The 144,179-nt window shown below is 41.4% G+C and overlaps 3 protein-coding genes across 3 annotated transcripts; all 3 read right to left on the minus strand.

The window, feature by feature from the left end:
• Window positions 1-26,668: 26,668 nt before the first annotated feature.
• On the minus strand, window positions 26,669-27,915 carry LOC306977242 (uncharacterized protein; the record flags this gene model as incomplete). Its single annotated transcript, XM_079575450.1, has 5 exons — window positions 26,669-26,844; window positions 26,913-27,061; window positions 27,126-27,297; window positions 27,435-27,683; window positions 27,756-27,915. The coding sequence occupies 5 exons, from the start codon at window positions 27,913-27,915 to the stop codon at window positions 26,669-26,671; spliced, it is 906 nt and encodes a 301-aa protein (XP_079431576.1).
• Window positions 27,916-49,363: 21,448 nt separating this feature from the next.
• lmo4b (LIM domain only 4b) lies at window positions 49,364-112,802 on the minus strand. The gene is made up of 6 exons (XM_079575025.1): window positions 112,798-112,802; window positions 67,105-67,149; window positions 64,084-64,324; window positions 56,200-56,296; window positions 54,441-54,596; window positions 49,364-50,197 (listed from the first exon to the last, which is right to left on the minus strand). The coding sequence occupies exons 3-6, from the start codon at window positions 64,317-64,319 to the stop codon at window positions 50,189-50,191; spliced, it is 498 nt and encodes a 165-aa protein (XP_079431151.1). The 5' UTR covers window positions 64,320-64,324; window positions 67,105-67,149; window positions 112,798-112,802; the 3' UTR covers window positions 49,364-50,188.
• A 15,919-nt stretch (window positions 112,803-128,721) lies between these two features.
• On the minus strand, window positions 128,722-140,165 carry hs2st1b (heparan sulfate 2-O-sulfotransferase 1b). Its single transcript, XM_079575022.1, has 7 exons — window positions 140,008-140,165; window positions 137,742-137,980; window positions 134,184-134,269; window positions 133,695-133,833; window positions 133,486-133,583; window positions 131,559-131,716; window positions 128,722-129,503 (listed from the first exon to the last, which is right to left on the minus strand). Exons 1-7 carry the CDS (start codon window positions 140,132-140,134, stop codon window positions 129,277-129,279), a joined length of 1,074 nt encoding a protein of 357 aa, XP_079431148.1. The 5' UTR covers window positions 140,135-140,165; the 3' UTR covers window positions 128,722-129,276.
• Window positions 140,166-144,179: the final 4,014 nt, after the last annotated feature.

Consider the following 144,179-nt stretch of genomic DNA (forward strand, 5'->3'; position numbering starts at 1 on the left):
CGCCTGCCACGCCTGTCCCTGCGCCGCCTGACCCTGTTCCATTGGTGTCGCTCCCGTATCCGTAGCTTCCTCTTCCTGCCTCACAAACTCATTAACCCACTCTTCATCAAACTCTATGTCTAAATAATGCTGGTTGTTTGCTTTGAGAAATGCTATCGCGCTCTTTATCCGACCCGTGTCGACGTATTGATATTCATAATGGCCTTTGTAAGTAAGTTTCCGCTTTAACTTCACAGGTAATAACCATCCGTCCATGCTACGACGCGGTAACAGCTTAGTGGTGTCAATAATATTGGACGGCACACATGTGGCCGGACCATGAGTCCCCCCTTGACCCCCCTTTGGCAGAGCGTACATCTGCATAAACACTATATTGAGCGCCACTAAATGCTGTTCGACTGTGTTCAAACACGCGAGTTCAGGAGGAATATCATCTAATTGTAAATTGTTTATTGAGCATTCAGCCGGCATTTGACCCTTTTTAAGTTTGGAGTTACAAGTGTAGCAGATCCACAAACTCCCTCTACAATCAGACAGCGGACACGGTGACGGACAACTCTTACTGCACGTATGTAAATAGGCATCTGAGATACAGGCCTCAGCAACAGCAGCACATTTAGGATCAGCCATAAAATCATCCTTTCTACAAGGTAAGACCTGGTTGATAAATAATAATTTAAAGCACACGCAACAAATGTGTTCAGGACCGTGTTCAACTTCCCGCCAAAAGCGTTCCTTAACCAAATCAAAATTATCGGCCAATTGTTGCTTAATTTGCCTTTTACGATTTCTGTAAGCAACACGAGTTTGAGCTTTGTATTGCTCATCTTTGTGGTATTTCACTTTACTATAGGTTTTTACTTTCTGCCTATGTTTGGGACTATCTTTGTACTTCTGTTTACTGGCGGCCCTGACATCGTGTTTGTGCTTTAAGTTATCTTCATACTTTTTAATGCTAGCTGCCTTTTTCTTTTGTCTATACTCTGTATTGGCACAATATTTATGTTTATTTGCTGCCTTGATTGCCACTTTCTTTTTCTCTCTATAATCTACATTGTCGCTATATTTAAGATTGACTGCAGCCTTCTTTTCCTCTTTATAAAATACATTCTCTCTATATTTAAGATTGACTGCAGCACTACTTTCAGACTTTTTTTGTTCTCTATAATCTACATTGTTTCTATATTTAAGATTGACTGCAGCCTTCTTTGCCTGTCTATAATCTAAATTTTCTCTATATTTAAGTTGGTCTGCAGCCTTCTTTCCCTCTCTAAAATCTACATCTTCTCTATATTTAACTTTGTCTGCAGCCTTCTTTCCCTGTCTATAATCTACATCTTCTCTATATTTAACTTTGTCTGCAGCCTTCTTTCCCTGTCTGTAATCTACATCATCTCTATATTTAAGGTTGACTGCAGCTCTATTTGCAGCCTTCTTTCCCTGTCTATAATCTACATCTTCTCTATATTTAACTTTGTCTGCAGCCTTCTTTCCCTGTCTGTAATCTACATCATCTCTATATTTAAGGTTGACTGCAGCTCTATTTGCAGTCTTCTTTCCCTCTCTATAATCTACATTTTCCCTATATCTACTTCTCAATGTTTCACGCAGTCTATCTTTAATTGTGGCATATTTGCTTTTTAAATGTCTATGCTTTTTGTTTTGAATGTACTTGGATAATTTACTGTGTTGTACATTCGTTTCAGTGTTTGGACTAACCACTGATTGGGCATCTACCTGTCTAGACCTAGTGTTGTAACCCATAAGAATAGAACTAGTAATTTGGCAGCTTCCGTAACAACTATGGGTCACAGGGTTTTTAACGCAAGTTACATTTTCATAATGAATATTGTTAATATTTTCGAGGTAGATGCCGCTGGTTGACAAAGGCCTGGTAGTACAACCATATTTAAGCCAACGTCCACTCAAAAACGTATATATATCTACACATAAAAGATCTGCTGTTGCTTGGATCTCTATCTCAGTGGCCCACGTGTTAACTCTATGCATATTACTATCGTTAATATACTGGGCCACAGAAGAGCAGCCATCGCGCAAAATACTATTGTATTTTGATGCATTACTTTTAAGATGTTTAACGACCGCAAGTCTAAGTTTCCTATGATGTTTCTGCGTGCCACTAACAGCCTGCGAGATCGAGCGAAAGAAACAGTTACCGTCGGCAACGATTTTATCATTTGTACAAGGCACATCTAACTTTAACGATCTCAAAGGATCTGTTGTTTCTGGTTCTGCTACAGCGAGTCTCTCATAGTCAATGTTAAGGTTCTGACACAGTGCCCTACAAACATTCTCCTGAAGAGGAATAAAATCAAGAGCATCATCTGTGGCACCGGTACAAACAACATCCCAATCAACATCACATTCACGATCAAGCTTTGTCTTTTTAGGTGTGTGTGTGTGTTTGGGAACAGACGACTTTGCTTTAACTGACCGTTTATGCTTTGGTTTTTGGTCAGAAGTGTCAAGCTTCGGAGGGGAAATGACCTCAGACGCTTCACACTTCAAACCAACCACCACGACAACAACACCCGTGATCTCAAACAACTTATACTCAAGTCCATAACACTCAGCTAACGCGCAAAAATGAGCATACACTTCATCCAGGCTGCTAAAGTAAACAACAACACTTTTACCATCAGGGTCAACCATCCCAGTCGCACTACGACTGTGTGAGTCCACCACCGCGTATCTACCGCTGTCTTTAATGACTGCACAAGTGTTGCCACACATCGTCAGTAGACATGCATCATAGTGTGCCAACATCTCTTCTAAACCACCATCTAAGGTGACCCAAGAACCAGAAACAATAAACTCATGCTCCACTACATTTGCAGCCCCAGCGACCGGCCGACTGAACTCAAACTCAAACGGTTGACCATCAACAACTGACTCTTTGGGCAAGTCAGACGCTACTAAGTTATCATTCCCATTAGTCAGGTCGTTACCCCTAAGCTCTGTGTAAATAGCATCACCAATCTCTAAAGTCCTGTCTAAATCCTTTTGCTCCCATGTAAACACACTGGACACAGTGTGCCTAGCTAATGCCACCAGAGCTATGGCTGCACACTGCACCCCTCCATACGGGAACCTGCTATCAGCCTGATGAAAACTGCCCCTAACACAACTCGGAATATCAACGGGAACACTATCCTCCATAACTATATCAGCACACGCTACAACAGGACTATCAACTGGAACACTATCCTCCATAACTATATCAGCACACACAACATCCAAATCGTCACATTCACGTTCACGTTTCACCCTCTTACTTGTGAGTGTGCGTTTGGGAACAGACGACTTAGCTTTAACTGACCTTTTACGCTTTGGCCTTTGGTCAGAAGTGTCAGGCGTCTGAGGCAAAATGACCTCTGACGCTTCACACTTCAAACCAACAACCACAACAACAACGCCTGTAATCTCAAACAACTTATATTCAACTTCATAACAGTCAGCTAACGCGCAAAAATGAGCATATAAATCATCCAGGCTGCTAAAGTAAAGTACAACGCTTTTACCATCAGGGTCAACCATCCCAGTCGCACTACGACTGTGTGAGTCCACCACCGCGTACCTACCACTGTCTTTAATGACTGCACAAGTGTTGCCACACATCGTCAGTAGACATGCATCATAGTGTGCCAACATCTCCCCTAAACCACCATCTAAGGTCACACAGGTACCGGACACAATAAGCTCACTCTCTAGTACATTTGCAGCCCCAGCGACCGGCTGACTGAACTCAAACTCAAACGGTTGACCATCAATAACTGACTCTTTGGGCAAGTCAGAAGCTAGTAAGAGCTCGTGCCCATGAGTCAGGTCGTTATCCCTAAGCTCTGTGTAAACAGCATCACCAATCACTAAAGTCCTGTCTAAATCCTTTTGCTGCCATGTAAACACACTGGACACAGTGTGCCTAGCTAATGCCACCAGAGCTATGGCTGCACACTGAGCCCCTCCATACGGGAACCTGTCATCAGCCTGATGAAAACTACCCCTAACGCAACTCGGAATACCAACAGGAACGCTATCCTCCATAACTATATCAGCACAAGCTACAGGACTATCAACCTCCATCTCTACATCGCTACTACCAAACGTAATAAGGCTTTCACTATCACTAACATCTATGTCAGACTGTGCACAACAAATGCAAGACTTATCTGGGTCCCTGGCGTCAGAAGCGCTCTCCCCGTGGACAGCTGGTGGAATGCTGCGGCGTGGAGACGGCTGACTGGCTGAAAGGGGGCTGGTCCTCTTCATCTACAAGTCACAAAGAAAACACATAACCATTAGACATCTCTCAAAGTAAAGCGGATCTCACTCTGTTCAGTGTAGCTGCTTTTGAAAATGATGCATAAAAATCATCATCTCACCTGGTCCACGAAGACCACTGGGGCGTCGGGGGAACTGGTGAGTGATGCTCCTGGAATCACCCCCACATCCACGAACTGCAGCTGCAAAAAGAATAACGTGTTAGATACTACTTCATGACAGATCATAGAATGTCAATTAATAAAAAGTACACACACCTCCTCCTCCAGGAAGCCGTCCAGGATGACCACGCTGGTAGGTGACGTTCCTGGTGTCACCTCCACGACAGCTGCCGCCACCTAGAGGACAACATTTGTTAATAATCAAAGAAGTTACAATGTATAAACTTATTCAGCCACTTTAAACGACACTGACCTGGTCCTCCTCCATAGTAGACACAGAGCTGGCAGATGAGCCGGGTCTCACCGCCACAACCTCTTGTGCTGCCCGCGCCTACAATAAACAAAATAACAAATATGCATTAATTTCTTTAGAATGTATAAAGAGCACAGCCTTAAAAACACCTACCTGCCGCGTGGGCCGGCGTCTCTTTGGGGCGGCACGCTTGCGACGCCTCGTCCGAGACGTCTGCAAAAAAAAAAAGACGTGTTATTTCACCAGCTCAGAAATCATGATTAAACAACAACATTTCACACAAGATCTGATACTTACCTTCTTTCCCGAAGGAAAGGAGCCGATGCCCTGGCCACAGCCGCCGTGAGATGGAGAGAACCGCTCCATCTCCACCAGCATGGCAGGGCTGAAGAGGCAAGGCGACAAGGGAAAGGAGAACACGGTCTCCACCTCAAAACAAAGGAAACAGACAGTTTAGTTACAGCACTCACAATCTAACCATAGCTTTATAGAGTAGAACACTAACCTCCTGCGCCTGCAGCAGTCCCTTGGGGCTCACGGGGGAGACCCCAGACTGAGTGACAGAGATAAACACAAAGCAGTCAGTAAAATGCAACTTCAGTTAACAATGCTTTAACAAAACAGGAACAGTTTCTCACCTTGCTGCCCCGTCGAACCTCTGTCCACTCAGGAGGGGGTGGAGGTGGCACGGGCAGCGGCTCGGGCACCTCCACTCTTGGGGAAACCCTCCTGGTGACCGGGCGGGGCGGGGGAGGAGACACCGGCGCAACAGCGGCAGCGTCATCCAGCTCCAGCTGCATGTAGCACGCCTGCCACAGCAGCTGGACGAGGATGGGCATGCCAAAGTCGTCGCTCAGGTGAGTCTGAAACACATCATTCACCCACGTTAAATAAAACATTAAAATGGTCAACTTTAAAGAGAGAGACTGTACTTACACCATCCCTGGCCCACAGATGCCCTTTGCTCCGGGGAAACTTGTGTGCTACACGGAAGTAGCGGATCCCTAAAACAGATGTTAGCAACAAAAAGAACATGTTAAAGTATGCGCCACTCTAAGGAAAATAGTGATGACAGTTGCATTTTTTATACATACCCATGCCAACAGCGATGCGGTGGTACGCCTGCCGAAGGAGGGTCTGAATCTCCACCCCAGCGCTAAGCCGAGGTGGAAAATCCACGACACACACCTACGAACACAAAATTACAATTTAGACATATTAAATACAATAATGAAGTACTTTCAGACCTCATAGAAGTGAAGTACACACCTTGGGCCAGCGTCCACAGACGTAGGCCAGGAGCTGGCCGAACTCCCTCGCAGCCTGGTCCAACGTCCGGCACGTCGTCAGTCCGTTGCAGGGTGCCATCAGAACGACAAGCGCTGGCTCTGACAACAAGAGAAGGGTCAGAGGTCAAACGTGCTGAACTATATGAGACATTTCAAAAATGTAAAAAAAAAAAAAAAAAAATTTTTTTTTTTTTTTTTTTTTTTTAAAAGGCTAAAATGTTGCTAGTACAACTGTACCCACCTCGGGGCAGGGTGGTCCCAGCCAGCTCCCTGTGGATGTGCGAGGGTCCACCACCAGGCGTCGCGCTGAAGCCGAAGGAATAGTGCCCCTCCTGCATCGGCACGTGCTGGTCCACGATGGCTCGCAGATGGGAGTTCCCGACAAGCAGAATGAACTAAGACCAAAAAAGAAACAATCTGTATTTAGTGATTGTCAGCACATCAAAAGTCACACATTTATTTCCTTCTCAAACACGTGAACTTGCCTTCTTGTCGGGAGACTCCTGCGGGAGCACCAGCCGGTGCTGCTTCCCGGACACTCCAGTGGGCCAAACCTGGGGACGGTGTCGGTAGCCGGGTCCACGGGCTTCAAAGACAAGAGAAATCATTGTAATATCAAACAGAATTAAAAAGGAGGTGGAAGTATTCTGAAATCCACTTACGTTCCTCGACGGGGGGCCAAAGAGGAGAGGGATCGAGCTCCTCCTCAGGAACAGCCGACTGCCCCGGGAGCAGCTCGACGGGAACAGCGGACTGCCCCGCGAGCTCCTCCTCGTGAACAGCCGACTGCCCCGGGAGCAGCTCGACGGGACCAGACGACTCCCCCAGGAGCAGCTCGACGGGAACAGGGGACTGCCCCGCGAGCTCCTCCTCGGGAAGAGCGGACTGCCCCGCAAGCAGCTCGTCAGGTACAGCGCACTGCCCCGGGAGCAGCTCGACGGGAACAGAAGACTGCCCCGCGAGCTCCTCCTCAGGAACAACGCACTGCCCCGCGAGCTGCTTCTCCCTCCTCCTCTTGGCCGCAAGGGATCGCCTGGACCCCTTGCCGCGCGGCATCTGAAATACAAAAGTGGAATGAGTAAACAACACAATGGTCAAACAATCAAACCGAAGTAGCCATGTCTTAAACTAAAGTCAGACGCATAGAGAAACAACACTTCATATCATCCTAGCCTCAGTCTTGTGATGGTGCTGTAGAAGGTACTGACCTCATTCTGGCATCAATGGACTGAGGCAGAGACGACCACAGCATGGACTGGTATGACTCAGTCCACACTGTCAACAGCTAAAGATTTAATTCAGGTTTAATGTGAAACAACTTCTGTCCTCAGTGTCCTCACAGACAGGACCAGACATGGACCAAGCCAGAACCAGCAAAACCAAAACCACATGATCCTAGATGTATCTAGTTTAACACCAAATATAGCCTAAAGTGAGATTTAGTCAACCTGCCAGACACAGACAATACATTTCCAAATCTGACAACAGAAAACGCTCCACTTCCCAAATTTTCACCAAAGAGTAACAAAAGAAAGACCTTATCCCAAGCAGTACTAAGCCACTATCTCGGTTGTACCAAGAAGACAGTCATTTACGGCCCGTTTCATCAAAACATTCCACATAACATAAGCAACTAAAAACTATTAACTCAAAACAGTCAAATGATCTAAACTGTAGAATTCATCTGAACTGTAGAATTCATCATTAGTGGGACCCATCAGGTATAAGGCAATAAACAAAAAAGACGTACACAAGACACAGAGCCACACCAAGTCTGCACCAACAGTGTTATCATCACTACATTAAAACATGACGCTGCTCCACAACAAGAAAGAACCAACAGGTCTAATATATTGCCTTTAAACTGACAATTTTGGATGCTACAAATATGTTCCGAAAGTTAGGAATGAGTTTGGCCCACAAACAACATTTTAATTTAGTGATTTCCTTTTCAAAGTCACATAGGGCCTTTAAACACAGGGCAGCTCCTCCTCCTACCACAGACATGTCACAAATACAAACCCTGCATCAGATCTGAAACAGTACCACTCTGAGGCTGAACCCTAAGCCAGACCAGAACACTACAGTAAAGTTCACATGAATCAAGAAAACAGCCGCTGTCAAACACAAGGTCAAATACCCACAAATATCAACTATTTTCTCCACATAAAAGTTGCATAATGCAGCTTTAAGTGAGACACAAGGACATTAACAAACAGAACGAGAAACAAACCTTAAACTGAAACATCCGCACCAAGCTTGGACCAGAATGCAAACTCTATACAAAACATGTAGACAGTTCCACCAGGAACAGAACTCATTTAGATTAAATCTTAGAGGAATCTATCAAGTTAAAATTAGCTTAAAATGAAAACAAATAAATCAAATCAACAAGACACAGAACCAAACCAAGTCTGCACCAAAACAAACATGAATACGCGACACAATGAAACTGTTCCACAACATGAAAGATGAGAAATCATGAACCAAAACATCTGAGACAAAATGGCCGCTCTCTATCACACAGATGTGCTGTCACAACAATAAACACTACATCAGGTCTGAATGAGCACCATACTGAGGCTGAACCTTCAGCCATGCCAACACTCTTGTTCTTAACACACGCTCTCACAGCATCTATCCAAACATCACACAATAAAACAGAATGACCTGCAATACACACAATGACCACCCAGAGCACGGCACTTCAGAGAATATGTACTCCTGTTCATCACAAGCAATCTCACAACAGAGAACCAGAAAAAAGCAAACAAATAGATGCCAACTGTATCAAAACTGGACATTTTCACACAACACTACAGGCTACACCAACAAGACTTGTTCCCCACAAACAGTTAAGCTACTAGAACAAAATAGTTTTAAATGATGATTTATTTGTGAAGTGTCACAGTCGAGCCAACAAGTCTAATGCAAACACATTAGCAGTATCATATCTGACACAAAATGGCGGCTGTCCTTAAACACACAGAACATCGTCCCTCCTCTCACAAGTACAAACCCTACATCAGGTCTGAACCAGTACCAGAACACTACAGTAATGTTGACATGAATCAATATAACATTACATTTATAGGTAACACTTTATTTTACACTACCACTGATACATTGTACCTGCCACATTTAGTACAGTGTAATCTGCTCTGTAACCATGTGTTCTATGTAACCATGTGTTATTACACACCCATTTATATTCACATCATACAATAAAACCGCCTGAGCAACTGTACTGCAAGACACAAAATGGCTGCCTATTACAGTTTTGTTCTTTTAGCAAGACAGACGGTTTAGCTGATCTGCTTCACTAGTTTTGATCGCTTCCTGTGATCTTCCTCATCTTCCTCCTTCCAGAGGAAGATCACAGGAAGTGATCAAAACTAGTGAAGCAGGTAATCTAAACCTTCTGTCTTACTAAAATAACAAAACTGTAATAGACTTAACCTAACAAGACAGTATGAACCTTTTACAAAGACAAAATGGCCACCCACAGCACTGCACTTCAGGGTCAAGGTCAAATACCCACAAATATCAACTATTTTCTCCACATAAAAGTTGCATAATGCAGCTTTAAGTGAGACACAAGGACATTAACAAACAGAACGAGAAACAAACCTTAAACTGAAACATCCGCACCAAGCTTGGACCAGAATGCAAACTATACAAAAAATGTAAACAGTCCCACCAGGAACAGAAATCATTAAGATTAAATCTTAGAGGAATCTATCAAGTTAAAATTAGCTTAAAATGAAAACAAATAAATCAAATCAACAAGACACAGAACAAAACCAAGTCTGCACCAAAAACAAACATGAATACACGACACAATGAAACTGTTCCACAACATGAAAGATGAGAAATCATGAACCAAAACATCTGAGACAAAATGGCCGCTCTCTATCACACAGATGTGCTGTCACAACGATAAACACTACATCAGGTCTGCACGAGCACCATACTGAGGCTGAACCTTCAGCCATGCCAACACTCCTGTTCTTAACACACGCTCTCACAGCATCTATCCAAACATCACACAATAAAACAGAATGACCTGCAATACACAAAATGGCCACCCAGAGCACTGCACTTCAGAGAATATGTACTCCTGTTCATCACAAGCAATCTCACAACAGAGAACCAGAAAAAGCAAACAAATAGGTGCTAACTGTTCAAAACTGGACATTTCATCCAATGCGAAGAGGCAAAACCAAGCACAAAGACTTCTTCACAACAGTTTTAAATGATGATTTACTTGTGAGGTGTCAGAGTAAAAACAGATCAAATGTGTGTATTTGACCTTGTAGTGACCCAGCGGTTGTATATGAGTGGTCAACATGGCACCTTTACTTTCCCTCACAGTGGTCTTTAAAACACTCCTAAAAGTTACACAATGAAGCTTTAAGTAAGACACAAGGACATTAACAGAACGAGAAACTAGCCTGAAATGTACAGACCATCACTTTAAAGCCACACAGTGGGAACATTCCAGATTATATGAGCAACTGAAAACTATTGCCAATTTCAAACATTCACAAACAGATCAGATAAGCAATTGCAAAAAGCGGACTAATCAGAAATACACGACGCAACTTAAAACACAAAACACCAACTCAATCTTAACCTAGAACATCAGAACTAAAGCAGAAATCTTCATAGAGAACATGTGCAATAAATCTGAATGTTCCACATCATGAAAGATGACAAGTCATGAACCAACAGGTCGACAGCATTGGCTGCAATAACAAACAGAGGAGCAGCATCCTCCCCCTCACAGCAGGTCTGAACCATAACCTTAGTCAGAACATTACACAATTACATTACATTACCTTCACATCACACAATAAAACAGCCTCATAACACACGCTCTCTCAGCAGAGAAACACAAAAAAAAACACATCACCACAGAGGATCTAACTGTTAATAACTGGACCATTTCACCTAATGCAAACAAGAAATAAGAGTGTTCCTCACTAACAAAACAATTCAACTTCAATAAGATAGTGATTTGAAAAGGATAGAAAAGCCAACTTAATCTCCATAAAATCAGTTTTTAAAAAAACATGCTATTTTGTTTAAGAAACATTAGGTGTTAAGTGACACTATAAAACTGTTCCAAAACATATTTACAACATGACGAATGAAAAAAGATGAACCAGCAGGTCTAATGCAAACACAGTCCCAGAATCAAAATGGCGGCTCTCCATCACACAGACACCCCTCACGAGGAGGAACATTAGGTCTGAACCAGTACCACACTGAGACTGGACCATGAGCCAGGTCAGAACACGACAGTAAAGATCACATGAATCAAGAAAACAGAGCCACTGTCAAATACAAGGTCAAATACCCACAAATATCAACTCTTTTCTCCACATAAAAGTTGCATAACGCAGCTTGTAAGACACAAGGACATTAACAAACAGAATGAGAAACAAACCTTAAACTGAAACATCTGCACCAAGCTTGGACCAGAATGCAAACTCTATACAAAACATGTAGACAGTTCCACCAGGAACAGAACTCATTTAGATTAAATCTTAGAGGAATCTATCAAGTTAAAATTAGCTTAAAATGAAAACAATTAATCAAATCAACAAGACACAGAACCAAACCAAGTCTGCACCAAAACAAACATGAATACGCGACACAATGAAACTGTTCCACAACATGAAAGATGAGAAATCATGAACCAAAACATCTGAGACAAAATGGCCGCTCTCTATCACACAGATGTGCTGTCACAACGATAAACACTACATCAGGTCTGAACGAGCACCATACTGAGGCTGAACCTTCAGTCATGCCAACACTCCTGTTCTTAACACACGCTCTCACAGCATCTATCCAAACATCACACAATAAAACAGAATGACCTGCAATACACACAATGACCACCCAGAGCACGGCACTTCAGAGAATATGTACTCCTGTTCATCACAAGCAATCTCACAACAGAGAACCAGAAAAAAGCAAACAAATAGGTGCCAACTGTTCAAAACTGGACATTTCATCCAATGCGAAGAGGCAAAACCAAGCACAAAGACTTCTTCACAACAGTTTTAAATGATGATTTACTTGTGAGGTGTCAGAGTAAAAACAGATCAAATGTGTGTATTTGACCTTGTAGTGACCCAGCGGCTGTATATGAGTGGTCAACATGGCACCTTTACTTTCCACCACAGTGGTCTTTAAAACACTCCTGGATCAATTGTTAAGTAGGTTCCCTCCTGACCGCCAGAGGCGGTGCTGTAAGCACTGACAGAGAAGCTCTGGCGGTCATCCGGGATTCATAGAACCGTAGTTACATACGTAACTTTCGTTTTCTGATGAGGCTCAGTCAGCAGTGAAAACCTTTTAAAACAATTGATCCTGGAGCATCCTAGAGACCACTGTGATGGAAAGTAAAGGCACCATGCTGACCACTCATACACCCACTGGGTTACTACAAGGTCAAATACCCACAAATATAAACTATTTTTCCACATAAAAGTTACATAATGCAGCTTTAAGACACAAGGACATTAACAAACCTTACACTGAAACAACATCCGCACTAAGCTTGGACCAGAACTCAACAAACTACAAACAAACCATGTAAACAGAGTCCTCCCAAGAACAGAACTCATTTAGATTAAATCTAAAATATGAACAATGCACTTTTAAGTAAGACACAAGGACATTAACAAACAGAAAGAGAACCAAACATTACATCCTCTTACATGACACGCTCTCACAAGTACCAGAACACTACAGGAAAGTTCACATGAATCAATATAACAGAACCACTGTCCTGTGAGTCACAACATGGCCACAGCATCACAGAAACAACAAGAGTAAACATAATGCCTTTTTAAAATACAAAGCCTTTGAACTACTCCTGTTCATCACACACAATCTCACACAGAGAACCAGAGCAAAATACTATACTGAGGCTAACTGTGTCTAAAAGTGGTCATAGACAGATTATAATTAAATGCAGATAAGGTAAACAGGCAAAGATGGACAGACCATCACTTTAAAGCCACACAGTGGAAACATTTCAGATTATACAAGCAACTAAAAACTATTGTCACTTTAAAACATACACAAACAGATCAACTTAAAGGTCCTATATCATGCAAAATTGACTTTTTGGAGCTTTTAGCCATGTTGTTATGCTATTTCCTTATCAAAAACACCCCAGAGTGGTCTGTGGCTTCATTCACGCAGCTCTCAGTAATCCTCCTGAATCCTGCTCTCTGAGCAGCTGCTCCTCCCTCTCCTGGTGAACGACTGAGTGTTCAGTTGTGTCGTAACAGCGACAGCAAAGATGGACAGACCATCACTTTAAAGCCACACAGTGGAAACATTCCAGATTATATGAGCAACTAAAACCTATTGTTACTTTAAAACATACACAAACAGATCAACTTAACTGTTGCACAAAACTGTACAGTAAAAACGTGACACTACAGGACTAAACAAGAACCAGAACTCTGCATGGCCTACACAAACAATAAGACCCACCAGGGTCAGACTTCATTGTAAATAGAAGACCTGCCATATTAAAATGATCCACAAAACACAGAACTAAACCAAGTCTTCAACAGGACTGTCATCATCACTGCATGAACATTCACATGACTTGATAAAACTGTCCACAACATTAAAGATGTTTAAATCATGAACTGAAACGTCTAATGCAAACACAGCTCAGCACAGACGTGTTCTTCAAACAAGGACAAACACGTGTGAAACATAACCCTAGTCAGAACATTACATTTATATCATCACACACGCTCTCATAGCATTTATCCTCACGTCACACAATAAAACAGGCTGAGCAAATGACCTGCAATACACACAATGACCACCCAGAGCACTGCGCTTCAGAGAATATGTACTCCTGTTCATCACATGCAATCTCACAACCGAGAACCAGAAAAAAAGCAAACAAATAGATGCCAACTGTGTCAAAACTGGATCAATAATCAAGGGTAATGTAAAATAAAGTGTTACCCATGTATATTCACATTGCAATAAAACCGCCTGAGCAACTGTCCTGCAGACACAAAATGGCTGCCTATTACAGTTTTGTTCCTTTAGTAACACAGAAGGTTTAGTTTACCTCCTTCACTTGTTTCGATCGCTTCCTGTGATCTTCTTCATCTCCCTCCTTCCAGAGGAAGATCACAGGAAGTGATTGAAACTAGTGAAGCAGGTAAACTAAACCTTCTGTATTACTAAAAGAACAAAACTGGAATAGACTTAACCTAACAAGACAGTATGAACCTTTTACGAAGACGAAATGGCTGCCCACAGCACTGCACTTCAGATATTATAATATAAACACCTGTACATCACACACGCTACCACAGCAGAGAGTCAGCAAAAAACACCACCACACAGAGGCTAACTGTGCTCCAAATTTCACCCAATGCAAACAGGCAAAACCAAGAACAAAGACTTCTTCACAACAGTTTTAAATGATGATTTACTTGTGAGGTGTCAGAGTAAAAACAGATCAAATGTGTGTATTTGACCTTGTAGTGACCCAGCGGTTGTATATGAGTGGTCAACATGGCACCTTTACTTTCCATCACAGTGGTCTTTAAAACACTCCTAAAAGTTACACAATGAAGCTTTAAGTAAGACACAAGGACATTAACAGAACGAGAAACTAGCCTGAAATGTACAGACCATCACTTTAAAGCCACACAGTGGGAACATTCCACATTATATGAGCAACTGAAAACTATTGCCAATTTCAAACATTCACAAACAGATCAGATAAGCAATTGCAAAAAGCGGACTAATCAGAAATACACGATGCAACTTAAAACACAAAACACCAACTCAATCTTAACCTAGAACATCAGAACTAAAGCAGAAATCTTCATAGAGAACATGTGCAATAAATCTGAATGTTCCACATCATGAAAGATGACAAGTCATGAACCAACAGGTCGACAGCATTGGCTGCAATAACAAACAGAGGAGCAGCATCCTCCCCCTCACAGCAGGTCTGAACCATAACCTTAGTCAGAACATTACACAATTACATTACATTACCTTCACATCACACAATAAAACAGCCTCATCACACACGCTCTCACAGCAGAGAAACACAAAAAAACACATCACCACAGAGGATCTAACTGTTAATAACTGGACCATTTCACCTAATGCAAACAAGAAATAAGAGTGTTCCTCACTAACAAAACAACTTCAATAAGATAGTGATTTGAAAAGGATAGAAAAGCCAACTTAATCTCCATAAAATCAGTTTTTAAAAAAACATGCTATTTTGTTTAAGAAACATTAGGTGTTAAGTGACACTATAAAACTGTTCCAAAACATATTTACAACATGACGAATAAAAAAGATGAACCAGCAGGTCTAATGCAAACACAGTCCCAGAATCAAAATGGCGGCTCTCCATCACACAGACACCCCTCACGAGGAGGAACATTAGGTCTGAACCAGTACCACACTGAGACTGGACCATGAGCCAGGGTCAGACTTTATTGTGAATAGAAGACCTGCCATATTAAAATGATCCCCAAAACACAGAACTAAACCAAGTCTTCAACAAGACTGTCATCATCACTGCATGAATAGTCACATGACTTGGTAAAACAGCAGCTGCACAACATTTAAGATGTTTAAATCATGAACTAAAACATCTAATGCAAACACAGCTCAGCACAGACGTGTTCAAACATGAACACGTGTGAAACCTAACCTTAGTCAGAACATTACATTTATATCATCACACACGCTGTCACAGCATTTATCCTCACTTCACACAATAAAACAGAATGACCTGCAATACACACAATGACCACCCAGAGCACTGCGCTTCAGAGAATATGTACTCCTGTTCATCACATGCAATCTCACAACAGAGAACCAGAAAAAAGCAAACAAATAGATGCCAACTGTGTCAAAACTGGACATTTTCACACAACACTACAGGCTACACCAACAAAGACTTGTTCCCCACAAACAGTTAAGCTACTAGAACAAAATAGTTTTAAATGATGCTTTATTTGTGAAGTGTCACAGTCGAGCCAACAAGTCTAATGCAAACACATTAGCAGTATCATATCTGACAGAAAATGGCGGCTGTCCTTAAACACACAGAACATCTTCCCTCCTCTCACAAGTACAAACCCTACATCAGGTCTGAACCAGTACCAGAACACTACAGTAATGTTGACATGAATCACTATAACAGTACATTTATAGGTAACACTTTATTTTACACTACCACTGATACATTGTACCTGCCACATTTAGTACAGTGTAATCTGCTCTGTAACCATGTGTTATGGTTACATAGAACATTACATTGTACTAAATGTGGCAGGTACAAAGTAATCAAGGGTAATGTAAAATAAAGTGTTACCCATGTATATTCACATTGCAATAAAACCGCCTGAGCAACTGTCCTGCAGACACAAAATGGCTGCCTATTACAGTTTTGTTCCTTTAGTAACACAGAAGGTTTAGTTTACCTCCTTCACTAGTTTCGATCGCTTCCTGTGATCTTCCTCATCTTCCTCCTTCCAGAGGAAGATCACAGGAAGTGATTGAAACTAGTGAAGCAGGTAAACTAAACCTTCTGTATTACTAAAAGAACAAAACTGGAATAGACTTAACCTAACAAGACAGTATGAACCTTTTACAAAGACGAAATGGCTGCCCACAGCACTGCACTTCAGATATTATAATATAAACACCTGTACATCACACACGCTACCACAGCAGAGAGTCAGCAAAAAACACCACCACACAGAGGCTAACTGTGCTCCAAATTTCACCCAATGCAAACAGGCAAAACCAAGAACAAAGACTTCTTCACAACAGTTTTAAATGATGATTTACTTGTGAGGTGTCACAGTAAAAACAGATCAAATGTGTGTATTTGACCTTGTAGTGACCCAGCGGTTGTATATGAGTGGTCAACATGGCACCTTTACTTTCCATCACAGTGGTCTTTAAAACACTCCTAAAAGTTACACAATGAAGCTTTAAGTAAGACACAAGGACATTAACAGAACGAGAAACTAGCCTGAAATGTACAGACCATCACTTTAAAGCCACACAGTGGGAACATTCCAGATTATATGAGCAACTGAAAACTATTGCCAATTTCAAACATTCACAAACAGATCAGATAAGCAATTGCAAAAAGCGGACTAATCAGAAATACACGATGCAACTTAAAACACAAAACACCAACTCAATCTTAACCTAGAACATCAGAACTAAAGCAGAAATCTTCATAGAGAACATGTGCAATAAATCTGAATGTTCCACATCATGAAAGACGACAAGTCATGAACCAACAGGTCGACAGCATTGGCTGCAATAACAAACAGAGGAGCAGCATCCTCCCCCTCACAGCAGGTCTGAACCATAACCTTAGTCAGAACATTACACAATTACATTACATTACCTTCACATCACACAATAAAACAGCCTCATCACACACGCTCTCACAGCAGAGAAACACAAAAAAAACTCATCACCACAGAGGATCTAACTGTTAATAACTGGACCATTTCACCTAATGCAAACAAGAAATAAGAGTGTTCCTCACTAACAAAACAACTTCAATAAGATAGTGATTTGAAAAGGATAGAAAAGCCAACTTAATCTCCATAAAATCAGTTTTAAAAAAAACATGCTATTTTGTTTAAGAAACATTAGGTGTTAAGTGACACTATAAAACTGTTCCAAAACATATTTACAACATGACGAATAAAAAAAGATGAACCAGCAGGTCTAATGCAAACACAGTCCCAGAATCAAAATGGCGGCTCTCCATCACACAGACACCTCTCACGAGGAGGAACATTAGGTCTGAACCAGTACCACACTGAGACTGGACCATGAGCCAGGGTCAGACTTTATTGTGAATAGAAGACCTGCCATATTAAAATGATCCCCAAAACACAGAACTAAACCAAGTCTTCAACAAGACTGTCATCATCACTGCATGAACATTCACATGACTTGATAAAACTGTCCACAACATTAAAGATGTTTAAATCATGAACTGAAACGTCTAATGCAAACACAGCTCAGCACAGACGTGTTCTTCAAACAAGGACAAACACGTGTGAAACATAACCTTAGTCAGAACATTACATTTATATCATCACACACGCTCTCATAGCATTTATCCTCACTTCACACAATAAAACAGAATGACCTGCAATACACACAATGACCACCCAGAGCACGGCACTTCAGAGAATATGTACTCCTGTTCATCACATGCAATCTCACAACAGAGAACCAGAAAAATGCAAACAAATAGATGCCAACTGTGTCAAAACTGGACATTTTCACACAACACTACAGGCTACACCAACAAAGACTTGTTCCCCACAAACAGTTAAGCTACTAGAACAAAATAGTTTTAAATGATGCTTTATTTGTGAAGTGTCACAGTCGAGCCAACAAGTCTAATGCAAACACATTAGCAGTATCATATCTGACACAAAATGGCGGCTGTCCTTAAACACACAGAACATCGTCCCTCCTCTCACAAGTACAAACCCTACATCAGGTCTGAACCAGTACCAGAACACTACAGTAATGTTGACATGAATCACTATAACAGTACATTTATAGGTAACACTTTATTTTACACTACCACTGATACATTGTACCTGCCACATTTAGTACAGTGTAATCTGCTCTGTAACCATGTGTTATGGTTACATAGAACATTACATTGTACTAAATGTGGCAGGTAAAAAGTAATCAAGGGTAATGTAAAATAAAGTGTTACCCATGTATATTCACATCGCAATAAAACCGCCTGAGCAACTGTCCTACAAGACACAAAATGGCTGCCTATTACAGTTTTGTTCCTTTAGTAACACAGAAGGTTTAGTTTACCTCCTTCACTAGTTTCGATCGCTTCCTGTGATCTTCCTCATCTTCCTCCTTCCAGAGGAAGATCACAGGAAGTGATTGAAACTAGTGAAGCAGGTAAACTAAACCTTCTGTATTACTAAAGGAACAAAACTGTAATAGACTTAACCTAACAAGACAGTACGAACCTTTTACAAAGACGAAATGGCTGCCCACAGCACTGCACTTCAGATATTATAATATATACACAATTGTTTTGGAGGTTTTCTGGTGAGAGGCTCAGTCAGCAGTGAAAACCTTCCAAACAATTGATCCTGGAGCGTCCTAGAGACCACTGTGATGGAAAGTAAAGGCACCATGCTGACCACTCATACACCCACTGGGTTACAAGGTCAAATACCCACAAATATAAACTATTTTTCCACATGAAAGTTACATAATGCAGCTTTAAGACACAAGGACATTAACAAACCTTACACTGAAACAACATCCGCACTAAGCATGGACCAGAACTATACTGAGGCTAACTGTCTAAAAGTGGTCATAGACAGATTTTAATTAAATGCAGATAAGGTAAACAGGCAAAGATGGACAGACCATCACTTTAAAGCCACACAGTGGGAACATTTCAGATTATATGAGCAACTAAAAACTATTGTCACTGTAAAACATACACAAACAGATCAACTTAACTGTTGCACAAAACTGTACAGTAAAAACGTGACACTACAGGACTAAACAAGAACCAGAACTCTGCAAGGCCTACACAAACAATAAGACCCACCAGGGTCAGACTTCATTGTGAATAGAAGACCTGCCATATTAAAATGATCCACAAAACACAGAACTAAACCAAGTCTTCAACAAGCCTCATCATCACTGCATGAACATTCACATGACTTGGTAAAACAGCAGCTGCACAACATTTAAGATGTTTAAATCATGAACTAAAACATCTAATGCAAACACAGCTCAGCACAGACGTGTTCAAACAAGGACAAATGACCTGCAATGCACACAATGAACACCCAGAGCACTGCGCTTCAGAGAATATGTACTCCTGTTCATCACATGCAATCTCACAAGAGAGAACCAGGTTACTACCAAGTCAAATACCCACAAAAATAAACTTTTTTTTCCACATGAGAGTTACATAATGCAGCTTTAACTAAGACACAAGGACATTAACAAACAGAACGAGAAACAAGCCTTACGCTGCTTTACCAAAGCACTGCACTTCAGAGAGTTCATCACATGCAATCTCACAACAGAGAACCAGAAAAAAGCAAACAAATAGGTGCCAACTGTGTCAAAACTGGACATTTTCACACTACAGGCTACACCAACAAAGACTTGTTCCCCACAAACAGTTAAGCTACTAGAACAAAATAGTTTTAAATGATGATTTATTTGTGAAGTGTCACAGTCGAGCCAACAAGTCTAATGCAAACACATTAGCAGTATCATATCTGACACAAAATGGCGGCTGTCCTTAAACACACAGAACATCGTCCCTCCTCTCACAAGTACAAACCCTACATCAGGTCTGAACCAGTACCAGAACACTACAGTAATGTTGACATGAATCAATACATTACATTTATAGGTAACACTTTATTTCACACTACCACTGATACATTGTACCTGCCACATTTAGTACAGTGTAATCTGCTCTGTAACCATGTGTTATGGTTACATAGAACATTACATTGTACTAAATGTGGCAGGTACAAAGTAATCAAGGGTAATGTAAAATAAAGTGTTACCCATGTATATTCACATTGCAATAAAACCGCCTGAGCAACTGTCCTGCAGACACAAAATGGCTGCCTATTACAGTTTTGTTCCTTTAGTAACACAGAAGGTTTAGTTTACCTCCTTCACTAGTTTCGATCGCTTCCTGTGATCTTCCTCATCTTCCTCCTTCCAGAGGAAGATCACAGGAAGTGATTGAAACTAGTGAAGCAGGTAAACTAAACCTTCTGTATTACTAAAAGAACAAAACTGGAATAGACTTAACCTAACAAGACAGTATGAACCTTTTACAAAGACGAAATGGCTGCCCACAGCACTGCACTTCAGATATTATAATATAAACACCTGTACATCACACACGCTACCACAGCAGAGAGTCAGCAAAAAACACCACCACACAGAGGCTAACTGTGCTCCAAATTTCACCCAATGCAAACAGGCAAAACCAAGAACAAAGACTTCTTCACAACAGTTTTAAATGATGATTTACTTGTGAGGTGTCACAGTAAAAACAGATCAAATGTGTGTATTTGACCTTGTAGTGACCCAGCGGTTGTATATGAGTGGTCAACATGGCACCTTTACTTTCCATCACAGTGGTCTTTAAAACACTCCTAAAAGTTACACAATGAAGCTTTAAGTAAGACACAAGGACATTAACAGAACGAGAAACTAGCCTGAAATGTACAGACCATCACTTTAAAGCCACACAGTGGGAACATTCCAGATTATATGAGCAACTGAAAACTATTGCCAATTTCAAACATTCACAAACAGATCAGATAAGCAATTGCAAAAAGCGGACTAATCAGAAATACACGATGCAACTTAAAACACAAAACACCAACTCAATCTTAACCTAGAACATCAGAACTAAAGCAGAAATCTTCATAGAGAACATGTGCAATAAATCTGAATGTTCCACATCATGAAAGACGACAAGTCATGAACCAACAGGTCGACAGCATTGGCTGCAATAACAAACAGAGGAGCAGCATCCTCCCCCTCACAGCAGGTCTGAACCATAACCTTAGTCAGAACATTACACAATTACATTACATTACCTTCACATCACACAATAAAACAGCCTCATCACACACGCTCTCACAGCAGAGAAACACAAAAAAAACTCATCACCACAGAGGATCTAACTGTTAATAACTGGACCATTTCACCTAATGCAAACAAGAAATAAGAGTGTTCCTCACTAACAAAACAACTTCAATAAGATAGTGATTTGAAAAGGATAGAAAAGCCAACTTAATCTCCATAAAATCAGTTTTAAAAAAAACATGCTATTTTGTTTAAGAAACATTAGGTGTTAAGTGACACTATAAAACTGTTCCAAAACATATTTACAACATGACGAATAAAAAAAGATGAACCAGCAGGTCTAATGCAAACACAGTCCCAGAATCAAAATGGCGGCTCTCCATCACACAGACACCTCTCACGAGGAGGAACATTAGGTCTGAACCAGTACCACACTGAGACTGGACCATGAGCCAGGGTCAGACTTTATTGTGAATAGAAGACCTGCCATATTAAAATGATCCCCAAAACACAGAACTAAACCAAGTCTTCAACAAGACTGTCATCATCACTGCATGAACATTCACATGACTTGATAAAACTGTCCACAACATTAAAGATGTTTAAATCATGAACTGAAACGTCTAATGCAAACACAGCTCAGCACAGACGTGTTCTTCAAACAAGGACAAACACGTGTGAAACATAACCTTAGTCAGAACATTACATTTATATCATCACACACGCTCTCATAGCATTTATCCTCACTTCACACAATAAAACAGAATGACCTGCAATACACACAATGACCACCCAGAGCACGGCACTTCAGAGAATATGTACTCCTGTTCATCACATGCAATCTCACAACAGAGAACCAGAAAAATGCAAACAAATAGATGCCAACTGTGTCAAAACTGGACATTTTCACACAACACTACAGGCTACACCAACAAAGACTTGTTCCCCACAAACAGTTAAGCTACTAGAACAAAATAGTTTTAAATGATGCTTTATTTGTGAAGTGTCACAGTCGAGCCAACAAGTCTAATGCAAACACATTAGCAGTATCATATCTGACACAAAATGGCGGCTGTCCTTAAACACACAGAACATCGTCCCTCCTCTCACAAGTACAAACCCTACATCAGGTCTGAACCAGTACCAGAACACTACAGTAATGTTGACATGAATCACTATAACAGTACATTTATAGGTAACACTTTATTTTACACTACCACTGATACATTGTACCTGCCACATTTAGTACAGTGTAATCTGCTCTGTAACCATGTGTTATGGTTACATAGAACATTACATTGTACTAAATGTGGCAGGTAAAAAGTAATCAAGGGTAATGTAAAATAAAGTGTTACCCATGTATATTCACATCGCAATAAAACCGCCTGAGCAACTGTCCTACAAGACACAAAATGGCTGCCTATTACAGTTTTGTTCCTTTAGTAACACAGAAGGTTTAGTTTACCTCCTTCACTAGTTTCGATCGCTTCCTGTGATCTTCCTCATCTTCCTCCTTCCAGAGGAAGATCACAGGAAGTGATTGAAACTAGTGAAGCAGGTAAACTAAACCTTCTGTATTACTAAAGGAACAAAACTGTAATAGACTTAACCTAACAAGACAGTACGAACCTTTTACAAAGACGAAATGGCTGCCCACAGCACTGCACTTCAGATATTATAATATATACACAATTGTTTTGGAGGTTTTCTGGTGAGAGGCTCAGTCAGCAGTGAAAACCTTCCAAACAATTGATCCTGGAGCGTCCTAGAGACCACTGTGATGGAAAGTAAAGGCACCATGCTGACCACTCATACACCCACTGGGTTACAAGGTCAAATACCCACAAATATAAACTATTTTTCCACATGAAAGTTACATAATGCAGCTTTAAAGGGTATCTAACCCCCCCTTCCAGAGGCTCAGCCTGAGAGTGTCAGATTTGAAAATCTCAACAGAAAAGGGGCGTTGCCTGGAGGACTAAGGGGCACGCGGGAGGGGTGAGGGGTGGGAGGGGTTTCGGGGTCTGATTGACAGGCCTGAGTCATTTGACTAACGATGCACTCGCAACGCTCCTCGTAAACAAAGTTCGAGCACAGCGAGCTAACTTATTTAGCAACATGGTGAGACAGCTCTACAGCTCTCTTTACACAGGACAGGCATCGTGGCAGACAGCGGCCTTGTACCCGAGACTGCTCTGAGGCGCGGGGTTATTTTATTAGTGATTCCGCTGTCATTTACAAAGCTAACGGCTTAGCATTGAGCTAGATCGATGTTAGCATCGCAGCTAAGGGACCAAACGTAACTGTCCTGGCTGCTTTCAGAATCTACCGATCTATTTTAGATGTAGACTTTTCACTGTGGTCTACATAAGCATTGCAGATGTATCTCAGTGTCACAAGCAGAGAATGTGTGAGGTATAGAGACTTGATTATATGTATTACAAAGCTTTATTTTATTTCTCTCACAGCAAAGTGCACAAAACATGTCACATAAAAAAAAAAATATTGTGCAAGAACACTGTCCTAAAAATAGTTTTCGGTTGGTCATTGAAGATAAAGCAGATAAATCATCCATGTTTATCTAAAGGCTTAACTAAGGGTCTGTAACATTAGGCTCTTGGGTCCACAGAGTCATTTCTATTATTACTACATTTAGTGAATTACAGGTTTAACCAATGTTACACACGCACTGAACTACCACTAAATGATGAGTAAAGGCTATAATAAAGTCTTTACATGTATGCTTATTTAGTTGAAATAGTGAAAATGATAGATCTTATTTTTTTGGTAAGTTTTCTTACTTAATTTTGTACTTCCTGGCTTTTACAACATTGCAATTACCCAATGCAATTTTTCTTTTGTTAACCTTACAACGACAATATCAATCAATCAATAATGACAGTTTATATTTCATTTGAGGATCAAGCTGCATGTGGTACTCTATTCACTTAGTCTACCTAGATGTGTGCAATAAACAAATTGAACAAATACAATTTAAATTAATACTTGCCATACAATATCGAACTTGACTGTTTAATACTTAATTTATGGAATCAGAACTAGAACACACTGAACTGAATTTTTAAATGTGGCTCGATCATCCATCAAACTTTGATACGCCTTTTAGATTGATATAATTACAGTTTTGAGGGGGAAAGGCATTAAAAACATAGCAGTAAAGCTGAATTCTTGCATCCACAGTTGAGCTACAGGATGGCTTAAATTAACCAAGTAGCAGTAGCTCATGTACAGTATGCTGCATGCATGCATACATGCAGGTCTTCTCAATGCACGGGAGACAAAGTTGATTCTTATGGCTATACAGTTGTTGGGTTGCAGGTTAGTGTTCTAAAGGCCTATAATGTTATATAGAGGTACAATTATTTCATTTTTGAGGAAATGTTTGGTCTTGTATAAGAAAGATAATGGACCCAGTGACTGAAATTAGTGATCATTTTTGTAATTCATACATTTATTTTTTTGGCTGCAACTTGTGAAAGTGTAATGCAGTTAATATGAAAAACTGGCTCCTGCCTCCCCACTGGGGAGTGTGACATCACATTATAGAACCTGCAATCCAGCAATACCAACTAAAATAATTACACATGCACCATTAAGTTTTCAGCTTCTAGAGACAAAGTGGTGCTGGTTCTACCTCACCAAACCATCCTGTGAAATATCTGACAGAAACAGCTAAAGGCTTCATTTTGTTCTTGGATTGCTGATCAGTGTCTACAATTAAATCTTGCATGGAACATTGATTTCATCTACTATGTTGTCCAGTGGCATGTCAGCTTATAGAATTCTTCATATTGCAATGTTTACTCCCATCGTTCTATATGTGGTTGGCGACTGTCCTTGTCCAATGTGCCTCCATTTCCAGAAACATTCTTTCTTTGCCCGATAGAGAGGTCGTCTGAAAATGTGAATTGAAATGTTATAAAAAAAAAAACACACACTAAGACATGAATTACTTTAAAAGGGAAGTCTGTCATCAATATACTCATCAAATGCATCACCGTGTGATCCGATACATACAGTGGACATGAAGAATGGTTTGCATGCATTTTCTCCACCTCTTTCTCCACCTCTGACTCTGCATGGACAAGAAAAGTCTGTTACAACTCAGCATACATTTTTGCGTGCAAGATGTGTTAGCATCATTCTAATTTACATTTAAAATATAGTCCTCAATAAGGCAAAAAACTGTTTTCAATGAGAAGAAATATAAACCACTTGGGGAAATAGTAATATAAACAAAATGATAGGTGTCAACAAATGCATTTATTGGTCAACACTAAAAACGATTCTCCCACTTACTGGTGTAAAATACAATACTCCTATGCTACATTTGTTAGAATTTTAATGCGAGTTGAGCAATATTGTGATGTGCTCACCTACAGGTACTTATGACAGTTCAAATGAGTGGCCAGTCCTGTCTTGCACACACCTCAAGCTGGAAAATCCAGAAAACCACTCATACACGGGCTTTTTTCATCCACTGGACTTTGGTTCATGGTTAGCCACTTCTCTCAGGCAACACAGTCTGCATTCTGAAAAGATTGTGTTCCATACTGCCAGGCCAGTCTGAAAATATAATAATGCATATTCCACAGTCAATCCATAATCATCTGAGAATTCTAATGGTAACTGGTGCATTATTTCCCTGTAATCGCACAGTTCGTCTGAAAATCATCTTCTATATCACTCCACTGCAGCAATTTCCACAGTAATGATTAAAAATTAAGCTACTATTGTTGTGGAAGTCGCTTTAGATAAATCATCTGAAAAAACTGACTCTGCGTTGTGCAGTAAACCTGTGTAATACACAGCTTCTTGTTGTTTAATCCTTACTTATTCTACATTTGCTAAACTAGCACTATAGCCTAGCATTATAAACTAGCTATGTAATCTACGTATTATATTTGCCACACAAAATAATCAAGCCAAAACTTAACATGCTCACCTTATGTCCTCTTGAAAAATCTGGACCTGTGCCTGCTCACAGCCTCCTGCTTGTCTGGCCTCTCATACTGGGCACAGAGTGGTTCAGGCACAGGTACTTTGTCTGTGTGCTCCTGGTATGGGAGAGGATCCTCAACCACACTTTCAAACAGCAGGGCCATTAGTTGGTCAATGTAGACTGTAAACAAAGCACAAAACATTTGTCTTTGTAAAAGCATTGGTTGTGTTGTTTTTAATGTGACATACCTGAGGTAGCTCTGGTCTTCAAGGCTCGCACGGTGTAGTCGCCACGTTTGTACTTTGGGTACACTATCGCATACCGCAGTACACCTTCAAGTGTTGTAGCATGTGACCTTGTAGCATTTTCATTGTAGTGCAGGGCAGCAATTTGCAACCTACAACATTTTTAGGTACAGATTCACACAACATTTTTTTTTTTTAAATGTATGTATGTATTACCTTGCTAACATTCCTCTGAAGGAGAAGCCTGCACTTTTGGGGGAGAACCTAATTATCAGGCTGTGGAAGGCCTCAAGGGTTGACGTGTGGTACACCGGGCTGATTTTCTCCACATCCTTCACAAAGCGTGGAGCCAACACAATGTCACTGAGCCTCTCACATGCTGCTGTGCCTACAGAGTAAATTACCATGACATAATTGTAAAGCAGTTTTTGTTTCGAATGACAATGCCAACCTTACATTTTTGAAATGTACATAAAATACAATGAGTAAAGGGCCAGTATTACTGATAACAAATGCAAAACTTACTTGGTTTGAGCCACACTCTTGACCCTTCCCCAACCAGAGGCCCGTGTAGGCACCGAGGGAACAGGGCATTGTCGTGCGTGTGCACATTCTGCATGTGGTTGGCCACAGACGTCCACTTAGCGACAGCCTCTTGTCCCGAGGAGGAAGTCGAAGCTGCCCAATAGAGGTGATTTACCACGCTTTTTCTCCACTGGCCAGCGTCCTGGGTGCTCTTTCTCTTTGCGAGCTCATCAATTTTTTTCCCAATTCCTAGAGTTTAAAATACATATTTACTAAATGCAGAATAACCATAATATTACACAGCATTCCCCAAATGCATACCCTTTCCCATGTGCCATGGGTCAAAGTAGTGCCTGATTTCCTTCTTTTCCTCCCTTAAAAACTTCTGAACGCCGGTGTGTCGGTCCGTCACAATGGCCTCCACATTGACACCCCTCTCTTCCAGCATGGTCAGACTACGCACAAAGCCCTCCTTCTCCATGCGCACGCTGTTTCCAACCTCATTGCTCTAATAAGACAAAAAAATAAATTAGGTGCTGAAATGCACAGAGTGATCCCAAATTACATATTGAAACATTCCTTGAATTCCATTACCTGGACTAGCTGGATGTCAATGACTTTGTTATTACTGAGATTCATCATCGTGTAACTGCCATATTTGGCCGAATGTCCTACACGAATGCAAGTTGTACGTTAGCTGACTTTTACTTCTGATAAATGTTAATGAAATGTATTTACCAGGTGAATCTGCCCGCATGTCCCCACCCAGTGACACAGAGCCGCTTTCAAGAGCCTCCCTGATGAGGTCCTCCTGCTCCAGCTTCCACTGCCAGTTGACCGTAGGGATGAGGAGCTTTGCCTGATGCCTGTAGAAGCACTGCTCTGACAGTCCCTGAATATTGAAGGCCCTCAAGAACTATAAAAGGAAAAAATAGGTTATCAACTGATAATAGATGGAAACAAAATCCAAACAAAATAATTTGTGCTGTACCTTTGAAATCTGGCTAAAGGATGAGCCGGTGAACAGCACAGCAGCACACAGCTGTAGGTTTCCAGCTGGGATGTTGTTCACCATGGGCTGACTGGACCACTGATTGGAGAACTCACAGCGAGGACACTGTTGAGTGACCCGAAGCAGTGTGCCGATTGTGATGGTGTCCACAGCACAACGACCAGTGCAGACAGGACAGCGCCTGAACAGCTCCAGCAGTTGGTCCTCGTGAACAATATATTTTTTGTCCTTGTGTGGAGGGACTTCAGTGGGAATGCTATATAAAATAAAGGATATTTCATCCCTCAAAAAACCAGGACGCTGTATATATTTTTTCTATTAAAAAGCTAGATTTCCTTTTTACCTTGAACAGTTCACAGTGCTGGCACTGTCATCGATGTGGAAGCTGGGGTCAGACGCTGACACCTCACACCTTCTCCTTTTTAAAGGTGTAGAGGCTGCTCTGGGACTGTCAGGAAGAGGGATTTCCATCAGGTCCTCAGTACCACAACCGACGCTTGTGTAAGCGGTCCGGGCTTGAGTAGCTGTACAAAACACAAACAAAATAAACAAACATGTTAAAAATGGCCGTAATTATCATTTACACAAAACAGAGTGTTTTTAGAAATAAAATGACTGTATAAACAATAAAAAGAGATTTCACCTTTGCTTCGCCTGCTCGGCTTCACATTGGCCTGGACACTTGCATGCCTTACAATGACTGGATCAGTCTGGCAGCCAAATTCTCTGGTCACTGGCTGAAAACGTAAAAATACATATTATTTTTAAAATGTACACTACAGAAGAAGGGTAATGTGTTACATTTCCTTAGTGCATTTAATTGTTGTCTAATGCAGATTAGTGAACGTAAGCCAACATATGGATCCCAGCACCTGAGCACCCAATAACCATACGGTCCACCTGGAGTGGTCAGCCCTCTCGCCCCTCACTGACCACGATCACATATCACACGAGCGCGCGCGGAGCCACGGGCACCTGCCCGGTCAGTTTAGCCACACATTAAATGATAGCTATCCGTTAGCTTTATAGGTTAGCTTGTAGATGCACTCACGTTTTGCGCAGCTGCTGTCAAATATGAAAGCTACTGTCATCGCGAAAATGTAGACTAGTTTGGTGCTCAGTCTCAAGCACAATTACGCGCGGTCTCAGCGTAACTTTGTTGTGCAGACTGATGCATTAGCCACTCCCGCTAGCTACAAAAGGCTATAAAAGTTCACATGTCATAATATACAGCGGTGTAACTGTCAGCTCACCGTCTCATGCGGTTCATTGCTCTCTGTTTGAGCGGGGTTAGAGAGTTGCCAGGCAGCTGATGGATGCAGACTGCTGTTTCTCTGCCCAAGTCAAGTGAACGAGTGCGGGGCGCACCGCTTGGAGCACACGCAGCCACAAGCCTCACCCAGTGCATAGTTTATTTACACGCCAGATCCCGCATTGTTTGAGACACTACTACAATCTATTTCAACGTGCACTATCGAAATTCTACTTACATGACATTAGTAGCAGTTTTAGGTTGTTATTCTCACTCACCTCAGATTGGCGCCTGAAATCGTCCTGCTGGCGGGGCAGCAGTGTCGGTGGGCTCAGTCGTGGAAGAGCAAGGGTGGGGACTGCCTCATTCTTCAAACGAAGAACCTTACTGTAGCCCAGCTCAAACTCCAAGGAGTTGGCGAAGGAATCGCAAGCAAAATGTTGGTTGCAAACTCCAGCACGAGGCGGGAGTTCGCAGTTTTCCCCCAGGCCAATTGCGCGCAGCCACTGGCGCCTAATTTCTAAGTCCTGAGGAAAGTAATGTAAACCTACAGAACTATGACAACCTACAACACTACACTTTCTCCCCATCCTAACAAACAAGACTACAACACTACACCTAATATTACACAATACAGAACACTAAATACAGCTAACCTAGCTAATTCTTATGCTAAATGCTACTAATCTCTCACTAAGACTAAACTACAACTAAATCTAATAACTATCTAAACTACGACAAGCTAATAAATCTAACTAAAAGCTATGCTAATAAATCTAACTAAAAGCTATGCTAATAAATCTAACTAAAAGCTATGTAATAAATCTAACTAAAAGCTACGCTAATAAATCGCAAACCTGAAAATCGATATAAAGACACTCGCTATTCCAAACTCCAACTCGCTGCGGGGGCGTGTGCGGAGTGGGCTGCTTTTATACTCCACAGAAGAGAGGCCGCTGACGTCGGCGCCCTCCTGCTGACGTAAGCGCCCCGCTCAGAGCTAATCACGAAGGTGACTAACAGTAAAGCATGTAATGCACTCGATAAGGTGCAGATGGCGCCACACAGACGGTTTTGGACACAAAGACAGGATTTCAACAAATATGCACTAAATAATTAAAATAGTGACAGATACATGTAGACAACACTATAAGATACCCATTTATACAACTTAGCTAGAAAAAAAAGTTGATTTTGGGGTTAGTTGTTCTTTAAGACACAAGGACATTAACAAACCTTACACTGAAACAACATCCGCACTAAGCATGGACCAGAACTATACTGAGGCTAACTGTCTAAAAGTGGTCATAGACAGATTTTAATTAAATGCAGATAAGGTAAACAGGCAAAGATGGACAGACCATCACTTTAAAGCCACACAGTGGGAACATTTCAGATTATATGAGCAACTAAAAACTATTGTCACTGTAAAACATACACAAACAGATCAACTTAACTGTTGCACAAAACTGTACAGTAAAAACGTGACACTACAGGACTAAACAAGAACCAGAACTCTGCAAGGCCTACACAAACAATAAGACCCACCAGGGTCAGACTTCATTGTGAATAGAAGACCTGCCATATTAAAATGATCCACAAAACACAGAACTAAACCAAGTCTTCAACAAGCCTCATCATCACTGCATGAACATTCACATGACTTGGTAAAACAGCAGCTGCACAACATTTAAGATGTTTAAATCATGAACTAAAACATCTAATGCAAACACAGCTCAGCACAGACGTGTTCAAACAAGGACAAATGACCTGCAATGCACACAATGAACACCCAGAGCACTGCGCTTCAGAGAATATGTACTCCTGTTCATCACATGCAATCTCACAAGAGAGAACCAGGTTACTACCAAGTCAAATACCCACAAAAATAAACTTTTTTTTCCACATGAGAGTTACATAATGCAGCTTTAACTAAGACACAAGGACATTAACAAACAGAACGAGAAACAAGCCTTACGCTGCTTTACCAAAGCACTGCACTTCAGAGAGTTCATCACATGCAATCTCACAACAGAGAACCAGAAAAAAGCAAACAAATAGGTGCCAACTGTGTCAAAACTGGACATTTTCACACTACAGGCTACACCAACAAAGACTTGTTCCCCACAAACAGTTAAGCTACTAGAACAAAATAGTTTTAAATGATGATTTATTTGTGAAGTGTCACAGTCGAGCCAACAAGTCTAATGCAAACACATTAGCAGTATCATATCTGACACAAAATGGCGGCTGTCCTTAAACACACAGAACATCGTCCCTCCTCTCACAAGTACAAACCCTACATCAGGTCTGAACCAGTACCAGAACACTACAGTAATGTTGACATGAATCAATACATTACATTTATAGGTAACACTTTATTTCACACTACCACTGATACATTGTACCTGCCACATTTAGTACAGTGTAATCTGCTCTGTAACCATGTGTTATGGTTACATAGAACATTACATTGTACTAAATGTGGCAGGTAGAAAGTAATCAAGGGTAATGTAAAATAAAGTGTTACCCATGTATATTCACATACAATAAAACCGCCTGAGCAACTGTCCTACAAGACACAAAATGGCTGCCTATTACAGTTTTGTTCCTTTAGTAACACAGAAGGTTTAGTTTACCTCCTTCACTAGTTTCGATCGCTTCCTGTGATCTTCTTCATCTCCCTCCTTCCAGAGGAAGATCACAGGAAGTGATTGAAACTAGTGAAGCAGGTAAACTAAACCTTCTGTATTACTAAAATAACAAAACTGTAATAGACTTAACCTAACAAGACAGTATGAACCTTTTACAAAGACGAAATGGCTGCCCACAGCACTGCACTTCAGATATTATAATATAAACACCTGTACATCACACACGCTACCACAGCAGAGAGTCAGCAAAAAACACCACCACACAGAGGCTAACTGTGCTCCAAATTTCACCCAATGCAAACAGGCAAAACCAAGAACAAAGACTTCTTCACAACAGTTTTAAATGATAATTTACTTGTGAGGTGTCAGAGTAAAAACAGATCAAATGTGTGTATTTGACCTTGTAGTGACCCAGCGGCTGTATATGAGTGGTCAACATGGCACCTTTACTTTCCATCACAGTGGTCTTTAAAACACTCCTAAAAGTTACACAATGAAGCTTTAAGTAAAACACAAGGACATTAACAGAACGAGAAACTAGCCTGAAATGTACAGACCATCACTTTAAAGCCACACAGTGGGAACATTCCAGATTATATGAGCAACTGAAAACTATTGTTAATTTCAAACATTCACAAACAGATCAGATAAGCAATTGCAAAAAGTGGACTAATCAGAAATACACGATGCAACTTAAAACACAAAACACCAACTCAATCTTAACCTAGAACATCAGAACTAAAGCAGAAATCTTCATAGAGAACATGTGCAATAAATCTGAATGTTCCACATCATGAAAGACGACAAGTCATGAACCAACAGGTCGACAGCATTGGCTGCAATAACAAACAGAGGAGCAGCATCCTCCCCCTCACAGCAGGTCTGAACCATAACCTTAGTCAGAACATTACACAATTACATTACATTACCTTCACATCACACAATAAAACAGCCTCATCACACACGCTCTCACAGCAGAGAAACACAAAAAAACACATCACCACAGAGGATCTAACTGTTAATAACTGGACCATTTCACCTAATGCAAACAAGAAATAAGAGTGTTCCTCACTAACAAAACAATTCAACTTCAATAAGATAGTGATTTGAAAAGGATAGAAAAGCCAACTTAATCTCCATAAAATCAGTTTTTAAAAAAACATGCTATTTTGTTTAAGAAACATTAGGTGTTAAGTGACACTATAAAACTGTTCCAAAACATATTTACAACATGACGAATGAAAAAAGATGAACCAGCAGGTCTAATGCAAACACAGTCCCAGAATCAAAATGGCGGCTCTCCATCACACAGACACCTCTCACGAGGAGGAACATTAGGTCTGAACCAGTACCACACTGAGACTGGACCATGAGCCAGGTCAGAACACGACAGTAAAGTTAACATGGATCAATAAAACAGAGCCCTGTTACACATATGAGACACAAAATGGCCGCCCGTGTCCTATTATGCAGATAATAGCACATGGAAGAGACGTAATGGCCGCCGGAGCATGAGACGCAACTTCAAAGGCACAGTGACATAGAAAAAAAGCCTACTAGCCGTATTAGCATATGAAGAAAACAGAGGCCTCCATCCACAACTAAACCTACAACAGCGTGATAGCACATTTAGCATCTTTATGCCATTATTTTAGCTCTATTATGTGATCACTGAACATGTGGCACAGGGCACAGGGACAGAAAAAAAGCCTGCTAGCTGCATTAGCATATGAAGAAAACACGAGGCCTCCATCCACAACTAAACGAAAATCAAACTAAAGCCAACATTAATGAACTCCGTCAACCTACAACAGCGTGATAGACATTTAGCCAACAATAAGCATCCAGCAGAAGTAAATTAAATCACACAAAAGCCAGCCTTAATGCACAAGGTCTTCAAACACCACCTGCTAGCAACATTAGCATCTGAGAACAATAGGCTAACAAACTAAACTAAACTTAATCACAAAAAAGCTAGCACTTTACCCCACATTTGAAATAAACAGCAATTAAGAGAGTAAAACATTGTTTTTTCTTACCTTCTCCTGGGAAAGTGGCTCTTTGCTGAAAGTCAAAGACGATCAGACGGTCCTTTCTCCAGCCGAAGAAGATGTCCTCAATCAAAAAAAAAGTCCACACAAAAGACGATAAAACTCACAAAAGACTACAAAAGACTAACAACCAAAAAACAGTAATCCAATGATCCGATGATCGCAAAGGCAAGCCAAGGTTTGAGAAGACAAAGCTGGTTCACTCACAAGTGACTTCACCCGAAGTCTGGCACGTTCTGTCCTCTCCCCCTTCTATTTATAGACTCCAGTGAGTCACAGATAGCGCAGTCTCTCCACCAATCAGAGCGGAGGGAGCGGAGGGTGGGGCTCGTGGGGGAGGGGAGGGGCGCTGTTACTGGGCAGAAAATACACAGGGATGGGAGGGGCTGAGGAGACGTGCTCTGAGCAGAAACAGACACAGAAACAGCCTCCGTTTGGACATGATTAGTTTAGTGAGTTTCAGGACTACAAATATAAACCAGGACAGGAGAGATTATTTGTTTCTGAGATACTTATATCTGCACAAGAGCTGTGTGATCAGGGGAGAGTTATTTTATCACAATTCTTAGTAGATTTCTGTTTCTCTTTGGCTCAATGGTTAATCACTCAGACTGGAGTTTGAGAGATGTAGTTTCTAAACTGGGAGTTCTTTGTACTTTATATACAGATATTATACAGATATACTTTTACTCCTGTGATGACGTGATTTCCAATAATTAAATAAGACATGTATTATACTGATGGAAAATATTTGCTCTTAAAGAAAGGACAGAAAGTGGCCAGAGAATTGCATATTTGCATTTGCAACAATAGCATGACATTTATTGAACATGTAAGTCGTTTTTATTGGGTTTACTCAAATAAATCAACACAGAAGCTAAATCTGTGGAATAGTGGTTCATTGATGACTGGTGGAGATGCATAATGAGATCCTACATGTGTTTGCCTGATCGCTCACATGATTTAATCACACTTAATGTAAGTAAAGTCAGAAATGCCAGGCACGTTGGCGCCTTCTGTATGTGTAGTCACAAAGTTTTACTCAATGTTAAAATGATTTTTATTTTTTTTAAACATGTGTTCCATTTGTGGGAAATAAAAAAGGCGCGACAGCGCCACCTACAAAAGTGAAAATACTCCCATGAAAAAAAGATAAACAGTATGTTGACCCTTCACCCCTGGACACAACAAATGTAAACCAATGACAGTGGGCGCGATAGCGCCCCCTCTAGTTTGAGAAGAAAAAATGCATTGGTAGTCAAACAATTAGTTTGTAGGAAATGTATGTAATTTGGCAGAATAATAGTTGATGGCATCCTGATAAAATAAGCTAACAGGAACCACACGGTGTTTTGTACGGTGTTGCCATGGAGACGACTGAGGCCCACCATGTTTTTCTGACGGGACAGACACATAGATCTCACATTATACAACATTACAGCGCGTTAGCGCCCCCTGTCAGGAGCTTGTGGCCAGTGGTCATTGAAGTACGGCCGTACAACGCTGCTTGTGAAACAAAAAAGATTTGGGGCGCGCTAGCGCCCACTACAGGTTGGAGCCATTATTCGCATGGACAGGCTAAATATTTAGTTTTGACAAAGATTAATGGCACATCAGGGAAATAAAATGTAGTTGGCGCGTTAGCGCCCTCGGTAGGGTTACAGAGGCGCGGCAATGGAGATGCAACAATCGAGGCACAGACGGTGGTCAGTGAAATAGAACCCGATGCTGCTTGTGAAATTAAATAGATTATGGGCGCGCTAGCGCCCTCTGCATGTTGGAGACATTATTCACATGGAGGCAAAAAATGCCGTTTTCATGTTTACTGACAAAGATTAATGGCACTCAAGGGCAATAAAATATAGTGGGCGCGCCAGCGCCCTCTTCAGGTGGGTGCCATTATTCACAAGGACAGGCTAAAATGCAACTTTTCGTCTGTGTTTACTGACGGATTAATGGTACATCAGGGCAATAAAATGTAGTGGTGTTACAGAGGCGCTAAAGGAGGCACGGCCCGCGAGGGCCGTTCGATGCCGCTTGCGGCTTTAATTTTTCTTTCTTTCTTTCTTTCTTTCCGCCTCTTAAAACTGGATTTTCACCCCCTGAACGTGCGCGAAAACTCAATTAAAAATCACCGAAAAATCCGGTCTGGTGAAAAATTTACGAAAAAGTGAGTGTCCAATGTGGGACGTGCAAAAAGGCACAACAGCGCCACCTGCAAATTTGAAAAAAATAATTTAGTGACGGAGAGCCTCCACCAACTTGGACACACACTCGCGCCTTTGGGCACAGACATTGTCCAGGTCGTGACCAGCAAAAAACATTATTATGACCCCGCCCCCTGACAAACAGGAAGTCCCCTATATTGAGTGGAAAAATGAGGAAAAGTCAAATTGCCTCCACGCTGATGTCGCATTTGAACGAACTCCTCCGTGGGCGTTTGTCCGAATGAGCTTCTGATCGCTTCTAACTCATCTACACATGTTGGGGATCAAAAGTTATCCAAAGAATTTTGCTACGTTTTGCGGTCTTCGTCCAGTGGAGCCCCAAAGTTGACCTTTATTTTGGCGATTTCTGAGACCTCAATAATGGCCCCCGTTCGCACAAACTAGCTCAGATTATTACCAAAACTCATACACATGTTGCCCTTTCACCCCCGCATACATGACATGAGGTTTGGTGGCAGTGGACCCAACAGCGCCCCCTATAAAATGCATGTTAATGTCATCACTCGTTCACTGGGTACGTACCAGAGAGTCATGACCCTGACAGTTGCATGCGCCTTGGTCAGAGCTTTCCGAAAATGTATAATATATGGTATTTCGAGCAACGGGAACCCTTGTTAGGCCCGAGCGCCATACATGGCGATAGGGACTATTGCTTCTGCAACGCAGGGGGGCACCAGGGTGCGCTTCGATGGCGTACGGAGTGCACAACGGACACGACAGGGACCACAGCGACCTCCGACCACGACAGACGCATAGGACTCGGCCAGAGCTTTCCGAAAATGTCTAATGTGTAAAAACAGCTACAATGGAAAAACGCCTATATTGTTTTTGCTTTTGCAGAAAAGCCTTCCCGGGGGCTTCAGCGGCCAACCGCGCGCTCCACGTACACGCCAGAAAAAAATGACCCACAACTTTTTTGTGCGCCTTAGCCAGAGCTTTCCAACGGTGTACAGCATGTGGTGGTAACGGCAACGGCTTAGGTTTTTTGGGCAAAAAACGATTATTTTTCTTTCTTTCTTTCTTTCTTTCCGCCTCTTAAAACTGGATTTTCACCCCCTGAACGTGCGCGAAAACTCAATTAAAAATCACCGAAAAATCCGGTCTGGTGAAAAATTTACGAAAAAGTGAGTGTCCAATGTGGGACGTGCAAAAAGGCACAACAGCGCCACCTGCAAATTTGAAAAAAATAATTTAGTGACGGAGAGCCTCCACCAACTTGGACACACACTCGCGCCTTTGGGCACAGACATTGTCCAGGTCGTGACCAGCAAAAAACATTATTATGACCCCGCCCCCTGACAAACAGGAAGTCCCCTATATTGAGTGGAAAAATGAGGAAAAGTCAAATTGCCTCCACGCTGATGTCGCATTTGAACGAACTCCTCCGTGGGCGTTTGTCCGAATGAGCTTCTGATCGCTTCTAACTCATCTACACATGTTGGGGATCAAAAGTTATCCAAAGAATTTTGCTACGTTTTGCGGTCTTCGTCCAGTGGAGCCCCAAAGTTGACCTTTATTTTGGCGATTTCTGAGACCTCAATAATGGCCCCCGTTCGCACAAACTAGCTCAGATTATTACCAAAACTCATACACATGTTGCCCTTTCACCCCCGCATACATGACATGAGGTTTGGTGGCAGTGGACCCAACAGCGCCCCCTATAAAATGCATGTTAATGTCATCACTCGTTCACTGGGTACGTACCAGAGAGTCATGACCCTGACAGTTGCATGCGCCTTGGTCAGAGCTTTCCGAAAATGTATAATATATGGTATTTCGAGCAACGGGAACCCTTGTTAGGCCCGAGCGCCATACATGGCGATAGGGACTATTGCTTCTGCAACGCAGGGGGGCACCAGGGTGCGCTTCGATGGCGTACGGAGTGCACAACGGACACGACAGGGACCACAGCGACCTCCGACCACGACAGACGCATAGGACTCGGCCAGAGCTTTCCGAAAATGTCTAATGTGTAAAAACAGCTACAATGGAAAAACGCCTATATTGTTTTTGCTTTTGCAGAAAAGCCTTCCCGGGGGCTTCAGCGGCCAACCGCGCGCTCCACGTACACGCCAGAAAAAAATGACCCACAACTTTTTTGTGCGCCTTAGCCAGAGCTTTCCAACGGTGTACAGCATGTGGTGGTAACGGCAACGGCTTAGGTTTTTTGGGCAAAAAACGATTATTTTTCTTTCTTTCTTTCTTTCTTTCCGCCTCTTAAAACTGGATTTTCACCCCCTGAACGTGCGCGAAAACTCAATTAAAAATCACCGAAAAATCCGGTCTGGTGAAAAATTTACGAAAAAGTGAGTGTCCAATGTGGGACGTGCAAAAAGGCACAACAGCGCCACCTGCAAATTTGAAAAAAATAATTTAGTGACGGAGAGCCTCCACCAACTTGGACACACACTCGCGCCTTTGGGCCTTAAGTGGGTTTTAAGTGGTTCTAAGTGGTCCCACCCATCCTCCGTGGAAATGGCCAGAGGTCTTAGCCAGGCAGCATGGTGGCCTCTCTAAGAGTTTTCTCTGAAATTCGTCATTTTTCCAAATTTCCTTCTTTCTTCACAACGGCTACAGTTTTAGACTCGTACATGTTTATACTACCCCTCTGTCACAGAAAGATGCTTCAATTTTGATGTTTTTCACTCCAAAATCAACTTTTTCTAAAGTTTATAGTGACAGGAAGTTTAGTTTACCCGTTTCCTGTCCGTTCCTCTGTGTGTTCCCCGTACTATTTCGCTCTCAACGAAATATTCTTTATATGGAGGGTGCTGCTGGGCTGATGCACCCTCTCATCAAATCTTTGGGCGGTCAGAGGAATTTACCCTCATTAAAAAGAATGAAATATATTCATGCTTAAGCTGTAATTTCCATTTTCTGCAAATACACAAGTGCAGTCTTTCATAACATTAATGTTAAATTGGCTGCAGTATTCACTAAGCTTGTGAAGCTCCATTGGTAGAGTGCCGGGTTCCTATACGTTAGGTTGTTGGATCGATCCCAGCCATCACCTTTTTTTTTTTTTTTTTTGGACTCGGTCATTTCTGGTCCCACCCTCATGAAAAATGGGGAAATGATCCCTCTCCTCCAGTGGGGTGCTGTCACCTAATTTTGGCCTGAGAATTGAGAGAGCCCTCACCCTCATCAGGCCCATGTTTGTATGGACTTATATCTCAGTAGTAGCAAGGTTGTCTTCAGTGAATGAGCTTGTCCTAACACAGCCTTCACACTTTTCTTATGCTTTCTCATTTCACATGGACCACTGTACACATTGTCTCAGCCTAAGACCATGAGTGCGTGTGTTTCATAAGATATTTTTTTGTTCTACTAAAGCATTGTCTGTGCCTGTATAGTGTCATGGGCAGAGCATTGGGTTTATAACCAAGAGGCCCCTGGATCAATTCTGACCTTCATAAGTTTTTTCTTTTTTTTCTTTCTTTCTTTCTTTCTTTTTTTTGGCTCTTTCTGGGAAGAACATGATTTACCGCCTTTGGTCCCACCCTCATGAAAAATGGGGAAATGTTCCCTCTCCTCCAGTGGGGTGCTGTCCCCTAATTTCGGCCCAGAAATTTAGAGAAGCCTTGCCCTCATCAGGCCCATGTTTGTATGGACTTATATCTCAGTGGTAAAAGGTCGTCTTAGGTGAAGGAGGTAGCTAGTCCTAACATTTCTAATGCACGGGGAGTTTCATAAGACATTGCTTTGTTCAGCTAAAATATTAACTGTGCCTGTATAGTGTCATAGGTAGAGCACTGGGTTCATAACCATGAGGCTGCTGGCTCGATTCTGACCTTTACTATTTTTATCTTTTTTTTTTTTTTCTCGGCACCTACTGGAAATTACATAATTCAGCACCTATGGTCCCACCCTCATGAAAAAAGTGGGAACAACGCTTACAGAATTTGCATAACTAAAGACATGGCAGGATAGTAGGGAAACTATTGAGGCAACACCAGGGACACTGTCAAAACAATCTAGAAAATGGAGGGGGAAAATTGACCAAAAATTACCTCTCCTCAGGTGCTGGGACCTAATTTTGGAGCGTTATTGTAGAGAATACTTGCCAACATCAGTATGCAGTTATAGCTCAGTGATAGTGTGCTGGTCTCTGGTATAGGAGGTTGCAAGTTCAAACACTGCCATGACAATTTTCCAATTCTGTTTTTTCACATGATTCACATATTTTTGAGCCTGATAAAAGTACACAATGAGAACCAAGTAATGTGACACAATTGTGTATTCCCTTCCCCCTCTTCACTCGTGCAGCCCATTGCAGAGAGGTGTTCCATTTAAACACCCCTCTGGTTTGTTCCACATTACAGTACAACGTGTCTTCCTACAACAAGTATGAAAAGTTTGCAACGTCTTTTTCTGATTCTCCTGTTTCCGTTTGTTGTCTTTGATAGACTTACATTACTTATAGGCTTGTGTTACAAGCTTCATATCTGGAACAGCAGCCCAGGCTGAGGACAGGGGGCCTTCAGCGAACGTGGGCATTCGCAAGGGGGAGGTCGCCAGGGGCAAGAGCGATCAGACGGGCTCACAAGGAGCATAGCAATCGGGGGGCTCGCATTGGGCGACAGCGAGCAGGGGCGGTTGCAAGGGGGGGAATGCCAGGGGCGAGGGCCACACGACGCCGCTTGCGGCTTTAATTATTATTATTACAGGGATTAATAAAGTATACTTTAATATTAACCTTAACCCATCACCGCAGCAGCACGTTCCTGCTTCAGCCAATCGTCGCCCAGGATTCCCCTCTCAAGCCCCCTCGTACACTGCCTCGGTCGTGTCCCATCTGTGCTGCGACCCTCCTCCGCCCCTCTCCCGCCTGGCCTCTCCTCTACTCTGCTCATCGTCCGTCGACCGCCTTGATCTCATCTACCACCACCAGTCTCTGGACTCGGGGAGATTTGCTTTTCAGTCATTCATTACCCTGTGTGTATATCGTACCGTTTATCCACTGTCTTCCACCACCGGGGTCTGAGCACCAAACATGATTCATGTCCAATAAAACCTTTCGAAAGCTATTTTGTTTCTATGTGTCTTTTTAGGTTGAAGTAGCCTGGCCTTAGCCTTCCGTAAACTCCGGTCAATTATCATTTCCCTGTACAAAATGAGTATGAGGGTATGGTATGGACCAGGTTAAGGTTGAAATAACATTATTTGTGAAGAGGATGGACTTTTTTTTGCTTGATTTTTTCTCTCCGTTGGTGCGGATAGAATTCCTAATGTACAGTATATTTTAGGGTCACTGTGCCCCTCCGATGATGCCTCTCTCACAGACAGAGCAGGCCTTGGATTTGAGGTTTTGTCATTCAAAATTGTGTTTTTTTTTAAAGAATAAAAAAGCTAAATATAGTCTGTTTCACATGGACAGCTTTTGTCACCCGCGGAAAAGCTTAGAAAATGAGATTCTGAAATTGCTGTGGAACTTTCCTGGTTAAATAAAGGAAAAACTTTACACTTCGCTATTCGTCATTTGCCATTAATCTTGCTGTCCTAGTTTCGACTTCAGGTTTGGTGTCAATCTCGCGCGGTGTTCCAAAAAGACACAAATCACGAAATCAGCTTTAATGCCGTACACCACTTTTCCCCCCGCAACCTTCCTAATGAAACAATGCACCGGTTAATAACCAGGAACACCACCCTGTTTACTGCGGCTAATCACGGCAGCATCATTATATTTCAGTCGCGAGAATAATCAGAAGAAAAAAACTGGCATTGACGAGCTTGCATCCCATTCCCAAGTTTGTGTTGAACGTAATAAATGGTTTATGAGCTCGGAGGAACAAAGGAACAGGCAAACCCCCACAGACCTAATCAATGTAATTAGAGATGTTGGAACACGGCGATGAGAGGCTTGATGTTAGCAGGTTCTGGCAAATTCAGATCAGCCGCAGCCAAGAAACAGTGCACCGTGTAGGCTAACGAAGCAACAATTAGTGTATCCAGAAAGCTTTGTTCGAGATAAGCAAGTCTGAGGCATGAAATAAAAATGAACAATGTTGTGTTCGAGCTTTGAGGAGTGAAGAAAAGTTTTACATATCTGACGAGATCTTTTTTTTTTTCTTTTTTTTTTCTATTTCTCTGACAAAGTAGTCGCTCTTATGTTGGAGCTGTGTGTACAGTTTCCATGTAGCACAAAGAGGAGTTTCATTTTAAACTTCAATCCGTTTTTTTAATAGATGTATAGTTTTTGGCAGGGGGCTGGAAACTTATTTCAATTGAAGAGCGGGCTTTTACCAGAAGTCATTTGGATCGGTCCTTTTCGCAGTCGGAGAATTAGCCGTTTTCAGGCAGCCAGTCTAGGGCTGCAAGGTTTAGCGGTATCAAAACACAATCGAGATTTTGACTACTGTAATAATCTAACCATTTTATTTTTCTTCTGTCTCTGGCTTTGAGTGATAGACAAATCTGAAATGTCCAGCCGTTGTGAGCTGAGGTTCAGCACAGCAACAAAAGGTCTGAGTTTCCTTAAAGCAGATTCTAAAGTGTTTACATTGACGCTATGTGATTCCATCTCTGACTTATTGTCGCCACGTTGCTGTCCCCTAGAGATACTCTAGGTGGAAGCTGAACTCCTCCAGAAGAGTGCCCTGTCCACATAGAACCAAATATTTTTGAAAGTAGATTATATAGGATTGTTCTAATGTGAAAAAATATATGTAATTTGACCGTCTAAAGGTGACATGACTTCCTTCACTCATCATTTTAGCTGTTTAGGCATTTAAAGCAGTACTAAGTAACTCATGCCCCTAGAGGCCATAAGCGCCCCTGCAGGTGTCGTAGCATGTTACGGTTTTTTACTCATTAATTGTCCGTGAGAGTAAATACTTCGCTGACAGAAAAAGACAAAGGGACAGAGGGATATTGTACATCCAATTACACAATGGAGATCTTTTTTTTTACTCAAACTTGGCTGTAAATACTGTTACTGGTGCTAGCCGGCAGTTAGCTTTGCCCGTTAGCCTGTTAGCTTTTTCTTCGTGATTCTATTAGTGTGTAATGGTGGCTCCTACCCGGTGGCAGGGAAGTTGCAATTGTGTTTTTCTGGCCAGAGACACCAGGGGGAGATGAAAGACCCCCCAATCATCCCATTAACACCTGTATTACCTCCAGAGGGACTATGAAGAGGACTTATTAAGGTAAACAAGTTACTTAGTACTGCTTTAAATGTATAAAATATAAAAAAGCAAATCGAATCGCAAATGCAATATTTGTCAGGTAAATAACAGTTAGGTTTTTCATCAAAATTGTGCAGCCCTACAGTAGAAGCCACTGATTTCCAAAGTTCAGCTCATACACTGCCTGGACCAGCTCGTTGTCCACAATGGTAGATACGTGTCTTCACTTTTGCCACATTCGGCCATTTCAGGAAAGAAAGTAAACATTTTATGGATGATACATACAGTATGAAGCAAAGCAATAACTTCTGTCGTTTTGACAAGTTAGAAAAGTCATTTGTGGCAACATTCTAATTTAATTCTTCTCTAAATGTTGAAGACAATTAGCAAAGGTGATGTGCGTAAAACACTAAAATCCATTGGATTAATTGATTTTAGCCAACGACAGATGGCATGATGTGACATTTTCCCTCTGTGCTGCCGCTGCTATTTTGACATTAGCAATTAGCCAGCCTTGAGTACTTTAGCTTCCGCGGCGGAGAATGGCACCCCCCTCGTTGCCAAGATGATGCCAGCAGGAGGTTTGTCTGTGGACTAAAATAGACCCGAGTTTGGTTGGTTCTGGAAAATGCCTTGTTGGTATTTTCACTTTTTAACGACTTGTAATTTAAATGTTCAACACGGTGCAAATTACTTTTATGTTAGGGATGCACAAGAAACAAAAGGAACATACACACTGCTTTGACACATCCTGCAATAGTGAGTGCACAGTGCAAAAAGCCCATGTTCTTCTCATTTCTTCTCACAGAAATCCTGAAACCAAAACAGTGTCAGGAAGAGTTTCTTTTTCTTTAAGTGAAATCTTCTGATCTTCACATATATCACAACAACTCAAGGGTTAAAAATGTACTGGTGGTGCATATGTGGACCTTTGTTTGCAGGGTGTGTCATGGAAAATACTTATTTAGTTTTTACAGACTCACCAATCAGACAAAGACAATCAAAGCTTTGGCTGCGGAATCACAAACTAATTGCACATAAGTACAAGGTGACTAATCATAAGTAATCCAGTGTCTTGTCTGAGCCGACTCCCCGGTGAGATCGAGGAAGGAGCGTGGAAGGAGCGGTGATTTCCCCAAGGCGGACATGCCATTCAAGAGCACTGCATTGTTGTGTGTGAGATCCATTAGCCCAGACTATACGGCTTGAAACATCAAAGTAACTTCTGATGTACAGATCATGGTACAAAAAAAAAAAGAAAGTTGAACATCGTCTAATCTGACAGGCCGAGCCATTGTGCAAATGTCTTCGATTCATATTTCAGATTAGGTCCATTGGACAGAACATGACCAGTTAGGGTTAAGCTTAAGGTTAGCAATTATGCAATTCCAAATCTCAAAGCGTATTGAATGGAGAGCTTGTGTAAGTGAAACACAACTTACGTCACACTTGATGTTCCTAACCCTAATCATAACCCTAACGCTAATTCTACTTTTTTTGCGAATTCAATCATTTTGTATTTTTGACCCTCCATTTATCAAATAAATAGATGGCTCTGGTATGGGGTGACAATGGCTCAGATGGTAAAGTAGGTCGTCCAATAACAGAGAGGTCTAGTGGTTCGAATCCCAATAAAAGAGTGTTATTGTGTCCCTGGGCAAGACACTCCCACCAGGGGCGGACCTAGAAAAAAAAGGGTCAGGGATCATTTCTGGGGTGGCAACACATTTTACAATGGTGAATGTTATAGTATGTTTTGCTTGATCGCCAGGCCATTTATTCTGTTTAGATCACATGTTTCAGGGTCAAGGCCTTGATTATTTAATGTGGTCCTTTTGACGAGCATGAATTCCTGAGCGTGTCAAAAAAAGGAAGTCTCTAGCTCATTCCTGTGCGGAGTTATGGATCTTTAAAGAAATAACCAGTTGGCTCACTCCAGCCACTAGGGGGCAGCTTAAATTTAAAAAAGGAAATAATTCCACACGTGTCCAGCAGAGGACACTGACATAAAAAAGAGATCAGGATATAAACAGCATATTATAGCCACGTGGTAAATGGTCAGTCTGCCCCAGGACAGCTGTGGCCACAATGGTAACTTACTGCCATCGAATGTGGAGTGAATGAATAATGACTTTATGGAGCACTTTGAGAAACATGTGACACAGGCCGATGAAGCACAATAAGTGGAAGCCGTTATTTATGAGGCCACAGTCCTGTACAATACATGCGGCTCGCGACCCGCCGTGGGGGCTGAATTTCGGCCCTCGACCCAAACGACCTCGACGCCCCTGGTTTAGATGCAAGCTGAGCCGCCCAAAATTCGGGAACAGTAGCATTGTCCATAATATAAGTAGGGGATTTCTAACTCAGGTGAAATGTAAACCTTAAACAAAGCAAAAAACAAAATCCTCATCTTGGGAGCCACAGGATTTGGCACTTTGCCCCTTATTTAGCTATAAAGTTATTCTTTGTCCTGTCAAAAAAAAAAGTATTAACTGAGAGTGCGCCTCTGTGAGCACCCAAATAGCTTCTAGAGCAGATGTGAGACATGACATTGGTTACACAGACCAAAAAAACTATTAAAGAGGGGGTATTATGCTTTTTTCAATCACATAGCACCAGTCTATGTCACACTACAATGATGACCAAACCTTCTGTTGGTCTGTCAATGCAGTAAATTAAAATAACTGCCTCGTAAAAAATCGCTCTCTCAAAATGGCTGTAGTGAATGTCTGTCTCTTTAAGAACCTCTGACCCTTTCCGACACGCCCCCTCCACACGCTGTCTGTGGCATCAGTGGGGAGGGGGTTCTGCTGAGGAGCAGTGGTTGGTTACTTGGCTGGTGACGAAAGCTCGGAGGCGTCTCCAGGAGGTGGGGGCATTCATAGGAGGACTCAGGCAAACCTATCCCTAAAATGGCCGCCATCAGAGTTTTTACAGATTACTCAAAAATACGTGGCAACACTTCAGGCATGTTTTTAATGAGGAAATGACATAATAACATGATGTAAAGCTTGAAATAGTCGATTTTGCATAATACCCCCCCTTTAAGTGAATCAGGCTTTGAAAGAATGCATTTATAAAGTGCTAGGTTGATGACTATACTAGAATTGAGATATTTCCAGACAATGACAAAACCTGGCTGACATCAATGGGGTGGCAGCTGGGGTGGCAAGACCTTTACTAGGGGTGGCAGCTGCCCTCGAGATCCTCCCCTGACTCCCACCGCCGCCTGGGTGAATGTACTGCGTGAGTGGTTGGTGGTGGTCGGAGGAGCTGCCAAAACCATGAGAGATCTTGTAAAGACAGCACATTATTACCAACAAAAGTCAATTTGAGTCATGTCTGGCCCTTACAAAACTGGTCTTCTCACTGAAACACTGTGCAACTTCTCCAGGTCTCCAGTGCACAGTGAAAGCAGTTGAGAAGTTCATCATCCACCAGCAGGCTGTCAGGAAGCTGAACTCTCTCCATTCCCTGCCCTCCCTCCTTCTGCTTCCACACATTCTGTCAAAACAGGCAGTCAGACTCTGAAAATAGGTTCCATCTATAGCTCCATAAATGTTCACTTATAAACCCCTACTCTCACAAAAGAATGCCCCTGTTATTAAATGATCATAATATTAAACCTCATCCGTGCGGACATTGCTGGACCAGAAATGTCCGCGAGTACGTGAGCTGCAGTTTGTAAACAGCTTATAGGAACCAAGAGGATTTCATAATGGCAAAAACCTTGACTAAATATCGCACGGAATACTGTAGTCATCACATGGATTACCGATGCAGAAATCACTCCCGAAATCAACTTAAAGGATAATTCATTTGCAAAATCTCATCCTCAATGGCTCCTTTGGACTGAAAATGATTTAATAAGCAGGTAAAGTGAATGCTATTTGCCATTTCCCATCTAAAAAGGCCTTATATCATAGAGGGTAAGCTAAATGAGGTTTTTGCAGTCATCCAGGCATTAGCGCCCGGCTGCATATTCGGCGATATTTACATAGAAATTCTCCCAAATTCCTGTTCTAAGTGGTCCGTGGAGTCTCCAGCCAAAGCTCCAATCTAAATGTCCCGTGAAAAAGCACCATTATCCCCTCATCATGTTTTATTTTTGGGGCTAAATCGGGCCACATATTGTTTTTGCATTTGCAGAAAAAGCATATTTATCATTGATCTGCTTTGGATTAACTTGGAAATAAATGTGGCTGTGCTCTTATCTCCCGCGCCGCCGCGTTTCGTCAGTGTTTCTGACTTGTTGGAATTATGAACATTTCCTCCCAGGTTTCATGAGGACACGGACAAAAGTAATGTTTTCGAAGGTGAAGTTTTTTTTTTTTTCTTGTCATAATGTTACATGGTATAAACTGATAAGCTGATCTAAAAGCATGTTGAAGTGTTAAAGAGGCTGGTTGGTCCCCTCATGGAACCGCCACCTTAACGTGGTGGAGGGGTTTGAGCATCCAAATGATCCTGGGGGCTCCCCTGGTAGGGTCTCCCTATGGCAAACTGGTCCTATAGGTGACGGGTGGATGGATGGATGGATGGATGGATGGATGGATGGATGGAGGGAGGCTGGTGGGTTTATCCTAAAGAAGATTCTCACCTTTTTGCTTCATTTGGAGAGGAATGTGCAGTATTTCATTAAGTGTGACCTTTACCAAAACTGGAAATAGTGCTGCTGCCAATATCAAATTTCCAACATTTAAACGATTTCCTCTTATTACTCTATGAGTGTTTTCAGAAGCATAATACGTACAATTATCAGAGCTTTTCTTGAAATGCAGCTGGTGAGAATTGAGGCTTATTTCTGACACTTTTGTTCCACTTTTGATGGCAGAAATGCCTCTGGACACAGCACTTCAGTAAAATCAATGCATTTTAAAACTCAAACTAAGCGCTGAGTCTGTTTACCGCTTTTCTCCTCCATTCCCGGTGATTTTGCATGAAGGTCTTTTGCTGTACAGCGCCATTGTTTGAGAGGCCCCGACGCCGCAGATAAGCGCATCAGCCATTACCGGGTCCCTCCTTCAGACCTATTAGGTCTTGCAAGGACTTCAAACACCAATTTGTTCTGCAAATAGCCCATTCAATTTGTGGCTGCCAGAGAGAGACACCTCTCTCCCTCTCTGCAGTAATTGAATCTTCAAAGGGACATTTTCCTCTATTTCTGTCAGGTATTAGAGTGATGAATAGCAAACGGTCATTTGAACAGAGAGAGTGGCTGCATGTTTATCCATTTCCAGTTAGACGCTCATCATGTGCCTTGATGATTGCCGGGCTGCACGCAGAATGGCATTTTTAATAGAGTTTTCCCATTCTAAAGCAGACAAGTCTCGCTCCCCTATCAGGATTGTGCATGAAAGATAAATTCTTCTCAGAGTGGCAAATGGGATCTCGTAGTAATTATGCCATTCAGACATAATGGTGCCTGTGAAAACACTCCTCTGCTAAAAACAAGGCAGTCAGACATCGTGACAGCAGCACCGCCAAGTGTCTCCGCACCCGTAATTAGAAAATCTGTAAACTCCACTCGAGCAAATTGCAACTTGGAGTAAAATTCTCAAGCCCCACAATGAAGATAAGGAGTCTGTAAATTGTCCATATTTTTTTTTATTAATTAAATACACCATAGGAGCAAATGTCTCGGAAAAATATCACAAATAAATTTCTCTCTCATTCAGCATTTATAGGTTGGTGATGAGCTCTCTACATCGGTGACTATGGGCGTCTTCGTTGCGTTTTCACTGGTTTTTCGGGGTTCGGGAGGTTCAGGAGGAGAACTGGAGCCTGGACAACGACATTTACATGCATACTGTACATACATGGTAACTTTTACAAATACACCAAAGTCTCATGATTTGATTTTGCACAAAAAGCCACAGATTTTAAAACCCATCTTTTTTTTCTTTTCTTTTTTTTTAAATATATACCACCAAATAAAAGAAAAAAACATTCCCCTTTCGACAACGTTCTAAAATAGAGAAACACCGTGTTGTGTTCGGGGGGCGGCGCGAGGAAATAGAAAAAGGAAAAAAAAAAATTGACAAGGTCCCGCTTTGAGTGTCTTTAAACAAACGTAGCAGAGTTGAAAAGTCTGCATTTTGTCCATTTTTCTCCCCCACGTCTTCAGGTTTTCTCTTTGCGAAAAACAAAAGAGTCTATTTCGTTTGATTCTTCTTCTTATTCCACGCTCACATAGAGTCCTGATCCAGGTGCTTTAAGTGCAAGTATCCAGTAGCCGTATGGGGTTTGGGGGGAGGATTGCTGAGCGGCGGGTTAGAGGAGGAGGAGGTCAGGGTGGGGGGGGTTACTGGAGGATGGTTGGAGGATTCCTTCGGGGCGAAAAGGGCCTGGGATCCGCTCTGTCTCGGGTGACAATGAGTAAGGGCTAAAATGAAGGCACACGTCCTGCTTCTGCTCAGTCACCGCCGGCCTAACACACCTGCCAAGACAAGACGGGGCAACAAGGGGTTAACAAAAGAGTTACAAGAGCCATGGAAATCAAATTAAAAAATGAATGATGAATCGCAAAGGGTTCATTTAATTAGATCACTGCTTTTTATGTAATAGGTTGGGATTCAGAAGTGGGTCGCAGTAGAACTATTTTCAATCCTTTGCCAATAATGGCTGCTGAAGAATTATTTTTGAACGTTTTGGATTGTTAAAAGGCGGGTCCTAAAGTTGAGAACCATCCTTTCCGTCCTCCACTGTCATGATCTGCTATCATTCTTGCATTTGTCAAGCAGTTGATTGTTAATCTAAAACACAAACTGAAGAGAATCCTGATGCAAAATCGTAAACCACAATGTTGTTACTAGTCCCCCCCCCAAAAAAAAATCTCAGTTTAATACGTTTCCAAACTCGTGCAGCCATAATGAACAATCTGGCAACCTGTCATTCACGAAACACCGTTGAGCTGACACGTCAACTTTCACCAGCTCCACCGAGGCCCGCGTTCATTTATTGATCAGCCAGCCTTTGAAAACCATCTGGTGTCCCATTTACCCTGCATTAGGCCTGGGACGCTCCGAGATCCTGACGTTACGATAACCTTGAGTGTGGCACAGATACACCTGCTCTGTTTCTTTTTAAATTGCTATTTTAATGGTCGCAAATAGTCAAAGCTGCAATTATTTAGGAAGCATAATGTGCACTGAAAAAGCAAAAACATCTGTCTCTACTGGAATTTTGAAGATGATTCTTGTCTAAGTTTAGTTTCAGTCTTATCTCAAGCGGCAATGCTTCTCAACTTGATTCATGTGTTTTAGGAACTTTGTTTCATCCATGGACTGTATAGTAAAAGCAGCGATTTGTGAATAAAATGATGATGCATGCTGTCACACTTTATTTCAATGCAAACTCAGTAGAACAGGCTGATGATGCTGTGACGCCTGAAAAATTATCATGTGGGAATGGATTTGTGAGAGCAAGAAACAAGTTGGTGCTGCAGTTAAGAGTTTAAATTCCACTTTCAAACAGGTTAAAATAGAGCACAGTAGTGCCCTATAGTAGTGCCCTATAGTAGTGCCCTATAGTAGTACCCTATAGTAGTACCCTATAGTAGTACCCTATAGTAGTGCCCTATAGTAGTGCCCTACAGTAGTGCCCTATAGTAGTGCCCTATAGTAGTACCCTATAGTAGTACCCTATAGTAGAACCCTATAGTAGTGCCCTACAGAGGCTTCTAATTTGCCTTTAGGTTCAAGAAGTTCCCTATTCCAACTGAAGCTTGTGCCACAACTGATTCGGATTACACCTTGAGAATATGAACAAATAAAATAAATACGTCTGGTCATACAGGATGTACTTCTTTGTTCTTTACAACCAAGCTAACCAACATCAAAAAAGCACTTGAGAGATGATTTGTTGAACTTGAAGCACAAAAATAACTGGACAATTCTTTAGAATATAAAAATGACAGGAATTGCCCAATGGCTTTTGTCTGTACATTTCTAAAGCACTTTAACCTTGGTGCACTGAAAGCCACAATTTGCCATTATTTTATGTAATAATGACACTTTGGGCATTATATTGCCTGCCTATATGTGTTTCAGGAAGTTATGTCACAGTGTGACTTCACTTTGTGCCTTTTTTCTTGGGAACAGAACGTCTCGAACCTTCAAACCCTTCAGTATATCATCCTGCGCCATCGCTGAGGCATCAACCGCAGGCTTCACTGGGGCCTTGTTTAATTTATTGATCAGCCAGGCTTTGAAACCCATCTGGTGTCCCATTTACTTTGCATTAACTTAAAAGTGCATCCATGAAGCGATCCTCTTTGGTATAATTATAACGGCACTCGAACATAACCGCAGGAGGCTCTGGGTCCTGTGAAACTGAAAAACGCCGCGGAGTAAAGACAATTATCTGTCTGAGTTCAACTTTTCATCTTTCCTGTTTTTCTTTTGCCCTTTTTACACGATTCTGAGGAGTGATTTACTTTCTCCCTTCATCCTTCAAATCACTAGGAGGGCTGCAGTCTATTAGTAATTGCAAACTCCTACTTGGGGGCTAATTAAAGTGACTGACGCTGGGAGGGTCTCACTCCCCTGGGTCAGAGCAGCTCTGTAGGAGAGAGGTAATTTGTCTGCTCTGAACAAAGAGATTAGGAAGAAGCGGTGAAGAAAGCTTAATAAATGAGCATCAAATGTCCCAGGCTCTGAATGCACACGGCTCCAATTATGTCAGAGCAGAATCGCACATAATCAAAACTACGGCGGGTCGGGAGATAACCCTTTTCCGTACGAGTGGAGACTGCTTAATTCACCCGGCCTCGTCCCTGCGCAAACCCGCCCTGTGTTCTATATTCAATTTATGTTGTGCAGCTGAGGATACATGAGCGATATTGATTTTGAAGCGCTCTCCACAAGCTGCTCGGCTGCTGAAGTCAGAGGCCGTCCAAATTGTTTTGGTGAAAATGTTTGTGCTAACGTGCTTTAGCAGCAGGATCACTCCGCTTTCTTTCACTTCACAAAAGCATCCTGAGACAGTCCCGCTGCGGCTCGCCTCTGTTTATTTAATAATTCTCTCTCTGCTATAATTAAAGCACCAGGGCCAATATTCAGATTGCATTTTAGCATCAATAATTCAGAGCTTTTCACTACAATTGATGTTAGGGCATAAATAAAGAATGAAGCCTCATATTTACTACTGCGGCTGCGGTGCAAGAGACACACGGGGAGGAGTTAAACAGGCATTTAAAATTAGGCTAGATAATGCTTTCAATTTGGTCGTGAGAGCACTACGAGCTGATTTGTAAAAGTGACAAGCCCCTAAAAGGCCGGTGACGTGGAGAGTGTTGAAGCGGGTTAATGGAGTCTTACTTCTGCTCACAAACCACTCAAGGTGAAACGCATGCTCCCAGCCTCCCGTATCTTCGCCCGCTCCCAACCGCCCGTATCTGAGCAGCCGAGTATCAATAAAGCTCCTTGTTGTTTGGAGCAAAAATGATTACATCTCCAGCCGCACAATGGAGCTATCCTGAAGAATGAAGTTATCCGCCGTATATGATTAGGCCTTCTGTTTCGCTCTCACAGGAGGCTCCAGATCAAATCAGAGGGAAGCCATGATGACAGGGCTGTGATGGAGCAGCAGACGCCTGGGGCCGCGGATCTGTACTTCTGACCTGCGTAATAACTTACACAGGTGATGCCAGCCGTGTGGAAAGAGCCGTCAAACGCGCTTTTCGAAGGCTCTGTTCACGGCCAACAGGTCATTTGTCAGTGCAGTGTGGAGTTTAACTTTGAATATACGGGACTGTGAGGCGATTACAGTAACAAATATATACATAAGCAGCTCCAAATTAAAATGTAGTTGGTTTAAAAATAACAAGTTGGTTTGGACAAGTTTTGCAAGTGAAACAAGAACAATCCTCTGACTGTCAAAATGTAGCAGCGGCTCTTTAAATCAGGACCAGAAAATGAAATATTGATCTGTGGAGGTTAATAGGTCCCTCTGCAAACGCCGCAAACGTAAAGTGGCAGTATCAGTGGGTCACAGGTGATGTATGGAAATCATCGCTTTGAATGTAGTTGAAATGGAAAACCTAAAGACGGAATATGCTCATCAATTGGAGTGTTTGGTTTTGGAAGAATGAGAGCGTGTTTGTGCGAGTGAGGGATAACAGATGGAAATGAACCCATTGGCCAATTAAATAACCTTACTACGGCTGAAATAAACTCGATTACACCGACAAACCCACTCAGGCTCCATTCTCGTAACTTTACATCTTCGTGTGAACTTGATTTTTTTTCTCCAAATGTGAATCTATTATTGTCGTGAATGTGAGGACAGCTGTAGAAAAATTCATTTTCACGTGTTTTGTGCTCAGACTTTTTCACAGCGCATGTCCTCCAACAAGAATGATGGAAAAATCTATTGCCCGTCCAAAAAAAAAAATACAATTCATCTCGACTCTGAAAGATTTAATATCTGCCTCGTGCCTCGTGGTTATCGGCTACGTCAATACGGCAATACAAATGCGGCCGAAAGGTTCATGAAAATTACAGATGTTTGTTCTTTTTATGGTTGAAAACTAATTATCAACACCTTCCCTGATGGTTTTAAATGCTCTCTCCCTGTTGGTCTTTCTACATCTCAATCTCTCTCTATTGCCATTATTCTCTTCTTGTTTCTTTCTGCAAGGCCTCCATATATTTCAGCATAGTGTGGAGGGCGGGCGTTACCTTTTGGTCTGACAGCAGTGGGTTGGTCTGCAGTGAACTCAAGTGTCCGTTGATGAGGGCTGTGGGCCGGTCGTGTTCGCAGAAGAGGCTGCCGTTGATGTAGTGGAAGCGGTCTCCGGGGACCAGGCGATTCCGGCAGGTGGAACATGTGAAACACTGAACAGAGACCGGACAACACGGGGTTACCAACTGAGTATTGGGAAGCAAACGAGTATCTGTACTACTTTAAACAGGCGTTTTATGGTATTTGCCGATCATTTCAAAAAGATCTTGAGTTTTCCTTTCGTGACACAGTGCAAATCCCCTCCCTAAGACACTACACCTGCTCCGCCATCAAAACAAACCTCTGCTGCCTCTCTGGATGTAGCGACTGTTGGACATCTGCTCAGTAGGTTTGTTGTATTGTACTTTAAACTTGTTCGATCGGGGTGTCCAACCGGGGTCACAAAACAAAAAATCCGAAGCTGCCACTTACTACTTATGCAATTTAGCAATATTTAGTCATCTGGACTTTCATTATTGATTTGCTTTCCCAGCCCTGCCTTTATCCACAGGTTTCAAATCTAAAATCTGGATGGTTGTGATCGCAGTGAAGCATTAAAAGCAGAGCTGTTCTACCTTTTGAATGGTCAAAAGTCCTAAAAAAAGGCTTCCATCACTGAAAATCGTCTGAAACCCATGAATATATAGGTTCATGTGACCAGTTCACACCTCCTGGGACGCCCCGCGGTTATGTACATATTACATCATACATGTGTCTATGGAGAGTCACATGAATGTTTGATAAGAAGCAGAAACCAGGCGTCACCACAATGTAGCGACGCTGTGTTTGCTCTTAAACCGTTTTGAATGTCAATGATGCGATTTGCAAATATTGAACGATAAAACCGCCGGTAAGTTAAGAGAAATATTGTGGGTAACAAGGTCAATAGAAATGTGATCAGAGGACAATGCGAGTGTAGTCACCATACACACATTCAAACTAGATTTTCAAATGAAGGATTTTGATACCACAGTGCAAAATGTTTGAGAACGTTTAACAACATTTTTGTTAGATCTGAGGTTTAGGTCGGGGGTTCGGATTTGGCGGGACTGCATTCCTGTTGTACTTTGCGATGCAAGAAAACACATCGGTGAAAAAAAAATAGATCCAATGATGGTCTATGAATGAAAAGACAGGAAAGCAATTTGTCGATAATGATAAAACCATGTTAATCCATTTTTATAATCTATTTTTTCGATAGTGACGACTAATCGTTGCTGCTCTGAATGCTGCGACTAAAGATCAAGACTATTCTCATGAAAGGTCGGATTTAGAAGAGACTGTAACGTATCAATACCTTTACATCTAGACTAGATACTCGTTTCGATTAATATCTGAACATCGATGGTTTCGACGACCCACACTCAAACAGAAGTAATTTAACATGCAATACAGAACGAGGGAAAGGGATAACAATGTAGTTTTGCTCCACTTTTAGGCCCAACTTTTATTTGTAAGAGTGTTATAGCGTTCACCCAAAATGCAGTATCCAGTAAATATCCTGGGGCCAGTTCTGAAGCTCACTGTAGCCATCGTAGTGTAAACGAAAGGTCAATACGCCAGAGAACTATTCAGATCTGACATGTTGTTTGCCATGTACACAGCCTAAGGTGCTCACTTGAAGTTGTCCGACTTTAGCATTTTCAAGTACCAGACAAGTTTCTCGTAGCTAAAAACAAAATACAAAAAATGAAATGAAGACTGTGTTGTGTTTACCTTGAGATGGTACACATTGCCTTGTGCTCTCATCACCAGTTCGCTGGCGGGAATGGATTGACCGCACGCGCTGCAAGCTCCGCTGTTGCCAAATAATCTGGGAAAAAAACAAGAAAAGAGAGACTTATGTTATGAGAGATATGAACTGGACATTGGTGCAGACACATTTGGCTGCTGTGTCACTTTGCTCGTGCGCTAAGTTCTCCGTTTTCACCCTCTAACTTTAGATAAATACAATCCAACAACTGGGAGCAATAGAAAGCCATCACAATACACACAGAAAAATGCCTCTACTCCGCCGCCGCCGCCTCGCTCCGGCGCTGCATATTACTTTTGGTGCCCATTTTTTGCAACCTAATAATAACCTGGAACATAAGCAATCAGGCCCTAAGAGGATTTGATTGTACATCCAGGCGGAGACGTAGTGCTTTTGCCATTAGGACTCCTGTGAACGCTCTGTCAGTGCCGTGTTTCCATTAGAAAGCCGCAGCTACTCGGCTTGATATATAATGTGCATGGGTTAACCTTTTCAATCATGGTGTCAACACTTTAGATTTGCTTCTGCTCATCTCTTTCGTCCCTAACCTTCTCTCTCTCTCTCACCCTCTCTCTCTCTCTGCCTCTTGATAATGAAATGCTTGCTCCAGCTTCCCTTCTATCTTCCTTCTGAGTCCACAATTTAGATTACTTCATCTCGGTGAGCAGCAAACTGAATGAAATTTCGATTTGAGCAGAAAGTAATTTACTGGGATCTGGACCCATTTGTCATCATATCTCACCGGGTGTTTGCTCTATCACTGCACTTTTCCTAAGCAATCAAATAAGACCACGGCATCTGACATGCTCGGCACGGCGAGGGAGGGGGGGGGGGGGGGGGGGGGCCCGTGGGCTGGAGACAGGGATGGGGGGAGTGGTTAACCGACTGAATCACACGGAGTAGTCGGGGAAGGAATTAACAGGCTGCACAAATGTAAAACAAGGCGTGTGATATGAGTATGTTGTTTTTTAAAAATCTTGGCTAGTATTCGACCTTTGGGTTGTCGACAAAAACACATACACAGAGGCTCACTTCAATTTACTGTCAACACAATGGCCTTTGGTTCCTATAAGGTTGTCTGAGAAAATATGTTATTGTGTGGTGGTTTGTGCCAGTCCAAACTGAATGGGGACAGCTGTGGGTTACCAAGGTCTCAAACTACAAATCTTGTTGATACATTATGTGCACATACAGGGACAAGCGAAGATGTTCTCCATCCACCCAATGCCAGCACACAGATGGTAAACTCTTCCTTTGTCATTTAAGTAGTGGTTGTTACTTCAAAATAAGATAAGATAAGATAATCCTTTATTGATCTCACAATGGAGAAATTCACTAGTTACATTCGGCACTTAATACGATCCAAAACAGTTAAATAGTAGGAAAAAAAACAATGAGTAAAAGCAAAATCTAATAGCTAGGGAAACAAAGACAAAGACTAACACAAATGAGATTATGAAATATCCACAACCTACAATCTATCTGAATTAAAATAGCAGCTCAGTAAGCCCACATGTGAAACTATTTGACAACTCTTTTGTTTGTGCATTGCAGGTTTTGCTGATCATTTAAGTGGGAGTGATAGTGGCAATAAAAGGATTCTTAAAATTTTTACTGCCGGCAAATTAATATTTCAAGCATTCGAGCCATAACCCAAGCAGTTAGATATATTGACAAACAAACAACAAGCCAGACCTCTTTGCAAAGCGACTGAAATGGCTTTCAATAAGACAGCCAAGGCAGAAGCAAATTTTGTCTTGGCATCATTTAGGAAGGCTCCATCAAAACTCAATTTCAGAAACTAATTAACTGGAGACTGTCGTCACAACACTGCCAATTCTGAGCCTTCTCCGGGACACAGGACTGAAAAGGCATATACCAGGGCCTTGCTTTCAAACATTTGTGTTACGGATAACATCTCTGCAAATGTGTTCTCAGAATTAGAAGGGAGTAGTTAAAGTGAAAGCATGCCATTCAGGCTCACTTGCGTAATATATAGTAGCAGCAATACTTGATTATGTTGGAGAGCAACTTTTATAGTTCTGATCCATAATCTATGCTGGTATCTAAATCATGTGTTTATGGTAAATGTAAATGAAAAAAAACTACAATCAAATCGCTCTTCTGGCATGACGAGAGAAATCTGGCCCACAATGATGCTGTCTGTGCTGGTTCAAGTCCCATCCACATCCCTAACACAACTGCCCTAAGAAAATGTGCAGTAAACATGTAAAGCAGAAATGTAATGAAAGTACAACATAGTTTACGACTTGACTTGATCATTTTTACGGCCAGTGCCTTGATGCTTCTGGTCTACAATATCACTAAGTAAACACGATTTAATGATTTTCCAGAAATGAATATGTGTCTTCTATGCTATTGACAGTTCTTGGACTAGAGGTGCGCCCATGGCTCACTGACAATGATCCACACTCCCCATTTTTGGGTCCCACCCCCACCAACTGGGGGACACACATCACAACTAGACATCACAACTGACAACAATGCTAAAGCTAAAAATGTATGTATTTTTCTTTCATTCTTAAGATATATTGATGCTTCCAGTCCCCGAACAACATGTCAGTTCTTTATCAAATATTCTCCAAGTATTGCTTCATTCAGTTGTGGAAATTGAGAAGAAACTGTGGGATATAGTTTCAATTTCCAGCATTAGCCATTCTTTCTGCAGCACCTTTAAATCTCCTAAATTGCTTCTGAAAGGTGCAGAAACAAAGGCTGGAGGACATTTTCCGCACGGTCTTTGTATTTCGCCACAGTGTGGAACTCATACCAGGTTAATTATTTTACCACGGGAAAGGCTCTTGATAGTATTTGATTTAAGGAGCCCGAGCCTTTAGGTGCTCAATTAAGTTGCTATATCGGTTTGAACCTGGGCTCTAATGGCCTCTTCTGCCAGTGAACTAGAGCGGCGGGGTGAAGCCGACACCCTGGGTCAGTATAATTAAGGCCAAGGGACTCTTTAATTGCAATGACACATCTGGTTTCTCCCCAAAAATCAGTAGTTCTTTGAAAACGCTGGAGACGGCTTTATCTTGATTTATGTCTACGCCTCCCCATCGGATTTGACTTTAAAATGCTAGTGGGCTTGAATTAAAGAACAAACAAAAAATACACTCACATTAGGAGCTGTCTGTTGTCCGTAGGCGATGACTATTGAATTTCATTTCGCCGCTGACTGGCAGGTGAAATATAGCATGGGCTGTCTGGTAAATGCAGACCTCATTCAGCGCGGCCTTTGAGTAGGGTAAAATTACCCCACAACAATGATTTCTGCAACACAGTCCATTAAAAATGCCTCTCTACATCAGCAGCCAAAGCACCTTAAAAGCACTAGGCCATATTGATACTGAAGCGGGGCTTTGCATAATGGCAAGAGCTGCATTAGAGGAGAGTAGCGGCGGGGAGGGGGCAGATTGCGAGGATGAGAGGGCGGGTGCGTGCGGCTGGAGTTAGTTTGTGTACGTGCATGTGTTTTTAAGGGGGAGGGGTGCGCTGGGTGTCGGACGACGGTGGGGGGGATCAGCCAAATTACACTTGGTTAATTCAGAGTAACAGATCTGGCCCCAAGTGAATTGAAGGCCTTGAATTAATTCTGTTATGACAAATCAAGATAAACGTTTCCCCTAAATTGCGTGCGGTTTAATTAATTTCGGAGATCCCGCTTTTTGCCTCTGCCTAATAGTTCACATTCTCTTATGCTGTCATAGTGCTTGAGTGGGCAGACTTCAAAGTGATATTAAATAACCAAGTATTAGATTTACCTCACACGTCCTATTGGAAAAGTGCCATTTAATTACCTAGGCTTATTCAATTAAGGGGACAGCGTTCTCCCCGAATCCGGCAGCACAAGTAAATTAATTCTCTCTCGACGAGCAGCCCGCAGAAATAATAGCACCTCCAGCTTAAAACAACATGATCCCGACTGCAAACCCAAACTCTGGCACCATGTTTGACATTAAAGGTCACGCCAAACACACACTCTGCCACAAACTAATATTCTTTTATTTGGGTTCATTAAGCCTGGTTTATAGGTGTTATATTTCAAAAAAGCACATTAGTTTTAATTTACTATTTGCCAGCCCCAAAGGGAAAAAGTTCATCTTGTAGAAGTCTTCTCCACCCTCGCCATGTTCGTATCACAATAATGACAAGTAAGTAGTAAACAAAAATCGAATATTATACAGTGCTTTCAAAGGTTTAATAATTGGACAACAAGAGCAATGTAATGAATATTTTTGCATTGTCGAATACATTTTGGCGAATAACTTTAATCAACTAGTATTCATATGTTAGCACAAACTGCAACTATATAGTCTAGTCTAGTCCCCAAGCAGAAAACTCCCCATTTGGACTCTTTACAGTTAAAAACAATATTTGTGTGGTGAGATAAAACTGCATAGCATTAAAGCGGCATCATTTTAGATGAATGGTTTGTGACTGGTCAGTAAGATTAAGCCCGATGATGGACGACTTATGAAAAGGGTTCCACGCCCACTTCACTTAAAAGTGAATATGTCTGGTTGGCCGCCAGTGATACAGTCTGCATTTGTGCCATGTGCTGCTTAAAAATGCACTTTGGGGGGGGGGGGGGGTTGGTTCTGAAGCAATACAAAACTACTGAATTGAAGAGGAATAAAATGTAATGTGCTTCATATAGGAATGTTCACAAGCCTTTTTTATCATAGTTTAATGTGTGACCTCAAAAAAAGCCAATCTTGCTACTTAAATAAGCCATTTCAGAATCTGAATAAACCAATTGTAAGATTTTTACAAGAACAGTTTGAAGAAAGGTGTTCCTCAAGGCTGCGTCTTTGGACTCTTTTCATTTCCCGCTTCCCTTTATGTAAATGCAAAAGGATTTAACTAAAGAATAAAATGTGAGTATAATGGGTGACCTTTAAAAGCTTAGCAGCAGCATGCGAGGCTGGCCCAGTGATGGCCTCAGATGTTTATGCTGTGTGAAATATCCCTGTTTGATTGATGGGTGATGGCTATCATCCCAGGCCAGGCGTACTACACCCCATTATAGCAGTGATATGATGCATTTCTACTTGGCCGTCCTGATCAATCAGATGAGCGTTTTCATTATACGCTCCACGCTGGAAAATATATGTCATTCGAGCTGTTTAGCAATCCATTTTCAAAGGCGCTCTGTCCCTTTAAGACAAGGAGGGGGGAGAAACAGCGGAAAATGGCCTTCACAATAATCCCTCTTCTCTATCTGTCTCTCTTGCTCTCTCTCAAAAGCCAATTTGGTTAATTAAATGTTTTGTTTGCAGTGTGGCTCTCATTCATTTCGGACACGTCATTGGGAGCGGATACAAGCCAGGGACCAGATCTCATTAGATAAAACCCATCAGGACTAAAGGAAATGGAGGGGGACTATAATTAAAGCATTTAATTGTGTGGACTCGCTGTCAGATGTTTTTTTTCCCTCCCTGCTCTTATCTTTATCTCCACTGAGATCTCGTTGCTCCATAATGTGCGTTTTAGCTCTTCCACCGAAGCATGCTCTTATTACAAGTGGAAAGGTGTATCCACGCTTTACCCCCTTTTCCAATTTTAATTACGTTATAGTTCCATTATGAATGAAGTACCCCATTGACTTTCTCATCCTTTTTATGAGATGGGTGTGTGTATGTGTGCGCAGAGACACGCTTCAGATTTTTAAATTATCAGCGCAGATTTAATGGCAGTGTGGCGTGACTGTGTTGACTGCAAACTTGATTCTCTTTTAGATTACAGTTGATCAGACCATGCATGTACTTGCTTTCAAGAACTAAGCTCGACTTATACAATTATATGAGAATAGTAGGTACAGAAAATTTAAGGGGAAATACTTCTGTTGTTGACGCACTATGGTGGAGAATGAAAACTTGTCGGATTGAAAGATAGTAAAGAAGTTATATTTACCTTTAACACAAACTTAATGATTGGATTTTCATTGTGATATTAGAAAATGACCCCGCTGTCAAAACATTGGGTCTCATATAGTTGTCACCCTTTCTACATATGTTGACAAGTGAGAGCTCGATCCTGTTGATAAGACTTTGTGTTTGGCCTTACAAAATTGTGTTCTATGTGTTGAACTAATTATCAAAGTGAATAAGGACTTACCAGAGTGTTAGAAGTTTGAGTGAGCGGGCACCACATCGCCCGGCTCTACATTACCCCAGTGAGTGTGTCATCAGTGAGTGTGGTTGGGTGTCTGTCTGGCACACCTACTACAATATTTAAAAAGGCTCTCGCGCTAATTAACTTCTCCTTTCCATGAGAATAGAAGTCCAAAGAGGTGATGAATCCTAAAAGAAAACTCCGGAGCCCAAAGCGGAGTTGGTGAAATGTCTCACAAGGCAAACACACACCAGACTCATTTTCTGTCTTTACGTTTGGAGAACGAAGAGCAAATAGGCGTGACCGAGCTCTCACTTTGTGCTGTCACCACCCAGCTATCTTTGATCCACTTAAGCTGACATCAACAAGAAACATATGCAGGGCTGGGCAGTTTATCAAAAGTTAATCAGAACTGTTGAAAATAGCAGATGTTACCTTCCTTCAAACAATTACTATGATTTATCAGACTTTGGCGCATGTGTTAAACGTTACTGTGTTTCCTTGCTGTATTAAAAAGTTATGTTTAGGTTTAGAAAGTTGTGCAGTTTTAAGCAGTTTGACAACAAAGCTGAGAAAAACGTTCAACATTTACTTCTCTTATTTTGTTACCTAAGTTTCTTGATATTGTTTCCAAATAATAAGTTGGAAAATGTATAGGTACGAGCAGAATAAATAGCCATCATTGGTTAGAAAGACGTAACTTACAACATAAAGAAATGAATAAAGATGGAGAAAAAACAAACAAAAAATATAATAATTAAATGAACAAAGATAAGTGGAGTGGATTATTGCTGATTTACATTTGTATTGACTTACCTTTTGAACCAATAACCAGAGATGGGTAGAAATCAGTTACATTCTCAAAACTTTACTTGAAACTTGTTGGAAGAAAATATACTTTAATACTATTACATATAACTACTGTTAACTCTGTGAGTAAATGCGACAAAAGCTTTGTTGTTGAACATTGTTTGGCACAGATTTCTTGCAGCCTTTTAAATTAATTTGTGTGATGTAAAAAGTATGATCAGGATTTCTACAGTGTGTTATGTTTTGTCAGTTGGAATATTGGTCACAAAAAATAGTCATTTCTGGTCAAAGAGTTACTCAGTACTTAAGCAGACAAATACTTTTCTACTCTCACTAGAGTAATTATTTGAATAAGAACTTTTACTTACACGTGTGTAAAATTATTTTGTAGCACGCTCACACTTGTAGAGCTGGGACGATACACTTTTGTCGCGATCCACGATACTGAGGGCCCGATATGATACGTATTGCAATCCAATGCAAGGAGTATTAAAATTATACTTTTAAATTATAACAAACTGCAATATTGTGCCCCGAATGAATGAATTTAGAAAGTACAAGTTGAATATCCAAAACGTATACATACATGTATTTTAAATCAGTCTGATATGGACTAAAAACATTTTGAAAAGCTCAAATGGCATAAGCATTTTACGTAAAAGTCTGGCTCTTTTGAAAACCAATCAACATTTAAGAAAACTATCATTAAGTGAAAAATATTTGTATATATTTTCTCTATAATTGAGGATCAATAGTTTCTGATACATGCACGCATCACAACAAAAACGATACTTTGTCCCAGCCCTACACACTTGTGTTTTCACATTTTGGCTACTCTACCCTTTGTAAACTGCAGTCAACTCCATCAAAAGTAAACCTAAAGCTGTCAGACTAGTTCTCACCTGATGTAGTCATTTCGACACAAGATCATGCCGCTCTTTGTGTAACAGGACGTGCCGATCTCCCCCAGCTGGGCCTGGCAGCAGGAGCACTTGAGGCAGCGGCTGTGCCAGTAGCTGTCCATGGTGTAGAGAAGGAAGCGGTCAGCGATTTTGCCCCCACAGCCTGCACAACGCTTCCAGGACAGAGACCCTGTGCCCACTGGTGGCGGCTGGCTGTTGCCCCCTGGATTCACCATGGTCCCTGTAAGGTGCACACAGAGAGGAAGGCTAAGTCAGAGTTTCCCAAGACATACTTGAGCGCATGTATTAATAAAGCTGACAAATATGTTCAGAGTGTTTTGCAAAATAGGATGTTACAGTATTGACGTACATGATTTCAAAGTAAAACGTGTGATAATATTAGTGTTGACTAGACAGAAAAGCATGATTCAATATCATCTTACTGTATGCCAATAATATAACATTATGTGATTTGTACATACTGCTTCTAGTTTGAAGACAGAAAAATATGTTTGCCCTTAAAAACAGATCTGATTATACAGCCTTACAATAAAAAGAAATATTTACAAAGTGTGTTTGCTCAGTTGACACCACTTCGGTCAGGACATTTCTTTATTTCTAATGCTCAACTGTTATTGTTATGCGCCACTAGGCACAAGCACATAGTCTGATTGCTGTCTTGTTGTTAATATTACTTGCAGCAGCTGTACCGCTTCCAGACAAAACAGGTCTTTCCTCGGGACAATAGTGGATAATTGATTTGAGTTTGCTAACCCCATAATTGTCAAGAGATTATAACTCACACCTGAAATGAGTCAAAGGTGTCCTCGCTGTCACGCTACAAAAAAAAATACTGTGCGGATGATTAGGAAAATTATAACTGATAATGCGGTAATAACTTTGTAACTGATATGATTTGCAACCTTGTGCGTATTTTCAAACTAAGATAGGAGTTTCACAAAGATTAGATTAACAGTATGCAAGATCTTTGTCCAAAATGCCAGCTTTTCTGTCCCGAACTGAATTGTTTATGGTCGTAACAGAAACTTTATGGAGTGTATAGGCATGAATATGTTCGTATTTGCTATTTTTGTTGTCATTACTTATCACTGAACACAAGTCTGGCGTTTTGTACGGGGTGTTTTAGCTCCTGTGTTGACTTCCCAGCCCGAACACTCGCATCAAGGACAGCCCAGTAATCTCAATTATCACATTTGTGCTTAGCTTCTTTCTCAGCCTCTCATCGCACTGACTGGCTCCCGTTTTTTGAACAGCTGCAGACTGCAAATTGCACTGAAGCACAATAGCTGATCTCATTATGGGGGAGACTGTTCGGAGTGCTGTTCCGCTACAACAGAGCTACGAGTCATTTAGCGAACTAATCTGCGCCCTTGATCTCCGTCTCATCTCCGTGCCGTTGCTTCGTTGGACCTCTCGTGATGAATGTGCGCTAACTGATTACACCCAGCCAGAGCCAAAGGAACAATTATGCAGCTTTTCTTTTTGTGCTCAGCTGTCCAAGGAATTTCTCAAACGCAAAGTGCAATAGTTCACCGCGGTTGTCTTCTATCCTCTCTTTCAATTGCTCGAAGGGGGGGGGGTATTGTGGTTGCTGCAAAACACAACAACGGCATTAAAAGACAAATGACACTTCATGCTTAGGGCTTTAAGAGCTGTATGAGGAAAAAAAGTGCGGTATTTGGAAACGGTCTTGAATAATGCAATCTAACATTATTGTGATATCTCTCCGAATTATAGTTTAACACGGACCAAAACAAGACTAAAACTGAACTTTTGCGAATTCTTAAGTTACCGAGCGTGATCATTTTAGACCAAGTTGTCGAACAAATCGGTAAATCCCTGTCGCACGGAGGACCTCTGTGTTCCTGCGATACATTGCGGCTTCTTCCGAGATGCATATCGGCCACATTTATTTTCGCGATACCGATAATTCGGCGATATACCGCGCGAGCCCTACTTCACCGCTACGTTTCACAGGGGGGCTCGACGCGTTGTGTTTTTTTTTTTTTTGACCCCAGCGATAAATATGATCCGTCTCGAGAGTCAAAGCCAGTTCTCATCAGCATTTAGCCCACGTAAGATAATAGGGGCAAAGCTCTGACACGCCACGGCGCTCCCGTAATGACGCTAAGTGTTTTTAATCTATCGTGCGGTGTGTGCAGGCATTTGTTTCGCCCGCGAAATTAATGTCTTTTCACGATGTAATCCCTTCCAATTTGGCCGGCCGCAGACAACACATGCCCGGGATAACGCTAAATCTTTGTTGAAAGGCAGGTAGGGCTAATTAGAGCTGGGTTACACACACACACACACACACGAGCACGTACACTGACGCACACACGAACGAGAGAAGAAGGGGGGGGGGGGGTTAGCTTCCACGCAGAAATACTGTCAGTTTAAGCCCATTAGCGATGGCTCTTAGCGACAAACCGCAGCCTCTATACCGTTTTAGCGATTAAATCTAAAAGAAGGGACGGGGAAGGCGAGTCCAAAAGCAGGGCTGTAAGTGACTCCGTTTGATAAACAAGACGAGCCATAGTCAAGTTTCATGCAGGAGAGGAGTTGTTTTTACCGCGAGGAGATGATAGGGATGGGGACAGGCGAGGGGAGGGGGGGGAAGGAGCGAAGGGAGAGGGGGAGAGAGAGAGAGAGAGAGAGCGGGGGGTGGCTTTTAAGTTAAATGGGCAAGTAATTACATGGGCAGGCAATTTAGGACTCATTGAAATAGAAGCTGGATGGGGGGGGGGGGGGGAACGTATCCGGGATGTGCTAAAAGCTTTCTATATCAAAGCTGGGTATGCAAATGGATTTTTATTTGTGAAGAAATTGCTAAAGTAGGCTGTAAACATTAGCGGGTAATTAACTGATAGGGGATGAAGAGGGATTAGCAACATCGACTGCTGGCATTCTTCTGCGACTAGCTAATCATGGGACAAAAAAAAAAATGCTCCAAAAAAAAAAAAAAAAAAAAAAAAACACAACCAAAAACTTCACACTCACCTTGTTTTTCGGGGTTGAAAGTAGCGAGCGGTTGTCTTGTCGACGGTGCGAGAGCGTAACAGACGAGGCTAAAAACAGTCCCGAAAAGTGGTTGCTCGTGCTCAAAAATGTCCAGAAACTAGCGCTAACCGCAGCGGTCCGTCCGTTGTCGTGCCCGCCCGTTAAGAGCAAACCTCAGCCCGGACTAAAGAGCTCCACGACGTTCCGCTAGCCAAATGGAGTTATCAGATAGTATTTCCACTAGATGCTTCTTCTTCTTGCCTCTCCACTCTTCGCTTTTCGTTCGTTTTAAAGTCCATAGCAGTCAGATAACACTTCTCGTACGCGTGCCGTAGTGTCCGTAACAAAAGGGGGGGGGGAAAACTGCGGAAGGATAATGACAAGTTGAAGCGGTAATTGGATGTCCTGTGCTCGGCTGCGTTCGTCTCTCCGTCTCGCTGCCTGCCTGGTCTCTCTCGCTGGGTCCCGCTATAGCTGCACCTCCAACATGTGTCGCTGACAGGAAAGAAACCTCCTGTAAATAGCTTTTTTATATGCGTGACGACGTCGAAAGCGGCGGCCAATCACAGGCCGCTCCGTTGGAGGGGAATAACAAATCCAGCCAATCACCGAGGAGCGTAATTGACTCGGACATATACAGGGACGGAGAAGGCAATGAACTAGACGTGAGAGATGTGAATGATTATAAACATAAAATGACGCCAACTTAAAGCCATCCAAAGACTTTTCTTTTATATAAAGGCCTATATGTATCTTGTTACATACTTATTACACATGTTCGCGCCAGCCATTTGGAATACAGGGCAAACAAAGTCCTGCTAAAGCGTCAAAAAGTGTGCACCATAATGATTTTTAGGCTAGATACTTTATATCCTCAATAGCATCTGGATTTATACAGTGAATTTATCGCCCATTTCAAAACATAGCTCTCCCTAGAGGTTAGGCTATCAGGAGAGAAATGCTGAACTATTGTAATTAAGCTCTCGGAACAACCCGTTTCGAATACAGACACATATACAGGCTATGAAGTGTCATGTAATATTTTCAAGTGTAGCCTTACCAATAGGGTCAGAAGACGCACGAGTCTAAGTTCAATGCCTCCATGTACAACTGCATGTTATAGGAGACCAATGTATTTTAATTGGCTGTGTGAAGAAGACAGTGCTATTTAAAAATGCAAGCTGCACGGCAACAGTGCCTAACACGCACCTCACGTCTGAGTTTAATTAGTTGACATTCAATAAGCACTTAGTTTACCGAGGGTGACTGCAACCTCTGGGAAATATCAAGGCCTAATAGCTGCGTAGTGGCGCCATCGTCTGTCATTGAAAAAAATCGCAGCACGGATGGCCTTCTGTCGTTTACAACCCCATTACGCTTCAGGTCATTGGTTTCAACACCTATTCTGCCAGACCTTGATTTGGCTCACATCCTCTAATTCATTTAGTCTCACCGATTTTCACACGCGAAACGACGGTGAGACGAGATAAATGGAGAGGCCGTGGGGATAAATGTATAAGACAATGAAATGTTGCATGTTTGATTACAAATTGAGTAGGTTGATGCTCTTAGAATATACAATTTCTGCTGTAGATCTGTGAAGTAAGACCCCAAAGACTGCAATTATTTATCAAACCAACAAAATTATCGGGATGTTGCGTGTAAAACCTGCATGTTCCGAAATGGATGTCATTTTCTTATAGTTTTGCCATCCTCGGTCAAATGTTAAGATGTTTGCTGATTATTGAAGAAGCTATTTGTCATACCTCTGCAGCTTTTTTTCAGGCTATGAAGATCATAATAGGCCTTGGGGGGGGCATTGTCTCAACACTGGTCAAATGTTCACTGTGAACCGAAAATTAAGTGGGGAAAAAAGAAAGATAGAAACTAAGAAATTGCAAATCTAATATTCTTTATTTCCCTTTTTTTGCATTATTTTGATATGTTACTAATTAGTTCCATTCATTAAAGCAAGACGGCATCAAAGAAAACTCACAAAATGAAAGAGTATACCAAAAAATTAATCACATCAAAGATAACAAAAGATAAGCATAAGTAATTAGAGCAAAATCAACAAACATGGCTTCAAAGAGAATAAGTAATGTATATGTGAGGTCTTAATCAAACCAGGAGTGTTTCTGAATCTCCTTCGGTCCGTCACAATGTCGTACTGATGGACGAATGCTGATCATTGGTTTTTGGATTTGACTTGAAGCAGAGGTTGAGCAGCCTGATCCACCACTCTCCTTGTCTGACCGTGACACTTCGCCCACATCGCGTGCTCGACTACAACACTGTGGTTGTAGGAGGTGAAAACCACTGTGGGCCTGGATTGTGGTGACCCATGATAATGGCTTACACTCATATTGCGCTTTACACACTTGAGCTATGATAAGATCCTATTATCACATCTGCCCGGGGCTAGACTGACACAAGTGCGGCTGCCAATGTGTGGCATCGACCACTAGCATGCAAGGTGGGTGGTGTGTCTTGCCCAAGGACACAACAACAGTATGCTGCAGTTGAAGGATACAAATCAGAGACCTACAGCTATTGACAAACGTTCTAACCAACTGTTGTGGGAAAAAAACAACTATAGCACACTGTCTTAAAGTCTTTTTAAATCAGTTCTTCTGAAATAAAGGCTTTATTCACCTTATTCCGGAGGCTTGTGTGGGCGCTGCCATGAATTGTGCCCGCCCCTTTTCTCCTATCTGTTAACATGGACTGGAGAAGTCCACATAAAATCAGTTACTACACGAAAACAAAGCCGTTTTTCGGCCGCGCTGAGAAACAGTGCAGTGTTGACATTGGCCATTTTACACAAATCAATCGACTAAACATCAGATTTGAACAGGGAATATTTTCCCTCGTTCTCCGTTTAAATGAACGGGCTTCGCGCTCGACCGGAAGTGTCTGTACAACGGAAGTGCTGAGACAAAGCAAAAAGTGGCAAAAGTGGGCGGGTGGAATAAGGTGAATAGACAAAGAAAGAATTTTGGTGCGGGAAGAGTGTCTTGGTTTTGCTTTATTTCTTCAACATGATTGTACTGTTGGTATCGAGACAGCTTTTATACTGTACTATCTATATACTGTACTTTCGACACAGTACAATAAATATACTCTCATAACTATTTCTCAGTATTTGTGCGTTTTCTGTCATGGCTCTTGAAAACAATAGCTGATTTAGAAGCTCACATCAACAATAACGTCATGCTTCATTAGTGTCCGTAACTGGATTAGCTCAAACAGCTATTAACTACATGTCATACACGTCAATCAGAAGTGCCAAATCATTTACTTTGGTGAAGTGAGAGCTGGAAATGGAACTAAAGCTCAACACCAAAATTAGTACAAATACGGCTGCCAATCATTCGGCATTTTTGCAACATCGCTTTGAACCAACAAGTTACAATTGGTGAAAAGTTGCTGAAAGTTATTTAGGATTCACCAGGCTGAGCGGTTTTCCATGACAAAACAGCGTGATTATGAGGCGCCCCAGGCTTCATTAGAAAGACATCAGATGTATAAAGATAATCTTTTTCTTGACGTTAATTGTTTAATTATTCTTGCAGCTCCGAGGAGATTGAGCGGCGTCAAGCTGATTTCCCTTTTGGCAAACACAGCAGCGCCCCCTTGGTCTCAGCCACTTTCTTTTGACACTCTCATCAAGCGCCTCACTCGCTAGAACAAAACCCTCACGAAGATGGGGAAGAATGTCTTTTCCACCAAGGAATGATTAATTGATATAAATGATTAAAACAGAGGGAAATTATGAAATGAGTTTGAAAAGAGGCCTCACAGGAGCGGCTTTGTTTGTTACTGGTCGTTTTTAATGAGGTTTTCATTACTGGGCAAGAGGAATTATTCTGCATATTCTGCTTTTAGGGGAAAATAATTGTGGATATTGAAGAGCATGCAGGACTGTGGAGGTATGGAGGTCCCATGTGTTTGGCTATATGCACAATTGGTATTTGTAAAAGGATCTTAATTTGTTCTTTCCAAACATTGGCTACATGCCACAAGTCTGAATATAAGTTTTGGTCAAACAGAAAACAGAAAGTTTCGCTGGAAATTACTGCTGAAAGTCATTCATTTTCTGCTTTCAATAGTAACCAACAAAGTTTTGTATTTGTAGAATTCATAACAATTACCAGTCTATGAACCTATAAATATAGCACAATCATACACTGCCTGACCAACATGAAGTGGCCACCTGGATTTAACTAACTATTGTGATCTGGGGTTGCTGCAGTTGGTCTGGGTTCAGCAATACTACTGTATACAAAGAATGATATCAGCCGACTACCTGAAAGACCAGGTTATTCCATTAATGGATTTCTTCTTCCTTAGTGGCACGGGTATATTCCAAGATGACAACGCCATGATTCCTCAGGTTCACATTGTGAAAGAGTGTTTTTAGGGAGCATGAGACATAATTCTCACACATGGATCGGCCGCCACAGAGTCCAGATCTTAACCCCAGTGAGAATCTTTGGGATTTGCTGGAGAAGGCTTTGCTCAGTGGTCACATTCTCCCATCATCAATTCCGGATGTTGGTGGAAAATGAATGCAACATTGGATCTTTTGACATCACAGAGGCTTGTTTTTTGTTTGTTGCTATTTGTCGTTATACATGAACTGTACAACGAAATTTGTCCTCCGCATTTAACCCATCTGTCTATGCCACTGGACGACCCATAGGGGGCAGTGGGCAGGGATGTGGAGCCAGGCTGGTGGTCAGAAACACCTGGCTGAAGGATTCACCTATTGCAAATGTTTTTTAGTGGTAGGGGAAACCGGAGTAGTGGGAATTGAACCCAGGACCTTCTAGCTGTGAAGCACGAGCGCTAACCACTACGCTACCATGCCTTATTGAAACTATGCCACAGCCAATAGAGCGTGTCACCTTTATAATGATCATATTCCAATAGGTTTTATTCTAAGATTACTACACAATTGAACACAATTTCACTTGTGGATCCATTAAGTCTAAATCTAACTCTTTCTTGATTTACTCTTGTATTATTTGTCATTCAGCGGTTCACTTTTTTACCACTTCAGCAGGTTCTGTCGCAACCATAAGCCAACAGGGCTAGATATGCTCAGCCTGGCGTCAGACAAATTACCTTTCCATTCCCAGACAGGTTTAACCACTGATGTAGTGTCATACGGATATCATCACGAGGCAGTACTCTCCAGATACTCAAACCACTGAAAACCTGAAATAGCCCAGTATTTCTGCCCAGCCCTCGCCCCCCCCTGCCGTTCTGTGGCCATACATTGAGCAGGATGAGCGGCCCATAGACCCTCAAACTAATCATCTCCATTCTCCTCGCAGATCTCAGAGTCCTGTGGCACTTCCCCAGCAGCTGTTCCATGAAGAGGAGCAGATGAAATTAGGGCCTCACAACAGTCTGGAGGTGTTTAAACAGGCACAGAGCGTCACGTGTGTCTCAGTGCTGCTGCTCCCCACAGGGCCATCTCCGCTGCCTGAAAAGGAGACTGTGGGCTCATAATGAATCCGCTCGTCCGGTGGGAAAAAGCCACTCACTCTCAGCCAGTCTATTAATGTGCCTTTGTGTTACATAGAGGCAGTCAGAGCCACAATTATGCACATTCACAAACAATCTGATGGCAATAACATCATCCGCTTAGAGAATTCCAGCATTTTCCACTTTGGCTTTTCGGCTATTTAAAGTTGTGTTATTAAGCTCAAAAAGTTTCTTCACTAGAACTGGATGCATGAAGCAATTTTGAAGTTGTGGACCAGCAACTTCTTTCTTTTCAAAATTTGAAGAAATACACTATTCTTTATAACAAATTGTTTCGATTGTCGGGTTTTAGAATGGTCCAACAAAACATTTAGAAGCAAACATTATCATCGCTCACACTTCTAAATAAACAGGTCAGTGCTTGGTATTTTGATTCTTCAAAAGCCTGTTCCGTAGACTTTACGTGACTCGACTTGTCCTCTTTCATCTGTTTCTTCATACGTGTGTAAACTACGGCTGTTTTGTTACAGACAGATGTGTTTCATCCGCCTGTCAATCAGATTCACTGGAACTTGGCCTGGCACAAGGATTCGATCAATCAATTAAACTTAATTTACGAAGCAATTTTCAAACAGAATTGTAAAACAAATGGTCTCAAATGATAAATGGTCTCTTATATAGCGCTTTTCTACCTCCATTAGGCCCAAAGCGCTTTACAGCAAGGAACCAGTCGGGTGACAATGGCGCATTTGGTAGATTGGGTCATCTCATGATGATCAGAAGGTTGGGGTTCGAAACCCAGTTCCTGCGGATGCACATTGTCGTTGTATCCTTGGGCAAGATTCTTCACCCACCTTTCCTCCAGTCTGTGAACATTGATGAATGAAAGACACACTCTTTCATTCATCAATGTTCACAGACTGGGTGACTGGTTTCTTCCCTGTAAAGCGCTTTGGGCCTGATGAAAGTAGACGCTGAGACCATTTACCAACCACCCATTCACTCTCTCATTTATACACCAACGCACGCAGACACTGGAGGCAAGGAGGGTGAAGTATCTTACCCAAGGACACAACGACAGTGGGCGCCTTCAGGAGCTGAGATTCCCTCTCTACCAACTGCGCCACCGTTGGCCCAAACCTAAAACTAAGTGCTTTACAGAATAAAATCAATTCCTGCCCAGTGTGTCCACCCAATAACAGTGTGCAAGTGCTTGTGAATGAAACCAACTGAGCAATGACCTTTATGAAGTTTTCTGGACTCTCAAAGTTAAAGTCAAAGGGGCTAAATGCAAGTTGGACATTTTATATTCACTACTGCCACCTCAGGTCATACATGTAACTGCACCTTCTATATTAATCTTGTGCATGACCTTTTTGAGTGACACATTAGGACATTGCTGGAACATGTAAGGGGAGAAAAAAACATAATTCTAATAATTCTAACTTTTAAACTCTGCATAGTCCCTTTAAGGTTTGGGTTTAAGGTTAAAGTTAAAGAGTTAGGATCAAAGGTTCAGTGTCAGAGCCGTCAGTGGAGGCAACAAACATTTCTGTATACACACGAAGGAAACACAAGTACTTTCCAACATTTGTCTGAACATTGAGATACTGTATGGTACCCGATTTTTATAGATGGTCGAAGATACTGACACATTCAGAGCAATACATATATGTTCAGACAAGAAATTTGACAAATGTCCTCTGAATAACTGAGTGACCCCTGGCATTTGGAGGTGCCTATGTTCCCAGTACTGACCCTGTTGTCGATACTCTCCCCATCCCTCACCCCCAATGGCCCACCTTTTGTTGTGCCAAGTGTTTAAGAGCAACACACATTGGTGGAATTGGTACTAAAGGTATAACTGGAATGATTTGGGACCAACATCATTGCAGAACAGAATAGCCGTGCTCATCTGCTCATGTGCACTTCGGATTGTTTACCACAATCATTCAGGAGTGGCCTTGAACACAACAAATCCCACAACGGTCTCATCCTGTGTCTTTAACAGAGACGTATATTCACTTAGTCAAACTGAGGAGGGAGCAGAGCCCAGAGATTATCAGCGGTAGATACACAAACCAGGTCCTGTGCGACCATCGGAGGAAAGATCTCCAAATGAAATCTAATAAACGACCGAAGGTACCCAACTAACAGATCCTAAAATGCTTGATGAAATTACTGTGCGGCTACAAGCATTCAAGTTGTCAGTTCAGTCTTTATCACTACAGCAAGAAGCATACAGGGGATTCCAAATTAGAAAATCAATAGTAAACGGCCTGTAGTCAAGGTTCTCTTCAGGCACATTTTGGCTAAAGTATTGGCTCATATTATACTGCGACAACCTTATTATGTTTCCAAAGAGGCCACATCTAATTTGTAGCCATTTGAAAATTGAAAACTGTATAATTTTATGCTCAAAATGTTTTCCGTTGATTTCAGACAGTCCTTGACCCATGAGGGAAGTGTGTGTTCAAAATGCGAATGTCATCCTTTTGTAACATCTCCTAACATATTTACATTATGTACAATTACCCATACTGCCACCTTACCGTGGTGGAGGGGTTTGAGCACCCGAATAATCCTGGAGCTCTGTTGTCGTGCCCCTGGTAGGGTCTCCCAGGGCAAACAGGTCCTATAGGTGACGGGTCAGACAAAGAGTGGCTCAGAAGCCCCATATGAGGATGTGGATGGATGGATGGATGAATGGATGGATGGATGGATGGATGGATGGATGGATGGATGGATGGACAATTACCCATTTCCAATTCCACAAAATCTAAAGGACTGACAAGAAACCAAACAAAGAGCTGAACTAAAAAGAACTAAAGAATAAAGTCTAGACCTATAAAGGACCAAACTTTAAAAAGCAGACGAGAAAAACGACTGAAGTTTGGACACATACAGTATATCGTGTTAAAGGCATGAAGGCATCAGTCTATGCAAAAGTAATACACAATCACTGAAAATGAGGAAACAGAAACACCTTTAGGACAGATTAAGGACAATTGCAGGAAAATGGAAAAGATTGTCAGAGGTCAAAAGATCACTGAAGCCATCTGGGTAACTCATTGTCCAACCACATTATAAACTCCCGCTGAAAGTTAATAAAAACGACGTCTTCATTTTAAACAGTGCACCTCAATGTTTGAACGAACGGCTCTCATTTTACGGCTTACAGAAGTTTGTTTATGCACACGCTGTAAGAGCACATTTGGCTCAATACATTGTAAATCAATACGCTCCAGTTTATTGTTACGGCAGAATGCACTCAGGCGATGTGTAGTTGGACTGGCACAGATACAAGCGCGTTCACACTAATTTGGACCAATCAAAAATCTAAATCTGACTTCATGTCTGTGGATCTCCGTCTCGCGGTTAGTTCTTTCTTCTCCTTCCACTTTCCCCCATGTGGTTCCAGCTCTGCTCCGGTCACGAAACAATGAAACAGCAAGACGTCTTTGGTTGTTTTATTCGCTTTTTCCCCCCCCCACACACACACACTGCCTTTGCCCAGTGCCATTGATCTCCATCAATTATTGTGTGCAATTAAACAGGGAACACATGAGCTTCGGTAAATAGAAATCAACAAGTCAATAAATGCCCCTCTAATGTCAACGGATTTGGCTTCACAGGCGCAGTACTTCGTCTGGCGTGGCTTACAAGAGAGGACATATCACGAATGCAGTAGTGCTTTGTAAATAAAGTCTACAAAGATCCGTTTTACGAGACAAATTGAGCACATGCATTGGGACAAATTGTTTCTGCGTATCTGCGCCAACATGTGATTATGCTCGACTTATTGTTGCATTATAGTCTCAATGTAGAAATCTGCGAAATGTATCTGGACGCATGTGGACGGACTGTGCACATTTGTAGACTTAAGGGGGTTTTAAGCAGGTCAAGATGTTAGGAAGTTGTAACAGTCTGGGAGCACGTCACACAGCTATGGATGGGTTGAGCACTTTGGGGACTTTTTGACATTCAAAAGACAGAATATTTTTGCGTTGAGTACGTAACTGGTATTGTAAAGGCCCTCATTTTACTAGCCTGGTCTTACCATACCCTCGTACACATTATGTACAGAGGGTCTGGATCTTCACTATTGAGCTCTGTTTTCAGGTGGGAGGGGTGAACTCCTTTTAAAGTTTGAAACGATTGGCTATCATAACTCTTGGGGACAGCAGCCTTCAATCACAGTTTCTGGATATTTGGGAGCCGAGCCAGAACGGCTTGAAGAGCGTCCTTTCGCATCCGCCGCTGTTGCCAAACAACAACCAGCAAATCCAGCGCAAATGCTTGACATCACCTCCAACACCCGCCTCCCCCGCTCGCTGAATGGTAGGTTGAAATCCAACCGGTGTAACGGGGCCACTGAGATCAGACCCAGAAGTAGCATATAGGGCAGGGATAGGCAAGTTTGTGTCATGGAGGGACCATTTTGTTCATTGCTAAAACACCAAGGGCCGAAACTCACAATTTTAGCCCAAAGTAAAGCACCTTTTCTCTACAAATATAAGCTTTGCTCATAATATATGACCTAACGGGGTGTTTTGCTGGGAAATGTGAAAAAATGTATAGTATTTTCCACATTTTAGAGTCCTTTTCATTTATTTGGTCTCTGGTTTATGAATAAATGTTTCTTCAAAATTCTCTTGGGGGCCCCCGGGCCTGACGTTGCCTACCCCTGATGTAGGGAAATGATAATTGACTGGAGTTCACGGATGGCTAAGGCCAGGTTATCATTTTACATCACTTTGAAACCTTCGACAAGCTCCAATCCGCCGCTCCGACCAACACCAACTGCTCGCTCACACATTATTTACAAAGACAAGGTGGGTGAAGTGTCTGGCCCAAAGACTCAAGTGTGGATATCTGTAATAATACGGTAGAGTGGCGTTGGTTGCTTGATAGCTGATAGAGAATTTTCTACCATCGTTAAAGGAAAAGGCCACCTTTTTTCCATACTGAGATATGTTCTTACCTGATATTAGACGAGTTGATGCGTACCTGTCTGGTCTTTGTGCATCGGCTCAGTCCCACACAAAGACCAAAGATGTTGCTAGCATTTAGCCTCTCCCAGCATATTCCTGTAGCTCCCAACAGGATGAAGTTTGAAGCGACCAAGCTCTTGCACGGGCACGCACAAAGACCAGACAGGAAAGGAGCAATCAAATCATCTAAGCACAGGTAAGAACATATCTCAGTATGGAAAAACAGTGGCCTGTTCCTTTAAGCCCAAAGCGCTTTACATGAAGGAACCTGTCACCCATTCACTCTCTCATTCAAACGCCAATGACACTGGAGGCAAGGTGGGGGAAGTGTCTCTGGAATATTATCTATTTGCCAAGTTTGCCAAGTCAAATTGAACTGCTAGGTTGTTGAGTCAAACTTTTATTCACGTAATATTCACGTATTCAAGAAATGAATGAGTGTTTTTCCAGGATTTTGTTGCATCACAGAGTTAACACAAAACCGTCCTGCACAGAAACATGGCTGATTGTTGTAGATGTCCCAATGTATTCCAAAAGTTTGTACAGGTGCTCTTGGGAAAGGGATCCGAATTGCAGAGAAAAAAAAAGCAGAAAACCCCAAAGAAGTATGAACAGCATAAGGAAGTACTTAAAAGGCCTTTATTTAGATGGCCAGGGCAACATGTTTCGACTACCAGGGTTTTATCAGGGCTCATATGTATGTTTAAAGCCCATAATCCGTCATCGAACCCAGTTTGTGCTCAAAGTGCTGTTTGCTAAAAATGAAAGCATGTTTTCATTGTTTTCCTGCAGAGAAAAAAAATATTAAATTATTTAAAAATTTGAAACGTCATTTATTAATGCCACGGTACCCAATATCATATCTTTAAGCCTTGGCTATGCATGTTATGTCCACTTTAAGTACAAATGCTAAAAGCCATACAGAGAGGGCAAGGCACTGCTGCACACTGGGTATTGTGAAATGTGAAAAACTACACCAACTGTTTACTCCTGGCAGAACATGGCATCTGCGGTGCTTTTGACAGACCATTTTGGCTTTTTGAAAAATGCTGGAATTTTTAGGATGCCACAAGTTAGTGCTTTTAAAGTGAAAGCACATTAATATGGACACGGCAAAGTGACTTGTGTCTCTGAAAAAGGCGTGGATTTGGGCGTCTGAAGCCCCATTTCGGAGCCTGTCACCACATTTTTTTGTATAATATAATGGTTTCAGTCGGGTTTTTGATGGATCAGAGTGCACATTTTCCGACGCGCCCAAAAGCCCTTGACAGTAATAAACGCGCACAAAACATCTCAGCGACGGCAAACGCGACGGAGATGCTCAAATTCACAAACTAAATGACAGGGAGCGCAGTGCTTTAAGTGCTTTAATCGCGGCGTAATTACTTTCTACACACCAGCTCGGAGTCGCGGCGTGTGCAAACGTACAAACACAAACAGAACAACATGTGCTGCCTCCGACACTGTTTTAATGAAATGTCGTGAATCCGTAATGAGTCTCCGTGTCTTGTGATAAATTTCATAATTATTCAACCCCACGCAACAGCCGAGGGAGAGTCATCAGTCAAAGCAAATTAGTCGGGATCCATTAGGGCTCAGTGTCTTGTAGGGACATTCACTTTATTAGCGCCTTACACCCATTGCCATAATTGGAAGCATATTTCATTTGGCGCAAACCCCACTTTACTGAATGACTTGACTGTGCCATTCTCGTTTTTATTTACTGCCACATGTTCACAGAGGCGAGTCATATAAGTGCATTAACTTATCTAGCTTATTGTAAGTTTATCACCATTCTATCAAGTACTTTTATTCATAGGCACGATGCGCTACGAATCTGTAATTCATTCGTAACATTGCTTAAAGGAACAGTCCACGTTTTTTCCATGCTGAGATATGTTCTTACCTGAGCGTAGACGAGTTGATGCGTACCTGTCTGGTCTTTGTACGTGTGCCCAGTCACTCAAAAAGACCAAAGATGTTGCTAGCATTTGGCCTCTCCCAGCATATCCCTATGGCTCCAAACAGGGATGAAGATATCACACTCTTCCCAGGCACGCACAGAGACCAGACAGGTACGTATCAACTTGTCTAAGCTCAGGTAAGAACATATCTCAGTATGGATGAACGGTGGGCCCTCAGTCACACAAAAATACCACAGATGTTGTTAGCATTTGGCCTCTCCCAGTATATTCCTATGGCTCCAAACAGGGTGAAGTTAAAGGGGTGACCACGCTCTTCCATGGGCACGCACAAACACCAGACTGGTGGAAAGCTCAGGTAAGAACATATCTCAGTATGGAAAAACGGTGGCCTGTTCCTTTAATGCATTGCGTTCTTACCAGAGCGCATTGGTTTGTGACATTCGTGATGTTCGTGGAGGATGTTTTTGCCTGCAAAAAAATAAAAAAAATAAATCATGAATGTCACGATTCATCCTCAATTCGTGGAGGTCGCAAAGAGTGTGCCCTTTAGAAACCCAGTGCCTATGGAGAGGGCAGCGAGCAGATACAGGCTGGAGGGAGCGCGCAGAACGGTGTGAGGCGCAGGTTAAACAGGACAAATCAGAAGCAAAGGCCTGTAGCAGGGAACAGCTTCTCAATGTTTAATTAGCCTGTTATTGTAACAAAAGGCTAATTAGCATGAACTCCGACAATATACTGCAAACAACAACCGGAGTGACTTTATTTAGATTGACATTTATCGGTAACACTTTATTTTACAGTACCAATGATACATACTAACTACATTTAGTACAATATAATGTGCTCTGTAACAATGTGTAATAACTTAAGCCTTAACCCTAAGGGACTCGTGGACTATTACATTACATACCTACAAATATTACTATTACATTATGTACCTACAAAGTACTAATACAAGTTATTCCTTTATGTATCTAACCCAAGGTACAAATTATTACAGATTGTTACAGAGCACATTGCAGTGTACTAAATTTAGCTTGGTTCAATGTATTAAGGTACAGTAAAATAAAATGATACCGATTTATCTATACTTATATGTACCACATCCGCCCGATTCTTGACATTCTAGTCATTTTATGCTCACTACTGCCACCTCAGGTCTTATGCGTAACTGCTCTTTATTATATATTCTCTATATTAAAGGAACACGCCACAGTTTTTCCATACTGAGATATGTTCGTACCTGAGCTTAGACGAGTTGAACATATCTCAGTATGGAAAAACGGTGTCCTGTTCCTTTAAGTTCATGCATGACGGCACTTCGCGACCCAATGTAACAATATTTTGAGTGACAGTGCAGGATTTTAGAGGCCGTTGTGGTGAACAGGTCTAGGCTCATTCTACACATTATGACTGGAACATGTAGGGGGATGAAATTACTTAGTTTTAACATTTTTTTAAACTCCGCATAGTCCCTTTAACAGACTCCTGACAGGACGTGACTGTTCCCAATGGCCCGCAGTGCCCAGACAATATTTGTGCCATTAATCGTAACACATGGCAACAGTTGGCAACAGTTTGTGACGGCCTTGTGAAACCTCTGCCCTGAATCATTAAATTCCATCCACATTCGTGATCCGCGGTGTTCGTGACTTATCGCCGGTATGTGTAAAACCTACCATCACTCCCACTTGCGCAATATTATAGCTTTGTACGCTTACTTGACATTCAAATACAAGTGTGTTTTTGTAAATGCTAGTCCATTCTCCATGCTGCTTCTGCACTCAATAGACCATTCCTGAAAGCTCCCCAAAGGCTTTCTACATTTCAGCAAACGCTGGATGAGTCACACTTTTCTTTTCGTTCTGAACATGGACAACACAGTCGCATACACGATGTCACCGAAAACATAAGTACCTCTCTGCCATTTTTCACGTAAAAGCTCGGGGGGTTAGAGGCTCAGTTCAATAAACGAAGGCGAAAATAACCGACTAATACTTCATTATCTTTACCGTGTAATTACACTCAAGGTTAAGGTCACCCATTTTTCTTTCAGTGCGTCTCAAAGTGAAATCTCCCTCCCTCGTCTTTATTGATCCCCCAACAGCTCCATTGACAGAGTTGCGACTGGTTCCCTCTAATGTAGACGCCGCAGCCTGGCTCTGAATGGAGGTTTTGTCAAGCCGGTTGATGATCGGGGAGAGGGTAATTCCTTCAGAACGACTGGTGATGAGTTGGGGGTGCACAGACGCCCCTGTTGTTTTATTTTCCAGGGACAGTCTCAGGCCTCGCTGTAGTCCGGACTTCAGCGTCGGAGCTTTGACAACCTGCGGACATGTCAGACAGGACTACCCACATTCTTCCCACACGCAGTTACGCACGCAAAAGAGGAGACACCCGTGCGGTCTGTGCCATGAGAAAGTCCGAGGCAGAGCTTTCTCAGAGTTTGTTAATGCTATTGATCATGTTAGAAACGAAAGTTGTATCTAGATCTGAATATGAGTCAGGGCAGGACGGAAATCAACAGTCGCTCAGTAACAAATCCAGTTCTCCCACTAATCAAGCGGCGGTTTAAGCTCAACGTCATTCTGCGGCGTCTTTGGGGAAAGATATTTTGCTCACTTTCCTCGTGTGATTGGTGCTCGGAGAGACAGTTTGTGCGAAATTGCTTCCTGATGTCATGTGGCTGTGGCGAAGTTCACTGCTGCTCAGCGTGAGGAGTGGCTGAATGATGTAAGTATTGTAACAATTAAATGCCACACTCAAAGTTGCATAAATATTACATGCATTATTTATTTACTCTCCAGCAAAGGCGCTGATTTATGTTTTTTCCCAGTGAGTGCCCAGTCAAAAAAAAGAGAAAAAAGACAAGGGTCAGAATTGATCTCACAAAGTCATACTTTATGAATCAGGTGCTCTCCTATTCACCTTATTCTGTAAGCTTGCGTGGGTGCTACCATGAATTTGGCCCACCCCTTTACTCCTATTAGTTTACATAGGACTGGAGGCCGTGAAACATTGTTCCAGCAATGTCCTAATTTGTAGAATGACCCCAGTTCTGTTCACCACAACTGCCTCTAAAATCCTGCACTCAAAAGGTGTTAATTCGGGTCTGAAGTGCCGTCATGTGTGAGTTTAATATAGAACCTGCAGTTACGCGTAAGACCTAAGGTGGCAGTAGTGAGTACAAAAAAGACCAACTTGCAGCTAACCTTTAACATCAGATTTTAGCTGCAAAAATGTTCCCTCGTTCTCCGCTTTAATGAACGGACTTCTCGCTCAACCGGAAGTGTCAATACAATGGAAGCGCCGATATGTGGCAAAATCAGGGAAAAGTGGGCGGGGCGGAATGAAGGTGAATAGAGCTATATTAGCGGACCATCCTGTGCTCGCATGTTCGCAGAAAAGCAACTGACGGCTTGTGATTTACAGGTCATATAGAATGAAATCATTTTGTAATTTGTGAAGATACACACTGGATCGGCGCCTATGCTCCCCACACTCGATAAGGTAAGGTAATGGTAAGCTACTACTAAAGCCACAGCTGCGTTGGCGCAGACTGATGGAGGCATGATTGCCAATCTGCGCCATTGGTACCTCCAACCACCACTACCATCCACCCATCCACACACTATATTTTCACAGCCATGGGTGATACAATTTGCTCTATGAACTTATTTGGTATCAAGGTTTAGTGTCAAGGCTCTAGTTTATTTATAAAGCACATTTAAACCAGCCAGAGGGTGTCTTGCCCGAGAACACAGCAACTTGGGCACTGATTTAAACTGCTTTCAGACCATGGTGAGCAGTTATTCCAATCCATTATTGGAACTGTAAATTTGACAGCATTGTGTATCAGTAAACCTATTACTTGCCTGGCCATCCATCCACTCCTGCTTTCTGCATCTGTTCAAAAGCAGGACCTTCTGGGACTTTGCTATCAGCCCATCGAATCTCAAAAAGTTTTATATCGATCCAATCACAGACCATGTTGTCACGACAGGAACCAAATAAACCACAAGTAAAAATAATATGTTCTTAGAATGTACCTGCATAGATGTTGACGCTTGAAGAGGATTTTCTTGTCGTTGCTGTCTATCAAAAGTTTTTTGTCCCGTTCCAAACGATTGGCACAGCCGTTGTGCATTCGTATTGAATTCTCTTACATTTAAAATCAGAGCTGAGTTGCTGATGACTCCTTGTATCCTTCAGTTTTTGTGGCTCTTCTGGCCGATTTCATTGTAAAACCGTAACTCCCTTGTTTACAAATATACGGCTTTTCTCTGATTGGTTAATACGCTTGTCAATCACGCCCATCAGGAATTCGAAGAAATCACCCGTGATCTCACGTCGTTGTAAAGAAAAGGAAAAGCATGAATTCTGGCTGACCAGGCTACCTATTTACCGTACTGTGGGAACAGGTACCAGAACTTCAACATTACACAGTATCATCTCAGATATTTTCCAGAACCTTCAAAGAATTCTTCAACGAGAAAGGGAATGTGGTCGACAGCTCATTACTTGTCAAAATTGTACTACTATTTCTCAAAAACCATGGGCTAAATATTTCAGTTGGGTGCATTAAGGAAAAGAAAAGTTTACAATTTCAAGTTCACAACCAAGACTTAGCACCATCAACCTTCTTGTACCTTAAAGTGGCATCTGGCTCTAATGGTGTCCACAAAATTGCTGTTTGTCTGTGTTCTCCTCCCCTTCACTCGGGCCCTGACTTAATCTCATTCTGCACCACATCCCGGCTGTGTTTGTCCAAAAAGGCCCTCCTCACTGTGGGGCTGACCTGATTGGAAGGTAATAAAAAAATCTAAGTTGAACAAAGGGAACGAAATAAGCTACATTCACACACACACACACACACACACACGCTCGCTCACTCACACGCAGAAAATAGCGGCCTTATCATCCCCGTTTCATTTAGACTTGATTGCTGTCGGATTATAATGCAATCACGGCGCTGTGTGAGCCGTCTCTATGGGAACTGGTTTTAACTGTTTATCTTGCCGGAGATCTTAATTTAAGTTTGAACACTCTGGATCGCTTAGATGTGAGAGAGACATGGGAAATTGACAAAACGGGGGACAACAAAGAGAAAAGGCTGGAGAGAGAGAGAGAGAGAGAGAGAAAGGGGGGGAGAAGGGAAAAAAAAAGGGAAAAGCGTAATAAAAAATGTGCAGAAACAGACACATTCTTGGTCTTTATTTCAGTTTAATTTGTCTTTCAGATGGAGGCAAAATCAATTTATGATGACAATCCGAGTGGCTGGGATGAAAGCGGACGCGGTTTTCTCTCTGCCATGGGAAAGTTTGTGCCACTAATCTTGGCGAAATGAATCATTCACACTTTATTTGGACATCTGTGTGAGCCCCCCCCCTCCCGCCCACCCCCTCCTTCCCAACTTTCATTCATTTGTGACAGTTTTATTACGAGAAGTGCAGGTGGCTGGAGAGAAAGAATGCGGCGTGGAGACGGGCCAAAACGGTAAAGAGCCATTGAGGTTATTAGGGTTTTCTGATACGCGGAATGGCTGTCAATACATAATCATTTGTGCATTCATCTTCTTCCGTTGATTACTACAGTGGGAAGTTGGAGTCTGTTCCAGCCACTCGGGGGCCTGTTTTGGACAGTGGCCAGTTAATCTCAAGACGGAAAATACACCCTGGTAGGAACAGTAAGTAAAGTATGATATTTGCCTTTATGGACTGTATAATTTAAAGCTATAATACGTAGCATTTCACCGAATAAATAAGCTCAAAATGCAAGTATATATTTGATTACAGATATGTTGAAAAATCCCATAGAAAATTACCAAACAAACGTGTGTTTACTGGGATTGGGACGTCTCCAGCTCGTCTCCATGGAGATGTTGACTAAAGGCAGCCAGATTTACATATTTAGGTCCTCGTCCAAACCCATAGATACAGACGGCATTGTGGCATACAAGGGGGCGTGGCCTAGCCGAGGTGGAAGGAAGCATGTTTTGGGAAACACCAATTTTTCCCTCCTTTTAGACATTTTCTGGCAGAATATAAACTTATTTATCACACACAAGTAAGTCAGGTCTAAATCAGGTCCATGTGGATGTTTTTTCACAGCAGATTGTTTAGTAGAAGCGAAAAAACAGCAGTCATAGATACAGACGGCGTCTCTGGATTCACCCATAGGGTCATGTTTGAAAACAGTTAAGGGGAAAAACAAAAATCTAACCTTTGTCTATTATTCAAAAACTACTTTAATGAATTCTGAATTCTGAATATAGTTTTCCACTAAATAAAGATACAAAGACATTGGGAGGAGCAAAGTGGGTCAACAGCCCATGAATACATAAATAATGGAGAATGCTAGCATGATGCTGCATGTTAGCACCGTGCTAATGCTAACGTTAACTAGCGCTAGCTACTGAACAATCTGCTGTGAATAAACATCCATATGGACCCGATATAGACTTGACTTTATTTGTATGTGATGAATAAGTTCATATTTATCACATACAGCCCCTTCTATGACGCAATGTCGTCTGTATCTATAGCTAGCATGTAGCACGCAGCATGATGCTAACATAAGACATCATGTTAGCATTGTCCGTTATCTATGTATTTATGGGTTGTTGAACTATTTTGCTCCTCTCCATGTCTTTGTATTTTTATAAGGTAAGGCAAGGTAAGGCAAGGCAACTTTATTTATACCGCGCATTTCGTACACAAGGCAACTATATAGAAAACTATATTCAAAATTCAGCATTATTTTTGGAGTCATTTTAGAAAGTTTAGATTTTTCACTTCTTTGTTTTCCCCTCTCAGCTGCTTCCAACATGACCATATAAGGGTGATTCCGTCTGTATCTGCTCATGCTCACAGCAAAAATAGCTTTTTCTGTGGAGGTTTTGTATTGCCAACAGTATAATCCAAATTGTTACGCAGTGTGCCTTTAAATAGTCCAGTCTCGTGTGTCAGTGCATATGTCATGACCCGCTTCATGCAAAGGCAAGGTGGACGAAGTGTCCTGCCCAAGGACACACCAACAGTCTACATCATAAGATAAAAAGAAATGTTCCAACCAATTTCATTTACTTTTTTCCCCTTCATATACCCCTTTACCCATGTATGTTTCTCTATTATTATTATTTTACATATAGCCTACTATTTTTGATTTTTGATTACCTGACCCTCTGATAAAATAAAAGCTGTGGGAACGGACACCCAAGACTAATGGAAAAATGTCCACATATATGTAAGAACAGTTTATTTTATTTTATTTATTGGTTTATTTGGTTGGGACAATGCATGTTAATGAACACACCACACCGGAGTGTTGCCATGGTCTAATTCGCATGTCCCACACTTGCATTCATCCTGACCCGGAGGAAACCCAAGGGGAGAACATGCAAACTCCACGCAGAAAACACTAGCGCTGACGACTACTACTACCACTACTGAAAACACATTACTAATAGATTGCTGACAGTGAGCAATAGTGGTTTGGCCTCGACTGGTGCATACTGTAATTCTTGGCCAAGATACACACCTCCTTTGTGTGGATCTGTATTTGAGTGGATCAATAACAGTGTCTTTATAATTTGTACGTCTCCTGTATATGATGTCTATGGGTGAACTGCTGTAAGTATCTGAGCAGTCAAAAACAGGCTGGTTCCACCCGACTTGCACGGCTGGTTGACTTTGAGGTGCGAGAAAACACAGATTAAAGGCTCCGACGCTATGACTTTGTGTAATCCTGCGCCTCTGCCTTAGTCCCTTAAACCAACTCCATCCTAAAGACAGGAAATTGCACTTGCTGCCACGGTATCTACGCTGCAGCCTCGGACCCACCGCAAAAAAAAGAAGTTTAGCGGCTTCGTGGCATTCCAGGAATTTACAGTGCAGCAACTTTTACCGCACACAAAGAGGGTGAAGATAGCTGGGCTGTTTGAACAGACTGCAGATTTAATCCACTATATACGGCTAAATTTGCACAATATCTGAAGATGTGTGCGCTTCAAAAGAAAACATATCCACGGGTTTCAGTCACATGACCTTCCATGTTATAAATGCCACAAGCTCAAACCAAAGAAAGTAATGTTCAACTAAAAAGCTTACATAAGACGATTAATGAACAATTCAGGCGCAGAAGTTGGGAAGCTTGTTTTGACCCAAGTTCCCCAATTGTTATCATCAGTTGAGTGAGCGTTCATGTGCACTTTCGTATCCCTGGTTCCCAAGGATCACATGAACGCAGCATAATCGACCAATTACTGATGATTTTGTTTAGGATTTTTTAATTGCTGGGGCAATGGGCCTACTTCCTCTTCGCTTCAAAGGTGAGGCCCATTAAGGTCAAGTAGTTCTGCAATAAGGAAATTGCAGATTTTTACATGTTTTGTTTAATTTCATGATCTGCTGGCCCCTGTAGTGTCTGTTGAAAAAAAAGCCCCCAGGCAAATGTGATCAGTGACCACTGGTAAACAAAGCATGCAAACTGACTGAGTGTATCTGCTGACCAACAAACAGAACAAATAACCATCCATCCATCCATCCATCCATCCATCCATCCATCCATCCATCCATCCATCCATCCATCCATCCATCCATCCATCCTTCCATCCATCTTCCACTTTTCCATTTCCAGGTCGTGGGGGCAGCTGTTGGAGCTGCCCAAATCACATTGCACCAGCCCCTACGGCTCCTCCTGCAGGTGGTGGGTCCACAGAAGGACGGCCTCATGACTCAAACCGGACCTGTTGGTCTCTCATGAGGGGCTTCTGAACCGCTCTTTGTCTGACCCGTCACCTAGGACCTCTTTGCCATGGGAAACCCTACCAGGGGCACGAAGCCCCCGACAACAGGATGCTCAAACGGGTGCTCAAACCCCTCCACCATGTTAAGATGGAGGTTCCAGGAAGGGGAAAACAACAATGATCAATCATTTTATTCATTAGTTAAATTTCAAATATACAGTAAATATACTTCTAATTATATAGAAAACAACTGTATTTGTGACCTCTGTGCTTTCAGCCCCACCTAATCCACTAATACAATTTTGCTAAACCGAAAGCTGGTTTGTTTGTATGATATCTTAATTCTTAAGTGAACTGAGGAAAGGTGTGAATATTATGCACTGCCAGACCAAAAAAAAAAAAGAAAAAGTTGCTACCTGGATTTAACTAAGTGTTATAATTTGGTGTTGCTGTGTTTGGCCAAGTCTACGTTCAAAGATTTCCTCTCTGATGGCACAGGCTTTTTCCAAGATGACAATGCCAGGGTTCATCATATTGTGAAAGAGTGGCTCAGGGAGCATGAGACATCTGAGTCCAGATCTTAACCCCATTGAATCTTTGGGATGTGTCAGAGAAGCCTTCGCGCAGTGGTCACACTCTCCCATAATCAATACAAGGGTTAGGGTTAGGATAAAAATAAAAAAAAATCAACCCTGGATCTTTTGACATTACAGACGCTTATGAAACACAGGGAATGCATGTGACCTCCTTTTTGTGGGGAAAACTTTTTTTTCCTCACCAGTCATGACCAGAGATCACCGCAGATATCTAAGTAAAGATGCTTTTACAAAAAGTGCTTTGTTCTCTGCCCTTGGTCATTAGTGCTGAGTGCAAACAGAATATTGATTTATAAGATAGTATTAATGTCACAAGAGCCCTGCTTCCCTTAGGCAAGGCAAGGCAACTTTATTTATACCGCGCATTTCGTACACGAGGCAACTCAATGCGCCTTAGTGGCTGTTCATGCTGCTTCTCCTGAAGGCTGAGCACATGACGTCATATTCAGCTTCAGTTGGACTTTACCTTGTTATACTAATCCTTTCAGCAAAAAGGTCAAAAGTCACCCTGCATTGCTTCAAAAGAAAATCACTGTTTAAACTTATGCCAATGTTAACATGAAGTGCAGTTTCCAGAACAACTTTTCAATGTTAACCTTGTCAATTCCTTGAGTGGCAAAACAGCGAAAATCTTCAGCCTCTTCAGTTTGATGTGGCTTCATGCATCCTTGAGCTCCAATCTCAAGTCCCCACTTTATCTTTCTGCAAAATATCCTTTATCAACACCACACTGTTTTATTAGACAGGGTTGAAGACAATATTTTTTTTTTTTGCCAAAGAATTTAAATCTCCTCATTGTGCTGCTAACTACTTGCTTTTGTTTCCCCTTTCAATGCCACATGCCTCGAATTACTTATTTGTCAGGAGAGGAAAAAGCCAGATAAACTGCGGGCCCATAATGTGCGGGGTTTGAAAATAAGTTGGAGTGGCAAGGTTAACAATCAATAGTAAGTTAATTAATGAAGAGTATGCAGTGTTGTGGAGTATGGATTTCCGAATGCTTATGATTGTGTTGCGATCATTGAAATGTCACCAGCGTCACGTTGGGAAAAGCCGCCTTTAATTTACCTTGGATTTCGATTAAAAAGAGCCTCGGTTGGTTTTTAAGTCCCACTTTGAAGTGCAGCACCAGCTAAAAATGTGGAGCGCTAACTTTTTTTGTAATAGGAGATTTGTGTGGTAACTCGGCAAACTTTAATAACATTGGCAAATTCTGAAAAAGATGGCTTTGAATATTTTAATCATCGCTTCTCGGTCTGATCATGTGTTGAATATTTTTCTTCATAAATGAAAATGCCGTTTCTATAGCCGACATTAAGGCGGCTTTGATCCCTGTGGCTTCAAAGCAAACATGGGCAAATGTACAGCCCTGGGGCCACACACGGGCTTATAAAGGGACAGAATGGGACAGAAGCGGATTCATAAAAAAATAACTAGAGGAGCTAATGTACATGTTTGATTTTTGAATTGTTTCCCTGTAAAGTCGTGAATGGACTCACACCCACAAATCCTCACAAACGTCAGGTTAATGTTCTCCAGCCTCTGAGTTCCGAGAGACGAGACTCAGAAAGGACAAATCATGCAAATGGGCGTTTTGCAAATAGACCAAGAACATAACTTTGGGTTCCTCAGCGTTGATATGTTCTGTTTTATCATTTAAAACGATGTCTGTGTAAGAATGAAGTAGACCTTACCTGGGGCTCCTCCTGCAGGCAGCAGTGGGAATAACTTTCAACCTAACTTTCTGTTTCGATTTACAGCGTGGTTAACACCTCCAGCATGATGTCACAAACATACTTTGAGTGCGACTCAGAGTGTTCGACTGTGGGCTTACGAAGTATGGCAGACAGTTGTAACAGTCATTGTCCATGTATTACAGAACAAAGTGCTGGCACAGTTGGAGAAGAAATAGCGGAATTATACAGGATTACCCGAGGATAGCTCAAAACTGCAGGAATAAAGTGAAAGACGCCTTTCTTTTGTTACATTCATTATGTCTTCTTCGTTCAAAAAATGTTTAAAGGGTTCTTTTAGAAACACATTGGTTTGTTAAGTGGTGATGTCACAGCTCTACTTCTGGGTCCGCAGATGTGCGAGAAACCACAAAACTCTTTAATACCTTAATCAATATTTCTGAAACTCAACAGAGAGTTACTGAACATACTTATTTATCAGGCCCATTAGCCAAACATGCTGAATCTACTGCTATATATACTATAAAAGTAATATTTACCAAAATCGGTACAATCGGAGAAAAATGCTAGCGGCGCAGCAGCTACGCTAACCCCGGAAGTAGTGGCTTTAATAAATATTACTTTTTAAGCTGTAGGTGCGGCATTTTTGGCTAATGAGTCTGAGAAATAAGTAGGTTCAGTCACTCTCAGTTGAGTTTCAGAAATATTGATGATTGTTTTTAAGAGTTTTTTTTTTGCATGTTTTTCTTGCATATTTGCCGGTCTGTTAGGACCCAGAGGCGGAAGTCGTGACGTCACACTTAGTAAGTAAGTAATCTTTATTTATATAGCACCTTTCACAGGCAAAGGCCACAAAGTGCTTCACAACACAGTTAAAAACAGAAGTTACATACAATATAAAAAGGGGTCAAAACAACACAGAAATCACAGCAGCCCAAAAGTAGCTAATTAAAAGCTTGAACAAATAAATGTGTCTTAAGTTCGCATTTGAAAGAAACAACAGAGTCAATACAGCGCAAAGAGGGCGGAAGATCATTCCAGAGCCTGGGAGCAACAGCCTGGAAGGATCGGTCACCTTTAGTACGAAAACTCGTACGTGGAACCTTTAGCAGGTTCTGATCCACAGACCTCAGAGCCCGCGCAGGGGTGTAAGGCGGAACCAGAGCACTGATATAGGAAGGAGCCTGACCATGCACGGCTCTGAAGGCTAGAACCAGAACTTTAAACTTGATCCTAAAAGACACTGGCAGCCAAGCTGTTTTAAAATAGGGGATATGTGGGTCCTCCTGTTTTTGCGGGTCAGAATTCTCGCTGCAGAGTTTTGCACTAATTGCAGTCGAGAGAGCTCCTTCTTGTTAAGACATGAAAACAAACCGTTACAATAATCTAAACGTGAAGACACAAATGCATGGATGATAAGCTCCAAATCATTACGTGAGACCATATTCCTAAGTTTAGAAATGTTCCTTAGTTGAAAGAAGCAGTTCCTGGTTAGCTGCTTACAGTGCTGCACTAATGACATGTAACATGTAACACTTAACAAACGTAAAGGCACATGTGTTGTTGTTGTTTAAATACCTTATATGTTTCGACGCTGGGAAATTTACTTCAGTTTTCCCTAGAGGCTTCTCCAGACCTGGAACAGTCTTTCACTTTATAACATTGTTTGAAGATCAAAAAACTAGATCTTGCATGATATGTCTCCTTTAAAACTATAAGGGAAAAGACCTTCTTTGGTTGGTCCCAATCTGATCACAATGCCTTCCCTACCTCCTCCCAAAATAGAAGCCACCATTTACCGTTTTACTTTATTATCCCCATAGCGAAATATGTCCACTGCATTTGAGCCATCCTTTCATGCCACCACAGGCGACAACCTGTCAGGAGCAGTGGGCAGCCACAGTGCAGCACCCCGGGACCCATCTTCACATCTTGAGCTAGATTTGTAGTCCAGACCATTTAGCTGGAGGCTCAGCCCTTTGTGCATGGTTTTGTTTGATGGGGGTGACCAGAGCAAGTTGTATTGAAGTACATACAATCATTGAATTTTAAGTCATGAGGGCAGATGGAATACTTTTTGTTGCCGTATTCACAGCAACAGAACTGTTTTCAGACTGGGATATTGTCAAGGGTTGAAGCCTGTCTGAGATCTTCAAGACTGTGCCCGATTTTAGAACGCAAAACGCAAAATCTAAATCAAACCCAAGACCTTCTTGCTGTGAAGTGAGAGCGCTAAAATGTGTATCAAATATCGGTGTGTTATATTTAGTCCGACATAAGATTGGTTGGCAGAAGGATTTGTCATTAATCAGTAACATTTCATTCAGCCCTCATCTCTTACTGAGCTTTTGTTATCGCTTCTCAACCTAACAAAGCCGTATTGTTGAACCTTTTTGAAGTTTGCATTGGAAAAGTTGGCACAGGAGAACACGAGAAGAAAAAAAAAATTAAGCCCTGATTACAATTACGAGACGCGACACTTAGCTGATTTCAAATCAGCGAGGCCAAATTTCACAAAGCCTGTCAATGGTGGAAGCCGGCTCGCTAGATCCCTCCCCAATCAAAAGTTTGCTCTATATAATTTTACGCAATCAGATTTCTCCACAGTCATCCAGTGCAATCAGGTAATCAGGGGGGAGCATTAACAAGACAAATGGGGTTTAAAAAGTGGGTGCACTCTGTTTGCGGGAACGTCCCACCGAGAAGCCCCCCTCCCTGGCTTGATTACCTCTATCACCCTCATACCGCGCTGCATCCTGCCAACCTACGCCAATCCCGCTCTAGAGCAGTACCGTGCCAAAAGGAGCAACCCAACGTGATTGACTTTACATGTAAAATTCAACAGGTAAATTGTTACTCTTAAGGCTATTTATGTCAAGTGATTAACTGCTCCAACCAACAGTTTGCCTCAATGAGAGGTATTGTGTGCGGTAATAGCAGCGCCACAGCCTCCTTTTGCCTGAGCCAGATTGCACAGTCAGGGACTATTTATGCCACAGTGCAATTTCAATCTCTTATGCAGATACAGTGTTATTGTATGGATGTAGGTTGAAGATATGCTGACGAGTCGCGCATGCATTTTAAGGGCTTTTAAATTAGGTTAATAAGTAGGCTATACGTGGTTTGGGAGTGCAAGATGAAGTATTGTCATTCAGGAACAAATGTATGGTTATGTGTATATTCAGAGGATATGCTCGAAGTACAGTGATTCTCAAAGTGTGGTAAGTATCCTCAGTGGGACGCAGATTGCTTGTATTCAGGCTCTTTTGCAGTTCTTGTCTTGGTTTAATCATAGTTTTTTTTTTTAATGCTTTTGCTCTCTTTTGAGTTAGTCTTTGTTAAGTGGTGGTTTGGTTCTGGCACAGTTTAGCCCTGATTCAGCCCAAGTGTTGACCTGGTATCGTCCACTTACTTTAGTTTTGGTGTGAATCCGAAAGCTATATTTTTCAGTGTGAAAAAGTTTGGGATCCGTACTCTATTTACCATTTGTGTTAAAGGGACTACATCGGTATTAAGTAACTTGTGCCCCAAGAGGCCATAAGCGCCACTGCAGGTGTCATAGCATGTTGTAAAGATTATTTTTTTTAATCAAACTTGGCTGTAAAAACTGTTCAAGTGGTGCTAGCCCGGAGTTAGCTTTGCCAGTTAGCCTGTTTCTGTTCTTCTTTGTGATGCCATTAGTGTGTATTGGTGACTCCGACCCGGTGGCAGGGAAGTTGCAATTGTGGTTTTCTGGCCAGATCCTATTCAATCATCCCATTAACACTTGTATTACCCCTAGAGGGACTACGGAAAGAGTTTATTAAGGTAAACAATTTACTTAGTACTGCTTTAACAAATTTCAGCATTATTTGTGAAGGCTCTCATCAGATTGTCAACTGGACTGGGTTTAGTTGAAGCTAGCGTCCTCAACTAAACCCAGTCCAGCCAACGATTCACAACAATGAATTGGATCCTTTTACCATGCCAAATAGGTAACAACTCCCAACAGCTCTTTTCAAATTAAAAAATTGAAAAGTCGTTTGTTTGCTAAAAATGTGTATTTTTCTCTGTTTCAGGTGAAAAGTACAACAAACCTCTAGCTGCCTGTCGCTGATCTTGTCAGGTGTCTTCAGCCCCCATGAGAATGTGATTTTATTTTTGTGCTCAGTTAGGCCCGGTAGGAGCTGAAACAGGATCTAATAAAACTACAGTCCACATTCCTTTATGCTGGAAAAGTTCTGTTTGCCCCGACGTCAACAATTACGAAAACTATTTTGATGTATAGGCGAGAAGTATTAAATATTTGCGCTCAATTTTAATGAACACTGCATCTGAACCACTCAGACAGTCTATTAAACCGGCCTATTAAAAGAAGTCCATCCATACTTTTTCTACTAACTGCGGTTGCTATATTATCCCATGGGACAGAGCGCGCATTGGTTAAGTGAGTTCTATTCACAATCTTCTCCTCCAACACAAATGTATTTTACTTTAATTAGCGGCCCACATATTTGGAAAAACCACCCCATTACCGAGTCGGCGCTGTTCCCCTGGCGACCGGGGGCATTAGGCATTCCTCCTGCAGCTGCTTTCTAATTGTCTTGTCCGCCGTGTTTGACCATTGGCGTGCTCAAAAAAGGGGGGAAAAAAAGGAATCCATATTTGGTTTCAGTGCGCACAAAGGTGAATGTGCAAAGTCACCGGGCGCTCATGGTAATATTATGAGCTCTCCGCGGTCCGCCGTTCTTTGTGGAGGGTATAAGACGTCGCAGGGGCCATTGTTGGGCTTTGTAATTGGCTGTGTGTTCGCGACAAAAGGCGGACTAGGAAGGGGACCCTGATGAGAAAGTGCCTCGATTCAGCCTCTCTCTGTTTCTAGATGGGCTTAATTAGAACGGCTGTAAAAGACCCGAGGGCCAGGGAGAGGGAGGGGGGAGAGAGAGAAAGACTTCATTTCATTTCGCTGTTGTCTTTCCTCGTCTTGCACACAACGACTTCCCTAATTATTTCAGCGCTAAAAGAAAAGTCTGCTGCGGCTGCTCTAAGGATCGGCTAAGTGTCTGAAGGGGTCAGTGTCTTAGAAAAGGCCAGAGATCTATCATTTTAACAAGGGAGGAAAAGTTAAAATTCCATAAAGACTTGAACTCAACCGACTGTGTACTTTTACTTGTGTAACGTGACACAGTGGACTTGTTAATGACGCACGGACAAGCTCTGTACAATGAAAGGGCAGATCAGTTTTGCCATGGAAAAGGGATATTATCTTTTGCGGTTTAGGGGATTCTTTTTTCACTCGGCCAAAGGAACAATGTTTACAATGATATGATCTGATACAATGATAGGGATGAGTTGGACAGATATTGTGGGGAAAGACAGACTACTTCACAACACCCTATTATCGGTTTGAACTGTCGAGCGAGGTCAACCTCAGAGTATCCACACTTGAACAAGAGTTACAATCATTTTTAAAGCATAAAATATTAATACAGTATTAGCCACAGAACATGCACAAACAGAGATATTAAAGAGATACATAAAGTTGCTTTACTTTCAATCCAAGAGTTTTTGCCCTCTTGTAGTATATTCCCGACCTTTTTTCGTTGAGCTGTATAGTCAGGTGATGGCTGCTTCCTCTTTGGTCTCCTCTTCATCACATTAACATCGCATGCAGCCTTGTGCATCTCATTAAGTATATACAAGCTATATCTATATATCCCATTGTAAATTAAACACTGTCTCCCAAATATGGTCCCGCTCTAGTGCCAGTATTAAAGGAACAGGCCACCATGTTTACATACTGAAATACAGTATGTTCTTACGTGAGCTTAGACGAGTTGATGCGTACCTGTCTGGTCATTGTGCGTGCGCTCAGTCACGTACAACGACCAAAGATGTTGTTAGCATTTGGCCTCTCCCAGTATATTTCTATAGCTCCAAACGGGGTGAAGTTAGAAGCGATCAAGCTCTTCCACGAGCACGCACACAGACCAGACAGGTACGCATCACTTCGTCTAAGCTCAGGAAAGAACATATCTCAGTATGGAAAAACGGTGGCCTGTTCCTTTAAAGAGCATGGGACAAACTCCACACCGCAGAAATCAATCAAAACACCAGCACTGCTTTGCATAACATCATCATAGGAGTCTGTCCAGCCCCTGACCAGCCACTTACTGCACCAGGTATGAAGGTGAAGATTGCACAGAGCGCCCCCGGTCTGCACAAACCTCTAGTCTACAGTCGGCATTTAAAAACACAAGACTGGGCCAATATGTCTAAATGATGTGGCCTTCTGGCCAGGCTGAGCGCTGGGTTACCCCTTCAAACCCAGCCCCACGGGTTGGGAACCTTTGGACCGCTATTCATCTTATTCCTAAGTTTGCGTGGGCCCCGCCATGCATTGTGCCCACCCCGTCTCTCTTATCAGTTAACATAGGACTGGAGAAGTCAAGAAAAAATCAGTTACTACACGAAAACAAAGCCGATTTTAGGCCGTGCAGAGAAACGGTGCAGTGTTGACATGTTGGTGCAAGTGAACATTGGACATTTTACACAAATCAATCAACTAAACATCCAATTTTAGTGGTGAGCATTTTCCCTAGTTCTCCGTTTAAATGAAGGCTTTGTGCTCTGCCGGAAGTGTCAATACAACGGAATTCCTGATACAAGGCAAAAAGAGGCAAAAATGGGCGGGGCGGAATAAGGTGAATATTCAATTGTGTTGTCTACAGTTATAGAAATGGGGCAGTATTTTTAGCTATCACAATCCTGGAAGTAGAACTGAGGCTAAAACAATTAAACATTCTCTCAGAGAGATCATATTAGCTTGGATCAGCTTGCTCTTTCTGGTTTGAAAATGAAAAAAATTGGGGACAGGACCTTTAACCTAATCATGCCATGTATTTGGAGTCATTGAAGGGTGTGGGCCTTTGCAAAACATTATCTGTCTGCTATGACATCAGCCCTAGACCAGATAAAGTGGTAACCCATGACCACACACTTGTCCAATAAGCAGAAGCATTTGAATCGGGTTTTTGTCTGTACAGCCCGCTGATAACCTCACTTGTTCGTGATCTTTGCGCGTTAGTCATGTCGAATAATGCAAGAGGCAGCGTAATCTGGAGCCTGCCTGACCACAGATTATAGAAGTGCCTCTCATTTAGTCATTGTGCTCGGAGCGTAATTACTGAGATAAGTGTTCCTCTGTCAGGGTCCAGACAGAGTGGGGAAACCAGCCCCCCTCGCATACACAACGGCGTGTTGTGGACGTTTTGGCGCTATAGTTCTAAGGTTGTGTGATTTAGATGGGTTCAGGGACAATCGCAGATAGCCCAGTGTTTTTTCTATTAACCAGAGTAGTAATAGTGTTGTGTCGTGGAGTAGTGGCTAGTCCTATCGCCTCACAGCAAAAATGTTAACTGTGCCAAGTGCCATTTCTGTTTGCAGTTTTTTCCATTGTTGTTTTATGTGAATGAAGTAAGTTAAAGCTGAATTCACATTTATTATAAGAATATTGGTGTGTGTCTTCAAAGCAGAAGTAACTCATGCCCCTAGAGGCCATAAGCGCCACTGCAGGTGTCGTAGCATGTTGCGTTTTTTTACTCATTAATTGTCCGTGAGAGTAAATACTACGCTGACAGAAAAGACAAAGGGAGAGAGGGATATTGTACATCCAATTACACAATGGAGATATTTTTTTCACTCAAACTTGGCTGTAAATACTGTTTAAGTGGTGCTAGCCCTCAGTTAGCTTTGCCCATTAGCCTGTTAGATTCTTCTCTGTGATTACATTAGTGTGAATTGGTGACACCGACCCGGTACAGAAAAGTTGAAATTGTGGTTTTCTGGCCAGAGACACCAGGGGGAGAAGAAAGACTCCCCAATCATCCCATCAACACTTGTATTACCCCCAGAGGGACAATGGAAAGGATTTATTAAAGGGACCATACAGAGTTTAAAAATGTTAAAATTATATATTTTCCGCCGCCTACATGTTCCAGCAATGTCCTAATGTGTAGAATGCCTCTAAAATCCTGCACTGTCAATCAAAAAGGTGTTAATTCGGGTCCGAAGTGCCGTCATGCACAAGCTTAATATAAAGATTGCAGTTACACATAAGACCAGAGGTGGCAGTAGTGAGTATAAAAATGTAAACTTCCATCTATTCCCTTTAAGGTAAACAAGTTACTTAGTTCTTTAATGTCAATAATGTGTCATAAAACAGGTTTAACCTCTTAACCCCCACATGAACCGAGCATATTTTTTCCAGTTTGGCTTTACCCAAATCTAAAAGCTTCATTTGAAAGCTAAGACCTAATATAAACAAATACAAACTTTTTTGTTGCCTTGTTGCCACATTGTTGTCCCTCTTTTGTTATATTTTATGCTTTTCACCACTTGTTTTTATCATGTTTTGTGTTGCGTTTTTTGAACTTTTTATTATTTTTTTTGCTTTTTGGCTACATTTTCATCCCCATTTACTTCTCATTTATTGTCGCCGTTTTCATGCTTTTTTTCAAGAAGCTTTTGCATTTGGGTCAAGCCAAACTGTAGAACATGTGCTCGGTGAGGGCGGGGGGTTAAGGGGTTAATTAACAGTATATAACGAGAATAGAAAAATAAATGACTGAGCTTTCTCCCTCTACTCACAGAACACTTTTCTCGTCATCGAAATGAATATTGATTATTGGTGTTGAAAGAGAGGGAGTGTAGCACTTGCAATGCTTATTTAAGTTTGCAATTGATCATACATACTGGGGCTAATTGTGTGTATAGGGTCCTTTATTGTACCTGAATGTCTTTTTTATCACTACAGTGCAACCCAAATGTTGGAATGTTTTAGAATCATGATTCCTCAAACACCTTTTCGACATATCTGTGCCCTATACTGTATTGTAATGTCAACTCTGAAATGAATTCTCAGGGTGTTGACATGTCACCGAAAGCAATTAGTCTCTGAAAAACTATTGTGTGATTTCTACAGGTGATAAGCAAGCCAAGATTAATGCTTCGACAAAAATCAATGAGTGTGGGAGTGGAAAAAATCGCCTTTGAGTTTGCGGCGGTGATGCCTGAGCATGCGATCCCGCAGTAATACATTGTACAATAAGAAAACAATGGGCCGCATATCGGGCATTGTTCAAGTCGCTGCTGTCACCCGGGACGGGCTTTCAGCGGTGCTCAAACCAATCAATAGTATTTATGCTCAAGCAATTGGGTGCATAATGACAAATAGACATTGCTTTATGATTGAGAATAAAGAGGTGTCTGTATCGGTGCGCTCACAAGGTTAACAAATGAATGCAACATATCTTTATATTGTATTTTTCAAACGTAAGTCCCATCACAACAAATAGTGTTTCAGAATTGGCTGTGGCTGTTCAGTTTACATCCCTTCTTGTTTGTACTTTTCCTTCAGATTCTATAGCTTCTCCCATTAACGTCAAAAACACGCCAATTAGCCAATATAATCCAGCTAAATACATCTTGAGAGGGATCCCCAAGACTCGGGCTCCAAAAACATGGGTCAACTGCAAAGGCCAAAATGTCCAATCGCCCACGTTTACAGTTGAAGGATTTGCTCTCTGGCCAAGCACAAAGAAACAGGAGAAAACAAAATTATAAAAAATGAAAAACTCGGAAAGAAATAAGTCTCTCTCTCCTCGGGCGTATAGCTGAGATGGAGGAGACATGAAAAGGTGGCCTCAGATTATTTTTAGCGTTATTTTCTGTCTCTCTGCATTGATGATTCAGCTGTGAGGAAGGACCGAAGCCTTTATGATATTTACAGAGCGGAAAAGGCAAACATGTTGGTTGTATGGTTGTCCCGGAGTAGCACCATCTCACTAATGCCCCGGGGTTGAGGACAGTTTTGAGTCAGTTATACTATACTTGGATCGTAGCTACTCATGTAACCGTATTTAAACGCGGATGGGTTTGGTCGCTTCTAACTTCACCCTCGTTTGGCCCCATAGAGGAGAGCTTAAATGCCAGCAACATCTTTGGTCTTTTTGCATGACTGAGCGCACTCGTAAAGACCAGACAGGTACACATCAACTCGTCTACTGTAAGCTAAGGTAAGAACATATCTCAGTATGGAAAAACGGTGGCCTGTTCCTTTAAGGCAGTGGTTCCTAAAGTGGGGTTGGGAGCAGTGAGCTGGGAGTCCCAAGATCCCAAGATATGAATAGAAGAAACACATTGATGTAATATTTCATTGAATAGAGCATAGATTCATGATTTTTAGTCAAATAACAAAATGAATACATTTTGAATGTTTTTTACTTCATATTTTCTTAGAGGGATCCCGGATTTTTGGCACTGAATCTATTTATTTATTTTACAAACATTAAAGCAGTACTGAGTAACTTTTTAACCTTAATAAAGCCTATTCGTAGTTCCTCTTGAGGGTAATACAAGTATTAATGGGATGATTGGGGGGCCTTTCATCTCCCTGTGGTGTCTCTGGCCACAAAACCACAATTGCATCGGAGCCACCAATACACACTAATGAAATCGAGAAGCTAACAGGCTAACGGGCAAAGCTAACTGCGGGCTAGTGCCACTTTAAACAGTATTTACAGCCAGGTTTGAGTGAAAAAAATGATCTCCATTGTGTAATTGGATGTACAATATCCCTCTCTCCCTTTGTCTTTTCTGTCAGCGTAGTATTTACTCTCATGGACAATTAATTATTAAAAAAACGCAACATGCTACGACACCTGCAGTGGCGCTTATGGCCTCTAGGGGCATGAGTTACTTAGTACTGCTTTAAAAGGGAAAGTAACTGTATTTTTCGCAGATAAAACAAGAAAAAAGATCTTATGACATATGTCTTTTTTATTTTAAATGCAAAACTACTAATTACATCTCTTATGGTAAAATATTCTTAATTCCAGCAATTATTATATTATTATTATAGCTTATCGAGACATGACTTTTTGCGGTGCAGTTCACGACTGGTAGAGACACTTTTATTTGGTCTGCTTTGACAATACACTGAAGGGAAACTAATTTCTTTCCACTACTAGAAACGGTAAAGGACCTTTAACCAAACAAAACAACTCCGTGCACTAAAGTCACAAACTCATGACTAATTGTTCAAATTTAAAGCTGAGCATAAGTCGCCCTAATTACAACCTTCAGAACAAGGACAATGAGCCGGTTCCCTCCGGAGCAGAGCAGCGGACCGTCCCCCCGGCTGTGGATGCCTCCTGTATATTTATCATGGGAGTGCGTTTTTCGCCAAGTGTGCATGTTCTCTTGTTGCTTTTGCACAAACCACAAGCGTCGGCTGCTGGCCTTTGAGCAGCATTAGCGGAACAAATGGGAGCAAAGTGGTGGTTCTTGGAGGCGAGCATATTACTCATTCCTTTTTTCAGCACCCACACTCTCCCAGCTGGTGCGCACAGACCAGCGGATATTAAGTAGTTTCGCCCACTTTTAGACGGCCGAACAATGCCAACTACTGCGTTCTCTTGGAGATATTAATAAACGAGAGCGTTGGAAGGGTAAAAGAACGCGCTAATGACTAGTCTAATTTGGTAAACCCTTTCCGCATTGTTTTTTGGGAGCCATCACCAACACCAATCTGTTCTGAACATATTTAAAGACTGCTCCAGGAGATTTAAACCACACTTGCTACTCGCTATAAAGGGAATTACAACAAGCATTTAAATGTGCTCGTATGGTGCAGGGAAGAGTTTCAAACTCAATAAAGAAAGCAGACAGTTTGTATGTCGGCATAAACTTATCCTTCCTCTAATTCTACGTCTAGAGCCCCAATAATAGATGATGCCTCAAATTATGGTTGTTTGTAAATGAAAAAAATCTGATTGCTGACAAGGAACTTCACCAAAAATAAAAAAAGTGACTTCCTGGATTGTTCGCGAGTGAGGGATGGATGGAGTGTGAGATCAATAGATGAATCGGTGCGGCGTCAGCAGTGGTGCAGTCGCTGTATCGGACTGTCGTGGTGAAGAGGGAGCTGAGTTGGGGGCAAAGCTCTCGATTTACCGATCGATCTACGATCCCACCCTCACAAATGGTGAGATCTGAGATTTGGGTAATGACCGAAAGGACAAGATCGCGAATACAAGCGGCCGATATGAGTTTCCTTCGCAGGATGGCTGGGCACACCCTTCGAGATTGGGTGAGGAGTTCAGTTACCCGGGAGGAGCTCGGAGTAGAGTCGCTGCTCCTTCACGTCAAAAGGAGCAGCTGAGGTGGCTAGAGCATCTGTTTCAGGTGCCTCAAGGTCGCCTCCGCAAGGCGTCGTGGAAGGCCCAGGGCACGCTGGTGGGACTATGTCTCCGAGCTGGCCTGGTGTCGCCTTGGGGTCCCCCCAGAACAGCTGGAGGAGGTGTGCGTGGATCAGGAAGTCTGGGCATCTCTGCTGAGACTGCTGCCCCCACGACCCGGCCCCGGATAAGTGGAAGAAAATGGATGGATGGATGGATGGATGAATGGATGGATGGATGGATAGACTTCCTGGATTTAACTCACTGTTTTGATCTGGGGTTGCTGCAGTTTGTCAGGTCAAGGTTCAGCAACACTATGAGCCAAAAGAATGAGATCAGCTGACGACCTGAACATCCTGAATGACCAGGTTATTCCATCAATGGATTTCAGTGCAGTGGTCACACTCTCCCATCGTCAATGCAAGATCTTGGTAAAAAAATTAATGCAACACTGGATATTTTGTGAAAAAAAAATGTCCACAAGGAATACATGCTGTAATCAAAGCTAACAGCGGTGACCTTGGACGCAGATACATCATTCATTTATTTGTGTGGCTAAATATTATCCTTATATCCTTATTTTTTTCCAACTCAACTCAACTCAACTTTCTACTGTATTTGTTTTTTGTTTGGCAGCACTGTATCATTGTTTATTTTGTATCACCTTCCCTGCCCCTTTAAGTGCAGTTTAAGTGCTTTCAAGCCAACATTGTAAATATGAATCTGTTCCTAATGTCTTCAATGATGGAATAAAAGTTTATTAACATATTCTATTTAGTATACAATTATTATTAGTCACTATACAAATGCATCACACAATATGGATTGAAATAGCCAAGGGCATAGATCGTGAATATATGATTGAAGTGTTGGCATGAGCCCTGTTTAATAGACTGCTTTTGGGTCATAATAGTGGTATGAAATGAAAGTCTTCTAAAAAACTATTTTAGTCAAACTGAATTCAAATGTAAAACAGCAGACAATATGAGTGCATTATTTATTATCCTTATTTCATTGATTCCTCTTTGCTGTGTCCTTTCCCTCAGTAAGTCTGAACATCTCGCATTCGCTAAAACTTTACCAGACATGAGCGTGCCAGCACCAAACCACTTCCTGGTGTCTATGCCTCTGAAACAATCCTCCCTTTGATCAAAGCGAAAGCCGATCCGCTCCATAATCTCATAAACAGTTGTTGTATTTCTGTTTGGTGCCTTTGTGTGCAGGTTCCTCTCTCAAAGGAAGTGCGGGTGCAGGACAGTGGGACACTCATCTCTGGGACTGGGGAATGCTGGGAGACCTATCCTGTCTTGATCACGGCCCGTTGACGGATCGGCCGGAGAAAGGCAAATGGGATCGTGCTTCGCTCCGATGACAACACAGTAATTTGGATGTCCCTTTCCTCTCAATGATTCTTTTTCAAACAGACCGCACTGATGTTTGAGCAGCCTGGGAAAATGCTCCAATGGACAACTCGTGATCGATTGAGCATCACATACTTCAAAAAACGTAGGATGTAATATTGTCTTGATTGTCGAAAATACTATGTTGGGAAGAGATTGTTCAGGTATTGGTGGACCCACTACAGTGCAGCAGTTACGACTTGTTGCTACTATGTAATGTGTATGTTTAACACCAGTCAAAAAATGTCAAATGTATTTTCATTTCAGTTGGTAGCAGTACAATGCAATAGTATAAGCAGCGACCTTTAACTATATTTTTATGGGTTTTTGGACAGCTTTGTCCTGTGGCGTCACATTCAGTGCAAAAAAAACACCACCACCACCATATTTTTACACTTTTTGGCCACTGCACAAACCAAACCAGCTGCATCGGGTTCAGCAACAACAGAACAAAGCGTCTATTAACTTTGTGCAGAGGTGGGTAGAGTAACCAAAACATTCACTCAAGTAAGAGCAACGTTACTTTGAAATAATTTTACTCAAGCACATTAAGTAAAAAGTATTGAACCAAATGAATACTCAAGTATAAAAGTACTTAGAGAGACTTGAGTACTGTGAAGTATATGCTGGAATGTAAATGACTTAGTTTATGTTTCAGTTGTGATATAAGTGATGAGAAACAAGACATGATTCAATAATAATGTGAAAATCCAAATATTTCTAAAGAAAATGGTAAATGGTCTCAACTTATCCACCTTCATAATAACAGCACATTGCTACATTTTGTGTTTTTTTTATCTTCACACTTCAATAAATGTCAAATTCACTTTGGTTTATAAAATTTGGACACATGGCTGTTTTGTTTTTATAAATTTGTTTATGTTTTTACTTACTGAATCGAGATGCGGATCGGATCGGCCCCTGAGAATCGTGATACAAATCGGATCGTGACAAAAGTGAATCGTCCCAGCCCTTCTGTCTAGTCCCTTTAAATATACTGTATATATATATTTCTGAAGAAAAAGGGTCATGAAAAACAAACCCCATATATTTTAGGTCGACATAAAGCTTTTGTAACTTACTCACTGCGGCACAAGTCACTTTATTTTACTCTAGTAAGAGGTAAGGACATGTCATCACAATTTTATCCAAGTATTGTACTCTGTAACTGAGTACTACCCACCTCTAGCTTTGAGTGGCGAAGAGTAAAAGAGCCTGCATGAGGCCAGATTAGTTGATGATTCAGCTCTGGTCACTGTGCCCTTAAAGACACCGACTCACTGTGTCCTTAAAGACACCGACCAAAGCCCACTTTCTCACTCCAGTTGCAGTAATCTGGTTGGTTTTGACAGGAAGAGCATCCAGCTTACATATAATCTTCCTAATCGTCGTGCGGCACTGTGTGGACCAAAAAAAGTAACTAGAGTAGCTTGTCTAAAGCTTTAACTTGTGCTGCAAATTGCAAATGTATTAAGATGAAGTCGTTCTCAGTTGCCCATTACTCAATCTGGCCTTACATGGAGACACGGGCCACCCATGACCACACTTTTAGCTTTCTGTTGATCGTTGTCTTCCAGTGCAATATACCCTTTGGCTCGTACCAACACTGTGCCCTTCCAAACACTGTAATTATATTTCTCATTTCTCCATAATATTTAGAGTGAAGTAATTGCATAAAGCCATTTACCAGAAGTCTCCGCTCATTCGTCTGTCTCACATTAATGCTCTCTTGCAGGCAGAAAAAAAAAGAAAGAAAATGAACAACCTCAAAAAGTGCAGAGACTCTAACCACGGCTTGAACCGAAACACGCTCAGCAAAACAGCCTCGCTCCGTTTCATCCCCTATTGTTTAATTCACAAATGTTGACCCATGTGAGACGCATTAGCCGCGCGCAGCATCCAAGCTCATATCGAGTGAAAGGGGAACCTCAAAAGGCCACATGTTCGCGGTGTTTATCATGCATTAGCGGGACAAACTCTGCACTGTACGGGCCCTCACCGCTCCCACCTGCTCGGCGATTGGTTGCAGATGTGGTTTTCTAATTCATAATGAACTAATAATGGTTTTGTTAGTGCAAGGTTGTTTTGCCGCTCGGCCGCTCGCACACACTCGCATCCCGAGGCTAATCTGCGCTGGAGGTGTGGCTCTGAAGGAAATGTGCCGTCTGCAAAGGGTTAGAGGGGTTTAAAATGGATTTGAAAACGCGAGATTTGGTTCAGCTGCACACTTGAACTATTGCACTGTTAGGTCACTGCGGATATGTGTAATAAATGAAAGGTGATTTTGCCAAATTAGATTAAAGGCCCTCAAGTAATAAAGTTCATGTCACTTACCTATAAGTGAAGAGGCAGTGGAAAAGGTCAGATTGATGTGTGCTGTCAGCAGGTTATTATCAACTATTTTGATTTCATTATGGAACAAAGGAATGGCAATGGTGTTGTCTGCTCCTCAGTCCTTAACAAAAGATGGTGACACTCGTTGCTGTGATGGGAACTTCGCTTTGCAGTCTTAAGAGTTTCTGAAGCCGCATTTAAATTCAAGCGCATGAAGTGAGGAGGTGACAGTTTGAAACGACTTGGAGCTGCATTTTAAAGTATAACTGAGTTCAGGGAAAATGTGGATACATGCTCTAAAGCAGTACTAAGTAACTCATGCCCCTACAGGCCATAAGCGCCACTGCAGGTGTCGTACCATGTTGAGGTTTTTTAGATGATGATTAATTCGGCCCCTGCCCTGTAGAGCATAAATTCCAGAGTCTGTATAAAAAAGTAAGTCTCTTGTCCATACTTGTGCTGAGTTATGAAGTTTTAAAGAATAACCAGAATGCTCATTCCAGCCACTAGGGGGCATTAAATAAATAAAAAATGGAAAGAGTTCCATACCTGTCCAGCAGAGGGCACTGACATAATAAGAGATCAGGATATGAACAACACATTATATAGCCACGTGGTAAATGGACAGTCTGCCCCAGGGTGGCTGTGGCTTCAATAACTGCTTCTGAGTGTGGCATGAATGAATAATGACTACTATGTAGCACTGAGAAACTTGTGACACAGACTTGTAAAGTGCAATACAAGTGTAAGCCGTTGTTATTAATGAAGCTACAGTCAAGTTGGGACCAACTTGACCAAATCACAGCACAACATTTTCTCTATTATAAGTGGCCTGCGAATATGACTTATTTAGATGGATAACAGCTGGTGCAATTATAATTTTATTTCAGTGAAGCAGCATTTTTAATGAAGAAATGTTGGGCAGAAAAGTTATTTTTATTGGAATGTTTCAGCAACTGACAGGAAGTGACATAAATAGAGATAAAGTTCCATAGCATTTTAGCTAAATCTGAAATATAATTGTGTTAACTATATGATTAACACAAATTTTGTCTGATGTGTCATATGCATTTTTACCTTTTATCTGCCAGTTTAGGGTTAGGTTTAGAGTTAGTGTTGGCAATTATTCATATCCAAATCTCAAAGCGTATTGCTAAGGAAAGCTTACAACCTATATTATGTCAGTGTGATGCCTCATTTGAAAGCCAAGACCTTCTAATTTCTAAAACTATGTGTAAGATCTGTGCAGGTGTAACATAACTTAGATCAAATTTATAGTTCCTACCCCAACCCTAACCCTAACCCTAACCCTAACCCTAACCCTAACCCTAGCTCTCTAATCAGGGGGGACGGCAAGGAACAGATTAAAGAACAATCCCATACGCTTTACCATCTCAACAATATATCTAACTTTCCAACACTTTCCACAGCAAAACCATCTAATTTATGCTGCCATTCCAAGCAGAAACTTTGAAATATGAAACAATCTGTAAAAAAGTGCAGGCGGTTCAGGTCCAAACTCAAACTAATGTTGGACTAAACCAAGACTAAAGAGTTCCAGGCTCAAGAGTTGCAGGCTCTCGATCAAACCGTACAACCGAGAATACTGCATAACAAAGTGCCATGTGCAGTTTGGGAGCTTGTGTATTTGTTTATTTAATCTGATCTTATTATAGAATGACAACATATATTGCTGTATGAGTTGCTGTCTATGTGTCCATTAAAATTGTGAAATCCACTCTATTGCCATCAATTGTGCAGCTGTAACTGTTGCACGCGTTTGATGAAGATACCTAACATACAAACAGTTGTGGATTTCAATAGTGTTTATTGAGACTGGCCCAGCATCACTATCCAATCTCCTCTCATGTGACCAAAGCAGACTGTGTTTTTCCATCAGGCTCTGGCCGTATAGAGGAAATGGGAAAGTGACTACAAATTAAAACATGGGACAAATCCATAGGTGCCATTGATTGCAGGGGCCATGAGGCGCAGCAGGCTGTGTGCAGACCTGCCTTGCTCTGCTCTCATGTTACAGCGTCATTGTTGCAGATTGATAAAACATTGACGTTATCGACGGCGCACAGGGCTAATTAAGTGTCAGCGCAGATGAGAGGGGGCTCTAGGCCGGGAACATGAAGGTAAAGAAGGCAATGAATGGATTTGACCAAAGCTGTTACATCAAATGGTATATTGTGAGACAGTGCATTTACCGCAGGCATTCAGCGAGATCAGGCATTCTATAGTATACAGCGTCAATGCCACAGAGTTTCATTATGTGTGATGACCTGAACTATGGGGCTACACAAGTAATGGCATACTGTCATTCTAGGTGAAGAAAATTATATTTCCGCCCACACACTGTAAATACTAGCTTTATAAACCTCTTCATCCCCCACATGAACTGAGCATATTTTCACCGGTTTGGCTTTATCCAAAATGTTAAATGTACCCTGTTATCTGCCAGTTTAGGGTTAGCTTTAGAGGTAGGGTTAGCAATTATCCATATCCGAATCTCAAGGAGAGCTTACAATCTTGTGTGGTGCCTCATTTGAAAGCCAAGACCTTCTAGTTTCTAAAACTATGTGGGTGTAACATAACTTAAAGGGGCTAGATGCACGTTAGCCATTTTATACTCACTACTGCCACCTCAGGTCATACCTGTAACTGCACCTTCTATATTAAGATTAAGATCTGGGCTCATTCTACACATTAGGACATTGTTGGAACATGTAGGGGGAGGTAAATGCATAATTTTAACATTTTTAAACTCTGTATAGTCCCTTTAACAAAAGAGTGACAAAAATGTGCCAGAAAAGCAACAATAACACGGCAAAAACATGACAAAAACACTATAAAAAAGGAACGAAGAAAGCGATGAAAAAGCAACAAATATGTGACAAAAAAGCGGCGATAATGCGACAAAAAGGTTACGATCAGTGTTGGAGGCCTTAGCTTTCAAATTAGGCATCACACTGGCATATAGGCAGTAAGTCATGAAGATTCAGGTATTGACGAACTGGAGAAAAATGTGCTCGGTTAAGACGGGGAGTGGGGTACCCGATTTACTTTCTTGAGAAAATGTCATTTGCCACAAGAAAGTGCAGGTATATTGTATTGTAAAGGCAGCAATTTGTGAGAAAAGCCCCCAAAACAAAACAGTCTCTACTTCACAACAACCTTCATCCAATAAAAACAGAATTGATTATTTATTGTCATTCTCAATCCAACCTTTTTCCATCAGTCAATCCTGGTGTAAGAGGGAAACTATCCAACTGTAGGAGCATTTCGGACCTGTGTGTCTGTCTCTTTGTCATTTTCAAACTATTTGTGTAGACTTCAGTCTTACACGAATGAACCATCATGGCAGAGATTTTTGAACGTCGTCGACTGGACTGGGTTGTGGATATTTTGCTTCTATCTTCAGAATTTTCTTCCTGCTTTTGTACAAAGACTAAGAACACAATCTAGAGGCATTTTAAAACTCTGGCCTCTCCTCCATTTTGAAGCGTGAGCCCCTGCCCCTCTGAAGCTCTTTGCATGACCCTGAAAAAAACATGTATGCATCTATGAAAACGGTTTAAAAAAAGCATAAAAAGCAACGGCGACCTGAGACCAACGTTCTCTCATCTTCATGTGGCAATGGCTGACTTCACATGGGAAACTCTCCACAGTGTCTCGCTCTGAATCTCAACTGTAAATATTGTATTATTGGCTTCAGACACCGGCCCTTGTGCATGTCCCGCATGATGCAGAGCAATGCCGTGTGCTTGTGTTACATACTTCCATGGGCCGCCTCCTTGACAACTGCACACAATGGGGCCATTGAGGCGGGCAGCGACAGGCCTTTGATGGCTAATCTACATGCGTTTGTTCAGGGAAACTGGAGCTGCCTTAAAGGAAGCAGGTGCAACTCATTACCACGTCCCGGGTCCAGCTTTTCCTCTGGATTTCCTTCTGCTTCAGACCTCGCTCGATTTATAATGTCCTGCAGAAATTACATAGCCACCAAATGAGATGGATTTGAGTTTTCTTAAAATGGGGTGAGCTATTGTTGATGGTTCATTGGCTACTCGATTTTGGAAAGCCAGAAGGTTGAATGCTGTCGACACAGGCTTGACCCTATAAGGAACATTTTGACCTTTATTGACCAGATGTGGTGAAAAAGTCTTGGCTAATTTAAACACATTTGACTCATTGAAAGTGTCAGTTTTCGTTTAGCTTATTTTGAAATTCTTAGCCTCTGTTGTTTGAAGGTTGATTGAGACTTCAGTTCAGTTTTGAGACTCCACACGAAGACAAAAACGCTTGTAATTTCTTAAAGTTTTGACACAGGGATTAACTCACGTCTGTGTAAATGCCGCAATACCTCTACCAGGCCTGTGTGAGGCACTGTGGCGCTACCAGAGAAGATAGAACAAGACTGTAGACAACGCATGTGCTGTAAACCTTCTGAATGATGAACTAAAACTCTGCTGGTAAATATTAAAGTTCTCAATGGATTTACGATCTACAGAAGAGACGAGGAGGTAAATTTATGCGTCGAAGCTCACAGGACTAAAGCAGAAATAGTATCAATGACCGGACTTTTATTGTCAGTCCAAAAACACAGACTGAATGGAGGTGTTTTTCTCCCTGTCACCTGTGGCTGTAAAAAATATTATAAGGTGACCGTATACGGTTATTATAAGGTCAGCAACAGACACTGAAAAGAAAAAGAAACACTGGAGCTGTGATGTCATCATTTTAGGAAAAGTTTCAGAGGAGAAGCCATAACAATGGAGCCACGGACACAGCGTTTTTAGATCTTTCCACTCTGGGACCTAGTTTGTAAAATGTTTATTTACAGGCCGGGATTTGTATGGATGATACGCTGGACTGATGAATTAGTTTTGCATTTAGTCCTGAGCTTGACTTCGTGTGGACAAGGCCAAAAACCATAGGAACGTGTCCTGACTTATACTGTTGTGGCTCAAAGGTGACACTTAGGAATGGTCTTTAAGGATTCAACCTTTACTTAGAATAGAAAGCTGAGGCGGTAGAGGCTACATGAATTCATCCATTAAAGGAAAAATGAATTCAACTTGATTTGACCACCAACTAAAGGCAGGGGAGGACTGGCCATATGTCCATTCTGGAAGAGCACAGAGGGGCCACTGGCTCTGGGGCCACCAGTCCCACCTCAACTGAGCTTTACCCAAATCTAAAAGCTAAAAAGAAAAGCATCAAAATAGCGAGAAAAAGAGGATGAAAACAAAACAAAAATGTGCTGGAAAAGCAACAAAAAACTGACAAAAAATGTGATGAAAAGGCAACAAAAAAAAACACAAAAACGTGTTGCTCTCCAGTCGAGAAGCTTTTAGATTTGGGTAAAGCCCAGTATTAAAAAAATATGAATCTAAAAGGAATTCCGTGGAGTATGGTGTACCACAAGGTTCAATTTTGGGACCATTATTATTAATTATTTATATTAATGATTTTGCTTCTGTTTCTACGACCACCTTTCTCCTCTTTTTGCTGATGATAAAAATAAAAAGTCGACCTGGGGAAAATGCACTCGGTTAAGGCGGGTGGTTAGAGGTTAAAATATGTATTTGTGGAAGTGCACAATTACGCTAATTTGGGCCAGGCTGATCAGAGTCCAGGGCTGTTTTTCAGTCCCAGTCCTGACTAAAAGGATATTTCAGGATTTTTGACATAGGGCCTCATTTCCAAGTTATCCAGGTGTTATTTTTTTTAATTCATGCAATTCTTATATTTGAAGAGTTTAATGGTGCTAGGCTAGTGCTAGGCTAGTGCATGTCTATGGTAACTAGCCTGCATTAAAAACCTCTTCATACTTCTTGCCATATCTGACTTGTCGAAAGCTCCTTTGTGAATTCCACATGTAGTAATGCCGGCCACAGGTAAACAAACTACTGTAGATCCGGAAACCGAGCAGATCACTCAGGGAGCTGATGCTGCTCAAATATAAGTTATTTTAAATGCAAAATGGTAATATTACAAAAAATATTCAGTCAACATAGACATTTATGTGGTCATACAGCCTTTGCGATGCCCAATCCCGTCAGACCTTGGAAGCTAAGCAGGGAAGGGCCTGGTCGGTACTTGGATGGGAGACCGTTTAGTAACACCAGGAAGCCTAGCGAATGTAGTGAGTGAGTGGTTGGTGGTGGTCGGAGGGGCCGATGGCGCAGACTGGTTGCCTCGCTTCCGTCAGTCTACCCCAGGGCAGTTGTGGCTATAATAGTAGCTTACCACCACCAAGTATAGAGTGAATGAACAGTGCAATGTAAAGCGTCTTTGAGTGTCCAGAAAAGCGCTATATAAAACCGATGCATTATTATTATTATTATTATTATTATTATTATTATTATTATTATTATTATTATTATTATTATTATTATTATTATTATTATTATTTTATGGGTAGTCTGGTGTTATAAGTGATTTGCCTCAGGTGCACTGTGCTTGGGTCAGACTGTTTTTAATGCAGGCTACTAGTTACCATAGACATGCACTAGCCTAACACTAGCCTAGCACCACTAAACTCTTCAAATATAAGGACTGCATGAATAATAATAAAAAAATGTCTCCAGAAATCAACGACACTCTGGATAACTTGGAAATTAGGCCCTATGCTAAAAATCCTGAAATATCCCTTTAATACTGTCTCAATCATTATGACCAATCAGATTCCAAGAGTGGCCTGTGCTAAGCCTGCCGTTTCCTTTCTGTTCCATAGCTTGATCTAGAGCCTTGACTTAGAGAATTGTGACTCTGGAGCTTCTATAGCTTTTGACCCATTAATGCAATTTAGTTTCACAGTACGACTTTTTCCAAATCTTGACCCCTCTGAGTCAAATTTTTCGGTAAAGCGCAAGGCCAAAACAAATCAGTTAGCAGGATAACCTTTTTCTCTTTTGCTTTGTAACATCTTCCACCTTGCAGTTCCTTAATGAGAGCTAATAGCAGTCACACAGTGCAGAGCTAGCGCGTGGCAATGTTCACGCTCAGGTCAGACTTCAAAGAGTGGAGGCGAGCTCTGAAACAGGAAGAGCGTTTAATTAAATGCATTGGCAGCACACGCCGAGCTTTGTTCTTCACACGACACGTGCCTCGACCTCCGATGAACTGTAAGGTATATGACATTCAATATGCTTCAAGTTTTAGAGGGACTTATCATTTTGACATGGGATTTTAGGGCCGAACCGTAGCACGCAAGGCCAAAGGAATGCCGCCTGTGATTGTGAAACTATTGATACATGAATAAAGACATGGGTAATCAAAACAATGGCATTATATCTGGAAACAGTCGTGTTGCCCCCTAGTGATATGGAGTAAATGTACAAGAATAAGTTGCTCAGCACTGCTTGGCACAAAACTCACTGTCGCTGATTTGTCAGAGGGTTGACAAGACAGAATACACATTTTAAGAGATAAATGCTTGAATAGTATTGTGCTGAAATGAGAATAGTCGTATGAAGCTTCGATATCCTTTGCCCAGGCACTGGTTTTGTGTAGTAGAAGAGTCTAAAACTCTTCTTCAGGAACACATCTCAACGGATTATTTCATTATTTCATGCCACTGTGATGATTGTTTCTGTTCCCTTCACATTTCACGTGCTAAAGGCTCATGCTTTGGTCCGACATAAAAACATTAGCGCTGTGTGATGATGTCACCAGGCCGCGCCGCTCTGTTTGCTTGCACAGGTGTGAGGGCTGACCGGCAGAAGGCAGGTATCTCTCAACAGAGGATTAGTTTAGAAACGTGAGCATACATCATTTTTATTTTATTGTCCAAAGATAATGTTTTGCATAGTTGTTGTTTTTATTTTATTTAAAAACTGAATAAATTAAATTAAGATTGTTTTTAAAGGCAACATATAATCATTTAAATAATCGTAATTTCTATTACTAAAATAATTGTGATTATTATTATTAGTCAATCATGTCCGCTGCGATTCATCTCCCAGGCCTGTGTGTGGCGCTGTGACGCTGCCACAGATAATAGAACAAGATTGTCGATGAACTTTTGTTGAATGCAAACAGTAATAGCGCAGTGAAAATGAAACTGCTTGATGGATTTACGATTTACAGAAGAGATGAGGCGGTGAATTTATTCTTCAGATGTCGCGGGAAGCAGAAATATTGTCACTGACCAGACTTTCACTGTCAGTCTAAAAACACAGTGTAAATGGAGGCTAACTCTGCCGGGCTTTTCCCCCGTCACCTGTGGTTCACAGTGGAGTGGAGTAAAACTCATCAGGTCAGTAGACTATGGATAACACTGGCACTGTCATGTCATCATTTAGGAAACATTGTGGAGATGCCGTAACAATGGAGCCACGTAAACAGCATTTTGAGATCTTTCCACTCTGGGACCTACAAAGAGATGCTCAGACTTCTCTCTACACACACTTTCATCGAACTCTTCTGAGAGATCATAACCACAATGTCCACGTTAAGGCATGTAGTCACTCACAGCTATGCCACTGATTCTCAACACTGTCAGCAATTCTTCAATGCTTGAACAGGACCAGCACCATAAGCCATTTTATGTAGAGGCTCGATATAATCCAGAATTACATCCGAGTCCGTGTTCTTATTACCGTGTTGTGATGCTGACATGAGCTTGTTGCGAGTGGAAGAGGAGAACGTGCGCTGTGTAGGACTAGCTGCAATAAAAGCCTTGAGTTTGTAAAGTGGAACAAATTGCAGACAGACTCTCTCTTTGTTTGCGTCCTGCGGGCACTTTGAATGTTTGATCTCATTTACTTAATTGCTCTTGTTTTAGCTGATTCATTGTTTTGTATGGTAATGACTGCACTTATTCTACTGAACTGACTTTTATAGATGCTGCTTTGTTCTCTCACACTTCCTAAAGCCCGAACGTGTGTCTTTGAACTAACTCAATCCATGTACTTAATAAAACACAGATAAAACACTGGTGTTACTTTTATCATGCATTGTCTGTGAGGCAAAAACCTACAGTTATCATCAAGATCATTCAAACCAATCAGCTGAATTCGTGATATTGAAAAATTGGCCGTTGTGATAAGATTACAAAGTTGTATTTCTGTCTTCAGGTTTAGAACTGATTCAGCCCAGGTTTTTGAACTGTTATAGCCCTCCATAGGTCTGGTGGTGCGCAGGGAGACATTTTATTCTAAGGTAGCGCTTGATATGAAATTACTTTTTTCAGGCATTGAAAAAGTATCAGGTTTTAGTGCTTCAACAGCCATAAAACACAAGCTATTCATTTCTCTGTTAACCCATGTACACATAAAGAAGTAATGTAGAAAAACACTCTTGTCCAAGGTGACACTGGTAGATGCACTAAAAACACACATAAGAGTAATTTATAAAAGTATTGAAATAAAAGAGTACTCTCTAGAAGGGTATTCATTTTATAGTTGTGCTCAGAAGTTTACATACTCCGGCAGAATCTTTGACAATTTTTTGACTATTTTTCAAAGAATATGAAAGATAACACAAAAAGGTTTCTTACACTCATAGTTTGTGGTTGTCTGATACCATTTATGGTTTGCTATTACCATAATGACCTGATCAAAAGTTCACCGAGTAATACCGAGGATTTCCCCCTTTAACATCAATGACAGCTTGGAGTCTTTTTGTGGTAGTTGTGGATGAGGTTCTTCATTTTTCTAATGGTAAAGCTGCCCATTCTAATTGGCAAAAAGCCTCCAGCTCCTGTAAGTTCGTGGGCTGTCTTGCATGGACTGGACATTTGAGCTCTCCCCACAGTGGTTTCCTTGATATTGAGGTTCAGGAGACTGAGATGGACACTTTATTCTGCTGGAGCCAGTGGCATCAGCGAACCACCTCCATATTTCACAGTAAGCATGGTGCTCAAAAATTAGCCAGGGTTTGTAAACTTTTGAGCACAACTGTATATTTATAACAGGATTTGGAGCTGTAGACATTGTAGATAAAGTTCTCCCTTTAGTTTATTTGATTCACGAAGTCAAGACACAAGCCATGGCCGACATTTGTATCATCCCCTCACTTCCCATCAAAGCAGACCTCGGTTGCCTCTCCAGCCCCATGGATGTAGTGAGACTCCGGCGGATATTTTTGTCTCTTGTGGCTCTGCGAAGAAGGAGGTAGTTGTGCTACAAATGAAGGACTGTGTTTCCTGGTAATGGAAGGAGGAGCTACAGACAAACTGGGTATTTATGTACTAACAAACTGAGGCAGGCAAAAGGGCACTTTAAATTCATATTGCAAAGAAACTCTAGGTCCCCGTTCAATTGTTTGACAAAGGAGAAAATGAGTTAAGTGCTTTAACCACTGCTCCACCGGTTTTGCTTCTGCATTTACCAGTTTGCTTCAGCGCTTCTGACCTTAAATACCCATTATGTGAATCCTCCTCTGACACTTGTCATTTATAGAAACCGTCCTTGTTGATGTTATTAGCGCCCCCTCTCATCCCTCTCAGCTGTGGGAGAGAAGTGACGTGGAGTCTCATCTTTACCTCATGGAATCTATGTGTTGACGAGCGTTATAAAAGGCAGCGAGAGGGGAGGAGGCCGCTGCAGCATTCAAGCACTAATTAGAAAAATTAGATCTATGAAAGGCAGCCACTGATCTCAGGCCTTCAACCCACGCCTGTGCATCGCTGTAGCCGCACAAAAGGGGACGCAACAATGAGCGGCGGGGAGGGAGAGGGGCGGGGGGGCAGATAAATAATTTAATCCATTATCTACTCTGCAAAGCTCATCAGCACTGCTACACAATGGCCACGATTGAATTGCTGATTGCATTTCTCTTCTACCCTCCAGGAGAAAGAAAGAAGGAAAAAAAAAAAAAAAACTAGCCCGTGCTACTACACTATGCAGCTAGCTGAGGGGATGTTGCTAGTACGGAGGAGGTGGCGGGGGAGAGGGAAAGGAAGGAGAGGGGGCTAGAGAGTGTCTTCCACCAAGGTCAAACTACAATACAGCAATCTAATTAAGAGTATCAGAGAGTTTCCTTAGCCGGGTCATAACCTTATATTGTCCATTAGCAATTACATCATGTCGTGCGATGGAGAGAGGCTTGATTACGTTCCTTTTTACTTGATCATGTCCACTGGGTTTTCCGTAATTGAGAACTGTTTGAGTGAATGGAAAGATCCTGATAGGGCTGCATGGTTTTGGTATCCAACGAATTTCCAGTTTTGTTTGTGATTTTGATAGATTTGAATTAGCAAAAAGCAGCAATGTCCTAATGTGGAGATTGAACCCAGACCTGTTCACCACAACTGCCTCTAAAATCCTGCACTGTCACTCAAAAAGTTGTTACTCCGGGTCTGAAGTGCCGTCATGCACGAGCTTCATATAGAAGATGCAGTTACGCAAAAGACCTGAGGTGGCAGTAGTGAGTATAAAATGACCAACTCTAGTCTCTTTAAGGTCTTAGTTGTTTAGTTTAGTTTTAGTGGGTGACACCTGAACTTTGGTTGCCTTAAGCTGCATGAGGACACAAGTTTTGGCATACATGAACATGCCATGTCCTCATTTGAAAGCTAATAACCTCCAGAGTTCAGTCACTGAGCGTTAACTGGAGTCTGCACTAGCACTAATACACACACACACAAAAGATCACACGCTCTGAAATTTAATTCGACTGCCTTAAAGGGACTAGATGCAAGTTGTCATTTATATACTCACTGCTGCCACCTCAGGTCTTACGCGTAAGTACAGTTTCTATATTAAGCTCGTGCATGACGGTACTTTGGACCCAAATGAACAACTTTTTGAGTGACAGTGCAGGATGTGGTGAACAGGTCTGGGCTTATTGTACACATCGGGACATTGCTGGAGAAAGTACGGGGTGCATAATTGCTGGTCCCTTTTAAGCATTTGCTGTGTCAAAAGATCCAGGGTTTGCATTTTTCACCAAGATCTTTTGTTGTTTATGGGAGAGTGCGGCCACTGTGCAAAGCCTTTCTCCAGCACATCCCAAAGATTCTCAATGGGGTGAAGATCTGGACTTTGTGGTGGCCAGATCATAACAGTTAGTTAAATCCAGGTGGTAACTTGTTATTTATTTATTTATTTTTTCGTGTATTCAGAATTGGTTAAAGACTGGCAAGTTAGCCTTGGGACTTCTTTCTGCTTGAATAAGAAAGAAACAAAATGTTGTAATTTTTATGCAAACATAAAAATTACAACATTTTTCTTTAAGTAATGGCGAATACATCCAAACTGGATTAGATTTCACGTTATAAACTACAGTGTTACAATGAACATGTGTTGATGTACTATGTGTTGAGAGAAAGTTTATTACATAATTATATGTACTATGTGAATTGTTCAATGTATTGTACATAACCATATATATTGCTATTTCTGTGGATGTCTTTGATGGAGGAAATTAGCACCTTGTATTGCTCAACTGTACATTTTGCTTCACTTATATATGTTAACCTGGACAGGGTTTTATTTTTTGTTTTATTTTCTGTTTTATTTATTTCTCTATTTTTTCATTTTTTGGGGACTGCTTTTTACGCAGTTTTGAGTTTCTCTGCCCATCATAAGGGAAATGGGGATGTGGGGGGGGGGGGGGAGTGGGGAAAAAATGAAAGTGTAACACATGCAAAAAAGTGCTAAATGCCAATGCAATGTAACACTTCAATAAAAAAAAAAAATATCATAAAAAAAAAAAAAAGTAATGGCGAATAAAGCAACATCTGATCCATGCAATTTTGTTGTGCAATTGTATAATTACAAATAAAGCACTTACTTTAGTTAAACTAATGTTTGCAAATTGTCACATAGCATTTTCATCACCCGACCATTTGAAGCTATAGACTCTGACTCTATACGATAATAGTATAGAGTCAGATTTGTTTTTGATCTGAAATAAAATGAAGGTTTGTAGTGGGGGAGAAATATTATAGTTAATGAGGCCAGATGGGAATTAGTGAATCAGTGACTATAATGCGCAGTAATGAAGATGGCCTTTATGAGTTTTAATATTGAATCACATTATTATCGAATCCTAATTAAAGTAATGGCGTGCTCAAAATTAAAAATGCATTGGAAATGACGTTGGAAACTAAATTCATAGTTGTGAGGAGTAGAAGAATGAGAGACTGATGGTTCTGCTGCTGCGGTAGAGATAGGTATAGCAGGATGAAGCACGGGAGAATCCTGAACTGGAATCATGAGTTAGTTTCTTAAGGTTGGGAGAAATCTGGACTTTAATCGACTGACATAAAATCCAAGCTTATAGTTATATTAACCCAAACTCAATTCAATAAAGGCAGCTGCTTTAAAAGAGACATCACAAGCAAATCTGTCTTTTTTGATGTCATAAAACTACCAGGAATATGATTGTTTCATGCTTAATGATTGCTTTGGATGTTAAAGCATTTTGATTTGTATTTCCTGGATTCATCACCAGAGATGTTCTGAGCAGTTCTGCACTCACACTGCCTTTATTTAGGTGCCATAGAGTTGTTAGCATGCTTCTCAAAATGAAAGCTTTACTTTTCCCTTGAAGATAGACGACTCCTGGCCTTGTGCCGCTGGATTGTCATATGATCTGAATTTTCCCCGTCACGAGAATCCATCTTGAAAGACTCGAGCCACTCTTTGCATGTTCTCCCCGGGCTGAGTCACGCAAAGAGACCAAAGATGTTCCTTTAAAGGAACAGGCCACCATTTTTCCACACTGAGATATGTTTTTACTTGACCTTAGACAAGTTGATACGTACCTGTCTGGTCTTTGTGCGTGCCCTCAGTCACGCAAAATGACCAAAAATGTTGTTAGCATTTGGCCTCTCCCAGCATATCCCTATAGCTCCAAACAGGGGGAAGTTAATAGCGACCAAGCTCTTCCACGGGCACGCACAAAGACCAAACAGGTACGCATCAACTCGTCTAAGCTCAGGTAAGAACATATCTCAGTATGGAAAAACAGTGGCCTAACAACTTAAATCCATTACTAAAGCAAACACAGAATTGCATTTGTGTTAAAGAGGGGGTATTATGCTTTTTTCAATCACATAGCACCAGTTTATATCACACTACAATGATGACCAAACCTTCTGTTGGTCTGTAAATGCAGTAAATTAGAATAACTGCCTTGTATAAAATTGCTCTCTCAAAATGGCTGTAGCGAATGTCTTGAAATAGGCCTCTGTCTCTTTAAGAACCTCTGCCCCTTTCAGACACGCCCCCTCCACACTCTGTCTGTGGCATCAGTGGGGAGGGGGTTCTGCTGAGGAGCAGTGGTTGGTTACTCGGCTGGTGACGAAAGCTCGGAGGCGTCTCCAGGAGGTGGGGGCGTTCCTAGGAGGACTCAGGCAAACCTATCCCTAAAATGGCTGCCATCAGAGCTTTTACAGATTACTCAAAAATACGTGAATGTGCCAAGGCAACACTTCAGGCATCTTTTTAATGAGGGAATGACATAACAACATGATGTAAAGCTTGAAAAAGTCGATTTTGCATAATACCCCCTTTAAATAAAATCCAAAATATAAATTAAATCTCCACATGTATTAAAATTAACAATTGTGGTTCATACTTTTCCTCTCTCTCAGTATCAGTATATCAAACCCTCTTCTTGTGATTGATGGTAAAGTCCACAATTAAAATACCCAACGTCACCACTTCTTCCTAATAAAGCATCGCCACATGGTTTTTTGGTCCTCTCCTCTGTGGATTCCAGTTCAGGGCCTGTCTTCAATTCTCATATGTCAATAAGTGGAAAGTTAAACAGTATAAACCACTAATGGGTAGACTTGGCAGTACTTTTAGTGATAGAAAGGGATGCCTTACTCTATCCACCCCAATCAAGTGCAATCTATCTCCCCGCTCAGAATAAAACAGGGCTATTAGGACCACTTGCGTTGGCCCATTGCCCTGGTCATGCTGGCTTCACTCAACCTTCACATTAACATCGAAAAATAGGTAACACCGCTCAGTCCCCTTTGGCCACAGGAGCTTGGAGGTCCTATCCACGCTCCACGGCCCGCCTGATTTGCTCTGTTTGTTTTATGGAGCAGTAGTGGAACCACTTTGAGGTCACTTAGCCGCTGAAAGTGTGCTGGGTCTCTCATGGTCGGCTGAAAAAGGATCCAAAGGCACTCCGCGGGGCTGTTTCTACTGCCCCGGCCAAGTCTCATTGACAAAAAGAGGTCATTATTTTCCACACACAGTCAGCGGAGAGATGTGAGTGTCATGGAGAGGATGGTTTCTGATTCTAACATGGATTCTGTGTGCTTTTTTCACAGATCTTTTTCTTTTTTTTAAGGGACTCAAAATTCTACTCAGTACTACTTTCACGTTAATTTTACTCGATCCATCTTCTGTTTTAGCCATGATCGCGTTGTGGAGGCGGCGCTTAGATGAGAATGTTCATATTCAATCAGAAACATTTCCAAGACATGGAATTTTCTTGATGAAACACAAATTAGCTAATAAGAACAAAATTGTAAGGGCATGCCGATTGTGAAATAAACCAATAAAGCAGAATAACATCGTAGGATTCACATAAGTAGCCTAATTATACGGGTACTTTTCACTCCTTGAGAACATTATGCTACTGAAACAAACCAGTTGTAAATAGCAAACAACATAAGTCACAAAGTGTTGCTTGCAAAAACGAGAAAAGGCCGTTTTCTATTATACGTCTTCAATCAGTGTTTGCCTGAACTTGGATTGCCATAAACATGGCATATATTCAAGCTTCAGAAGTCCATGCAGCGAGTGGCTCCTGTGCATGATTACTATTATTTGAAAATATCTTTGATATGGAGGGGAACCAAGTGGCAGAGCAGGCTTCTCAATCAGCAAAGATATTGTGGCTTCAAATGCCTACTGCGTACTGTCACTGTTGCTGTGCAGATTTCTGTAGAACACAGAGGGTCAGTCTCCATTTTGCACAGTCCTGCAACTGCACCCTGCCTAAGGCCCAAAGTTAAAGGCTGAAGTCCCCTGCAGTACCTAAAAAGGAAAAAGTGGATAATACCAACCAGTAACACTTCATAATAACTTCACCATTATTTAGCCTTAATAAATGATGAATTAACACTTCACAATTCATCATAAACAGTTCATTATTTAAGTGTGACTAACTCTTAATAACTACTTAACTACTACAGATAGTAAATCCTTAACTACTACAGTTAATAACAACGTAACTACTACAGTTAGTAACTACTTATCTACTAGTTATTAACGACTTAACTACTAGTTAATAACAACTTAACTACTACAGTAGATAACTAATTTACTGCAGTTAGTAACTACTTAACTACTACAGTTAATAAATCCTTAACTACTACAGTTAATAACTACTTGACTACTACTTAGTAACTACTTACCTACTAGTTAAATAACTACTTAACTACTACAGTTAATAACGACTTAACTACTACAGTTAATAACTACTTAACTACAGTTAACTTATTTACTATTACAGTTAGTAACTACTTAACTACTACAGTTAATGCCTAGCTCATAATGAATATTTCTTCAGATACACATATTCATTGTTAAATAGCTAGTTAGTTACATGTAATTAATGCATTGGTTGTGATGAATTAAGGCTAAATAAAATGTAGTTATTATTAAGTATTACCATCCAATCCATTTGTATTTGTGTAGAACATGATAGTCTCCAAAGTACTGCACAAATGAGCAATAATTGCAAAAATAACAACATGTATGACTATATGTAACTATAAACAATTCATATAGAAAAAAAATCAAATAGGTTAAAATTAAGAATGTTGCCTCTATCAGATTGAGTAGTCACACTATAACACTACTGGATTGGATACATTCTAACACATTTTTTCCCCCCACTACTAGGAATAAAAATCAGGTGTAGGACCTTTTAAGTCGTTCTACAAAGACAACTGCATAAACTCCGAGTCTAGTTGCCAGCCCATGCCAGCTCCCATTGACAAAAAAGAGGCCATTATCCCACATTGCTTTAGCGGTAACTTAATCAAAAGCCCCTTGTAACGCACACTTCTCACTTCTGTTGCAGCTGCGGCTTCGCTTTCCCCCTAAAACTCTAAAACTGCGGAAAAGGGAAAGGCACATCATTAAAAAAAGGGGGCAAAATGTCCCCTTTGCAACACTCCACACGCTGAATTAATTTGAGAGCTGTCATTATGCAAGTGCGGCACAAATTGTCCGAGACCCAGTCAAACTATTAATAGCCGTCAGCAGCCCCAGAGCCAAGTGCGCCTGATGGTGTCATTTGTATTGTTAATGGTAATGCTCTATTAGTTTGTTCCATTTGGCTCCGCACAGGTGCAGTAATGGGGTCTATGGGAGAGGAGAGGGGTGGAGTGCAAGAGGGGTGGCGAATGGCAGGGCTGCAGCTCCCTCTAGTGGAGCACAGGAGAACGAAGGAGAGAAGCTGGATTCATAATATAAATGGTGCAGTTTAGCCTGTACTTTGCACTTTGATTTGTTTAAAAAAAAAAAAAAAAAAAAAAAAGGTAATTGGTGCATTAAGGAAACGTTTACGAGCTGCCAATCACTCACTCACTCTTCACTCCCTTTTCACACTGTGGGTGAAATGTCTTGCCCAAGGACACGACAATTGTCCCACTGAGCCAACTTTTAAAAATAATACTAGGAAGGAAGGAAGATACAAGAAACGAAACACGAAAGGAAAGAAAAAAAACAAGGAAAGAAAGGAGGAAAGAAACAAAGAAGGAAGGAAGGAAAGAAAGGAGAAAAGAAAGAAGGAAGGAAACAAGGAAGGAAAGGAGGAAGGAAAGGAGGAAAGGAAGGAGGAAGGAAAGGAAAGATGAGAGAGAAAGAAAGAAAGATGGGAAAGAAAGATGAGAGAGAAAGAAAAAGAAAGAAACAAGGAAGGAAAGAAAAAATACATGAGGAAGGAAAGAAAGAAAGAAGGAAGGGAGGAAAGGAGGAAAGAAAGGAGGAATGAAAGAAGGAAGGAAAGGAGGAAAGAAGGAAGGAGGAAAGAAAAGAGGAAAGAAATAAATAAACAAGGAAAGAAAGAAAAGGAAAAAAAGGAGGAAAGGAGGGAGAAAGGGATAGAAAGATGGGAAAGGAAGGAAAGAAAGATGAGAGAGAAAGGAGGAAGGAAAGGAGGAAGGAAGGAAGGAAGGAAGGAAGGAAGGAAGGAAGGCGTGTGAATGTTTGGATAGTCACGGTGTTGAGCTGGTTATGAGGTAGGTTACATTATTTGAGTAAATTACATGTGTTCGTGGATCCAGATAAACATCCTGACAAAACCTTGAGATCCGTTACATGGCAGGATAAGAAAATACCTTCACCATTTTTCAACTAAGACATTAAATACACTTCATATAAAAGGGATCACTTGAGGTGTTGCGTGTGGAGCATAAAAGCGAGTGAACTTGAATTTGCATCCACATAATACATTTTAATTGTGAGGTTCAGCCGAGGACAGTGAGGCAAGTCAGCTAATTTATCTTTAAAAGCACCGACGATATCCTTGTGTAAATTAAAAGAGGAAAACAATGCAATAAAATGGCCTCCAAATCTACCACGACTGAAAACAAAACCGAAGGTCCATATTGTTGTTCCTAATTAACCTTGTTGTGGTGCGTCGATACAGAACCAGCTCCATGTTCCTAAATGAGAGCCAGTCATTATCAGGCTGAATTCATCTGTTAATGAAACCGTCGGCCGCCTCCGGCAAAACACAGAATGGGCTCCGGTTTTACCCTGGTGTTGTTTTGTGTCCGTATACAGCAACAGTGAATGGGACAGGGCTGCACTTCAGATGGACAAGTAGTATCTGTTCAAGTCGTTCAAGGACAGGAGGATTGTCGTTGAGAAAACGGTAACATAAAACATAAAAAGATGTAAAAAATAGGAAAGCCTCCAGTATTGCTCGGCCTGGGCTGAACACGAGGAGGCACTTGGGTTTGAGCTGCAGCTTTGATAAGAATCATCTCCCACGAATCCTTTCAAACCCATAAGCCCAATAGAACAGCTCCGAGGACAACCATTAGAAACGTTAATGCACTTCTTCATAGAAAATGTGATGCCTAACTGCTGCTATTTAGATTTTTTCTTTGTTTTATATAGTGTGATTTAGATTGTACTTGGTGTTTGGCAGAGATAATGACGAAACTAAGAGTAGAGTTGCTTAAAATAGCTTTACTCAAGTAGAAGTAAAAGGTTGTGACACAAATAACAACAAAAAAGTGAAACAAACAAGAAAATTCTGATCCCAACAAAAAATAAAATGATGAAAGAAATTATTCTGAAAGGGACTATACAGAGTTTAAAAATGTTATAACTAAGCATTTTCATCCCCCTACATGTTCCAGCAATGCCCTAATGTGTAGAATGAGCTCAGACCTGTTCACCACAACTGCCGAGATAGAATATAGAACCCGCAGTTACGCGTAAGACCTGAGGTGGCAGTAGTGAGCATAAAATGACCAACTTGCTTCTTGTCTCTTTAAAGGAACAGGCCACCGCTTTTCCATACTGCGATATGTTCTTACCTGAGCTTAGACGAGTTAATCCGTACCCGTCTGGTCTTAACGTGGGCGCTCAGTCACGCAAACAGACCAAAGATGTTGCTAGCATGTAGCTTCTCCTCCTCTCCTCTATGGAGCCAAACAGGGATGAAGTTAGAAGCGACCAAGCTCTTCCATGTTCTCCCTTTTTAAACACGGTTACATGAGTAGTTACACGATCCGAGTCTAGTTACACAAAATTAAACATGTCGGTTTTCTAAGCGGATAAAAAGGGGAACTATATTGTAAGGCGTAGTAACACCTTAGGAGCACTTCAACGTCCGCGCAGTAATATCTTCAGAAGTGAAGATATTACTGTGTCGTCAAAGTACTACTTGGATCGTCACTTCTAACATCACCTCCTTTTGGCTCCATAGAGGAAAGGAGGCTAAATGCTAACAAGATCTTTGGTCTTTTTGCATGACTGAGCGCACGAGTAAAGACCAGACAGGTACGCATCAACTCGTCTAAACTCAGGTAAGAACATATCTCAATGTAAACGAGCTTTGGCCACTTGCAGATTAACTCAAGCAGAAGTTAAAAGTACTGCGATAAAACTGTACTGTACCGAGAAAAGACAATAACTACAGAAACGAGGATCTGGGTCGAGGGTAGATTTGTATTGAAGTGAATGTGTTAAAAGAACAAAAAAACGTTGTCAGTTCAAATAATCCACACAAACACAACACGAGCGTCATAATGAAAGGCACTATCGCTGCATCTGTCGCATCAGTTCCTGCTGCGGCTGACCCTGTGTCGACCCCGAATCACACATTCAGTTCATCTTTCAGTCACGCCTTTAGTTCGTCACCTCCGTCTTCAAAAGTATGTAAAACATGTTGTAAAAATGAAAAACATGTCAGCAAAAAAACAAAACAGAAGAACTTGTCACACACCAAAGAAAGCAGTGGTCCGGTTTCTCACGCGTCTGGTCCAAAAACATGTCGCCCGCGTGTTAAAAGTGATTGTACAAACACAAGTTACATGAGCTGCAAACAAGGGCTGAAGGTGGGATTCCTTTCTGCAGAATGAGTGTGGAAAAAAAAAAAAATCAATGCTTTCGTACGACTAGAGGTTTGATCTTTTGACGTTGTAAACAAATCAAGACCGGCAGCTACAGAAAGATCTTTTTCATGTAATCTTTTCAGCGAGGAATCATGTATGTGCTTCTGAACTTTCAAAAGGAAATATGTCAAAACGGAACTGTCCATCGCTTAAAGGGCTTCAGTATAAACCGTGATAACAGATCGAATGGCTCACACATCTTTGGACAGTTTCAGTGCTCTATCTGGATTGTCATATGTTCTCAATGACACGCCAAGATGGGGTCATTTTTACACATTTAGAGCCACACATAGCCCTTTTCCACCAAGCTGGTTCCGGGCCGGTTCCAGTTTCAGAACCGGTTCTTTCATTTTCCACTGAAAAAATGCTGGCTCTTGGTTCCAAAAACTGGTGCCGGTCGGGAACCAGTTAAGAGCTGGACCAAGAAACGAGCACCAGTGATGTGAGCGGCTGGGGGTGTGGCTTTCTCTTCCGACAAACAACCAATAGATACAGACGGCATATCTGGTCATGTTTGAAAACAAGGGGAAAACAAATCTAAACTTTCTCTAATTATTCAAAAACTACTTTAACAAATCCTGATTTCTACTGAATACAGATACAAAGACATGGGGAAGGGCAAAGTGGTTTAACAGTCCATAAATACATAAATAACAGAGAATGCTAACAGGATGCTTCATGTTAGCATTGTGCTAATGCTAATGGATAGCTAGCACTCACTAAGACTGCCGTTTTTTCATTTCTACTGACTAATCTGCAGTGAGAAAATATCCATATGGGCCGGATTTACACTTGACTTTATGTGTGATAAATAAGTTTATATTCCACCAGAAAATGGCTAAAAAGTGTGCAAACAACTTTGCTTCTCAAAAGATTCTATTTTCCCCCTCGGTAAAGCCACGGCCCCTTCTATGACACAATGCCGTCTGTATCTATATTAGTGAGTTAGTGCTTATAACTTCCTGGAGAAGCCAAAACAGTCTCTGTGGAGGAAACTCGCTGTTTTGCTTTATGCTGTTTAGCTACAGCTACAGTTAGAAATAAGGAATCAAAATGTTAACGGCTGCTGTGACAGGACCACAAACTTATTATTGTGTATTTTATAACCAGAAATGGCTGTAGCACGATGTTACTATTCATGTTATATACCGTGGTCTGGGTGAATACTCGAATCTGATTGGCTGGAGGGTGTAGGCTGGAGTATGTCCGGAAGCAACCGTCCTCCGCTTCGTGTCGGACGGTTCACACCTCCGCGTTGTCCAGTTATTTCTGATAATAGACACCTCATTGTGCATTATATTACTTATGTGACAGTTGACTTCCCAAAGCGTTGCTATGGCGATAGGCACAATGCCAGCTCTCATTTTGGTGGAAAACTAAGTCAGTACGGAACCAACCCAGCACCAGCACCTTGGTGGAAAAGCCCTAACAGAGTTTCTATGGGTACAGGAAGAAGTAATACCCTTCAGTGTGTTTCTATTGTGATTATAATTAGTGTGTTTTTTTGTTCTACACTGTTCAATCTACACTGGCATACTTCGAGTGGCTAGAATATTTAGTCCAGAGTAATGTTAAAACATACTGTACGAGTTCTGAGGAAGTTTAGGTTCAATGACAAAAGCCTCCATGTTATTACTATTGATGTAAAGAAAACGGTTTACAATTAGAGATGTTTTTTTTATTTGAACAGTTACAAAAGCGTTGTAACAAACCGTCTGAACACTGTATCAGCTCTGTTCATTTTTATTCAAATCATCATTTACAGTATAAAAGTTGTATTTTTTATTTTATTTTACAGGTTGGACCCTGTATGGCTCAAGTCTGCTCGCACTAAAAATATTTGTAAGTTCATATCTAAAATGTTGTATAACTCCATCCATGTGTAGTGTTGAAAAGCTAGTATACTGTATAAAAACAACGCCACTGGAAGTATGGAATGAAATGCAGTTCAGTACCTGGTTTAGTTAAATTCAAAACGACTTCTCCGCATGATCCCGCTCCCCTTTTCAAGTCGAGTTTCCTCAACAGCTGCACCAGCGGTAACAATAAAACTTTGCCTTGTACTGTCCACTTAATATAGGAGGAGAACAAGTCCCCCTTTTATAAAAAATAGGGAGTCTAATCCAGCATTCAGCACTGGACAAACCAGCGTCTTTTCTAACCCAGTGTTTTGACCCCTTTTGAAGTCCACATGTCCCGCCAGTCAGTTGACTTTGGGGTAGATTTTTTCGTAGAAGAAGCTCTGTGCCAGCACGAACAGCTCTCCGTCCTTCTCTCTCACGGCATGAGCGCGCACGAACTGAAACTGCTCGAGAGCAAACTCGTAAAACTCGTTCTCCATTTTCCAGATGTTGGACTGCTGCAGCTTGGAGATGGTCTCCTTGGTCGGCGGCTTCTTCTCCGTGGTCTTCCTCAAATGAGACCTCTTTCCTGGACGGGGAGATGGGCATATCGTATCGTTAAGTTGGGTGGTAAAGAAAAAGTGACGTAAACAAACTGTTATAGCTAAGACCCAACCACTAGGCCACAGAATGAATGAATGAATGAATGAATGAATTAGAATGGATTGTCTTTTGAGCGGACATGAATCTACTGTAACTCGAGTCTGACTCTTACTAACAAACATTAACCTCTTAACCCCCGCCTGAATCAAACACATTTTCTCCAGTTTGACTTTACCCAAATCTGAAAGCTTCTTGGAGAAAAAGAGTCAAAATAGCAACAGAAAAGTGACAAAAAACAATGGGAAAAGTGACAACAGCAAAATGTGAGGAAAAAGCTCAATTTAGATTCATTTTGTAGATCTTAGCCAACAAATGAGGCGTGAAACTGGCCAACAGACTGTGACCTGGATTTGGGTAAAGCTGAACTGGAGTAAATGCACTCTGTTAAGGCGGTGGTTAAGAGTTAAGTTTTTGAATGAAGACATCTTTGCCACAACAATTCCTCCGGTTAATCGAGGAATGAGCGGAACAATACCATAGTACCGATAAACTCAAAATTAGTACTTTACGAGTATTGATACTGGATAGCGAGTACAGATACTAATTAGACAATGTATAGTAAAAAGTGTAAAATAAAAGGCGCTGCAAATATAGTAAGGAAGACTTAATTGTTCTGTGTTAAAACCCCCCACAGCAGCAGAGTATTGGACTGACTCATCCACATCAGGGACAGGAGCTGCGAGTTGGCCTGGGCCCGGTGTTTCCATCTGGCCGCTCCAGATATCGCAAAAAAATATCGTATCGTATTAGGTGATGCAATATCAGTATCGCAAGAAGCCACAATATATCGCAACATCACTAAAGTCTTCCTCTGACTGAGATCAACACTTTTTGTTGCAAACTCAGCCAAAAACAATGCATTGAACTTATGAATTGTTGTCTTGTTTCGGTCCTGATGTAGTGTTTTTTTAAGTCTTTTGACACAATTTGCTGGAAAAACTAGCTACTTACAAATTTGCTTTATTAGAATGGAACATATCCAATTGAAATGGTTTAGTGAAATATCGCAATAATATCGATATTGCACATATTGCAAGTTACTTCAATATCGTTACCACCCATAAAAGGACCGCCCCACCTGGCTCGTACTCCTGTTTGGGAAAAAACTGTCCTCAAGTATAACTGTTATACTTAATAGTTTTATTCATTAATAAATAACCAGTTATCTATGTTTGATTTACAAATTAGTAAAACAAAATGTAGAAATGTATTCACCCACATGAGATGACTATAAAAATTAGCCCAAAAGTATCAGTATTGTGCAGTTCGCCCATCACTACCAAGACACAGCCAGGATCAAGCTTTTTTTTTTTTTACATTTACATTTAACTTTGAACTTTATTATGTGTGCATCATCATGCAGTATTTCGATAACAAATCCAGGTACAAAGTGAACTACAACTGACTTACTAAGTTCTTCAAACAGGAAATATTGTGAGGCAACTATTTTTTGAAGCTCTATCCACCTGTTAGTCATAAACTGACATAAAACCTGTTCTTGTCCATTAACTTCTGGCATCAAAACAACAATTTTATTGCTGTGTTAATGGTCTATATCAGAGTTGGGCCATTTCTTTGGTACTTAAAGAACTGTATTTCTCTGGAATACATCTACAAAATATATTAATGTTGTATTTTGATTATAAATTATACTAATGAGTTATAAATCTGCATAATAGCTTGTGTCCTGGTTTCTGGTTGCAGCCCATTTCATCCAGAAACATTAAAAGGTTTTATAGAGAAAGTCTAGAACAGCTCGTGTCAAATAAAAATTGAAGCCATCTGAAGGTTCAAAGTCCACCTCATCATTAAAAAAAGACTAAATCGACACATTTCTGAATAGAGGCCTTCTCCACAGTAATAGGAAGCAATTCAGATTGAGAAGAATTGATATCGCTATTGCCAAGAGGTGTTACAAAGTGTTTTAAGTGCATAATAGTGTTGCGTTGTGTGTTTTTCTGGATTGTCATTGGATTAGTACCTGTCTTGTAGAGCTCTGAGGCCCCTTTAAAGAACCTGGGCACTGCAGCCTCCAGGATCATGATGAAGTCCTCCAGCTCCTCAGTCACCCCCACCAGCAGGTACTCATTCACCAGGTTCAGCTTGGCCTGGTCCAGAGCCCAGCGGCTGCCGGCGTTCCTGCAAAGACAAAACAAAAACATCACACATAAGCAACACGAAGCGGTCTCTAAAGTCAGGGTCATCTGTAGTCAAATGATCGGTCAGTGTTCATTGATAGATGCTCAGTAATGAGCTTCATAATGACCTGGAGACACAGCGCTCAATGCTCCAATTTACAGAGCACATCCCCCAACGCCAGTCAGACATGTACTGTACGTGACCCCGGACACTATAGCAAATCACTGGATTAGCATGATTGCTCTACTTCTATGAAGCACTAAATGAAACATGCCATTACTTTCCAATTCATGCCACTTCACACTTGCATATTGTCTCTGTATAAATGCGTGGGTAGTGTAGGCTTAAAATACTTCACATGCAGAATATGTAATCTGCAGTTTACAAACTGTATGTTGCCAAACTTTTCAACAAGCAGTAGGGCTGTGCAATTAATCTAAATTTCGATTATTACACTAAACGATTACAAAATAAACATAATCGGGGAAAAATAAAGTCTCTTTTTTTAATTTTTTACATGTAATAAAATGTAAAAAAAACAAAGCAGACTTGCATTATTTCATGGCGCTGGAATTATTTTCCCTTCGCATTTCACGTGCCATGGCTCATGCTTTTGCCTGACATAAAAACAAACAGCGTTGTGTGATGATGTCATCAGGCCGCGCTGCTCAGTTTCCTTGCGCAGGTCGAGGGCTGGCCAGCAGGGGGCAGGTGTGAAACAGAGACCTCTCCTTAATCGAGGCAAACTTGAAATCATTTGTACTTTTATGACTGTTCAGAAAACAGAAAATATTCAGATATTGCATAGTTTTTTTTATTAATAAATATATAAATAAAATAAAGACTTTTTTTTAAAGGCAACAAATAATCGTCACTACCCGATATCTTGCAAAGCTTAAAGCAGCACTAAGTAACTTGTTTACCTTAATAAATAATTTTCGTAGTGCCTCTGGGAGTAATACAAGTGTTAATGGGATGATTGGAGGGTCTTTAATTTCCCCCTGGTGTCTCTGGCCAGAAATCCACAATTGCAACTTTACTGCCACCGGACCAGAGCAGCCAATACACGTAATAGAATCACGAAGAAGAAGCTAACAAGCTAACGGGCAAAGCTAACTGCGGGCTAGCGCTACTTTAGTTCAAACAGTATTTACAGCCAAGTGTGAGTGAAAAAAAATATTTCCATTGTGTTATTGGATGAACAATATCCGTCTCTATTCTGTCAGCGTAGTATTTACTCTCACGGACAATTAATAAGTTAAAAAAAAACGCAACATGCTACGACACCTGCAGTTGCACTTATGGCAAGAGTTACTTAGTTCTGCTTTAAGCTCGTCTGAGTTTTATTTTGCTCTTTATTGCAACAGCTGTGCAGCAAAGGGGAGCAAAGCGGAGGGGGAATGGGAGGGGCTTATTTTATCTCTCTCGAAGGATCAGAAAAGGAAACAACAATTTAGTTTCAGCCATTTTAGATAAGTATAGCACTTTCTACCCAACAAACTAAGATAGTGATAAAGATGTGTTTGACATCATTACCAAATACCTGCATTATACCCCCCTGTTTAAATTAGTACATTTAGTAATGTTTGTTTTTGATACAGCCTCACAAGGATATTGCATGTATTTTACAGCTATACAGTTATCTCTTTCGCCCTTTCAACATAGCAAACACATAAACATGTTTGGGCTTTACAGATCACAAGACACGATTTACAACCACTTAGCCATCGAAACATCACATGACTTGATGATGTAATGCAGAGCCTCACCAGCACTCAGAATGGTGTCCACAGAAGAAGGGGATCTGCAGCCACAGCTTCTCAGGAGCGCAGTCTGAGCCTCCAGATGCCACGCACTCATCAAACGTCTGAAACAACAAGACGGGTCAAATCTGCCGCTATTCACAATACAGAGCTCCAAATTAGCATCACAGGGAGCAGATACATCAGAGAATGTTTTAGATATTTTGCACAATAACCTTTTTGTCTCCTTGCTTTCGCCTGCGTAGTCCAGGCCTGTAGTCATCTCCAAACCTCAGGAAGTAGTAATAGGACACTAGTCTCTCTATAGGGTCCCTCACCACATTAATGTACAGCGGCTTCCCCTTGACTCCATACCTAGACACACATAAAGTAATTTGATTTAATTGTACACTTGGAAAAAATAAACAGACTGCCTCTCGATGCACCATGAACCTGGCTGAGTGTTTATTGTACTTAAGAGGGAACATTTTCCATTAGCAAAAACCCAACACAAGAACACTTAGGATAATTGGCTGTGATGACTGAAATGATACAGCCTGCGGAGATAAGGACAACAAAGCCATTAATCAACATTGAAGCATCAGCATTAGCCAGTCAATAACAGACCCCTGCTATCTGTGGCGCTAGCTGTATCCAATCTGGATAATATAAGCGCTAATATTCATGAAAATGAACAACAACAAATGAACAAAGTAGAGTCGTACTTGGAGAAGTCGAGGTAGGCGACGTGACCGTGGAAAAAGCCCGGCTTCATCTCTTTCCAGGACGTGACATTTCGGACAAAACGCACCTGCACAAAAGAAGAAAAAAAACGGATAGTATAAGCAACAAATAGTACTACCGCTAAACTTATAATTGTTGAAAAGAGAAAGTGCAGACAAATGCAGTGGAATACAGTGAATAGGGTTAGTATTTGACTATTTGTATAAGTAGACTTTATTGTAACGTGCTTTTGACCCATCCCAGTGCCTCAGTGCAAGCGGTCAGAAGCAGAGCGGGGGCCCATCTCCAGATATTGAACCAGGATCTTAGTCAGGAGAACACTGATGGAGGCTCACTGTGCATGTTTTAGGTTAAGTGGAAAAACACCCCACCAGGCCCAGGAATTGAACCTAGGACCTTCTTGCTGTGAGACGAGAGCACAAACCACTATGAAATTAAACGTACTTCAGTCGCATTTATAAAGATTTCACTTTGCCCAGTTTGTTCAGTTAATAATCTCAGCAGTGAATGCAATTTAAGCGCTAGAAGCATCACAGGAAGTTAAGTTACAACTATTTAATGAAGTACATTGATTGAAGGCAAAAACTTCATAAATGTGAGTGAAATACATTGAAATTTTTTTTAGAGGTTTTTCCATGTTACAGCCTTATTGTCTCATCAAAAACACGTTTTTGAGTAATCTTTGGATCTTCACCAGTGGCTATTCTTGGCATCACGGCGGCAGCTCCCAAAAAGCTCCATCTGAGGTCCTTTGTACCCAGTAAATGCATTCTTCACCTTTCAATTTCTTGCTAATCTCTTCGTCCTTTTATCGTGAAGTAAGGGCTCACTTAGAGGATCAGGGAGTGAAACTGCTGGATATATATTTTTATCAATATAGCTTTTGGCCTGTTCCTTTAAAAGTCTATAATTAAGGTCTGCTCTGTTAAATGCAGATCTGTGTAAGACACAGGCCACGCCCACTCCTCCTATTGGTCGGCGTCTGTCATGACACTAAAGACAGGCGAATTTAACCAATCACAGTGCGATAAAACTATATCATGATATAAAACTTTGCCATTTCTCCCAACAATTATTAAAAAGACCATTAAGCAGAATGTAGATTTAGGAAAGTCGTGTTATGTTTGGACTTGTATGGGTCGGGATGTTTGCAAATGCATGTTTTATGATTCAAAAACATAATCAATGGGTAGCTAATAGTTCACCAATTGTTTATTAAAAAATGCAAAAACATAATGTTCTTTTGGCAATGGATTTCACAAATCCATTGAAAGTTTTCGGAAAATTCCCCAAAAATGCCAAAAATTCCGTCCCTTTGCTAGCCTAATGACACGTGTAGCTAGTGTTAGCTTTTGCTATATTTACATGAGAAAATTAGTCAAAAAGGGCGACCTGTCTGGACCCTTCTCCAGATCCCGAGTTCGTGGTTCATGGAGTAGGAGGTTGTGCATGTTTAAGGCTGATGATGTTATTTTCCTGCCTTGAATTCCATATTTATTTCTGTACTCCCTGTGTTGTCATTGCTTTGGAAGTGCTTGTTATAACCCTGTGGGGCGAAGAGCATTTGCACAGCAGCAGTGCCAAGCTTTAAGAAAAAAGTTCGACCGACATGTGCTCTGCAACAACGGGGCTATTTTCGGCTTTGAACACCTGTAGGCAATATTTCATACTGTCCGGTTGGTCGGAGTTAAATTTATGGCAAAGTCAAAAGCTGGATTTGGCAGCGCAACTTGGTTTTCCTGGAAACAAAATGAACTTTCCTGTTTGAAATTAAACCGTAGTGATGTGTGGTGCAGCGGTTTATCATCATTAAAATAATAATAATGATAATCAGTATTGGGCAGCCTGTTTTGTAACATGGCACACAGGATATTACCTTGGCATCAGAAATAACCAGCACAAAAGCCCCGGGCTGTTTACCGAGTCCTGAGCTGCACCGAGAGAGATGAGGCGGAGTGTGGTGCCATGAAAAGAGTGGTGTCAACATTTGAGCACTAAAGCCAATGCTACTCTGTGGAAAAAGTGTGTAGAAATGCCAAAACGGGGTCAAAAACATTAACCCTGGAGGCAAATACGCACTTTCAGATTCGACGTGCTCTTGAAATCAACATCACACGGCTTGTTGGGATTTATTTTGGAAAGGAATAAATAAAAATACTAAAACAAACAAAATAAATAGTGCCAACATGCAAGTTGATAATGGCTCTGAGTGTTTGCCCACATGTTCAAAGGTCAGCAGTTTGAATTTATCTCCAATCAGCAGCACTCTCTGATTTCTACAGAGTGTGGAGACTTGGAGACAGTATTGCATTACTCTTCTGAGAACAAGTTTTGTCCAACATTCTGAAGTGTGAGTGGTTGGTGGAGGTGAGAGGGTTTGCAAATGGCGTAAATTTGTTTTCAGATTCTGTTCACAATGTTCAACATTCAAAGAAAATGTATCAAAAATGCCTCTCCGACCACCACCAATCACTCACTCACTGCATTCACCCAGGCTTCCTGATGTTCTCAATCAGTCTCCCATCCAAGCACCGACCAGGCCCTTCCCTGCTTAGCTTACGAGGTTTGACCAGATCGGGCAGAGCAAAGGCGGTATGGCTTTTCCCACTCAATTATTGATCTGTGAATATTTGGTTAATGCAATCTGACCAAATGCTTTAAATCTAAGTGTTTTATGTTGGCAAAGTATTAATAATTAATATCATTATTTGAGAAAATGTTATCACAATGAATCATGAATAATCAGAAAAATGTATAAATTGACAGCACTTCATTTACATGACATTCATTTGACACCTGAAAAGCTAGCCTTTGTAATTAATCAACATTAAACCGGTATTGCACTGTCAATTTAGCCTGGCTATAGCTAGACATAATATCACAAGTTATATTTAGTCTGGGGACCACAAAGAAAGGTGTGGTTTACGATCGTCCATATTTGTTTATTAGGCGCTACGAATGTCAATCATATGCGCCCGTACGTAGCCGTAGCCAATCGTATCATCACATCTAATGACGTACCCGCTGTAAATATTCGAGCTAAACTATTTAGAACCTGGTCTAAAGCTTGATCGAAAGATGGTGTTGCGTCTGCTGCTGTCATGTCGGATCTGTAAATAACCTTTTATTTAACTACAAGCTTCCATATGTCGAATAGTGCATCATCGTCTTGCTGTGCCCCCCTCATTTTGTGATTAGTCCCCAAAACCATGCAAAAATTTCGGCAATAGTCCCAAGGCTGCTGTGAAGTTTGGAATAATTTGAGCACACACAGCAGCACGGGTATTCCCAGGCTACTGTCAATTATTGTCAATTGCCAACCTTGTGGCAGTAACACTTTTTGAATTTGAAAGGATTAAATATTTGTGGGTTAAATTGTACTGGAATCAAAGGCATTCACTAATTGCTTATACTGAGGTTGATTTAAAATGAGTATGATGTTCATACAGCAAATATTAGTAAATCAGTATCATATTTTTACCATATTGCCCAGCTCTTTTGGCCTGTCAGTCAGTTTTAGAAAGTCAGTGCTCCCTCACCTGGTCCTGTAGCGACATGACGGGGTTGTTCTTGCTGGTGTTGATGTGCAGCACGTGGAAGTTGTTTTTGCCGCACAGGTCGTAGGCGATGTTGGTGAAGGAGGTGCTGGCCGTCTTTGGGACTCGGTTGTAGATGATGACCAGGTCGTCCTTCTCTGACGCCAGCGAAGACTCTCGGCCCAAAGACTCGCTGTGCCTCTGCTCCACCTGCGCCACCTCGTGCCTCGCGATGGTGCGCTCTGAAACACACACAACAAACAATATAAACAACTGCTCTGCAAGGGTCAAACCTGGTCACTTCTGACAAGTTTGCAGTGAGAGCAAAGTGCTAAAATTTCATTATTTCTTGTAGCTGCTGTCGTAGGTTCCAATAAATTCAAACTACAATCGTGAGCGGCTGAGCACTTTATCTTTCACCTTTAATTGCGATAACAATAATTTGGCGATAGATTATGCAGCCCTAGTGTCTAATGATGCTTTGTACACAGAATTATAAACATATTCTTAAGACCTTTCGACAGTCCGCACTAATTAAGTTGCCTTTCCAAACATAGCCTGCGGTGAGCTGTTTACTGTTTTCCTCCGGCGGCAGGTGTAAGGACCAACAACCCTCACAATAAAGACAAAGAAAATAAACCGCTACTTTTTAAATTAAGGACACAGGAGCTAATTAGCACGGCTTAATTAAGGAAACAGCGCAGCCCTCAAAATACAATACCACAGAAACAACTCGTTAGGCCGTCCATGATAATATTGACAGGAGGCGTAATTAAAAGTGTTGCTTCGGTGCAGAGTTAATTAAAGCCGGTTACAGCGGTGGCCTTCGTCTGTGGACTGAGGCGAGCGGCTGCTGCTCATTCGCTCGGCTAAGAAGAAATATATGCACTGGGCGAAAATAAACACGAAGCAATAGCAATTAAAACGGAAGATTGTAAACAAAGACTGTAATTACTGGATATAAAATGGTACTTTTACAAGGCATGAAACAAAAGTGTGCTTCATTTGTGACTTTTTTGTAGAATATGTTTAACAATAAATGTTTGTAAATATCACTTAGAGTAGGTGTATGCAAACCACAGTATACTAATGAATGCTCACATGAATCTCCTTGCCAAGTAGAATTGCAAAACTACATTAATTTACTGCATAGGCGTATAAGGAAATTTTAGGCTATTCACCAAAGATGACAGTCACGGCTGGGAGAATATATTGTTTTGAATTGTATTCTAAAACATTTGTTTTGAAATCCCATACACTATAGTGACATCATGTACAGTATGTTATGTATGTCAGGTTAGGAGAGGGCAATACAGCACAGTAGACCCCACAGCTAAGCAATTTTCAAAATATTTCACCAAATATCTGATTTACATTAAGAAACTCAACGGGTGCTTTCCTTTCCATGCTATTGCTGGGCTGCAGGTGACATCACAGCGTTCTAAAGGTCTATAATATTATATAGAGGAAAAATTATTTTGTTTTTGAGGAAATTTTTGGTCTTGAGAGATCATGGACCCAGTGATTGGTATTAATGATCATGTTTGTCTTCTTTGCCACGACTTGTGAAAGTGTTATGCTGTTAATAGGAAAAACTGCCTCCTGCCCCCCCACTGGGTCTGGTGACATCCTCAATAATTTCAAAACTGTTTCTTTACCAGTATAGTGGAATTGCATTATGAATAATTTTTGAGTAATTCCATGTCAAATAAACACATTTAATTAATACAAAAAACTGCTTGACCAGTTCAAATTTGCTTCAAACTTGGCATGATCGTTGGAATTTCCCGCAATACTTAAGTGAGTAGAAGAAGTTTGTTATACTTCACTGTTTGGAAAAAAAAGCTAAGTTTTAAAATGTGGACATTTTCTGAACATGTTCTGCAACAGGCTTCATGTGGATCTTGTTGTAATGTAGCAGTTCACATTATTTTTTTTATTTTCCAAGATAAATTATGAATCCAATCAGTCCTACAGTAATATTGAAAACATGCAATTAGGAGTCAGGAGGACAGCTCTAATTTCAATTCTAGATAGCTGCAATCAACTCTATATTTGCAATTATATGTATACAACAGCATTAAAAACTATTACAACTCTTCAAAGCAATATAAAAACAAGGAACTGCTCTTCTTGCTCTGTTAAAAGCTAGTGATATTTATTTTTCTATTAATACAAACTTAAACACGTTCAAAGACCGGGTTGTTCTAACACTCAATAAATTAATTTCACACTTTAATGACTACAGAAGCTTTTGGTCTTTTCTTACCCAGTTTTGCTCGGGACTCCTCTAGGTTCTGGATCTGATTCTCAATGAAGAGCACAGCCACTCCAAACGCCAGCAGAGCCAGCAGATAAAACTTGGGCGCCATCATCATGATCCTGAATAGCCCCATCAAACTCCCAGCCTGGTCCCGATGCTCTGCGGGAGGCTAACCCCGAATATGCAGCCTGCTACTGCGGCTAGCTCACACCGGATGCCTCGCTAATAGCACTTTTGCGCGGAGTCGGTGGCAATGAACGGAACCAGCTAGCTTTTGGGCTTCATGGTTACGATGTCACGCGGTAATTTACACGATGCGTACGGATTATTTGCAGAGAGCATCTTTGCTAAACAGCGTCGCCCGATCTGGTGGTGCTCATGCTAGCGCTAGCTTTGAACTAAACCCACTGTTCACCAAACGGTTTCTCCCATTTCATTATGTCCACAGCACGCGGCATGTTTTAGTTTGTTTCCGATCACAGAACACGTAAATAGAGTATATGAAAACTAAGTAAAAATGCGCCTAAACTGTAAATGGGTCGTGTTAGCTTCCGCTAGCATCACTGTTATGTTGACTTCAAAGCTTTTCTTCTACGCCTCCATGCAAAGTGTCGCGCCCTCTAGTGGCCCGGAATGTCTAAAAAAAAAAAAAAAAACTGTTATATTTGGCTTGACTGACACTGACTATTTTACTAGTCATTATTAGCTTTATTTGTTTTTAATGTATCTGTTATACTGCTCGTCTGCGTGACGTTTCAAGGTGAGTTCAAAGTCTGTCAACAGCAGGTTTATCAAAGCCAACACGGAAGCTGCCACCATCTACTTAATAATAATTCTGGCCACTGCTTTCTCACGACATGATCACTATCAATTTTGAAGATCACATTTTGACCATTTACGACCGGTAGGCTTCATCCGATGGTTGGTAGGTCTACCATGTTGCCACTAGATGGAGCTAAAGCTCTACAATCTAGTCTACATCATGGCTCATATCAAGAATAGATACATTTAAGTGAAAGAAATTGTCTAAAATGTTTCAAAGTACGTAATTATATGTTCTCGAAATAAGTACGAAGGACGAGTTTAACTTCTTCCTACACCTTTCTGAATTATAATTTAGTTTGGTACATACTTAGGCTATTTGTATCATCTTCAAAATATCTATAGCCTACCAATTTCGTCAGGAAACAACTTTGCCTGTCCAACACTTATTTTTGAAATTTTTTCAGAATTTATATTCACCTTTTTCCGCTCCGCCCACTTTTGCCTTTTTTCCCCTCGTCTCGGCACTTCCGTTGTCCTAACACTTCCGGTCGAGCGCGAAGCCCGTTCTTTTAAACGGAGAACGAGGGAAGATGTTCGTCGCTCAAATCTGATGTTCACTTGCACCATGTCAACACTGCAACGTTTCTCTGCGCGGCCTAAAAACGGCTTTGTTTTCGTGTAGTGACTGATTTTATGTGGGCTTCTCCAGTCAGACGTTAACTGATAGATACAGACGGCGTCTCTGGAATCGCCCATATATGGTCATGTTTGAAAACAGTTAAGGGGGAAAACAATGTGGAGAAAAATCTAAACTTTCTCTAATTATTCAAAAACGACTTTAACAAATGCTGAATTATAAATATAGTTTTCTACTAAATAAAGATACAAAGACATGGAGAGGAGCAAAGTGGTTCAACAGTCCATAAATACATAAATAACGGAGAATGCTAACCTGATGCTTCATGTTAGTCGGGCTAATGCTAACGGTTAGCTAGCGCTAGCTATAACTGCAGTTTTTTCACTTCTACTGAACAATCTTCTGTGAGAAAATATCCATATGGGCCCGATTTAGACTTGACTTTATTTGTATGTGATAAATAAGTTCATATTCCACCAGAAAATGGCTAAAAAGAGTGAAAAATTGTGTTTCTCTAAAGATTCTATTTTCCCCCTTGGCGAAGCCACGCCCCGCTCTATGACAAGATGCCGTCTGTATCTATAGGAGAAAAGGGGCGGGCATAGTTAATGGCGGCGCCTATATACTTAGTTCTTTATTTACACTGAACAACTGATATTGAAAACTAATATTGTTCTTTATTGAGGTGTGTCGGAATGTAGGCTCATTCATTTAAATCTACTACTATCCGGTTTTGTAGTGACCCGATGCTCAGAGAAGGCCAAATCCGTGGAGTATTTCTTTAATAATTGGTTTATAGAGTCCCTCCTGTAATTAGAATTTCAAACAGAGGAACCAGACACACTGATAACCATCCAGTCCAGCCCCTTTATCACATTCTTCAATACAAACCATTTTGAGTGACTTCCTTCTTTCTTTCTTTCTTTTTTTTTTTTTTGTAGGGTTACATATAGCTTTCATAAAATACTTACAGAAAGGAGCAGAGATATGCTTATTTCCCTCTTTGGAAGATGAGTGGAGCAGTTGAATGGTGTAGGTAACGCTCTCACCATCGGCTTTAAGGCATAATCACGACACAATTAAGATAATTTCACAACGAGCGCTGGTGGCAAGAAAAGCAATTTTTACAGGCTGTAATCGAGTCGAGCTGACAGATTAAGATAGCAGGTGACGGGGGGGAAATTGTGTTGGCTTAAGTCTTAGGAGTGGGATCCACGGTGGCCTTAGGTGCAGAACTGAAGTAGTGGGTATTTGTGTCTCAAGGCATGTAGCTGCACTATATTACCTGCTTTGACATCTTGTGACTTAAACCTTAAAAGAGGAAAGCGTTCTCAACTGCTTCCATGTTTTTTTGTTTTGTTTCCTTCTTCTTCTTCTTCCTCTGAATCAGACAAACGACAGCTAGTTCCGACCATGAACTGCATGGCTCATGATCTGGAGAAAGAACGCCCTGAAAGATTTGATCAAATACATTGGATAACAAAGAAGAACAGAAAATGCTCGTCATTAAATTGGAAAAGCTAAAAATGGACAAAGAACCGGGCTGGGTGCTTTTTGTGTTGTGCTCTTTCTTAGACTCTCATCATCTCTTAATTAGATTTTTTTTCTTCTTTTTTGTCTGTGTCTTAAATCCTGGGACATACAGCATGGAGGACAACATGAACAATTTGGTTTATTTGTCATATTTGATTATACTTTGTTGTATTCGTACCTCAACCTAGTTTCAGGATAAACTGCTGGATCACAGCTTAACATTATGAAATACAATCTCCTGCTGAAGAAATGCAATTTATTGGGGGCTCCGGTCCATCTCACAGTTGCAAAAATTTTAAAAAAATATCAATGACTCCTGGTTTAGACAATGGGCAGAGAATCACAGAGCTGATGCAACCATTCCTCTCATTTTGAACGGGTATTTGGCAGGGATTCAGAGTCATATATTTATCATCGTATTAGAATTAATGAACTGACATTTCAGTAACGTCTTTTTAAAGCATCACACAGTATAGGAGGTAAACATCACCCAAGTCAACTAGTCAGGGCAGCTGGGCGGGGACTTGTTGATGGAGAGCTTCCACCCACTCTCAACAGGCCACATACACTCTGGCTGTTGAACCCACCACACTAGATAGGGTGTACAATTAAGGCATGTCATTATCATAATAACAATGCTAAATAGTGGATAGTAATGACAATAAGGAAGTGGCAAGATGGCAGAATATAATGTCCAATATGCCTATATAATATGAAATTGGATAATCATCCATTGATAATGACAAGAAGGATAATTGTCATGATCAATGACAATAACTATTGATTATAATAATTATAACAATTATTATTATTTATTAGCATGCTGTGTAAATGATGTGAAATGCTAAAAGTTCTTTGTTTGCCAGTGCTGCAAATTGTAAGCTAAGTCTGCTGATTGTATGTTGACAATTGTAACTAACTAATTAGTACTAATTGTAACATGTACAGGATATAATTGTGTTTTAAAACTGATATAGAATACTCAGGAAGAAGTGTTTATCGCTTATTTGATGTAAATTGTAGAAGTAATGTAACTAACATCATGAATTGCAATTGTAATTTACATTCCAATAACTGTATGATTGTGAAACTTTGGAGAAAGATAAACTGTTAACTGCTCAAATAAACTGTACTACTACTATTACTACTAGTAGTAGCAGTAAAGCTAGGCATTCCTCAACCACTAGATGGAGCTGATAGCATACTGAGCATTAAGGTTATGCACAGGAAAGAAAATTCCCTC

The sequence above is a fragment of the Gobius niger genome (assembly GCF_951799975.1).
Source record: "Gobius niger genome assembly, chromosome: 17".
NCBI lineage: Eukaryota > Metazoa > Chordata > Actinopteri > Gobiiformes > Gobiidae > Gobius > Gobius niger.

Coding starts and splice junctions, on each gene's coding strand:
- lmo4b (XM_079575025.1), bottom strand. CDS start 64,319: ATGGTGAATCCAGGGGGCAACAGCCAGCCGCCACCAGTGGGCACAGGG. Junction 56,297..64,083: donor TGTCGAAATGACTACATCAG/GTGAGAACTAGT, acceptor TTTTTTTCCCAG/ATTATTTGGCAACAGCGGAG. Junction 54,597..56,199: donor GCAATGTGTACCATCTCAAG/GTAAACACAACA, acceptor GTCTCTGTTCAG/TGTTTCACATGTTCCACCTG.
- hs2st1b (XM_079575022.1), bottom strand. CDS start 140,134: ATGGGGCTATTCAGGATCATGATGATGGCGCCCAAGTTTTATCTGCTG. Junction 137,981..140,007: donor GGAGTCCCGAGCAAAACTGG/GTAAGAAAAGAC, acceptor TGTGTGTTTCAG/AGCGCACCATCGCGAGGCAC. Junction 134,270..137,741: donor TCATGTCGCTACAGGACCAG/GTGAGGGAGCAC, acceptor TCTTTTGTGCAG/GTGCGTTTTGTCCGAAATGT.